General features: G+C 38.0%; 1 protein-coding gene across 1 annotated transcript; it reads right to left on the bottom strand.

Moving 5' to 3' along the window:
- Positions 1-44,291: 44,291 nt before the first annotated feature.
- MEI4 (meiotic double-stranded break formation protein 4) lies at positions 44,292-107,911 on the bottom strand (the record flags this gene model as incomplete). The annotated part of the gene is made up of 5 exons (XM_084261151.1): positions 44,292-44,543; positions 79,584-79,715; positions 93,565-94,124; positions 107,062-107,310; positions 107,908-107,911. 5 exons carry the CDS (start codon positions 107,909-107,911, stop codon positions 44,292-44,294), a joined length of 1,197 nt encoding a protein of 398 aa, XP_084117277.1.
- Positions 107,912-144,179: the final 36,268 nt, after the last annotated feature.

The raw sequence follows: 144,179 nt of genomic DNA on the forward strand, positions 1-144,179 counted from the left end.
AACCTTTCGTCCCAGTACTACTCACTTGACAGCCTAAAACATACTTCTTTGCCTGTGGAAGGTCAAATGAGGACAAGGACACTGCAGGGCAGCTACTTGATTCACTTATGTGTGTCCTCAAAGACATCATTTGAGAAACAGCCTGCTTCTTTACGTGCCAAAAGTAGTTATTTGCCCCTTTTTGGAAGACCTGGAGACGGGCCAAAGATTCATAGAGATTATGCTATAATGGCTGGACGGCTCCAAGGACTGTTATCAGAAGAGCAGCTCTTGCAGCTGCTAACACACTCATTTGTAACAAAAAATGTCCTTGCTTTCAAATAAACCATACAACATTGTACACTAGAAGTAAAGACAAACCTGATGGACTTGTACAGAAGAAGAAAAACAAGAAGAAAAAAAAATGGATGGAGTATTTACAGAGGTTGATTAAACTTATATTTTCTTCCAAACTCAAGAAAATAAGACACATGTCCTTTTGGTAGAGACAGATCAAGAGACAATTCAGATACTTCTCCCTTCTCAGCTTGCACCAGCACTCTGAATTAACCAGGACTTCAGCTAGAGGTTGCAGGAGACAAGGATGGAGATTGACTGCTGCTCCCACAGTGGGATGCAGCTGCTTGGTGCTGCTGACCCCACTGTACAAGTCTTCATTGGGATGCTCTCATGAGCGAAGCTCAACCTCTGTATACCCAAGTTAACTCTATGAATAGAATTAACCTAAGTGGTAACAGGGTAAAGCACTGCTATGGCTCAAAAACTAGTGGAGAGGAAAATGGAAATGAAAACCAGGAAACACTGCTGAAGCAAGTAGACAGTACTCAACATGACAAACTGAAGAAGTGTGCACTTCTGTTGAATAGGCGTGCTGCCCCAAATCACCAAGTTAACAGGGTACACAAAACCTGAGGAGTTTCAAAAGAATGTAAAAGGTCCTTGCTAGAAAGTCAACAAAGACCAAGAGACAAGTGTGTGCCATTCAGACATTAATGTCCTTAGGGATGAAATAGTGGTGGTAAGTTGTACCTTTTCCTACAAGGGTGAAATTTTAGAGAATGCAATGGGAATGCATCCTTACCCACAGATCAGCTACAGAGTTTTTTTTATCAGCTCCAGCTCTAGCAGAAACATTTCAAAACACACCCACAAGGAAATGCACTGAGCAGTAAGAATTGAGGCTGTCATTCAAAAAAATTTTACTGCCAACTCCGCCGAGTATCTTCATGAGACAGGGGAAAAAGGCCATGTCAGCTGCTAAGGACAGTGTTAGGAAAGACAAAGACCTTCATGAGAAGGTAGAACAGATTGATGGACTTTAAAACGTTCTTCCTTTCCCACTACTGAGAAATATTACAACTTAAAAAGAATTTTCCCCATTGCCCAAGGTTCTATTTTTGCTTTTCTACAGAATAAATAAATCTTACTGACTTCTGCAGTTGTTTTATTCTGCTATAGGTCAAAGGAGTCTCTCACCTTAACTCCTCCCTGTCACATCTACCTGACATTTGTTGAGAAGAGGAGTCTGCAAGGTCTAACACCTCTGCTTTGAAGCACAGCAACAACAGGCATGCAGGGTCATCCCTGTTCCCATATTGCTTTGGTTATGCTGTACACTACATCCCTGAGGGTGGTCTGTATGTTTGCCTTTCTGTCCAGAAGAGGACATAAGTAGTTTAGCTAAAGACAAAAAGAGTGGCAGAAATGCGTGGGTTAAAAAATGGTTAGGAGGGATAGTTTGACTCTTGACAGCTCTCAGCTAGACAGAAACCAGCCAGCTACTTCTGGGCAAATCATAAAAATCATCATAAAATACTTCAGGTTGAAAAGACCCTCAGAGACATCTAATGTAGCCCCCAGCTGAAAGCAAGGCTAACTTCAGTGTGCTATTGGGCTGTTCAAGCCCTTGTTGAGTTTGGAACATTTCTGGGTGGTGGAAGTTCCACAGTGTCCTTGAGGAATGTGCCCCAGTGTTTAGCCAACCTCTCTGAGAATATCTTTTACATATATGTAGTTGGAATTTGGCTGTCTTTTGTTCTTTTTTTGTGAACCTCTGAATAAGACCTGGATCTCAAGGCACTTTTCTGCAGATCTTCTTCCAAAGAAGGTAATTCCCAGCCGGTAGTATCACACGGAGTTGTTCAGTCCCAAGAGAAGGACTTTGCATTTATCTTTGCTGAGTATTGTGGGTTGACACGATATTGACAGCTTCCTTCCTCTATTTCAAATCCCTCTGAGTCACAGCTCTGTCCTCCAGCACATTGAAATCTTCTCTGGGTTTGTTGTCATGCACCAAACAGATGAGGGTGCACTCCTTTTTGTTACTCTAACAAAGATATTTAACAGTGCCACCTTCAGTATTGACCCTTAAGGAATACTACTTGTAAAGCTATCCATTAGCTTTCAATCCCTTGACAACTACGCCTTGAATCCAGTGGTCCAAGAAGTTTTTCATACAACTTGTATTTTAATTGTTCATTCCACATCTCCTCAGTTGGACTACAAAAGAAAAAAAAAAGCTATGGGAGACAATCAAAGCCTTGCTAAAATACAGTAAAATTACAGTCACCACTCTCTCCTCATTCACTGTAATGGTAATTTCATTTCATTACTGATGGCATTACTGAGATTGGTTACATACAAATTGTCCTTTGCAAATCTACTCTGGCAGCTCCCAGAAATGGCTTTCAGAAGGTTTTACTCCATAATCTTCTCATGGACTAATGTGAGGCTGAATGTCCTCTGGTTCCCTGTGGTTCCCCACTTTCCCTTTTTGAAGGCAAACACAACAGCAAACTTTTTTCACTGTGCCAACAGCGCACTGCAGAGCATCTTCTGATTGCCGTGATAGAAAGCATTCTCCTGATGGCTGCTCCATCAGCACCCATGGATGCATCCCAACTGATACTCTTTTTTCTGTTGACTAACATAAGATCTCTGGCTAAAAGTGCTGTTGCCATGTTGATTTCAGTGTTTCCTGTCTCCACTGAACTTTCATGATGTTCTTCAGGATCTGGTACAGGAACTATCACTGTAAGGAAGGAAAAAAAATCCTGCCTGGAATGCCAGATGCTGAACTGACATTTTATTCATTCAGAGCAAGCTCAGGTATTGATTATCATCAACTCCTGCAGAAACTTGAATCTGAGTCTTAAGTCTATTGCTTTCCTTTCATGTGTCATAAATATCAAATTTAGGAAAGCTGGTTGGTAGAAGTAGGTCACAAGCAACAAGACTTGCCTTCGAGACATACAGCAGAGGAAATGTGGGTCAAAAAGCAAAAGTTGCAGGAAAGTAATTTAATCACCAGGACTTTACACTGGGCAAAGAACATGCAGTGGTGAAAAATAAACAAAAAGCAGGAATGTACAAGGCTGAGTATCAGTAAGGAGTTAGCAATCTGGAAACGATCTGCTTCTGCCTACCCAGGAGTAATTTCACAGGTGAAGTGGGAAAACTGTCCTGACCGTATATTTAAGGCTTTTTTTTTTTGTTTTTTGTAGGAACTTTTTATTTATCTTCAACATTTGCTAGTGTGTGGTTTGGGTTTTTACATGTGGTTGGGTTTGGGGTCTTTTTAAATTTAAAAACGAAGGGAGTCAGAGAGTAATTTAACATTGACATAGGTGATAACTTACAGCCTAAAAAGTTAAATATCTGTTTCCCTCATTGCACACAGGAAGAGTTTCATTTCTCAAGGGGTCTGGGGAAGGTTATAGAGGACTGTAGATGTTGCTTGATGAGGGGAAATTCTTCCATTTGCAATGGGGCTTTCCAAATCCAGTGCTGTTTTGCAGGTTAAGAAAAGGCATCCCCATTACTGTACATAACACAGCACATACAGGCTTTCTGGGGACAGGCTTGGGAAGAACTTGTCTCAGCAGATCAGATTGATGCACAGACAGACACAACCTCTGCTCAGGCACAGGGCTGAAGGGGCAGCTATTGGGCACTGAAGAGCAACCTCAGCCTTTCTGTTCTGTGTCAGCCAAAGATCCTTACACAGTAACACAAGTTAATTTACTTACCTAGAGTCATCCAGGTTCCCTTTTCTTTTGAAGCAGGCTGATCCCAGAACAGCCTAAATAAAACAGTTCTTAACACTTTCCTAAAACAGAAGAGGAATTTAACAATTATGGAAAGAATAACTCATAAATTAAAGAAGACAATGAAGTTGATGGGAGAGAAATCCAAATGAAATCAACTCTCAGTTCATGCTTGTGAAAAGATGAATGTAACACTGAGCTAAGCAGATCCAGGTTTAGCAGAGTCAGCCTTCTGCCCCTGATGGGAATTACATACTTACAGGGCTGATTTGGGTCCAAAGTGTCTGTCAAACATGAGTGCAACTAACACTGTGGGTTTTGAACAGCCAAGGGAGAGCAGACAGCTCAAAACACCTTGGTCAATTCACCACTGTGATGTCACATACAAAAGGACATTCAATACTTCTTCCTCTCATTTTATGGCTTGCTACAGAATAACAAAAATTGCTTTAGAACAAAGCAACCTAAATAGCTTTGGAGGCTGATTAAATGCTTTATTACTGTGTCAACTATTAAGTTATCTCAGGGTTACCCATGGCTTTATAAGTTTCAAATCAATAGGGATTATCTCAAATAACCTTTAAGGAGATGAGCAAGCCATGCAGCACTTGACTGAATGGTGCACATAAACCTTCCAGAAAACAGTTTTATCCCTTATTAACCTAGCAAAATCAGGACAGGCTGCCAAGGTATGCAGAGGTGAGCTTTTTAAAGCAGAAGAGGAACATTGATTATCTGAGAACATTTTATTACGAGCAACATAGTGACAACTAACATCACCCCAGTGAATTCAAGAAAGGTCACAGAAAGGTACCCTTCTCTCTCCACACCCACCGCCCAACAATCGTGCCCTGTGCAGAGCCTTTCATGCAAAAGCAAACATAGAGGCCAGTCACAGAGGGCTAGGGAAAGAAAAGGGACAGAGAATGAAGCCACTTCTCAACTGGGTAAAGAAGCTTTTACAAGAAAAGGGAAAGGACAAAGGGGTTGCTACGGTCTGTCGCAGTCTTGTCTCCTTTGCGGTGCCCATGCAAGGTATCTGGAACTGTTGCTCAGACAATGAAATGGTCTTGCAAGATCAATCCACTATTACATAACCATCAAATTTCCTTCCCCTCAAAATGGCTCAGCTGTGTCTGTTTAAAAACATAAATCCAATGAGAAAATAAACCAGACTAATTATTATGGTTTTATGCTAGTACATGTAATATGTACTCTTCCAAAATTTTATGAACTCCTGTTTTGTTCCCATCACGTTAGTGGTGCACAGTTTTACAAGACAGTTGCAGACAAGCAGTTATTTTAATACCATTATATGTAAGAGAACCTGTGTTCTCATCCCCTCCATCCTTTTCCACTTATATTTGTTCTTTACTTTGTATTTCCTACTCTAAATTCCCACAAGATCTATATAAAACCACAGGATAATAGTGGTTTTTGAAAGGAGGCAACAACAAAAAACAATCTAAAGCAAAGCACATGGTCTTGATCAACTAGAGAAGAGAGATAGGAAAATGGGTAAGATTCCATAGGAATAATTTATTTAGACGAAAATATATATTAAATGAACACATGAATGGCAAGGAAAATATATGTGGGAGGACCTGAAGACTGTTTTGGTACAGGAAAGGTCAAGATGGGACAGTTTTCAAAAGTTTGTGGAAGTACAAAGGAACAATTCGATCCTTCTGTCCATGATGGCCAGAAAAGAAGTAATGGCTTAATGTGCAGCAATAATGACTGGTGTTAAATATTGCAGTGAACTTTAAATTGCTAAGGAGAGTGAAAGCAGACAACCTGAGGGGCTGGTGCAGCCTCCATCACTGGGTGTTTTTAAGATCAGAAATAAGAAAGGACCTGCTTTGGATGGTGGCATGGGGTGGGTACAATTCACCACCACTGCCACTCTGGCCTATCCCAGCCTACTTTGTTTGTGTCTCCAGGGATGCCTTAACTACCTGAAAGGATAAATTGCTCCTTAGGAATACAGTGCAGAAATTGAAATTACTCCAAATGGAATTTAAAAAAAAACCCAAAACAAACAAGAAGTAGAATTTTCTGAGAACATTCAAGCAGTCAAGTGATTGAATTTGGGATAGAAGAGTGAAATTAAAAAAAAAAAGGTGCTTTTCTATCTTTACCTAAATGATTGCCAGGTTTGAGGGGGTATGGCTTCCAGAGTCAGCATTTCTGAAAGCAGTGAAGAAGCGTGTTTGTCATAACCGTGATCTTGTCCACCACTTATGGGCAGTGATACAGGCCTTAAAGAATTTAAAATAATTTCCATTTTCATTGTTAAAGATGCCTCAGACATGTTCAGCTCCCAGAACTTCAAAACGTGTTTATACCTAATTCATGCACAAAGTCACAGTATTAGAAAAAGCATGAGAGGAGGAGTTGTCTGGGTAAATGAGAGAAAGGAGAAAGTGATGGGAGTGACAATTTATGAGTGTTCAGAGAAAAATAAGACTGTCAGAATTAATATGTCCTGTCTCTGTCTGCACATGAGCATGAGGTCTGGGGCATGCAGGGAAAAGCTTTTCTCTAAGAATTTATTTTTTATTCTGTGTGAATAAAGTGGCAAAGACACTTGAAAAGCAGCTTGCAAGTTATTAATATTTTTTCTAATTATTGACAACTTCAATCAAATATTTTGCCATCATTTAACATAATATTTGATAAGTTAGTGCTCAGTTTTTGTTTTGTTTTCTGAGTAGGGGCAACATCAAGTACTTCAGCCCTTCGGCACACCAGAGCAGTCAGACTGATACTTTTCATCCTCAACTCCTTATGAGTACACCTGAAATATCAATACTTCATTTCAAATATTCACTCTTAATTAGAAGGATAAAGCGTGTCAAGCTCAAAAGCACTAGATGGAGACAGGATGATTTAGGCCCCCCCCTCGATGCATAACCACTTCAAGGAAAGAGGACACTTTATGTGCTCAGAGTTAACTACATCTCTATGATCAGGGTTTACAGTATGACAGAAACCATAAGACCATGGTGCTAGGGCATGTTCAGGGCTTCAACTCATTTCCTTAAAGCATTTCTTTCTTTAACAGTTTATTGCAAGGGAGTGAATTAAAAATACACAACACTGCCAATACTAATTTCTGCAGATTTAATTATTAAATCAAAGCAATTTTAGATCTCTGATGCTGAGTTAAATTTGGTATTGGTTAGAATGTCATTTATTAGATTCATTATGCTGCTTTAATACTCCAGTCTTTAGTGCAATATACAGAAAGGAATATTTGAAGTCTTGAACCATCCCTGGCATGCAGCTTCCTTGCTATTTCATTAGCACTGGCCACTCAAAACATTTTAGTTAGAATAAATTTAGTGCTGTACTGATTTCCTCTGAATGTATTGCAGCCTGAGACTGACATTTCAGCTCTCAGGAGTCTGCAAAGAAGATCTGCATTTCATCAGCTCAGGCATTTCATACAAGTAGACAACTTTTTGTCAGTCTAAATAGTTTTACTTGAGCCAAAATATCCCTTTGGAACGAAGCTTTACATAATGGAAACAGTAGACAACCTTGAGATGAACACCTTTCCTTCCCACACCACTTAGTCATTCTCTCCTGGCATGGAGGTATAAACAGATGTGCTCAATTGTGCTGCCCCACGTGATGTTAATGCTTCAAGGCAAGAACCAAAGACAACGTGCCTGGAAAAGAGATGGCAGCTGTGACTGTTAAGGGCTTCTGAAAAGGCAATTTGCTGCACAAACTTTCACTGGTGTGAAGCAGTGTCTTGCATTGACTGTGGGTTGTTTGCCAGTTTGAAGGAAGCAATCGCGTATGTCCTCGGGTATCAGAACAGACACTGCTGACATTTACACTACTGACCATGGTTTGATGATTTTTTTATAGATACGGACGGATAACAAAATGCAAGAGTTTAAGTACATCTGAGTCATTTTCTATAGTCACATTATATAGTCATCGCATCACATGAAAGATATAGTTCCCTCTCATATAGCTATTCATATTAAGGCTAAAAAACTGGCAACTTAGAGGCTTGGTCAAACTGTTCATGAGTCTCTGCTCCTGCATACACATTCACTAGATGTGGGCTCTGAGGGCAGCACACCAAGCCTACTGAATGACTTGCTGTGGTGTGCCAAAGCAGTAAAATGAAAGGTGCAGCACATATCACAACAGCAGTAAAGACAGGGTGGCAATGGACTTCAACATTGACATAAATATACAGGAGGTACTAAAGCAGGCAGGAGTCAGGCCTCTGGACTGGCTCATACTTGTCCCAGAGCTCCAGAGGGTTTCAAATATGAGATTGCAAGGCTTGTAACTTGCAATTGTAACTTGCTGTGTGCACAACCGCCACGTCAGAGGGCTGATGATACAACTCACATCTGCGGAAAGGATTCTGTAGGGGACCCTGAGCACCACAGACTCAGGAGACTGGCTTTCAACTCTGGTGTGACAGTGGAGTCTGTAACAAAGAAGGAGGATATGAAGTACACAGAGAGTGTCTTCTGGGAAGGAATCAGTGTGGCATCTATATTTGCTCCACTAACAAGCTGATAAATAGGACATCAATGAGTCAATAGATAAAGGTGATCCAACAGATGGAACATCCTCTAAAACTCTCTGGAAAGGCTCTTGAAAAAAAAAATATTATGGGAACTAATAAGAATGAAGAAAAGATCCTTTTAGGGATTTAATGTTCCTATTGTTTTAGCAACCAAGCTTCCTACAACCCCCTGAAAATCTATCCCCTTAAATCTGCTGCTCTCTAACATACTGGAGACACAAGTGCCACTACTTGTCTTTGGACCATCTAGAAAACAGCCCAACAAGAAACACATGTCTTTTATCAGCAAAGCCAAGGACCTCCAAAGTATAGAGAAACTAGCTGGAATCTCTATTCTGAATTTCTGAAAAATCTAAGTACCTTCCCATGACGCCTGTAATAAGCCATGTTCTCTTGTTTCCATTTGTTTAAGCCATGAGCCTACATGAGAACTCAGCATCAACTTGGGGAAAATAACGTATTGCTCTAAATGGTAAAATCAGGCTTTCCTCTTGTTAATGCTGGCAGGAAGTAGTACACCACGTCAGTTCCCCACAAGGATGTAAGGGTACTTGATAAGCAAATATCCTTTTACTGCACATTTTCCTTCTTTCTCTCCAACCCACATCCCATTCACTCCTTTCGCATTTCTCCTGAGAAACTACTGTAACTGATCTTGTGACATCACTAATTCAGTTGTAGCAACTTCAGTTTTTACAACTGCTTAGTAGGCAAATACTCACTAGTATTCAGCACAGCTAACAGCATCCACAGCTTTAACAAGTTACAGCAACTTGAAACAATGAGTAGAAAAAAAAAAAAAAGAGCCCCTCATAATCTCCCCTTTTCAGGAACAGATGGTTCCACAGAGCTCCTTCTATGCCCATCCTGGTTTAATCCAGTCCCACAGTGGCCTTATGTCAAGAGTCAAGACAGCATTTTACAGCATGGAGGATGTGTAATTTCACATATCTTCCCAGAAAGCCAGCACAATTCAAATAGGAGGAGGTGGAACCAGAAGTAAGGGATCAACCCCGTATCTCAGGAGATTCCTCTATTCACAGCCTGCCTGTAGACAACACTGCCTCTCCTTTGCTCTTACTCTTTCTTCCCCCTTCTCAGGCAGGGCCTGGGGCTAAGGAACCCACATGTGAGCACACAGAGAGCAGGGGGGCAGAGCTGGTTTGAGAAGGGATCCAGAGACACTTGAGGGTCTCTCAGCACTGATGTAGCAGTTAAAGAGATGGGAGGGGAAGGAATGATTTCCTATGGTAGGTGATAGTTTGCTAGTATGCATAAATTTGGGATGGTAGAAGAGTCTGAACAAGGTGAAGTACTAGAATGAAGGTGTTCGGTGGCATAGAGCCAAAAAATTACATGCAGAAGGAACTATTCTCATTTTCTCTACTTATCTGAGAAACAAATTTGAGCAGTCCACTACTGTTTCAACGTGAGCACTCTGTCAGCCTTCAGTACTTTAAGATGATTGTTTGGCAGCATGACTAATATTGAATTTCTTCTGCCTTTCACAAGCAAATACATGCTATTTTCCACTTATTACTCTCTCTTCATTGCTCTTCTAAAATCTATTTTCAAATAAAAATCTGTCATTTTTTCTTAGTGAATTAAGAACTCAAACGTGCATGTTATTTCATCAAAAAGAAGCCTGCCACAAAAATCTCATTTCCAGGAGTTACATTTCTGAGACACTAACATAAAATCTTGCCACAGCTTTTTTTTTTTTTTTAAGAAGTGAATGCTCAGTTATCTCAAGGTCATTGTGATGTGCCAGAAGTCTACCAACAAATAAAGGGAAACCTAGGTTCCCATCCACACAGGCATAAATCCTGTACAAATAATAGAAACCAGGCGAGCATCTCAAGTTAAGTAAGACTATGCCAGCAGTTCCATTCTTTGCAGTCAGAGGAAAGAAATGATGAGTGAAAACACATCTAAAAAACCACTAGACAAATCACCCTCTAGAGATGCTTGTTACCTGGTCATCTACAAAACACAGGTTGACAAGAAAACTAAACATTGTTTCAAGCTAGGAACATCAGCCATAAAGAAAATCACTGAGCAGTAGCTCTCCAGTTATAGAGATCTGTTTGTTGCTTACTTGAGGCTGCTCTTCATCTTTGTATTTGTGAGATGTGAACTGCAAAGGGAAGGAGGTTTCAACATCCTCCATGGCTAGGGTCTTGGGGGATTTGTGGGACTGCAGTGGAAGTGAAGATCAGAGATCTATTCTGGAGCTAGTGGCGCTTGGTGGTAAGCAATTTTGTTAGAGGTGAAAGGCAAAATTGTGCCTTTGCTGTTGCAGAGAGGCAGGCACGTTCCCTTGCCTACAACCTGCTGCTTGTACATGTTTGTCAAGCAACAGATATAAAACATAGTGTCCCTGAAGACAATGAATTTGTGTTAGAAGACAAGAAATCTTACTTATAGAGCTACCTTTATGAGACAGAGCCAGGAGAGAGTAGCTGAAAGTCCCAAGAGTTCTGTCCTGGGCATTGCTTGTACAGAGAGACGGCAGACACATCTCCAGGGCAGCACCATGGTCATGCTGTGGGGACTTTTCTCACAGGTACAACTTCTGACAAAGGAGACAAGATGTTTACCAGAAAGAAGACACTTTCTAAACTAGCACATTCCTGCTCCTTATCTTCCAAAAGGTCTTGGCAAGATAAGCAAGATCATCCTCTGAAGTAAAGCAGTCTCTGTAGTCCCCGGGCTTCCAGCTCCCTCCAGGCTGGTGATGGCTGACATCGAGGATCACCTCCACACACCAGATAGCCTTACAGGGTCAAAATATTGTTCAGACTGGGTCTGGAATGAGAAATATTTGCTGTTCCACAGGGAGACACAGACTGGACTTTTCCACTCTATCTTAAACAACGGCTAGCTGTGACAAATTTTGGGCTTCATGTCCAGAACCCACTGACAGCTAAGGTGCAACCCATCCCCAGAATTAAAACACAAAAGAGAAACTGCATTTGACCCTGGGGATGCTCTTAGAAATACCGCACAAAGTAATCCTCCAGTTGTACAGCAGCTTCAGCAGCTGCTTCTGCAGTTACCCACTTCCCTGAGCTCTGCAGTTTCATTACTCCTGGCTTGCCCTGGCTGCTATTTCCCTCTGCAGAAAGCTGACAGGCAGTAGCAAGATTAGTACCATTTGATTAGCATGCAACTATAGAGATGAAGGATCATTTCAACTCATTAGTGGGCTGTAATTTCAAAACAAGGCCAGTAATGTGGCCATAACCACCACAACCCCCAAAAACAGAACAAAAAACCCAACCTCAATGGACAGTGCCAACAAATTATTTTCATACACTCTTTTGCTATTAAACATATTAACTTATAATAAAGTTACCACTTAAAAGCTGGGATTTCACACTGACTGAATTACATTTGAATGAAATAAAATAGCCCAGGAAAAAGATAACCACAGACACTTATATGCAAATTATTGTTAGGGCTTTTATGATACAAAAATACAAGATCTGAGAAAAATGGATAAGAAAAGAATTAATTTTTGAAGCTGTAAGGTAAACCCTTAAGCTTTACATACATGATTTTACAAGAACAGAACACACTATTAAATTTTTCATTTGACCAAGTGCCACTTCTGTATTTAGATGACCCCAGTAACACGTTTACAATCCTTACTTTAAAGCGGGTGTTTTGACTGTTGTGGTGGTACAGCCTCAAGCAGTGGCCAAGCACCATACACAGGTCACTCAGTCCCCGAGGAGAAACAGAGAACCCCTGGGTTGGGATAAGGACAGTTTACTGACAAAAGCACCATGCAAAGGGAACAATAACAGCCCACAGCAAATTTCACTTACACCCAGTGATAACACTGAGCACCTTATCGACCCCATGATGACACAGAGTACTGCACCACACAAGGACTAACCAAACCAACACTCAGCCTGCCCTGGAGGCACCCAGGAGTGCCCCTCCCCTCACAGCCCCTTTTATGGAGAGTGATGCCAGGTGGTGTTGAAAACAGCCTGGGCTAACTCAGCTCACCTGGGCTAACTCAGCTCACCTGGGCTGGCTGCTTAGGGAGGTTGACTCTGGGCTGGCCAGAACCAGGACAACTGGTATTCAAAATAGTAAAAAAATGCCTTAAATTTTGAGGTTGTTTCCATCAGAAAGCATAAGGGTTGATTGTTTTTCTATTAGATGAACTCCAGAGGTCCCTTCCAACCCCTATGAGTCTGTGATTGTTTTTTTCAGTTTTGCAGAAATCATTAATCACATCACATTAAGCATTTCCAGTTACTTTTTTTTTTTTTTAAACAAAACATCTACAGGTCCAGTGGTGCCACTACAAAACTATCCAGAAAGGAATTCCACTGATTACTGTAGTCAATGCACACCTAGATGAGAAGCCAAAGTCTAAAATAAAGCTGCAAACCCTTTTGAGTACCAAGAATACCAAACTGCTACAGTTCTACTCCAACATACAAACTATATTGGCCATTTAACGCAATTTTGCCTCTAACACAGTATCTAAGCTACAAGACCAGTTGGTTATAAGCCCCAACAATTGCAATGTAATCCAATTTCAGGAAATATGAGGCAATTTCTCTCCAGCCAAGAAGTTCATCACATGCTCTACCTCAAGCTGTGCTTATGAGATCCCTGCAAACAGAATTTAGCCTGGGGCATATCTACATCCAAAGGGCCATGCAGACACCTGAAGCTTAGTAGTAGAGGTGTGATATACCAGAGGGATTCAGACCTAATACAGACTAAAACAGGTGTGCTAAGCCTGTCTTTCATGTGCAGTCAAATGACTTACAGTACAACATAGGTGCGTTTTGAGTGCCACAATTGTGAAGAAGCACTGACTGGTATTATTTCTTCTCAAGACTGGCAACAATTGTAAATTCTTCAGCTCAAAGTAGTTGCTGTCATCTAGGAAGTCATTCAGTGCCAACGAGATCAAATAATATCCTAAATTTCTACTAAAATACCTTTTTTTTCCTTATCTATTTGATTTATTATTTCATTATACAGAAATAAGTCTTGTTTATCGTGAGCAAAGATGACAGAATACAATTTTTATCTAATAATGGTAAAGTGAAAGGACTTAAACATGTTTTTGCGGCTGAAATGTCTACTAAAATATTTACAGTGAAAAAATTCTCATGAATTCAATGTCGCTGTTTTAGTATACTGCTTTGGGAGGTTTTTTGGTTTTTCTTAGAATTAATAAATCCACATAATAAAGGTCAGAAGTTTTTTTTAGCAACAGGTGAAAGAAATACCATAAAGTACCTGCTGAGCTTGCACCAATGTCATCTCTTGAGGAATTCTTTCAATGCTACATCTGTTTATGAATGTACTTCAGAATTTGGTACATTGCAGGAAATTGTTATAGCTCTTACAAAGAATGTAGTTGGTTGCTACAGTTAATAAGAATCTATTAAAATAGACCAGAATATTACAAGAGAATGAAACCAAGAAACATGGTCTATTAAAAAAATAGCATCTGACTAACTGAGCAGGGAGACACTTGATGTAATAAAATTATTTTGCATCTCCTTCCAGGAAGACTGGAATGATTCAGATACTGTAAATTCCTTAAATATCTCAGAAAGCAAGGCGGCGGGGGTGAAGAAGAGCAAACAAATCCTATGGGGTTTCTAGGAAGCTGCTGTAACTTTCCTTATCTAAAAGTAGAGTGCAGACCTTCAGTTTTTCGGTTTCTTTTGTTTTGTTTTGGGTTCTTTTTGGTATATAGCTTGTCATATTAGGTTTCTTTTCAGATGTGTTTTAATTCACTTCTACTTTGTGGATACATCCCTCCAAGAAGGACTCAAGATCACATTAGTGGATTTCCCTGGACCGCTGCCAGATCTTCTCGACCTCTTTCCAGTTCTTCAGGTCAATTAGTACATCAGTACTAATTCTGGTCCACAACTTGAGTACGCCTATGATACAAGTTTCAATTAGATGAATTATGAATTAACCTTTAGGCAGCTTGTCCTTGTGTAGGCATTGGAGCTTTGATCTCAGACAGCTGATAACTGGAAACAAAAAAAACCCAGTTCTGATTTTTTTTTTCTTTTTTTTTCATTCTTACCAGAGGAAAGAAAAGTAGTTTTTAAAAATAACACACTGGCTATGTCTTTCATCAGGGACACAAGATCTCTTGCGAATCTTTCACAAGCCAAGATGGTTTAGAATCACAAGTCCTGGGACATGATTTTAAACATTTTATTTAGAGCTTCTTGATGAACAACCTTGTAAAGTTGGTACACTAATCACTGTCTAGTGACAAGCATAAGGGATCTCTAATGTTTAGATACATCATCCTCTGTATAATACTTTCAATGATGTCTTGCAATAGTTGAGCACAACATGCAACATGAAAACATCTCTATATCATAATTTATTCTCTCGTGTGTGAGTCACATTAAAAGTAACATGCTTTTAAATAAGTCCCTGTCACTGATTGTTAGGGAACTAAGTGAGAGAGTCCAACTGTCCCCTTTGATCAAGATCAGAATAATACATCTTACCTCTAAGTTCTTAGATAAGAAAATCAGGGTCAGAATAAGTTAGTTAATCATTAATAAAGAATTAAACAGGTAACTAAGCTAACAAACTTTGTGAGGAAGGGAAAGTGGAAACATGCCTCAGTGATGGTCCTTTATGTAAACACTAGCTGGTTTGACCAAGATCCTCTGGTATGCTCTCTGCTATGTGTAAGGTAAATTATCCTTACATCTTCCTAATCATAATTTCATTCCTATTCATGTTGGAACCCTAAATATTTCTTAAGCCTCATGTTTTTCAAGACTTATTAGATGATTTTTGATCCACAGGATCCTTTGTAGCCTGTAGAATCAACATGTGCAAGGAAGTTTTAGTCGTGATAATGCCAGCACAAGCAGGAACTGGAGTTCACCTGTTCCTGTGCAATACATGCTCATCTTCTTCCTTAGACACAGTCAGTACTGTCTGCATTTTGCACCAGTGCTCCTTTGTTGAGTTCAGGTGACAAACACTGCCAAACAATGCATTTCAATATTACATTGATTGCTTCATTTAAAAGGATACTGAACTGGCTCACCTGGTGCGAGTCACAGTACCATCTGGCCCGTGGATAACAAGCCCCAGAATATCGTGTACAGATCTCCACAACAGTATAAATGAACAGTGCATGTGTATACATAAAATGTAGGTGGCTAACTTTTTTAATGTTCTATTTTAAATAACCCATGTACTTTGTTACTGGTGCACTCCAGTTGAAAACCCCAACAGTGCTTAGAAAGCATTTCTAATACTTTTGTGAATATCTGTGATGAAGACTAACATTCAGTATAAAACAAAGACACTTTCCTTGCTGCTATTTTATTTAGTTCCTTTTCCTCTAGATAATACACATGCTAGATTATAGGGGAAAATGAGATTTTAAGGTAAAACAGGTAACCTATAGCTCAGCTGCCCAGAAATTCCCAGTTCTAACCCTGTCTCCTTTTTAAAAATATTTTTCATCCCTCTTTTGAAAGATAATTAACAGCTGATATTGTTCTAGCTTGATTATAATGCATTGTCTGAAAATGTTGATTCCTATGTTACAGGTTGAACGGTCAGAGACAGCGTATAGCTGGTGTTTGATCCCTTTAATCAATGAGGCACCTACTCCATTTCAAGAGCACAGATTTGTGTACCAGAAACCAAAGAACCTGCATTTTTAGTTAGCCCTATGTAACACTTATACCAGTATTCGCAACATGATAATTCTGAATTCATCAAGTAAATTAGTCTTTTTGCTAGTGTCCTTTTCTACTACATAAACATTGACATGGCTGGTAGCTGATCTTATTTTTTAAGAGAAAGGGTATTGAGCAAAGAATATAATAATTTTCTTCTCCCAACCCATCTCTACTAATGTGAATAAGCAATGACAACTGATTGTACTCTGTACAGGAAACATGAATTGTGTTTCATTTGCCTGGACTCCTTGTAGCTGCACAGCACAGGTGCTCCTTTAGAGTTACCCAGCTGTGGCTGTTACATGGTCAGATGCTGCTTGTTTGGTATCATCAGTGTTAACACACACAGCTGGTATTCCTTCTATTCTGTAATGCATTTTCTGATCTACACCATATGCCAATTAACATCTCGTAAATTACCTTGTTACTGTCAATCTGTATTCACCGTTTTGACTTAATTTCTCAATTTGATACACACCCAGCAAAGAGGGTTTGGGTTGGCAGTTGCTGCACTGTGATTGACCCTGATGGGTCCTGCAGAATGGCTCTACTCCTAGAAAAATGTGACTGCCTTGGCTACCAGGATAACCATTGTGGTGTAAGGCAGTTTCCTACTCCTTTTGGTTTGAAAAAGTTTAAAGTGTGCCCCTCTGCTCTGCCTCCTGTAATTTGGTGGTTATGATAATCTTGAAGAACTATAGCAAGGAATATGGGGCATAAGAATAGTACTGAACCCAAGTTTTTTTCTTTGAATATTCATCTTTTTGAATTTACATAAAATCTAGGCAACACCACCAAATAGCTATCCTTTCAAAGAAAAGGGAGAGCCTTGCCCCATTGTTAATGAGTAATCATAGACACGCCCCAAGGAGTTAGCTACACAAAGGGCAACCAGAGAAGACAGAAGGGCCTCTGCCTAAGTAAGGACTTCAACACACAGCCCTCTTCATAGCCTTTCCAGATAAAGAGACAGTTTTAAACAACCCCTTGCTCAATGCTTTAGCCGTTTGGATGCCATTCCATCATGCCATACGGTCCTCGTACAATGGTTATTATGGCTGTGTACCCAACCATGCTTTGGATTCCTTTGTCAGGAACAAAATCCAAATTACAGCATTACAGTATCTCAATATAGCACATCAATATTTAAGTCCTTTATTTGGTCTGTTCCTAATTTAGAGACATCTGGCTTAAAGGGAGCTGATTCTACTTCTGTTATAATGCTATCGGCTTCCACAGAGAGCAGCTGTTCCATTTTATTCCAGTCATCTCCAATTTTTTCCTAAAGTAGCCGTCCAATTCCTAGATCCTTTTGTTATCTCAGATGTTGGTGAATGAAGAAACAGCTGTGATAGCTGAGTGCCTTTGCATTTAGCACCTACTCCAGACATATGGAGAAAACACTCTCTTTAACATGCATGGCAAAAGATAATACAAATTACTAGTGCAGTGCTGCTGAAGCTGCAAAAACTCTTACTAACTAGTACATTAGAGTGTGGTGGTAAAAGGGTTGGACAAATTAAATATCCTGGGAGAAAAGCTGGATTCATGTTCTATCCCAATTATTCTGCATGAACTCTCGAAGAGAAGGAAAAGGATCCCTCAACCCCCCACACAGTTGCATCAGAAGTTATCTAGGATGGCAGATGGTTGCCCAGTGTCTTGCAGGGGTCCTTTCTCAGGTTTGTTTTTTTTTAAATGGGAATATAGGTTCAAGCTAGTGTTCAAGCCATTGGTCCCAAAGTGATAAAAAAGTCAGGAAGGCTGGACTTTCAAATTTTTATCTGCAACATTTCCCTGTTTGTTTTATGTACCTGTGCTCTTCTCTAACTCTTGGTGACTCAATAACTCACCTGCCTCAATTTGAAAACTACGTTTCCTTTGCACTGCATATGGGATCTAGCTCTCTGAATCTACAGAAATAGCAGTGGTTTAATTTTATCATTAATACACTGATATACTCTGTTACAAGTCCTTCCTCCCCAAGCTTTGCTCTTGTTTATGCACCTGAGCTGGATAAGCTAAAAGGTTAGTTAGTCACAGGATACTATTATTATTATTTTCTGCTGAGCACCTTCATTAGGCTCTGAATCTCAGACTCTGACTTTCGTCTTAGAGTCCAATTACTAGGAAAGCTCTAAGAGGATTTCATAGCTAACAAATGCTTTTCCTTCATATCATTTTTACTACATGGAAGCCCATCCCCACCCTTGAAACCTTACTACAATTCTTCCTGTGTTCCCTTTGTCTGCTTTAACTGTGTCCTTGAGCACTTTAAGACTTGAAGTACTTCTCATCTCTACTGTTGCTCAGCCTCTCTTAAAGCTTTCCCAGTAAGTAGACTGCATGTCAAGTGGCATATATTTTATAATCCAGGAGCTGTACCTTGGTTTCCTCAGCCTTTGTGATATTTTTATACCAAATTAAAACTTTTCCTCCTCCTCTGGACTCTGACCTCACTTGTACACTCTCCTCCAGGCTTATTCTACATCTCTGATCTTGCCCTCCCCTCCGTCTCCTCTATTTGTACCATACTATATATCCTGAAGAGTTTCTCCCTATCTGAACCTCTGTTTTATATTGGAAACCTGCTTTACTGTTTAGCCTTTGACACTGAAACACGTTTCACTTTCCCACTTGCCTCTCACCATGCAAGTCCCCTGTCACTAGCTCATTCCTGAAAGTTTCCACTGCTAACTCAGAAGTTGTTAAAATTCCATCCTACTGTTCTGCTTCTTGCTGTATCCATATCCTGCCAGAATGTTTTTGCTGGCATACGACTCCCACGCAGCACCCCAACCTATGTTGCCGTACACATGCAGCACAAGGCCAGGATGTAAAATGCATGCATAACAAAACACATACTTCTTTTTTTTATTGTTCAGACAATTCTGTCCTAGTTTCTCTTTCTCATTAGCCAGACTGCAAATCATAGCATGGGATAGTAAATCCTCCCACTATGGCTACCAGAATGATGTGAATAAATCATCACGCCAGAACAAGTGACATTCACATAACAAACCTGCATGAATTCTACACAATTCTGTGGAAAGAAAAAGCCACATTGTTTTCAGGCCAGGAAAATGGATTTTCCTGCAGCAACCCTTCAATTTTACAGAAATGCAAGCTTTCTTTATTAGATTTCCATGACAGACTGCATGGTGTACCCAGTATTATTTTAAAACTCACCACAGAGCCAGTGCAAAAGTCCTTTGGGTCCTATCATCATTGCTTAACCCATTTCCTCCTTTATTGAGAGTTTTAGTGAAAGTTTGGGATAAGCAATAAACATAAAGTGGGTTTTTTTACAGCACAGTGGTTCTGCACCTTAAAAATCAGACAGTGAACTCAAACATAATTAGGTGAGCTCTTGTGCGTGTACAGTTTGCTGTAACTTGCTTCATTATTGAATCTCAGAGCTTTCATTACCACACAGGGCAATGTTTCTGTTATTAAACTATCTTTTTATGATTTAGAAAACAAAATAAGTATCACTTATATATTTATTGTCTTCTGCGCAGACATAATTAGAAAAAAAAAAGCAGAGAAAATATTATTCAAGGAAACAGAATCATAAACCAGTCCTGTTGGGGAACGTATTCCAGTTTTAAGATCTGTGTTTCAAAAGGAAGAATCGATTTTAGAAGCACTTTTAAAAGTACAATTTGTTATCCTGTGGGAAAGGAAAAACTATTGTTGTTTCTTCTTTGATTTTGTTTTAAGGATAAAATAGGAATTGTGAGACATAATTACTGACCAATAGCTCTGCTTTTGAGAAACTATTATCCGGCCGCATTTCCCTCTCTGGTGTTGAATCAGTCATGTGTCACATCGGGACAAATTCCTCAGCTCAGAGAGACATCGGCCTCATTTAAGCCATGTACAATTGAACTACCTCTTGTAACTAATGAGTGGGCTTTGGATGTTTTCCAGAAGAGTCTGTTCAGAGCCATTGCCAAGCCTGTATAATCATAAATTAGGAAAATCAACATCACCTCTCTTGCCAGGAACAGCGGATGCCATGTAGGGCAGGGCAGCTGAATTCAAGGGGCACTGGCAGACAATCTCATGCTGACTGAGCAGCAGGGGCTCAAGACAATGCTGGCAGGCTGAGCTGCCCCCTGCCCTCCTCTGCCAGGGGCGACTCAGCTCATAGCAGGAGCAGCAGAGGGTCTGCCAAATTAGCGCACAGCAGCCTGTGACCTCTTTTTCCTCTGCCATCATTAAACAGCTGGTTCATTCCATCTTTTTCTTGACTCAGAAGATGGTAGCTAGCTGTGGTGGTTTCCTGCAGCTTCTGGTGCTTGACAAGGTGTGGAAAAGGAGTTTTTGGTCAGACATGGGAGCTGCTGCCTCCCCAGATTGAATATAGGGTGGAGCCATCTCCGTTTTTCTTTTCTTACAAATTTGCTGCAGCACTACCACCTCCACTCCACTACCACCAAAATCATACCTTCTCCTTAATCTTTAAACCACAACTTCCACAGAGGCATCAACGACAACAGAGAAACAGAAAAGGAAATTAATGTCGACTCAATGGCCCTAAGTCACAGTCAAAAGACACTTAGCTAAACGGTAGCATTTAAAAGTTGAGAATACAGGTACATGCAGTCAGTAGAACACTAAGAATACTGAACTAGATTTTTCAATAATTACAAACTCTTAAAGAATCCTGCTAAAAGTTTTGAAACAAAAAGGTAACGCTTATTTGCTTTCCTTTGTATAGCTGACCTTATCTTGTCTTTTCCTTTTTAAATTAGACATCTTACAGCAGAAAGGCAAAATGATACAGTTTCCTGTGATGAGGCAGAAAGGGTAAATGAAATTAAATGAATAAATGAGTTTCCCTATTGGAAATACCATAATTAGCTTAATGGAAATAAAGAAGCACAAAGACTTTTTTCAATTATAGTACACTGTTGGAATGTAACAAAGGCAGAGATATATAGGAGTAACTGAGATTCTGCACTGGATGGAAAGGTTTGGGGATTGTTGTTTGGTTTTGATACTTTCTCATCTTCCTCTGGCAGTCTACCTCTTTACTCAACAGCAAGACAGCTTTCCTGGTGGCATGCATAGTAGGTATACACTTACTGTAAAAGTGCAGATGCTATTGTAATTAGTTGTGAATTAATTTCTAAAGTAATAAAACTTATTATGCTACTCATCAGATGTGAGCCTGTCCCTTTGTGAACTCCTGCACTCCTGCAGGTTATGATATCGCTCACAAAATCCATGTAGCTCTTGCAGGGGACACGAATGGAAGCTTTGTCAGCAAGTTTGGTTTGCAATGTTCCTTACTGTTCACGTTTACATGAAGTGTAGTTTAAGGGGTTTGTGCTTTCTGTCTCTTACTTCAATGCATTCACCAACAGAATGGTTTTCCTCTAAAAAGCCACTAGTTTGGCACTTCATGCGTAACATTGTATAGAACAATTAGAAAAGCCTATTTGTTCTACTTCAAAACCTTTTTACTGCAGAAAGAAGGCAAATTGGTTAAGCTTTTGTGATTTCTGCCATTAAACTTGCTCCTATCAAAGTCTGATAAATAAAATATGTCAGTCTTTCAATGTGAATGAGTTTTGCTCCAATAATCACACCACATCCCAGGTGGCACATGTTAGAAATGTTTAGAACCAAAAATTACCCAAACCTTTGGAAGATTACTATTTTCCCTAGGTTTACTGAATAAAAGAAGTAAGATGTTGGCTTTAGGTGTGTTTTTCTAAGATTAGAAAGAAAAAATATGAGAGAAAGTTTTCTTACTTCAGACTGAATTTTCTGAACCTGTTTCAATATTGACAAAAAAAAAAAAAAGCCCTCTGTTTTGCTAGTGTAGGTTCTGTTCCCCAGCAATGACAAGAGGGGGACTTAGAATTTAGAAATGAACATGAGCCGATTACCACTGCTACATCAATAACCTTTAAAACTTACATTTAGATCCTATTTTAAAATTCAGTTGTTAATTTTGGGACCTGAAGGGAAAAAAATAAGCTCTCTTTGGGTTTTTTGAGTTAAACCACATAAAGTTCTTCTAAACCCAGTCTAGTAGGAGCAAAATTTTTGCAGTTGAAATACAATTTAAACCATATAATCTACTGCGAGCTTCTGAAACAATATTGTATATTTATGTAAAAATTATTCCAAATCCCTCTACTATCATGCTATTAGAGAAACTTTATACCTTACAAAGTCTCCAGGGAATGCTTAATTATTCCATCCAAATAAATAATCATACTTATTCTTATGGAGTACCCTGTACCAGAACACTCCTTTCCCAGGGCACAATTTTTGGTTTCAGCCTACTGGAGATCGTTGTCCAAATGATGGGCATTTGTGGTCTTTACTGTTCATTTTTTATATTACAATGTTCTGACATCTTTGAGGAGTTGCAATGTCGTATTTCTTCTGTACACATATCACACTGGTAGTGAGAAAGGCAGGGATGCTCCTTTATGTTAATGATCAGAGCTCTGCTTAAAATATGTCAGCACCAGATGTTAAGAGGAAACAAAATGTACTTCTCATTTCTTATTTCACACGTGAAATATGTTCTTAATGTGTTTTAATTGTATGCCCTCCTATAACAACTTTACAACCCACCAAATATAACACCTACCAAAAATTCTCAGTGCTTTAAATTCCCGTATTTTTTTCATAAACACATCGGAGGTTGGTTGAAATATTGGGAAGAAAAATATGAGTGCTGAAAGAGATTATACAATTGATGTAAGAGTAAAGGATCAAAGCAGACATTAAAATAAAATTAAAATTGTGATCTCTCACTCATACCCAAATGCTCTTGCATGCATAATTTCATGAAAATCCTATTTAATTTCCCTGCATTTTTACGCCTTCAGTAAATCTACCATGGAGAGGCAATAAATCAAACATTTCACCTGAATGTTTCCAATAAACTTGTCATATAAAGTCAGGAATAATATACCTGGAAAACATCAAAGAATTGTTTCAGCGCTCAATAGAGTGTAAGGCCAGGTCTCCTGATTTGTTTTCTTGGAGGAAAAAAATATATATAATTCAGGGTTTCTCAAAAAAGCATAAGCAAGCAAATGTGCTTGCATAATAATAAGGAAAATGTAGCTATTAATCAATTTGGGCTCCCATGATATTTCACATTTACAGTGGCTATTTCCGAATTAGCACTGTTGCAAAACTGTAATTAGGAACAGCATTATCTTTATTGAATCACATATAGTAAAGGAGGCATAATTATGTGCAATACAAATAAGCCATCAACAATTGGGTAGAAGAAAATTCTGGCAGGTGGACTAAAAGGACAGAAGGGGATTTCCACTGAAGTTTGCTTTCTGGACCAATCTCATTTGAGAATATAAGTATTTTCCAGAGATAATGAAAGATGACAGTGGAATCAGTGGACAACAGATGCAAAGCTGTGAAGCATTGTCAAAACAGAAGAATGTACCAAAATGAGCAGAACAGAGGAGGCCACACACTTGGGAAAACTGCATTAAGAATGCAGCTAACCAGCTGAAAAACACAGAGCAGGGGTACATTAAAGGAGTTTGACTCCATCGTAGGATAAACGAACCACCAAGAGGACATTGTTCTGGAAAGGCAAGACTCTGGTGAAACTGCATTTGGAGTCCTGTGTATGTTCAAGAAAGATGAGCTCCAGCTGCAGAAATGAAAATGAAGGCTTTCAGGGTGACAGGAGGGAAAGAACTCGATGTGCTGAGCTTGATGTTTTCTAGGATTATTTTAAGAAATTAAAAAAAAACCCAAACAACCCAAACCAAACCACCCACTTTTTGCACCTGGATCAGAGTGCTGAAGTTTTCTGATGGCCAGTAGCTCCGCTGAGTGAATTGATCTTGAATTAACCTCTGAGAAAGTCCTGTTTCTGGCACAAAGAGAGCTACCTGCTGCCCAAGATTAAGTCACAGGGTTGCTCAGAGGATCAGGATGATATTTATATAGGTTGAGCCCAGGGCATTCATAGGTGATGGCTTTCTTATTAATTTTGGAGGACAGACCTAATTTAGTCCACTTCCACAGCTTTCTCAAGAGACCCTACACATTACCCTGTGTAGGTAACAAAAGCTTGGAAGACCCCAGCTGACACCAACCCATGCTCTGTATTTAACCACAGTGAATCTTCCCCTGAAAACATGTGACACTTTCTTATTTGTTTTTCATTACTGACTTTACAGTTCACTTGGGGGTGTCAAAGCAGTAATTTAGAAGAATGGTTTAAGTAAGTGAAGTTATTTGCTAAGTTATTGACAATCATGGAGTTAATGGTGTAATTTCAAAGATCAATTCTCTGCACAGAGATTATGATTAAAGGAAGAAGTGAATACCAATAACTGGGGGTAAATTGCTCTAAACTGTTCAGCTAATTAAAAATAAATAATGAATACATCAAATCAAAGACTGAGTAAATCAACCAATGAATCAACATTAATTTTCTCCTGAATTTTAAAATTACCAAGTCACTGAACTAATACAGAGAATAAATCATTAGACTCACATAAAAATAAAAAATAATTGGGCTGTTTTTTATTGAGTCCCTCATGTATAGAGATACTTCCAGAAGATGTATTACATCCATTGCTTCAGAAGACACAAAAGCCAAAACCCTGTCTGTCCATCTCCTTCTTACCCAATAACTAACGTCAGGTCTGCCACTGAGGCCTTGACTAAACAGCTGAAGAATCTGAATGTCCATTCTCAATGTTGATCTTTGACTCATGGAGTTCACCCAAAAGGGCAGTGAGATAGATTTTGCTAATTGAAAAGAAATAATGAGATTAAAGCAGTTGGCCTTCATTCAAATCCTAAAATCTCACTGTGGCAAAAATGATTTTTTCCTCATGCTTCCCTCATGGAAATTAACAGATGATTTAAAAATAGAGGTAACTCTTGCAAAATTAACAAATCCAGCAAATTTTCTTTCATCTTAACTAAACTTCTTAGATAATAGTGTAAATTAAAAGAGGGAGTGGTTTTTAATTTTACAGTATCTGTTAGGAAGAGCACAGAACTGCATGTGAAACTACAGGCACTCATACACTGTGGATGACTCAGAATTTGTTCTTGTCATGTGGGGCTCAGAGTCCAACCAAAAGAACTCCAGAAAATAGAGATATTGGTCACCCAAGGCATTGGGATATTATAATGCCTGATAAATTGCACTTGGGTGGAAGCAGCAGCTTGGGATGTGTCAATAATGGAAACACTACTGATACCTCCTGTATCATTACTACATAAGCTATCTCTTGATGGAGACAGAGCTTTTATTGAATTTCAGGGAGTGCTGAGGATAGTCTCCATCCTAGTAGTCTCAATATTGGACCTTGACACAACTCATTTATCCAGTTTAAGAATCTCTAACAGGCGATAATCACACATTTAGCTTTCAAAATTACCAAGGGAAACAACCTTGGGGACTTTTTCCTGTGGTGAAAAGCAATACTCTTTTGACAAGGAAAGCATTGAAGAATGAGTCCACATTTGGGCTTTGAAGTTCTCAGCAGAACACAGGTAGACTAATTCTCCGAATTAAATAAATCACAGAAATTGCAGGGAACCTATACATACTGTGTCTTTGCAGGTAGAGCATGAACAATAGGACTCAAAATGATTTCTCCCTTCATAGTGATGCTATCAAAAGTAGAAAGACACTTTAAAAGGTAGATACAATGTTGACATTGCCAGGGACTTGAAAAATAAGCTCTTAGACTCCTTTATCTCTTGAAAAAAAGCCCCATAATGGGGAAAGCTGTGAAACAGCAAAAGTGAAACATACATAATGCAGTCTCAAGCCATGGGATTCATGAAATCTTGGGAGCATGTAGAAAAAGCACTTGGTATTGGACTACACTGAAAAACCGAAGGCTAGGATCTCCTGGTGCAAGGTCATTAAGGGAATGACATCTTAGGAGCCTTCAGGACTTGGAACTTTTCTGGTGCCAAAACATACAGTAGGTTCCAGACCAGGAGCTGAATACTGCCAGCCTGTAGTACTACACAGCCAGAGGACAACTCCAGGGTCTGTTTGTACAGCGGGTTTTTTTAGTTTAGTCTCATTTTCCTGAGATGTTCTTAGCAAAACAGACACCAACCATGGTGACTATGTTCAGCCACTATATATAGATATTGGTGATTGATGACAACATGACATGCAAAATCCTTCCCAAAAACCAGTGAAACTTTCATGGCCAACTCTAACCAGTAAGTGATGAAAGGGAAAGTGTATCAACATGAACGGAAGTGATAGATATAAAATGTTCCAGCTATCTTGAGCTGCTGCTGATAAAAGGAAATGAGAATCAGTACACATTTTTAATGATGTTCTTCAAAGAACATTAAAGACATGAATGTTTAAGAAATAACATAAAAATACCTTGAACATGAACAAACCTTTAGTTTGGAACCATTTTGTACATGCATATCCAGAAATTCAGTGAGTGTGGAGGGTTCATCTTGAAGAACTTAAAATGCCACTTTATACAATTTTGATATCAGGAAAATCCTGGATTTTTTTTTTTTGTTCTGAACATGGATTAATCCATCACATCTGCCCTCCGGACATTAACTCCTAAACACAAAGCAATTTTAAGTTTAAAATCCTGCAACAATAAACTACTTTATTATACTGACAGCTACTGCTATAACTGCCTTTCTAACTCTGGCTTACCTCTATGTTAAATTTAATTTAAATTCAGAATGATTTATGGCAGAGACTTATCTTTTTATTATTCTGTAAATTCCTTGTTGACCTGTAATGCAATCTAGTAAGAGATGACACTACAATTGAGGAGAATGAATGGGCATTTTGAGTACAATTGCATAGAAGTCTATTGCTCAAGTATCTACTGACCTAGATTTTCCTATTCTACTTCTATTCTATCTGCAGAAGTTAAAGCAGGAAGCACCCTGTTTCTCCCCAAAAGAAAAACAGTATCAGCAGAGGAGTAGACTATTCAGTTGAAGCCTGAAATTTTTACCTGTTTTCACACCAATGGGTTATACCGAATGAATGCTTCAGACTACTCTGTGCTTTTTAAAAATTGCAGCTGAAAGTTCAAGATTCTGACAGAGACCAAAGCATGGCTCTGTTCTGTCTGTACTTTAAACCAATCCTTTTCAAGCAGTGGTTCAGCTAGAGGATGTTCCTTCTGGCAACCCTCCTATAGCAGGGGGTTTGTAACTAGATGATCTTCAAGGTCCCTTCCCACCGAAACCATTGTGATTCTATGACTTTAGTAAGGCCTTAGACACCATTTCTCCACAGCATTCTCCTGGAGAAACTGGCTGCATATGGCTTGGTCAGGTGTTTTCTTCACTGGGTAAAAACTGGCTGAACAGCCAGGCCCAAAGTGTTGTGATGAATGGAATTAAATCCAGTTGTTGGCTGTTCACAAGTGGTGTTCTCCAGGGCTCAGTCTTGGGGCCAGTTCCCATTAATGTCTTTATGAATGATCAGGATGAGGGGGTCAAGTGTACCCTTAGTAGGTTTGCAGGTGACACCAAGTTGAGCAGGAATGTTGATCTGCTTGAGGGTAGGAAGGCTCTACAGAGGGATCTCTGCAGAGCTGGATTGATTGGCTGAGGCCAGTTGTGTGAAGTTCAACAAGGCTCGGTGCCAGGTCCCACACTTGGGTCACAAAACCCCCATGCAACACTAGAGGCTTGGGGAAGAGTGGCTGGGAAGCTGCCCAGTGGGAAAGAACCTGGGGGTGTTAGTCAACAGACAGCTGAATATGAGCCAGCAGTGTGCCCAGGAGGTCAATGGCATACTGGCCTGTATCAGAAATGGCGTGGCAAACGAGTAGGGGAGTGATCCTTCCCCTGTACTCCGTACTGGTGAGGCTGCACATCAAGTACTGTGTTCAGTTGTGGGCCCCTCACTACAAGAAAGACATTGAGGTGCTGGTGTGTGTTGAATGAAAAGCAACAAGGCTCACGAAGGGTCTAGAGCACAGGTCTTATGAGGAGTGGTTGAGGGAACTGGGGTTGTTTAGTCTGGAGAAATGGAGGCTGAGGGGAGACGTTATCACTCTCTACAACTAAATGAAAGGAGAGTGTAGTGAGGTGGGTGTTGGTCTCTTCTCCAAGGTAACAAGTGATAGGATGAGAAGAAATAGCCTTGAGTTGCACCAAGGGAGGTTTAGATTGGTTATTAGGAAAAAGTTCCTCAGTGAAAGGGTTGCCAAGCACTGGAACAGGCTGCCAAGGGAAGTGGTTGAGTCACCATCCCTAGAGGGATTTAAAAATGTGTAGACGTGGTGATTAGGGACATGGTTTACTTGGCAGGGCTAGCTTAGCAGTTGGACTGTCATCTTAAAGGTCTTTTCCAACCTAAAAGATTTCATGATTCCATGACTAGACATTTTGAAGTACGTTCCAACCTGAACTTTTCTACAGTTCTCCAAACCATACAGACACCTTTCAGAGACTGACACAAGCTCTGAAAAAAACAGGGAAGCATCACAACATATTATTGGTTACACAAGTTCAACACATACTACTTTTTTACTTAACTCTATCCTAGCATATTTACTACTCATGCATGAAGCTGCATTTAAAATGGTCAGCAACTATATGGGCTTCAATAGGTTTTCTGAGATCTTAATTCTTATTCCAGGGAAGGGTAGAAAAACAAAAGCTGAGTACACAAAAAAATCCCTGCTCATAAAGAACTCCTTGGACATCTTATTTGTCCCTTAATCTGCCCTTTATTGCTTGCCAGTTGCGTTTTTCTTTATGTTTAACAAGCTTCACTTGCAAGGGTAAACAAGTTTCCTCCTAATGATGTTCTGATGGAAGAAACATAATTGCACACCATAAAATCTTAGTAGCTATTTTAATTGCTCCACAAATTATCTTTAAGTGCTCGTGCATGATTTATAATAGCAAACAGTTCTCCCTCCTCCAACAGCTAAATAGAGCTGACTGGAAACTTTTAAGAAAACATTTTTTTGGTAGAAAAATAGCCACCTGAAAGACAAAGCTTTTTCTTCAGGGAAGTTTTAATTTAAAAAATATATTTTGCTGGGAAAGGTTTCTTAAATTTGGGTAGAAGTGTAAATCAGATTTAAAATACCAAATTAATTAGATCTCGATCACAGTAAGAATACCTGACTTTTGGGAGACAAAGAAAATTTCTAAGCTAAGGCAGATAAAGTGACAGAAACAGGTTCAAAATCTTGCCTCATCCAGATTGCAGAAGAGTAAAAAGCTTGAATTTGGGTCCGAGTGAGACATCTAGCTTGGTTGAAACTTTGTATTGTCTATGTTACTGGAAGGATTTTAATGTTAAAGACTTAAAAGAACTCAGTAAATGAAAGTTTTATTTGCTGATGTGTGCCATCCTATTATAATATGTAGGCCACTGGGAGACAATAAGTAAACACATATACTTGCATAATTACAGCAATTTCCACACCCCTCATCACCTCAGCATTTTATAACAGTAAATGAAGGGGCAACTTTGATGCAGACTACTGCTGAAAGTAGAAAATGAAAAGATTAATGTTTCAGAAAGTGAAAGCTGTTTCTCTGCAACAAAGCTCTGCACTAATTAGGCCATAATTTATCGACTAGGAAATAGAAATCAGTAAGGCATTAGGACATTTTAGAAAGAGAAAAACTTTGTAGCTGTTCCATCAGAGGATTATATTCTGGTATAATTATAGCTTATTTATTCAGAGAGTTGTATACTAATGGGTTCCAACTCATTAATGAATAACATTTGTTTCTATAGAGTTAATTGTTGACATGTCTAAACAGCTTTGAGCTGTACTTAACAGAATCTGATCTGCTGAATGAAATCCTTAATTATTAGTACTTTATTGAGCCACGTGTCATCTAAAGCTTTTTTGGAATACAATTTCTGAAACAATCTTGCTCTATGTTTAAGTTGGATATAATTATTTACTGAATGAGGCAAGTTGACTGGGATGTAAAAAACACCTACTAATTTTAAGCTGAAAATACATACAAAAGCTAAAACAAAACAGAAGTGAGAGATAACAGGAAATATGAAGTCTAGCAATCCAAGCAAGCTATGCAAGCTTTAAGAATGTAAGGATAAAGATTTAAGGATACAAGATCAGTAGCAATTACTACTGAAAAGTCAAATTTAGGCACTTCTTTTGCTGTTCTGTTCCACAGGCGTCACTTAGGCAACAGGGACTTTACAAACCTCTCAGGTTTCAAACTTGAGGCACCAAAAATAAAATGGCAACACTTTTCAAGCGGAACTGAACAGCAGCTGGTTGTAATATTTAAAATAAATATAAAAGTCGAATAATAGAAGTTTCAGTTCTAATGGCATCTAAATAGCAAAATGTGATGCATAATTTATGTACCAAATTATGGTATATAAAAGAAGTTGAAAAAAAGTAAAAATAAATAAATATACAAGTAAAATATAAAGAAAAATATGATGTATATGTATAAACCAGAATAAAAATAAATATGTAACAGTGAAAATCTGAGGTAAAAGTCCAACAGGAAAAAAAAAGAAAAGGAACTGCAAACTTGAAGAGATTAAATTTCATGCAAATCAAGCATTATCAGAATTTCATCACAACTCTGAATTAAAGGAAATTTTGATATGTCAGCACTTCTAATTCACTTCACATTCATCTTATTCTTTGCCCATTTCCTTTGAAATTATTCACCAGTTAATCTAGTCTGTTCATACTTTTTATAATTTATGGAGTTTATGTGCTAGAGGAGGATCATCCCCAACGTTCTGGGCAACCTGATGCCTTCAATATATAAAACTTGGCACTGGGTACAGCTGGCCTCAATTTTTAGATGTTAAAAATGTAAGTTTTAAAATCTGCTTGCTTCTAAGTATTAAGAATCTTATGAAGTTAGTGGGGTTAAAAAAAATCTCATAAAAACTGAAATTGAATGACTGATAATGAAGTTGTAATAAAAGTACAGCATATAATAGCTTCATTACAAGAAATACAGACTACTGACTTGGATGTTTTAACCTTACACTCAATATCGGTACATGAGAATTTCCCTCTCCCAACTTCATGCTAATAAATCACCATTGCATAGGTTAATCTTTTAAGTGCCGTTAACAGAAATCTCAACATAAAAATCACAGTCATTACAGTTTTAATGTAATTGCCAATCAACTTAATAAAGCTGAAGAATTCAGTATTACTTGTGATACTTATTTTGCATTATGTTTATTTACTTTCTGGAGGTCTTGCACACTACTGAGTGAATCCATCTTCCTTTTCAGCGTCTCCTTTCTTTAAAATTTCAGCCATAGCTGTTTCAGGTGACAGTCTTTATTGAAAAACAGGTATCTTCTACTGTAACTTTTTGAGTTACCACAAGTTTTTATAAAAGTTTTTTTTCCATAGTATACTTTGAGGCCCCATTCCCAGTAAAGCTGTTCTTTCAAAGGTCAAAACAAGATACTCTTTCTGAGTGATTTCCCATCCTCTGAGTCTTAATTCCTTTACCATCAGCTCCTTCCACTTAGAGTTACTATTTCCTTCAGGATGATAAACACCAGAGTCGATGGAAGGATAAGATCAGTAGTGCTATCAGAGATTTAAACAGGTGCTGGAGGTGGAATCTGAATACATATCAGGACCCCAAGCTTTGTCAATCCCTTCTCCAAGCCTGGCTCATTCTCTTCTGCCTTGGGGACCTGGTGCTGACAGTTATATTTCCCCTTGGAAGTTTACCCTGGGCTCATACCTGCTACAGTTTGAGTAAATTAAAGACTGATGAAAGCAGCATTAACAAAAAGTAATGATAAAAGTTGGTGAATTAACTACAGACAGCTATCCTGGTGTGTTTTTCAGATGAGAGCATTAAGAATGACAAAGTTTGGTACTGTCAGAATTGATCTGCAAGGAGAATATAATCTGCGAGCTTGTATTAGTGAGGCACTCAGACACAGGGGACAAGGAGAGAACTTAAAAATCACAAACAAGGCAAAGAAATCAACAGAAAAGATTAATCAGATAACAAGTAAAGCACATAACTTATCAGTTAACAGAAAAAGTAAAATTAATGCCTCCAGGAAGAAAATAGTGTCAAATGTACTTGACTTTTCAGCCCAGGATGATCTGCCTTCAACAGATGATCTGTGATCTAGCTCTCCCAGGTCATGTACTTTGGAAGCACAGGCACTACCTCTACTTTTTGGGCATCCTTTTACTGAGTCCCCTTTATTCCCCTTACTGGGAGTTCAGGCCTTCTGGATTATCACCCAAAGCTCTGCTCCCCTGCTTCCTCCAGGACTTTCCCTGACACCCTCTCCAGACCTTTTGAGAACCTCTGGGAGACACTTCCTTCTTAAAGGACACAAACCTTGTGGCAGAATTTGTAAACACACACATAGGCAGGCATAAGGCAAAGCCTAATGCATGTACACAAATTTCACACAGCAGGCATGTCTGTGGGAAAACCTGTTTCAACCTCTGTGTGACTATAGAAGCCTGAGGACTCTGCCTGCACTGGTGAATTAGAAGTGTCAGGGCAGAGAAGTTAAATCACCTGTTGCTGAAATGCCAGAACATCCCTGGAACCCTTGTGGCACTAGTCACCAAGCATGTCCCCATGTGTTTCCCTGCACCTCAGCCCAGGTGCTGTACTCCTGCTTATCAACACTTGGTAGCACATTACCAGAACAACATGTTAAATCATCTGCTGTTCATCAGTCTGGAAATTAGTAAAAGACTGGTTCACTTTGTAATTTCTAATCTTCCTTCAAAGTGCTGCTGGTATGAATTCTGTAATTGAGCCTCAAAGTAGATAGTAGATTTGAAGGTTTTGTTATGATAAGCTTTTTTTTTTTAAATTTTAAATAATCCATCCAGAACAAATACAGGACAAAAAAAGAACTACACAGGCTTCTTCATCAGAGACATCTGATGTTTTTAATTCTCTGCTCTTCGGGGCAGGAATGTTATGGGATCTTAGGATTCATCCCTCTGTTTTCCTGTAAACATTCTGTATGCATCCTGAAATTAAAATTAATTTATAAATCAGAAATGGGAACAAAAAGATCCCATCCTAAATTATGCTGAGTAAGGAAGGTAAAAAAATTAAATCTTCTCTGTGCTTGCAACAACCAAAATAAAGGCAAAAATAAAATAACTAAGAAAACCTTGGGAATGTTTCATTTTGAAAGGGATCACACCACTTCAGTACTTCACCCAAAGAGGCGTAGATAAAATCTCACCATACAGTTTGTCTGACCATGGCTGAGGACACGAGAGGAGGCGTTAACAGTGAGGGTAGATGTGATACCCGTGTGCAGTCTAGTTGCAGAATTCAATAAAGCCTTTCAGCTGTCAGTGTTTCCCCCTCCTAAAAATGAAAACCTTTAGCTTGTTTCAAAATAAGCGTAAGGGCACTCTGTGTGGAACAGGATCATTAACTTAGCAGTGAAATGACTTGAGTGTAACCTGCCACTAGCACCCTTTTCAACCGTGCGAGAAACTAGTGAGTGAAAACCAGAAAGTGTCAAAAATAATTCCAGTGATATACACACGACTGGCATCTATTTCCTTCACTTGTTCGTTTCAATTACTGCCTCAAGTGATTTTCATACTACAGCATAAATGATTTTAAGCAGGTTTTCTTTCTCGTTCGGAGCAAAAAAATTAGAAATGCCAAACAGAATCCTGAAGTTCATAGTCAGTTTGCTTCTCTCAGTTTTGGACAGCACTTTTGGTTTATATAATCATTAGGAGGAAAAAATGGAAGCAGAATATGCTGCTCAAGAGCATACATTAACAGTACACAGAAATGCTTGCAACAATACCTAAGAAGCAACAAGGAATTTGGAGTCCAGTGGCATCCATGTGGAACAAGCTTCCTTTGTGCTTCTGTAAGCTTCTAATATATGAGTAGACTTTTAAAGGATCAAATAGTACAATCTTTTTTCTGTGTAGTAGAACAAATCGCTGCACCAACAACTTGCAAAAGTCTCTATTGCCTTACATTCTGACAGTGGCAGACTAACATTTAAAGTGTTGCATAATTTCTTATAAATTCTCTCCACTCAAAAAGGCCTTTTATACAAACCCAAATGGAGAAAAGCAAGGTCTCCCTTTGAAATACAGGGTTTGTTTGTTGGTCTTTATAAGTAGGTGATAATTAACAGGAAAAATTAACACTGAATGAGATTTTATGCTCAGTCATGAGGGGTTCTTTTTTTAAAAAAAAACCCAACAAAATCCAACCTACCAAAAACCAAAAACCACAAACAAAAAATAGAAACCTGCAGCTGGCTCTAGGATGCAGACTATGCTTATTTGTTGGGATTTTTTTTTATTTTTTTGAGAAGACTTGCCTTACCATGTGTCTGAGTGCTTCTCCTGCTGATTCAAACCAGTTAGCGCTGCAGATCCCAGAGATGCACTCGTGCTGAGGACACAGCCTTGGGTTGTGGCAACATTTTTCCCTACTGCCGATGCTAGTTCCAGCCTAATGGCAAGGATACTGCAAGGCTTCATTAGTTGATTTGGTCATGCTGTTTGGACCATTGAAAGGATAACATGAAACTGAAGGCCTTTAGAAAATTTCACTGGAGTTTACACTTCCTGGGAGGTCCCATCAGGGTTTGTGTCTATGTTTTCCTCATCTGCTATTTTTCCCTTTGTACTGTGAAGACAAGGCAGCCTCAGAGTCAGATCAATGTGGAATTGGAACTGTTTTTATGAATGGCAACTAAAATAATTTGAAGGATTAGCTGAAGAACTACTTGGTAGGACTCGTTACCATATGAGTAACAAGTACCAGTGAGGCATCCTGATTCCCTGTGTAACTCTGAGGGCTTTCGAAGTAGTCAGCTACTAAGAAAGATAGTAAGCTAGAAGATTAATTTTTCATTCTTTCTTTTTCTGGCTCAAGATATATTTCCTCATCTGTGTGAGGTACAAAACACAAAGTCCAGAACAACCAATGGTTACAAGTAACAGCTTTGCAGAGGAAGACACAGTGAAGGGCTGTGAAGGTTAGAAATGCCCCTGTATCTTCCTCAGGTATCAAAAGGAGTAGTACATCAGTGTGTCCAAAGCTTTCTGTGTACATAAACCCTTCTTGTTAATTCTACTTGTTGCAAAGATAATAGAATATTAGGCTGACACGGTTCTTACTTGCATTCAGCAGAAACATCAAGTAAACTAAATCAATGGACCTCATTTATGTTTAATGAAAATAAATTGGGCTCTGTATACCCCTTTTAATACCTTCGCTTTCAATGCTTGATCTTCTTTCAGAAAATAATTATAATTTACAGAAGTTTTGCTTTCTATTGTTTTCTCCAGAGCTTTTACTTCATAATATTGTTCTGGCTGTACAAACTTGCCTGAGTGTATCAGAAAGTATACTTATGAAATTTGTAGGTGTCATCATGCCAGGGTCAGGGGAGGGCAGTTAGTCTGGAGAACAGAGTTGAATTTCAATCTTCATAGACTGGAAAGAAGGTTTTCAAAGAACATAACTGAATTCAATAATGCTAACTGCAAAAAGCTATGTTTCGACAGAAGAAACACCAGAAACAGCAGGAGGAGGCAAGAAATCACCAAAATGTCTTGGAGAAGTAACCGACATCAGTGCTAAAATCTACAGTGTACAGCTTCTCATGTCGTTGTGATGGAGAAAATGCTGATGAATGCATTCATGCTGCTTTTTAAGCCCCACATACTGAAGAATTGTATTCTGTAAGGTGCCAGGATTGGCTTTTGGCAAGTCACATGAATCTCTGGTGACTGCAGGAATAAAGAAAGAAGACCACCCCTTTGAACAACCCCAAGGGAAGACCTTGTATTGGAACTGTTTCTGTTCACTGAAGGATTTTCCTGGCAGAGGCTGTTTCCTTGAGCTTAATTTGAAAGAGTTGTCTCAAATATGAAGCCAAGCCTGGTAAGCAGGTGATATGCAACCAGTGCTCTTCTCAAGGATGATCCTCCCTTTAGCATAACTGTTTTAATGGTGGACATGGCCTCAGAGAATTTGGGATGAATTTGAAATCAGCAAGTTGTGATGTAAAGACACTCGAGTGCCGGGTTTTAAAAATAAAAAATAAGAATAATTTGTTTTTGAACCACGTGCATTCAATATATCACTACTGCAGGTTTCATGGATACACCGGAGAAAGGCAATATTGCTGTTTAGAAGTACAATGACACTTCTCACAAACACAGGAGAGCCACAAAATGCACTACTGCCAGTACAGCAGTCACGAATTCAGTGTTACCGCCCCCAACAGTCACCTCACTCACCGCCCACGGGCAGTTCACAAGGTTCATTATTACAACCACAGCAGCTTCATGGAGCACACTATCACAAGTGCACTAAATACTACACGTGTGTTAGTCAATAACCTGAGACTACAATTAAAGCATATCAAATATTCACTTACCCATCTCTCTGGTAAGGGTTCTCAGTATGTTACCTCAGCCAGACTCCTGGCCAAGGGGGAAGAGTCTCCTCCCAGAGTTGGCGAAGCGGCTCCCCCAGCTCAGACTGAATCCAAGGGGGTTTTATTTGATTTTCTGTCTGATGTATGTGACAGTGGGCAGGGCTGTGATCTAGTGGACAATGACACCTTCTGTGTTTGTCATTAGCAGTGATCCCCCTTATCTTATGCCCTGTCCGTTGCATCTCTTTGCATTGTCTGGGCCCATTAAAGCCATATGGGGACCCCCTGGCTTGCCTTTGTCTTACTGCTAGACAGCTGAATAGTGGCTTGTTTGGGACTCAGGGCATATTGTTTGTTGAAGGAATTCCAAACCTCAACCCAGGTTGCAGTTGGTTGAATTGTGCAGCACTCAGGACAACGCAGGACTGAGCGATCTACATAGCTCCCCATAAACTGTCTCCGCTGAGATGGGGCCCCAAGGCAATCCAAGGCAGAATGGCTTTACAATCCCCCATGAGTCTCCTGATGGGCTAGACATTGATGCCTGTTGAGCTAGGCATTCTTGAAACCTGTTTGTGGAGCTCTGAGCCGATGATCCTTACACAAGTTCAGAAGAAGTCACGTTGAAGGAATGGAAAAGCAACTTTGCTTGTTCAATTAAAGAAGCAGGTGAGGACTAAGTAAATTTACTTGTAAGATAAAAGGGAAAACTAAAAGGAAACACAATTAAGAAGGCTGAAACACTTTATATAGGGAGGATGTGATATAAACAAGGTCTAAGTGAGGCACACCATCTGGAGGAAGTTGCAGAAACTCAAATCAAGGCAATTAAGAACTGCAGAAGAGAAGACGACCCTTCCTGGCACGAGGTAAGAGAAAAAGCACAAACCGGGACAGCTGCAAGTATGTGGCTGAGAAAAACTTCCTCAAGTTCTAAAGATAAACGTACATATATGGTGAGCTGCTCAGAGAATGAGAACAAACACTGAGGGAAAAACTCAAAAATTTTGGCCTTTGCTTTTCCTGGTTTTGTGCTTAGTGTTATCAATGATTAAAAACATTGAAAAACTTGCCCTTTCTTCATTATTGCACTGAAGCACAGTAAGATACTAATGTTAATGTGGCCCTTTAGTTATTACCTTAGTGTAGTTCTTAACTACTTCTCCCTCAAGCTGACCACTGAAACCTGTGCAGGGACAGACCTGAAGAAGCTGAAATTGAAGTCAGATTTGTGTCCATGAGGGAGATGACAAAACCTTAGTTCAAAAACGGTCTAACATTGCCCTTGTGCTTTCCTGCTCCTCTGTGCAAAGCTTAAAAAATGTTTGGTTTATTTTTTTTTCACAGTACTGCTGTCTCTGCACATTATGTCTTGTTTTGTTGCCCAGTCATCTGATATTCCCATAGTCCTCAGCACCTCCAGCAGTGTCAAAGGTTCCTGCTCACCTGTGCCTCCCTCCTCACTCTTCTCCCCAGTCTATTTTCAACATTGAGCTGCTTGTAGCTCAATCCCCTTGTAGCAGGATGCTGAAGCTAGCCAAAGTAATTACTATTGAGCAAGAGCTACAAGAGGTTCTGCATGCGAACGCTGTGCTTTCAATACCCTTACTCAGAAGCTGCTGCTGGTTTACCTTGCGGACAAGGAGTACTGCAGCATTTCCGTGCAGTCAGGAGTTTCGGAGAACACCCTGCACTTTTGCAGTGTAAAACAACTTATGAGTAGGGCTTTCCACCTCTGAGAAGTAAATTTCTCTTCGGTCCACTGAGCTGTCCCCGCAGGCCAGCCATGTTCATGGGTTGTGGGACTAATAAAAAAGCAGAAGCTGTAAGATGATTTTTTTTTGTTTGTTTGATGAAACAGTCATTCTGAGTCCTCTGCTCCCATATCAGCAGATCTGAAGTCTAAATTCCCTTGCCAAGATCAATAAAATATGAACATATATTAATCAGCTCTGAACCCACGGCTTTTTCAAACAGGCTAAGCTGAACTGAATTTCAGATTACATATTTTTATACACATGTGATATTGATTCTGAATTTTCAAAGCTAGATCCTCTGGAAATACAGAAATAAACTTAATTACATTACCGATGATTTTCAACATGCTTGACATCATGGTCTTTCACAGATGGCTTTCAATCAAATGAAGGATCTAAAAAGCACGAAGCTTTCAGTGATGGCAGACACAGATAAGGCTGAGGAACTTGATGCTTTCTTAGCCTCAATATTCAACAGTCTCCCTTGTCTTTCTGCTTAGTTGAGGTGTTTGAGGGAAGAAACTATTAGGAGTAGCTGAAGATCAAGCTAGGAGTTTTGGTAAGATTTTAGCCCAAATATGTCCATGGAATCAGGTGGTCTATGTACATGTGTGCTTACAGAGTTGGCCAATGTCCTTGCAAGGCAAGGATAGGATGTATCTGGGTGAAAAAACATGTGGATAAAATAAATATTTACTACTGAAGCTCACACTGTAGTAGCTCTACTTTATCTGGATGTCTGTCACAAGTGGAGCATCACAGGGAGTTATCCTGGGATATGTTCATATCTACAGATGACACCAAATTGGGGATCCTGCTTGATATGCTTGAGACATGGCTGTAACAGGAGGGACCAATGCAGACGGGAACAATGGGCTGACACAGACCAAAATTCAGGAAGGACAAGTGTAAGCCTGGGAAGGAAGAGCTCCTTGCAGTGACACAGGCTGGGAGCACCCAATTGAGGAGCAGGTCTGCAGGCAAAGCCCTTGGGGGCCTTGAGAGCAAGCTAAAGGTCAGGCTGCAGTGGCCCTGGCAGCAGGGCCAACAGCAACCTGGTCTGTGTCAGTAGGACCACAGATTCAGGGAAGGGATTACTCCCAGTTCTACTCAGCCCTTGTTACTCTGCATCTAGGCTACTGCTGCCTATTTTGAACCCTTAAAGAATCATAGAATCACTAAATTGGAAAAGACATTGGAGATTATCGAGTCCAACCATGCCTGTCCTCTACTAAACCATATCCCTAAATACCTCATCTCCCCATCTTTTAAACACATTCAGGGTCAGTGACCCAACCACCTCCCTGGGCAGCCTGTTCCAGTGCCCAATAACCCTTTCGGTGAAGAATGTTTTCCTCATGTCTAATCTGAACCTGTCCTGGGAAAGCTTGAGCCCATTCCCCCTCATCCTATCACCTTTCTTTTTGGTGAAGAGACCAACACATACCTCTCTACAACCTCCTTTCAGGTAAATATAGGCGATGATAATGTCTCCACCAGCCTCATCTTCTCCAGGCTGAATAACCCCAGTTCCTTCAGCTGCTCCTCATAAGATTTGTTCTCCAGCGCCTTCACCAGCCTGGTTGCCCTTCTCGGGATCTCGATGTCTTTCTGTAGCAAGGGGCCCAAAACCGAACACAGTGCTGGAGGTGAAGCCTCAACAATGCCAAGTACAGGGGCTTTACATGCTTTTTTACCCTTGGAAAAACACTGTTGATAAACTTAACTACGTTCAGTGGAGGCCACTGAGATGGCTGCGGTTGAAGGTTCTGTGCTGGGAGGTGTGTTACATGAGTTGGGCTTGTTCAGCCTGGGAAGGAGATGGTTTCAGGGGGAACGAAGAGCAGCCTCCATTATATATGAGGAAGGTATCAAGGGGACAGAGCTCTGGGTGGTAGGAAGGCTAAAAACACTAAGCACAAATTGAAAGCACAGAGGTTCAGACTATATATAAGAAAAAAAAATCACCATGAACAGTGAAACAGAAGCAGATGTTATCCAGAGAAGTGCAGTCTGTGTACTTGAAGATTTTCAATACCTGACTGAATATTGAATCAGCAACAGACAACTTGGTTGTCCCCACAGCTAACCTTGCTTCCAGCAGGAGGTTGGACAGGAGACCTCCTGAGGTGTCCTCCAACCTGCATTCTGCTATGAACAGAAGTTCAATGTTTCACCACAATAAACAATAAAGTGTTACTCTGTGTCAGCTAGTAACGCATAGACAACTGAAAGGAAACAAGTATTACAGGTACAATTTTATTTCCATTATCATTAACACATCTAAGCAAAAACCTCAAAAAATACCTCAAAAATATTAAGTAAATCACAGATTATGAAAAGATTCTAAATTAAGTTTACAAAAGTATGCTGAGACAGTTAATTTTAAAATCCCACCCACTGCTGTCATTATTAGGCATTATTAGGCAAGTAAAATTCTTAAGCAAACAAAACAGTCAATGGAGCAGTACTAGAATAAAAAATTATTTTCCTTGTCTCATATTTTTTCCACTCACATAAAAAGAGACACTCTACCAGAAAAATCTTTTTAAAACAGATGGAGACAGGTACAAAACGTAGTCACCTGGGAAGCTAAGAATGTGGCAAATTAAAAAATTAGAAAATCATAAACCATAAATCAAATACCAATTAAAAAGTACTGCTAAGTCAACCATATAAATATATAATCTAACCATATGTGTCTGTGTGTATATGTATATAAATATATGTATAAGAGCCTGGATAATTTGCATTTGCAGAAAATTAGTATTTTGGCAGATTCTAAAGTACATATATTTACAGAAAGGAAACCAGCAAAATAAGTATCTTAGAACTGTTAATTCTAAAACTTTAAGGCTAATGCAGGTCAGTCACTCCAGGCATAAATGACGGGTCAGACTAAATTCTTTTTTTAGTGTTTCCTATTTTTTAGGCCTATGACAAGTTACGGGGCTTGGACATCTTTCTTTTGAGTCATTTAGCAGTCTCCACTCAGCAAAGACCATAGGTAATTTCTCTGGACTTGGGATTCCCCTCTGGAGGTGAGATACATAAAAGTTTGATGCCAACATATGTGTTAAGTGTTTCAAGAGTTAAGTCCCAGCTGCATGAAAGTTTCTTTGCAAATCCTCACCTGTAATCCAGGGACTGGCTCAGTCATCCTGTTTTACTTCAAAACTAAAGGCAGCAACATTTACTCAGGTTACATCTAACAGTTGCTGGACAAGAGCAGAAACTGTCTGAAGAGCATGAACTTAGACTTAAGATTTCTTACTGCTAAGAACCAGTAAGATACCACATGGGTGAGATTTAGTTCTCACATTAAGACACCTAAATGCATGTTCATGTCATCCGCTCATGCTATCATCACTGTTCGATTCAGTTGCCTAAGCAGAAACATTCAGTGATAGTGCCACTAAAGATGCTCCAGGGTATCAGAGACATCTACACATCTCCATGAAGAAAGAAAACGTGACACAGGACTCATAGAAGATCTAGAGTCCTTTGGGGGCAGCTGGAGACTCAGCCCAGTACTAGCAGGGTACTTTGTAAACGTTTCATAGCTTACACGTCCCAACCACAAGGAGGCATCCAAAGGCACACATCTACCTTTATGCACCTGCATCTCGACGCAAATCCCATCTTGGTGAAAAATCTCCTCAAAAAACACAAGACAACAATCCATCTAATAACTGTTCTGGTTGCAGAGGTTATTGCTCCAACCAAAGCTGAGGTATGCTCACTACCGTGGTTCAGAAGTACTATTTAATTTCGCACTGAAGCAGATAAGGACAGCCCAGGTGACCAGTTAATAGCAATTTTGCAGAGGCTAGTGTGTGTCTAAATTGCTACAACGACATTACAGGGGGACTCTCGCTCTACCCCAACACTTCCAAAGCTGCTTAACAAACAGTTTCAAATCCTTGTCGCAGCATTAAGTGCCATGTAGCTATTCCGTCTCTGGACACAAAACTGCCTCTCCCTTTATTCTGTGAAAAAGATTTCAAAAACCATGTCTCTAGCCAGCAGTTACTTCAAAACTTATCAAGGATACACACGTATTTCCCCAAATACCCACTACTTTTCCAGTGGCCTAGAGAGCTTGTTGGTGAGAAAATGTTACAATCTGCAAAGAAAACGTGTGTCAGAGTTGCTTTGCTACTAACAAAAATACTTTTTCCAAAAGATCAGCAAATATTCAGAGGTATGTAATCTAGTGTTGAAACTGTTCTTCAGAACAGAAGTCCTGCAAGAATACACATTTTGCTATTATACAGATTCCACTATCCTCCTGTGTTTCTGTCTTTTCTTTACAAAATACTTCTGAATGAAGCTTTTTTAATGAAATTAAAATTATCAATTAGATACCAGTTCCTTTTGTTTATTCCTTTGCTTGTTCTTTTTGTAGAGGTAGAACTGATCCTGTACCTCAATGAAACGACCAGCCAAAAGGAAGTAAAGCGGTAATGAAAAAGGCAGAATAGTTTCTGAGTAGCTACCAAATTTCATACTCATTTAATTCTATCTTCTTTAATTTGGCTAAACTTAACTGATTTTCTAAAATGCATATTCAGGAACACTTGTTTTGCAAATAAAGCAGACTTATGTTGAAAGTTACTTTGCCAAAATAAAACACCAAAGAAATCTTATCATATAACACACCAAGAAACAGAAGAGTGGCTGGTGTTTACACAAATATGAGAGTCACTCTTTGGGGAGCCAATTCAACATCAATGTAACTTGTTTTGCAAATATTAATATTACATATATATATATAAATATATATAAATATATAAAACAAAGGTTTATCTAAAAAAATGCATTAAAATTAACAAGATATGTTATTTACAGTATTAAAAATGTGGTGTTTCAGAGAATTCTTCTGACAAAAATGGATCTGAAGAAACAAGTGCAAGGGAAAGAATATGGACTAACACTAAAAATGTTTTATATTTATAGTGAATATGCACTACTAGGAGACATAAAAAACCTAAAATGTTATTTATCTATTAAAAAAAAATTGCTGTTCATCATAATAGTTACATTTCAAATTTATCAAAGACTCTGGATCAGTTAAGGTATTGTTGAACTTGTTTTTTAAAGGCCTTTTATGTTTAAGATTATTTCTGTTAAAATATGCTACTTTAATTATTGCTACAAATATAATTCCATCACACAAAATTATAATTTGTAAATCAGATAATACATAAATATACAAAGGGGATTTTATCAATATTCATTAATTTTGAACAGAAAGGTTGAAAGTAGTCATTAAATGAGTCAAATTTATTCAGATTAAATCTTTGAAATAATTAGTCAACTCAGAGTGAATTAGGCCTACTGTGCCTACACAAGTGCATACATCAGTAAAGCCAAGCAGTCAGTACACAGTGAATGTAATAAAGTTGTACAACTACGTACCACATTTTACTTTGCTTAGCTAACAGGAGCTACACAACTCTTAAAAGACAGGCATTAGCTGCCTGACTTGGAAGCTCTACACACAAATTGCGTCTTGACTCTAAAAATCATGGTGCTTGTTGTGAACACTTGAAACAATGTACTTTGTTGCCATTTTCACTGCGTATGCAAACACCAACACATTGTTTTTCATCACGAGAAAAAGCATTTATTCCAAATGGCAGCTGGATTATTACATTTTTTCTACATTCAAAATCGGAAATAAGATGTAGTTTAGAGTAAATGTTTTCCAATAACAACAGTTCTCCTGTTTGGCTCAACATTTTTTCAGTGCAATCCCAAACAGATGCACAGTTAAAAAGGAGGATGCTTGTTTTAATCAATTTGCATTTGAGCCGAGTTCAAAAGAACACTCACTCTCCATAAATATAAAGAAAACAATGGGAATTCATCTGAGAGGTGAAGAATAATTTGATCAAGGTTCTTCAGAAATTTGACTTTCTCTTCTCTGTCACAGTCTGAGCTTGAAGCATTTCTTTCTTCTGTCTCATTTTGAAGAAATTCCTCCAGAATCATGCATAAAGGAAAAATATTTTCATACTGGGTGATGTCATACATGGCCTGGATCTGGGAATAAAGAAAAACTGATACGTAAGCACACTGTGAAAATTCTTCTGCAGCCTATTGTCTCAGATGACAGCTTAAGGAATAATGTTAAAATTTGCAATATTATTTACATAATCAGAATGGCTAAGATTATTTCTAGAAATCTTTTCCTTTCTATGACAACAGGGAAGCAACTAAGTCTCCCCATCATACAACCAAATGAAAAGTTGACATAAGCTCTTGTTTGTGCGTCAGAGAGGGATTTCTCTACTGAATTATCCGCAGGCTGTGACATATGATAATGTTCTACAGACCAGGCATTAAAATTGGCAGATACTTTGTTTTTTAGAGACAAAATAACGGTAGAAAAGATATATTTAACTCTGAAATACAGACAATAGGCTATTCAAGTGAAACCTCTAGAAAGCAAATAAAAGGTTAAATGATCAATCTCAATAGAAAACGTGTATTTGAGTGAGTTACAAAATAGAAGTCACTTTACCAAGCAAGCTCATTGACCAAACTGTGAATCTATTACAAGCCTTACCGCTTTGCCTAATAAAATATCTAATAAAAATGTACCTGCCCTGTATTTGGAAACAGTTTCCAACTGAAGCCTTCTGAATCTCTGCTTTACATAGGGAATAACTGGTAAGGTAAAAACTTTAACCTTGGGGAGTTGTCTCTCTGGAATGTAATTCTCCTTAACAGCAAAATCTACCACTAATAAGAGATGACCTTGTTCTGAAAAAGGCTGCAATTATAGTGGCTAAATGATCAGAACAGTAAAATCTGGAGTGCCAGAAAATTCATTATATGCTTTAGAAAACAGACTAACAGCTCTAGTGAGCCTAAACAACTGTTTAGGCCTGTGGTACAAAGCCAGATGGGTCTGGACTCTGACTTGGGTCTGTGAATCAGCATTAAATCATTTTACCCACCCTAAACTGCATGTTGCTAGGCTTTCTGAAGTGTGAGATTTATCACATCATATTAGTTGTTTTTACAACAATGCCAGTAATTTTTGATTCTGCTAGAATTTAACATCACTTGGTCTTCCTCAGGTAAGGCTGTTACTATTTAACTCCGCAGTAGATGGTGGCTTAGGGGTTGCTCACAGCCTTTCTTAGACCTAAAATCTGTGTCCAAGCTCCCTAGAGTAACCTCCCTAGGTAGCCTCTCACCTCAGTGGCAACACAGACACCATAGCCATCCTACTGCATAACTTCAATGTGGCAATGTAATTTTGCTGAGTTTACTGGATGTCTTGAAAATTAGGTTAATTGCTGAAAAATATTATCCCTAGTCTTGCATGCTCCATTTCCATCTCTCTGGAACCTGGTAAGAAAAAACCTGCAGTCCAAAAGCTGCTAACTATAATTTGATATTGACATATTTATCACAACAGACAGCAAAAAAATATAAAAGGGTAATACTAGGTATTTGAATACTTTTGAAGTCCAATTAAATCAAGTTGCATAATTAGGGAGAACCTTCTAAAGCAGAGATAACAAGGTGGTCTTGTTTCTTCAAATACTGAGCATCTGACTCTAGGACAACCATTCCTACACAGTAATTGTCTTATTAACTAATACTGTAGAGATAAGTGATTTGGGTTGGTTTTTTCTTACTCAACTAAACTACAGCTAAGTTCAGAAAATAACTGTTATTAACAATGTCACAATTTTCTAGAGAAAAGATAATTAGAAAGTATGTTCTTATAAGTTTCAGTTTAGGAATCATCTCATTAAAATGCAGGCATCAAGCAGTTGAGACATTATCCTTGGTTCCTGTTTTTGCCAACAGAGGGAAGTGAGGGGTGGAACTCAGCTACTAGCATGTAAATATTAATTGCCATTTTGGATGCCCACAGGCATCCAAGCATGAGCACAAGTAGAGCTTTATATCAGAGTCAGCAGCTGTGAGCCACGAGGAGTACCTTAAGGTATCCACTGTGGTATTAGATGGCTGAGTTTTGGTAACTAAGTAGTTCCCAGGGTCTTACAGGATGTAACTCATCCCAGTCTAAACTAGAATTCTCAGACGTACCATGTCCTGAAACTCTACAGTGATAACGTATGACTGTGCCCAGAAAAAATGACTATGTAGAAACATAAATTGATGTTCTATGCTTTTAGTACCTGTAATTTGGATATTAGAAGTAAAATGTTACAACAAAAAAAAACTTTGTTTGATTCTTAAGTGTTGGCCTTGTAAACTCACTCAGATCTTCCTTTTGCATGAATCAATAGAAAATGTTTTAGAAAGGCAAATTATGTCACTTCATTTATCCCCATAACCTCAGGCTCTTCCAAGCAGTTAAGCAATTGTGTTACTTTGAGTGGGTCTTGAAAAGTGCAACTAATTGCAATTTAGTAAACTACCTAATTGATTATGGATAATAGAAACCACAAGGTAACTAATTCTCTTTCCTCTGTAAATACTACTGCACTAAAGGAAAATTATTTTAGCCACACAGAACTGTCTTTAAACAGAAAGGGTAAGTCTGATGTCAAGAAGGAAGGGGGTTTTTGTGGCTATTTTTTTTGTTTGTTTTGTTTTCTGAGGTAATTGCTTTTCAGGGCACAAATGCACTCTGAAATACTGTTTTATAAAACCAGGAAAAAAAATCAGTCTAGAAAGCTTTCTGGCTCAAGGTTTATTAACCTTTCTAATCCATTTAATAATCTGAACAAAATGTGTCTCCATTTCTTTTGTTAGATGTCCTTTGTAGCACTAATTGATGCAATTACTACCAACCCACGTTTATGCCACACAAATTGCAGAATACCTTTACTGTTACCTAGTGGTGCAGGTCAGATGACAGACCTTTCATCTTGCTCACCAACGTGTGCAAGTGGGTAGAGGCGTACGTGCGTGTACACATGCACACGCACAGCCAAGTCCACCCAGGAAGTTCAGAAGCTATGTCTGTAAAGCAAACCTTATCTACAGGCTGCAATGCCAGAATATATTGATATCAACTTTCAGTAACTTTAGCACTAACTCTGTTTTTCAGAAAGACTTTTAAGATAGCCACTCTTTACACAGAAGTGATGGGTATGCAATATAGGTTTTTGAACAAGTTTGTGGTGAGAAAAATCCTTGCTGATTTTTCTTCACAAAGTATTTGGAAATGTGTTCCTTAGCAGTAAGATGCCCTTTGCACACCCCTAAGTTTTGAATTTAACTTTTGAAGATTATTCTCTTATTACAATTTCTAAATCCAAACAAATTTCTCACAGTTAATTAATTTTATAAAAATGATTAACTACTTAAGATTGCATTTTACATAAGATGGAAACAAGGGGTGCACGGGTCTCCTGGCTTGATTTGATGACCTGCTATCAGAATTCATATATTTACAGACACGTGTGCACATGCACACGCACACACCAAGTTCAGAATACAGGAAGTGTCAAAGCTTGAGGCTGTAATTAATCCTCCAAGCTTCTCCTACATTACAGGGTGGTAACCTGGAATAGCACACATATTTACTACATAATCTGAAAGCAGGGAAGAAGTTCTTTAATCTGTCTTCTTTACAATGCTATCATAAAGCCCAGTACTAATAGGTTAAAGGAAGCTGATCAAAAATACAGGCAGCAATGACAGAATGCTGTGTTCCAGGTCCCTGGGCTTTTATTATACTTTATTATACTTCCTTTTTGCAAAGCAACAGATCACATGGCATCAACTCCAAGCCAATTCCATCACTTAACAGACAGGTTTGGAGTTGGGATTCAAAAAGTAGGGATCTGCAGGCACAGAATTAAGTAACCTTAACAGAATGGTGGATGTAATTTCTGAAGTTTATTCATCCACATTCAGAAAAAAATCCCAAGTGACATTCTAAGTGCAGTATTAGTTTTCATGTCTTTGTGGTTCTCACACATTTTTCAAATGCCCTCAACAACAGAAATGTGAAACAAGAACAGAAGAATAAATATTAGTTTTGAAGTATTTCCTTACAATTCTTAAGCCATTACATTACCAACCACAACTTGCATTTCCAGTGATGCAGCCTATTGAGACTGCAATTTTCACATGCGGTACACTGATGCTACCTTCTGAGCATATTTCTTTTATATGTCAGAGCGAAGACAATAATTAACCAATGCAAATACAAATCGGATGAAAACAAAGAGCTTACATTCCTGGCAAATACTATATTCTTCCATGTAAATCAGATACTTGTGTAGGCTACAGACAAAGTGTCAGCAACATTGTTATGCTTTCTGGAATAAGCCAGAAACAGGTCTAACTCAGGAAAGCTTCTTTTTGGTTTAGAACACAATGTAAAATTGCTGAAATTTCTGACAAAATTAAAATAAATTAAAATCAATCTAGAAGCACTTTCATATTTGATTAATGACGAAAAGCTTTCCTATCCTACTTTAGTTAACACCTGTTTAGGATACCAAGTTTAAATGTATATTGCAACAAATAATCATACACAACATAATGTGATATAAAACACTGACATACTGATACAAATCTGAATCAAACTGGAAAAACCTTTGCTCTTTAGCAAATAGTATAATCGACACTTCTAGAAGATGACTATTTTAGCAAAAAACTGTTCTGCCCAAATTGCCTCAAGCCATCATATTCTAACAAGTTTGCTTCTTGTAAATTTTTTCTTATCTTGCAACTTTTGCCACTTCCATTTCTTGGCAAACTTTTACTATTCAGCAGTGATATAACTTATATGCTCACAAAGTGTCTCTTCAATATCCCAAGAAACTGTATCTCAAATTTCACTGAAATATCAAATGTTAAAAGTTGGTATTTCTCTTCTTTTATGTGCATACTTTTCAGAGAAGGGTAGACTGAAATAAACAGGAACTGCTAAAGCCTGGCTCATATTACCCTTCAACTGAAGTAGAGGCAGTAGGCCTGCAGCCCTGCCAGCTGCTGGGCTGTGATCACTTAGGTAGTGAAGGAGGATGGAGGACAGAGCAGAACCAAATCTGTCATCTAGCCATTTCCAGAAAAAATCCCTCAAGGACCATCCTTTCCTCAGGGAAGCAAATGAAGCCAAAGCTCCTAGAAATCCAGTCTGACATAGAGGTTAGTGAAAATATATATCAAGAATGAATTGCTTCATCAAGTGGAAATAAGTTCTCATTTTATGAACAAAGAAAATTAATTCTGTTCTCAACCCTTTGTTTTTCCTTTGAGGAACCCCTGTTCAGGCTACTCGTGGCTGTTTTAGAAGTCCTAAACACAAACACTTCTTGGAGTGCAGCGTGTATGTTTGCATAATAAGACATTTTACTTCAAAACAGCACTGGAAGTCTTTTAGCTGGATGTTCCACAAGCATGTAAGTAACCTCTACCTGGATGATTAAAATTTACAAAATCGATGGCATCAGGAAGAACATAGGATAAAAGAGTTTATCTCTAATCACTGTTAGGTGTTTAAATAGCATGCAGATAAGCATCTCCAAAATATTTAAGACAGGCATGAATGAAAGACTATACAAGAAATCTTTTTGTTCTGAATTTAATACTATTGTATTTGGTTAAAAGGTATTTACCGAACAATTTGCCATGACTCAGGATTCGGTTTTTAGCTGATTAGCATTTCTCTTTAATTGCTTTTTGTTTTGTGATTTGAAATTTCCCTAACATCCCTTCCAGTATGCATAATCCTCATTAACTATGTCGGTATTTACCTGCCAAGAAATTTCAAACTGGTTTAAACACTCTATCATTATGTAAAGCAAAATTCACCTACAATTCCTTATTTAAATTTATACTAACCTCCCCAAACTTTCACTGTATTTTGTGTATTCAATGGGATCTGAATTTCTCACTGTGCTGTCTTTATTAACGTTATCACTTTCTTCTCATGCAGCTCTCAGATTCAAACCTAAGGGGGTCCTTAGTACCCTTGAAAGGGTCAAGGAATTACTAAAATTTGTGAAAGTTAAATTCCAAAGGAGGGACCATCAGCTAAATTCTTAGAGCGAATGAATCTACAGTGCGTGCAGTGACTACAGTCCTGAGCAACACATTGTCAACACTTCATGTCCCAGCCAGCCTCACACTAGAGATGTTTCAGAACCAACAGTATGAATCTTATGGACATCATGTCTTCCCAGTCATGAGGATTCAGCATACCTTGGAAAACACTTTTGAGAGCAAAGCACTTTAAATTCTATCACCCGAGGGGAAGATGCTTATCCCTGAGACATCTATTCATCGTGCCTCTTCTACATATCATTTAACAGTGTCATCTGTTACTAGCCTTAATATGACACGTTGATTTACAAGAAACTCCCAAGCCATCTTAAGCAATATTATGTTTACTTAATAATACAATTTCTATAAAATATTGTAGCAAATTAAAAATACCAGCAGAGAGCATTTAAGCTTCCATTTTGGTGTAAGGATCAAAACAACTGCTTCACAAGTAACATGAGAAAGACACAGAAAGCTTTAAAAAGTAAATCCCAACCCATTATCCTGTTACAGAAAGTTAAAATATGAGTCACTAAAAAAATCTAATTTAGAGAGAACAAGGAAAAATAATGAATGCATGAACAAACCTTCTTGGGACAATGCTAATTTATAAACCTATTTGACTCCAACCCACAAGGAATAAACTTCAACCGTCATTGCTGTCATGGATGTTACTTTAGAAATCTATTTTAGAATTAAAAAAAAAAAAAAAAGGTACTTCACAAGCTTAAACATGAAATAAATCAATTTTTTCAACATTTTTTTCAGGTTCTAGACCAGACTTTACATGCAAAGTCACAACCAGGGAAAAAGAGGAAAGAAAACAAGAAGAATAATTTAATTAAGGTTCTCAATTATTAGCATTTCAGTATTAGGAAAAGGTTTTCATTGTTTGGTTGTTTTGATAATTTTTTCCCCATGGTTATGGAGGAAGAACTGCCTCCATTCCTACTGGAAACAGACCAGGGGGAAAGCAGAGGAGATGAAAGAAGGTGGTTAATTCAACTATGAAACAAGCAAACAAACAAAAAAAAAATCTCTATTTGTAGCTCTATCAGATGTATGCTTCCCTCCAATAAGAAAACTTAATACTATTTACATTGACTTTCCAGCCAGGCACAAAATACTGACAACAGACCGTACAACATACTTTGTTCTGCCTCACCTTCTACCCCATCTTCAAAGTCCTGCTTCTATTTCTCTAACCGTGTTCTGTTTAGCTTTCGAGGAGTCAAAAGATGGAAGATGGATGATAATTTAGATGCAGCTATAAATAAGATGCTAATTGCTAGTGGAAACTGAGAAAATTACAAAGATGGAGTCCTTAGCACATAACCAGATTTTATAACTAGAAGGTCAAGCATCATATCAAAGTTATTTTAACATATCTGCAAAACAACCTGAAAGGGCAGGAAGAATATAAGCTGTCAACAGTTTCCCCATTTAATAGCTACTGCCCATAAGAAAAGCAATGTGTGGGATAGAAACGAACTCTCATATTCTTTCTTTTGTTCTTAGAAGTGGTGAGGAAGCTTCCCCTGACCAGAAACCTTATGGTGCTTTGATTACAGCTGATGTTTGAACTGGGTTTGCCAGACAGAACTGCCAGGCTGACTTGTCTGTCCTTCAAGATTTCCACTCAATTCCGTGGGTCACTCTTACAAGTAACAAGCTTCTTGTTTTAGCAAGAAGGCAAGAGGTAACATGTTCATGACGTCACTTCATGATGTGCATTTCTTTCATTTATGACAAGCAAGTGTAGGAGTACCATATGCAATAAACATATCAATAAAATAATAGACATTGTTGACAGAATAAATTATGTTCTCATCCTACAGGGAATGTCATAAAGTATATACACAGCAATACTAGTTATCTAAGTGAGTCTTGAAAGTAAACATAATACATATAACATTTTTATAGGCAATAAGTGTTATACTAAGATAATAAAATTAAATTTTTAATAACAAAACCAACAAAAAGTCCTGTATTAATTAAAACCACAGCAGAAACAGAAGTTTACATATCTTTACAAAATGCACAGAAGTACAGAAAATAAACAGCAATCATTTTGCTTTAGTGGCTCTGATAAACAGAATCCTGTCAATAATGCAAGATATACTTAATCATAATTCATTTAGTTTTGAAAAGAAGCTTTTGAACATGCTTTTCAACTCAAAAGGCTTATTTTGTTTGTTTGTTTGTTTTCTAAAAGCATGATAACCTTGCCTCACATTCCCCCTGATTTACTAAAATCATCTCTTCCAATGCTTGGGATGTATCAAATGAAACTAGCAAGTGGCAGATGGCGGGTCTGAAAACAATTCAAAGTAGTAGGTTATCACACAACGTGCATTTAAACTGCTTGCCGCAGGATACTGTGAAAGCTGAAAGCCTGCATGAGGTGAAAGGAAAGTCAACAGCCATATGATAGTGAAATCCACTGATACACACATAAAAAGAGTCGCTGTGAAAAATTGCTGGATACTGGGTGAATGTTCCTGGAAAGACCTCCAAACTCTTCCCTGAATGTCTACTATAAACTACTGTCAGAAGCAGAATATTTGACCACTGCACTGACACAGGGGCCATTCTTGTGTTCTCCTATGTCCCAGTCTACTTTGCTGCCCTATCCAGTACCAACTTTAAGTTACTCCAGATATTAAAATCCCCTTCTCTTTCACAGGCAAAGAAAAGCTTGTTTTCAGCACAGGAAGCCTGCAACCCATGGCTCTATATGCACCACAAGCTTCTTCAGTTTCAGCGAGCTCAGTCTTTCCTCCAAAGCCACAGATGGAATCCACCACTCCAGGTTCAGAATCACACAGAAAAAAAGCCTGATCAGAAGGAAACCTATGACTGAAAATGCAGGATGTACTCAAAGGTTACATTTGTACCTGCTGCCTTGAAAAACAAAACAGCTAACAAAGAGCAAAAAGTGATTCCAGATACTGCCCTATGTGAACAAAAAGACAAAGCTGGTTGGAACACAAGCCTGAAATTTGTAAGAAAAAACCTGACATCTGCTCTGTGAATCATTTTCATCCAATGAAACAAAGTCTCTGTATACTTTTCATAAATACAGACAATGCTAAAGGTGACACGTTTCTTTCTAATTCTGCAGTTATTTTTTTCTCTTCCATACTTAGAGGCTGAATCCTTGTGTGACTGCTCAAGGCAATGTTCCACTGAAACAGCTTTTGTCTTTGTTCTAAGAAGTGGTTTATTTATGTAGTTATCCTTCCTCTTGTTTCGAAAAAAAAAATCTTTCCTTTTTTGTACAGAAAAAAATCTGTAGTAAAGCATTTATATTTTATTTAAATATGACTTTTTCACAAACTAGTTAGATAAAATGCATGAATATTTCCCTAGATAAGACTATGAAACAAGACAACAAAATATGGTGCTTCAATGATTCTAGCACCTGCCTAAAACACCAACTTTCCACCATAATTATGTCACCAAGTCCCATAACTTCCTCCCAACTTTAAGGGAACTCATCAGTCTTCCAGATTTTAATGGGAGACTCAAGAGGCATGGTAGGATATCAAAATTTCATTAGAATTAGACAGGATAGATAATCAGTGCTACTTTCCTATTTAATGCATTTTAAAGTATGTGGAATATGTATGTAGAATAAATCTTGAATGGATTAATAGAATTTAACAATGTGAAAACAATGTAGCTTATTCAGCTTAAATACATGAAGAATTACAGAACCAAAATATGCAATCGAAAATCATACCAAATATAAAACACCGTGAAATCATGAGTACAGCACGTTGTATCTAAAAGTTTATATACACGCTGTAAAGCTTTATTTTATAAGCTATTACTCCTTTGACTAAAACATAACAAAACAGAAAATGGAAGAGTTTGGTTTCTACAATCTTTTTTGGCTTTACAGAATTTTAACAAATGTGACTGAGCAAATATGGCTTCTCTTTCAAATTTTACTGTGCCATTAATTTTCCATTATATTCTTCTGGAAAACCCCAGATCGGTAGTTTTCCAGACATTTTCACAATTTAAATTTGTTCAGTTGTTTTTTCCAAATGCTATTGCAGCACAGTTATGCAAAAAGATGGGGTTTTAAAAGCTTCAGAGCAGCAGTTTAGAACTTGTGAGTACCATGGTGAAACCACTGCTGTTCAGGACTGGCCCTTTAAACTTCAGCATGCCACAAGCAACTCTGAAGACAGTCACATTTAGAATGAACCTTCTGAAACTGAAATACTTCTGCCACTTGTGTGAAAATTGCAGTGTCCTGATAGAACACAAAAAAGCAGCATAAACCTGAAAGGGATTAAACTATAAATTGTCTGTCAAACGCCAACTAGGTTTTCTTTCAATTTCTGAAGCAGAAAAGAATCTACAAAACATACAGGAAGGATTATGTACAGGAAAATGCTTCTAATTCTAAAATTTAGGGTATCATCTGAAAGAAATCATGGAGAAATTCCGGAAGAAGAGCTGTGTTCTGAGCACTAGTTGTATCATTATTGTTGTTATTAAATTATGATCATGTAAAAAATACTAGGTGATACCAATCCAACCCAAGTCCAAGGGCTTTCTATACCTAGATCTGGAATACCTTGATTCCCGTCCAAGGTAAGTTTGGAGGAAGTTCTCTGCTACACAAGTTATAGTAGTATATTCACCTGCCATTTGGGCTTTTCTGAGAATATCAAATGCATCATTTGGCAATAGCCATAAATAGATTGCGGAGATTGCAAAATTAAGCCAAAATCTGGTAGTATAGCACCCCCATTTTCAGCAAGCACACGGTCATTTACAGCAGGCCTCAATCCTGGTGTTAGCAAGATGCCATTGAAAAATGATGAATCTAGGAATTCCAGGATTTGAAATGACCTGGAAAAAGCTGCAGAAAATTTAGGAGGATTTACATTCTGCAAGAGATGTAAACTCTTTATATTCGTTTCTCATGCCAAAGCTTCAACACAGCTCAGTAAGACAACCTAGAATTGACAAGTAGTGGAAAGGTAGAGAGTCATTTAACCTTCACAGAATCCATTTGAAGGATAATGTTCTGCAGTTGTACTCTGTATCTAAGAGACAAATACCCTAGCAGAAGTACAGATGAGTTTATCAAATTGCTGTACTAAGCCAGAGACCTAATAACACTAAAGCTAAAAATGACCAGAAGTGCACTCAATTGCACTGAGTCCCCCAGAAGGGGGCTACTGTACCCAAATACAGAAGTATCATAAAAGTTTAAAGCAATTAATTTTCAAGCAGAAGCTTTTCAAGCAGAATTCAAGCTTTTCAAGCAGAATTATTTCAAGAAATATTTAGAATGAACAGCCCAACTAGAGCTCAAAGTATGTCCAAAGTCACACAAGATCTAAACAAAACTCAGTGAAACAGCATCTGCATTGAGAAACCTAAACGGTTTTAGGCAAATGACTGAGGTTTCTGGTGCACCTGTTACAGAATGCTGACATAAGTGTACCTGCTGGGGCCCATATAGGACCCCAATAGAGCTAGTAAGATACAGCTTCCAGAAACAGGTTGTCATACATGTGGATGTGGTATGACAGCTGCATAAAAGAAGTATCATGGTATCAAGAAAACCAGGCAGAGAATAACGTATACAACAGCACCAATAGAATGGTCTGTCAGTCTGTGACACTGCTGGAAGTCAAGAACATATTTGTATGTGGTGGATTTTGTTGAAAAAGTGTTCAAGGTCACGTTTTAGCTAAAGTTGTGACATCCTTTAATGACCTGAACCAGCCACAATATTAGGCGAATTACATTTGAAAACCTGTCCTCAGTCTTCCTTAGCGGTTACAACCTGTCCTGCCATTCCCTTCCCTGCTGTACCTGCATCTCCACCCTTTTGGCTCATCTCTATTTTCCCCTTAACCCATCCCTGGAAAACAGAAGGTAAGATAAGATGTCCCGTTGACATAACAGAAGTGGAACCACATGAATCAAATACACAGGAGGTGGTATTTCATCTATCGCCACAAACTCTTTTGCTCTTAATGTCCATGAATTCTGAATCTGAACAAAATAAATAGTTTTGATTTGAATTCCCCCCACATACATGGTCTTGGGAAAAAAATAAAAATCAAAGAGTAGAAAATAATGAAATCTGCAAATTTAAGGAAAAGATACAAATCTCTTTACATTGACTCCAAAACTATGGATGTTTTGAATGGGACTGTACTAGCAGAATAATTAGCACTGTTTAAAACACAGCATGCTGCTTCCACAGAAAGTAGAGTTTAAAAATGCAACCAGAATATGGTACTTACCTAAACAATTTCCAAGATTAATACAGTTTTAAGCTTACAGAAAACAGTTTCTAGCCCTCACCACCACTAAGACAACACATGACCCTTTGTGTAAAACAAGCAGCAGCACCGTACTAGTAGAGTTAAGGGAACTGACAGTCGTGGCAGGTTCTCAGAGATCATTCTGTTACTTCTTTCAGTACTTGCCAGACACTAAATGAGCACATGGTGCAATGCTAATGTCAGATTTATTGTGCAGTCAGTGTGCAATCTTAGATATAGCACAATATTTATTGAGAATTTCAATCCATTTCAGAGGATGATTAGCCTTTCAAAAAGACAGCTAAATTTGAGTTTGAGATTTGGTCTGGACCAAGAAATAAAGCAACTTTGTAACTGTGGACTAGATGTAATTCAAAATACTTGCTACTTCATTTTACACACAAAGTTATTTAGAATTCTATTTAATAAATACCAGCACGCAATACATACAGGAATACAGCAATGCTTCTTTAAGTACCTTTAGTAACACAGCAGCTTTGCTTTTTTGTCTTTGCTACTTTAAGCAGATATAATGCTGTAAATTTAATGCAATCTAACATAATTGCTTAATTTATTAGGCAGGATTAAAATCACTGTGAAAGAGACTAAAAGATCATACAAGCAAATCATACTAAATATACAGGCCACCTAGCTCTTCAAAATTATTTCATATGGTTGCAGGAAAAGTATGGTAGCAATTCATTACATATTGACTTACTAAAAGAATAGAGAAGAAACAGAATCAAATACTATCAAAATTAAGGCACACAGATCATCTTTGTTAGGCTGTAACAGACTCATAGCAAGTTTTTAGTTTTTAGAAAGTCTAGCCTACCTGGTATAGGAATCATAATATTACTAACCAGTGGAAGATATCAACTGCAATATCAAGAAAAATGTCCTATTTTCCTGCTCAAATGTGCTTTATTAGAAGAAATTCACTATCCTGAATTTGAGCTTTTGTACTTTCCCTTGCTGTCAGTGCTCTTGTAGAGAATATGTATGCTACAGTAGAGGAAAACTTCTGGGATAATACAGCAATTTGCAGATTGTGAACAAGAAAGAGACTACTGCTATATTTTAGTGGATTCAAGGTAGCCATACAATATATTTCGTCAAGTGTAACCCGTAACAGCAAAATAGCCAATATGAAACTTGTGCTGTACCTGTTTCTGCTACTGAATTTAACTCATTTAAACCAAATTCAGGTTTTCCTGTACTATACTGGCACATAGCCATTGATTTAGAAAAGTTTTTAAGCTTTCCAGTCTATGAACTCTAAAAATTTTCCCATTTGGTTTTGTCATAGGTCCATCTCTCTTCATATTGTGTATTTTATATTCCCTATTGGAAATGGAGTAGATGGGATAATCACTATGGTTCATTTAATGTTCTTTCACTTCTCGACTCTCTGGCCAATAAGAAATTGAAAGACTTTGACTTTCTTAATCCTTAATCCTAAAGGGTTAATTAGACTTCTTTCACCTACTCTTTCCTCAGTGGGATCTCAGTCTAGTGTTCAGGACTGTACAAGGTCAGTCTTGGGCCATTATCACTCTGTATGTTGATTTACCTTCCTATGATCTTGATCACAATAATCTCTTTCCAGACTAAAATATGCCTCATGATTTGTTACAAGCCCTTCTGTTTCCAAGTCACACAGGAAATCAGTTTGTATATATTTCCCTGCCCAACCCCCACCCCCCCCGCAAACTCTTGAGTGTCTGAGATTATATCAAAGACATCAACTCAGATGCTCATGTGCAGATGAAGGAATTTAGTGTCTGGGTTCTAGACTCATTGTAATTCCACAAAAAAAGCAAGAACCTATGAGCTGCAGAGCCTTCTTTCCTTTTATGGGAAACACCACTTATTTTCAGGCTCAGAAGCAAACTTGTGAAAGATCTTAATGAGCATCACCCCTGAAAAGGGGCTGAGTTAACAGTGGTTCAGTATGACAGTAAAGAAAACTAAATGGAGTGGCTACTGGCCATGGTAATACAAATGTATGCACACAGATAAAGAATAACTACACTTAAAGAAGGGGTTATAGCAAAAACTGGAAGAAGCAATAAATAAGAGGAGGAATGTATCTGGCCTCTTGGGTATATCTACAATGTGAAGGCTTTTACATTGTAGGAAGGCAGAACTCACAAAAGCAAGTCAGTTGTGGCACCATCAAAAGTCTGAGGACAAGCTTCTAAATATTGCCAAATCCCCATGCCAGCTGGTCTAAAATGAGGTGGGTTGAAAGAATTCAAGCAACTCCAAGTGTAATTATCCCAATAGACCATGATCTTTGAACAGCAAGAATGAAAGTGGATGCCAGATACAGCTATTTTCTGCTGGTGTTGAAACATAAGAAAACTTCCTTCTGGATAAAGGCAATGGCCTTTGCTGCTTTTCTTTGGCTTTATTAGAGTTAAGAACAAAGTTTCTAACAGCAGCGATTGTACAAAGCTTTGTGAATTTCTTCTTCATGAGGAAAAAAAGGTAGAAGAACCCGCAACTTCAGCTTTTTTGACTTCTTCACTCAGCAGCTCAAAATTATCCTTGTTTGGAACAATTTCACAGCTCTACTTGAACACTAGGTTCCTACTGCCTGACTTAAGACATAGACTTATATTACGCAAAAGTGCACAACAGAAAAAAATGAGAAATACATTAGACCAGTATCAGGACTTTAACAATAGGGAGAGTTACTCAATACAACATTCTTCCTGAACCAATGCTCTTTCTCACCACTTTTTATGGAAGTAACCCACATGGATTGTTCCTAAAAGCAATCACCATTGAAGGAGGGAGATTAGCGTTACAAGGAGATGGTCTTTTCCACTCATACCTGGTCTTCCCATCCTGACTGCCAGGTGCCCCATTTTCTTTCTGATAAATTGCAACACCTTTGGAAACCTAGAGAAACCCTAAGTGAGAGTTTTCAAGGAACAATTTTGATTTTTGAATACTTTAGCACATTTAGGACTTTATAATTTGTATTGTCTTCTCATGACATTTTCTGAGAACATGGGCAAGGTCAGAAGCAGTGTACTTCTGCTACTGACCACTTCTATCCATTAGAAGTAGACCCTCAGAGAAGCACAAAGTATTGGTTGAACATCTCTGCCTTGGAGAGAGACACATTTGAAGTGATATCAAAAGTGCAAATATTAAAGGTAAATGAGAAGAAATAAAGATAACAGAATTAGCTCATATCAGAGAGAAAGCAGCTAGAAAGTCCTTGCACAGGATATGAAAATCAGGAAAGAAGATATACTATATATTACCTTTGAACAGTGGTGTCTTTCTCCAGAGTTCTTTCTACCTTCAACTTTCAATGCAATCTAATTCTTCCACAATGATAAAGGGCAGAAAAGTACTGTTTATTTTTTTTACCTCATACTCTGATTTATACACTTCTGTTGTAATCCTCATTTGTTTCCTCTTTAAATCACAATCACTCTTCCTCTCAGATTAGATACAGACTTTTAAAGTCTCTAAATCTGCTGGTTTTATCAACACCCTTTCTATTGTGTTTCCTGAAAAGACAATATCACATAAGCAAGTCTGCTGCAACTCATCATCTATATCTTGACCAGTTTATCTCTTAATCCTGATAATATTTTGTAACAATTGCTCTGCATGGAAATAATAGCCAAGGACCTGGTTTCTCTGCTTGATAAATGACATAAAATTGAATTTGAAGAAGTTAAGTTTTAAGGGTTAAACAAAACAACCGTTCATTATAATGATGAGTAAAAATTACACTAACTGCAATCTCCAAAATTTTGATCTACAATAGCCAGCACCACCTTGCTACACTAACTGATGAAAGAATAATGACAAAATACTCTGAGTGGATTTTAATTTGCTGCTCTTGCATGCAGTATGATTTATTTTAGGATTTAAAATTGTGCTTAACTGCATATTAAGAGATAGCAATATGTGCAACAAGATCTTATTAATACCACTGCATGTCATATTTCATATTGAAAACAATCTACACTGGCTCACCTTTAAAATGAACTCTTAACAAAGGCCTACTTCATGCAAAATAGCACATTAATATTCTACACAGACTGTAATTGCCATTCTAGTGATTTTTATAATATTCATGTTTGTAAGCAGTTTTGAATAGCAGTCAATGACTTGCTCTTTTGCAATGCTCCCCTTGCATTTATATTACAAGCCTTTGAGAAGTCAGTCACTGGCAGGAGCAATTTTGTAGGAACATAGGTACATTTTTTTAGGTTTATTCTGACTGCAAATCTGGAAGTATTTCTCTTTGTTGCTGAAACAGTTAACTAATTCAAGCAAAGTGTTTCTGCTGGTAGCTGCAGTAGTCACTACAGGGACAGGCAATTGGGTCCTGAATTGCTTTAAGAAGACACAGCATGACAATAACACCATTAGAACACACTGACACAGATGCTTAAATGATCAATGCAAATTTTATAGTCTATTTTCAGAAGGAACTCTGAATGTTAACGGCATGTGTAAGTAAATAAAGGGAAAGAGGAGTAAATGCAATACAAACATGAATGACCTATAAGATAAGCATAAGGGTAATACTTCAGAGTAGTTTTGATGTGAAACAGAGTAAGCAAGATTGTAAAAACGTAATGTGTCAGACGAGTCATCCTGTGCTGCTAACCCTTGTATGTTCTCAAAGTGTTGTGGAAAATGACGCAAGAAACAAACATTTTCTATGAATTACATTTCCTCTTTGGTCTCTGACTGGTTATGGTTGTAAATCAAATGTGAGTATTATATAGGTGGTATTTCAGGTAGTATGGTAGAGAATTTCGTTAGCTGCGAAGAACAGTGCAATGTGTTAGTCTAACTCTCTGATTAGGCTGTACTTATCTATCATTTCCTAAGAAAGTAATTCTCTGTAAGGAAATGGGACATCAGAAGCACCGGTACACACTAACTTCATTTAAAAGGATATATGCAATTGTCCTCCTCTTCCTCCAAATCTCCTCCTTCCCATTTCCAACACGAAATAAAAGATTCAGGTGTCTCAAGCAAGGAAACCACTTTCAGTTTATAGACTGCAACCCCACAGGTGAATTGCAGAGAAAACCAAAATTTAAGAAACACCAAATTCTTTAACTTTTCCTAATTCTTAGAATAGCTGTCTCCCACTCATTGTACCTACTGCTGTCATGCCTATTCTGAAATATTCATCTCTTTCCCAGTACTGTACCAGGAACTTATTAAAGATTTCACACTGGGAACTGGGCACATGTAAGTGGAAGCATTGTAGTATTTTTGTGATATAGTGTGATATAGCACTCTTACAGTACAAAGTATCTATGTTGTTTTTCAAAATCAAGAAACATGCAAGACAAAAATATATAAAAATTTAATAAAATAAAATCCATAGCAGTTTAAACATACTGAAAAAAACCTGAGAAGTTCTGAAAGTAGGAAATTCAACAGCCTTAGAATAAGGCATGCAGTGAAATGACAGGCAACAACTATTAAAAATGGAAAGTTGACAAGAATTGTAAAGTACTGTGAGAAAGGCAGCAAAACCTGGCTGACAGCAAAAAGCCAAATGGACAGCAATGGTGACTCACTAGCCCACTCTGAGGTGTACAGCCTAACCTGAAAAATCACCTGTTGCTCAGTCTCAAATATTAGCTATGAGCAGCCACGCAAATTAAGAACCAGAAGCAACAGCGAGATGATATGCAATCTGTTATTTTAGAATTTATAACCAGACAGTCCTTTTTTGTATATTATGTGTAGCATTTCCTTCAGTTTGTGACAGGCATTATTATTTCTATTTTGTGTGTCTATCAGACTGCAGAAAGATGACAGTCCATAGAAACAAAACAAAAAAGTCCTCCTTTGCTGCTGCTTTGCTTACTTAGAAATCAATTCTCAAAGGTTTTTTATTTTGCTGCTGCCGTTCTTCCATCTAATGACAGTTACTTTAACTTTCCCAATTCCCAACCCATATCCATTCAAGTGGCATTTCTACAGTGCAACTGTCCTTAAAGGGAAGAGCATGTAAAACCAAACTAAATAAGCTTATATTTTTCAGAACAAATATTTTGACTTAAAGTTCTTACAGCAAAGAAACATAGACAAAAGCAAAGTATTAATCTAGAAGGGACTACAAAGACCACACTGCTTGATCCAAAAGTTCAAGGAAAAATCCCTCCTCCTTCCGCCCAAAAATAAATTTAATCATCTTTTGGAAAGATGTACAGCTTTATCTGAAAGATAATCAACTATGGAAGTCACTGGTTTTCCTTGTGAGGTGCCAGTATGTCAGCTGAATTTTCCAAATATCACTGTTACAAAGTGTGCCAATATAAAAATGAACCCATTAAAAGAAAATGTGAAAACACTGATAAAACACTGAATAATCTATAAATAGGGAATAGCCGAGGAGGCAATTAATGGCATTGAAGGTAGGGTTAAAATTTATAATGCAAGTAACTGGGAGGAGAAGCTAAAGGGATCACAGAATATCTATAATATTAGAGTTAAAACAAAAACCCAACAAAAAGAGAACTTTAAAGGATGCCATGAATAAAAGCAAAACCACAGATAAAAACAAAGTTACTTTACTAAATATAAGTAGGAAACTTTTAAGTAGCTACGCAAAAATACAGAAATAATCAAGAGTGATTTCTCCTCCAGTTCTGAAGTGGAGGAAGAAAATGAATTTTTTATTCTACAAGATATTGTAGAGAGAACTGAAAAACATGGGTATATAAAACATCATCTATAACAGCCTAACACTTTATTAAGAGATGGTCTCAAGTTCTTTCCAGAGCACCTTTGTAGTATTTCTCACAATAAATATATGTCAAGACCCACATCAAACGTGAAATATATTTGTATATTAAGCTCTAGATCACTGCTTGCAAGATCTATTTAAACAGGATATTGCATATGCAAAAAAAAAAAAAAAATAATCAGTGGGGTTTGTCTGCTAAGGAATTTCCTGTATGTTAGTACAGTTGCAAATAAACTGTACCACAGTTCTGTCCCCTACATTCATGTTGAATATTAGAAAAATGCAAAAAGTGTTATATTCAATAAAAACATATTTTGTGGTTTGGAATGCAAATAAGGAATATGAAAGGAAACAGACATTTCTACTACTCCAGGAAGATCTTAGCACTAGAAGATATTTGATTAAATCACAAAATCATGGTTTACTTTTATATAGCTAATTAATTTTAAAATAGCATGAGGAAGTGAAAAAGTAAAATTTATCATTATGGCTAATAATTTCAGGGACAATAATTATTTCTCAAATAGCATTTGTAAGATACCAAATTATTTTAAGCATCACAGTTCACAGCTTGTGTTCATGGATACAATTGGCAGCTAATAAAACCCACCTATGTTTTATTTATTAAGTTAGCAGAGAGACGTGCACTTACTAAGTTTCACATTAATTGCTAGTATTTCCCTACAGCAATGAAGCCCTGAAGGTTTTGTTAGAGATATGTCAACTGCAACTGGATGCCTATACCTGAATTTGTTTTTGAGATGCAATACTTCTATACTTAACTATTCAGGCTTCTGAAAAAAATTATCATGAGAAATATGTTTTTAGGATAGAAACAGTTATAATCTGATAAGAGAACTGTTCATTGCCACTCCTGCAGACCTTTACTATACCACAAAGGCAATTAAATCAATATGCCTCAATTTTAACATAATTATTAAAAACATCCACTGACCGCACTGGCAACTTAGTTTTATAACTCCACTGACAGCTAAAACTTCTGGAAAATACTTCTGTTTTACATGATGAGTTTGATTGCAGATCCTGACCCTCCTCATACTTCCTATTAATAGGAAATAGGTTCCTTAGAAATAAGCTGGTCTCTTATTAGAAGAAAGAAGTGGGCAAGAGGAATGCACCTTTTAAGACAATGCAACAAATAAAATTGAGGTCTTCTGGTCAGAGGGCTGGTGTTGGAAGTAGAGTTAAAAGCAATGTTGTTTGTTATCTGCTATTCTGACAGAACTTCTCATACCTGCAACAGTGACAGTAAAGTGTCTTTAAGGCTGCCAGCACAGATATTTAAAATGCCCTGCTTTAGTTCCTATGCCCACACTTTTCAGGCAGGAGAATCAATCAGGAAGCACCTCAGGTTGACAGAAGATGTGCCAAGGTAGCGCATCAGCAAATAGTCCTTTGGCTCCTGGCAGGAAGCTGTCTGGGGTGCTGGCCCACAGGACTGAGACTGATGGGGTGCCAAGGTCATACAGAAAGCAAGAGCCCTCCCAGTTGTTTTACCTGTCACCAGAAAGAAGAGAAGCTTTGCCATGGCAACTATGCTATAGCTATGTATTTTTTATCTTTGCTATGTTTAGTACATTTTGGCTATACCTTTTGGGGGGTTGTGTAAAATACATAAAATTTCTTCCCCATTCCAACACTGTTAAGAAGAAATAACACTGAATTGCTGGAGCCATCTCAAATACTTTATTTTTGTATCCCAATAACCACTCAAAATCCACTCAATTCTTTCTTTGAATATCTTACACTTCAATTTAAATTGTTCATACAAGAGGAATATGAGAAAGAATATATGAAGGGCATGAAAACAATTGTAAAACAGTGCAGACAACTGACACAAGTTGCTTTGTACTCCATTTGTTCATCTCTCATTAAATCAGACATTTGCATTTATTACTGAATATATATATTTTTTAACAGAAATCATAAGAGAAGTGGTCAAGAAGTTTGAAAATGCAAATACAGTACTTTGGGTTTGATAAGTGTGGTACACACTGAAGAAAGAGATAGATATAGAGAATCCTGTGTCAGAGTATCAGGTAGCAGAGACAACCAAAGCAGACATTAAGTGCAAGGATCATTATTTAAGAGGTTATGTTTCATAAACAACAACAGTAACAAAAGTGAAATCATGCCTTACATAGGGTCATAAAAAAATAACTGATACAAAGTAAGGCTTAGGTGAAGAAGAAGAAATCATAAATCCCTAAATAAAAGGAAATTACACAAAAATAAATAAAACCTCAACTATTACTTTAAAAATAATTATTTAAAATTACTCAAACTTCGCAATTATATAACGCTATAAATAATGACATTTAATGCAATTTGACTGAAAAATTGAGTCCTCTAGTGAGTTCAACAGGCTCTGGGTCTGGTCTTTACTACTCTACTGAATGAGCAAGACTAGCAGCATACAGAATACAATTAGACCTCAACAAAGCCAGGACTGGATCATTTGCAACTATCTTAACGGATACCAACAATGCTGGAGTATTTGTAACGCTTCTTTCAAATGAGTTGTAGTAAAAATTTCCTATAGCTGGATTTCTTCCTCAAATATTCTCAGAAATAGATAACAAATAACAAGACAAATCAGTAATTATTTAATACTATTGATTCGAGTTGATTCAACATAAACCTAATTGTTTAGTCAATTGGTTATGCTTCATTCGTTGTTTATCTAGATTACTAGAGAACTTTATATATACCACTGTGTAGCTTTATGCAGCTGTAATACTACTTCAGTATATTCCATCATATTGCTTAATTCTAGGCAATAAAATTCAGATAGAGAAAGGCAAAACTCAAGCTATTATTAAAGAATGAGGAGAATAATAATTGTAAACAATTAATAGAATCAATAACAGCTTTCAGATTAGATGTATTCTTAAATTCTGCTTCTGGAAATATCTATTGAACAGAGTATGGACTAAATGACTCCCCCTGACCTCAGAATCCATGAATCAATAATATAATTTAACTTTCAAATGCATTTAATATTGTTTGCAAGGAAGTAAAGATGTATGTTCTGAAATTGAAATGTATGCTAAAATACATTTTGAAGAACAGCTCTTATGATAAATAGAAATATTTAAAAAGGACCAAAAAGGCTCTTGAATATTATTAATTTTGTCATTAGCATAAACCAACCCAGAACAGTACGTATTATTTGAAATGCTATTCAAGTGAACACAGCTGTAAGCTACTCATTATTCAGATCCTTACACGTACACATAGCATTCGCTGTAGCTGAGCACAACTCTGTATGGTCTTGATCAATGGTGCAGCCCATCTTTTTTCTCCTAATGTCCAACACCTGTCTTAAAACATCTTTATAGATAAATTATATTATACACAGATGTTACAGTGAATATTGAATATAAGTGGGGGCATCAAAATAAATCTGCCTGAGAAATACAAAACTCACAGGACTCCATATATGAAAACCCCAAGAAGCCCCAAATGACACAAACCAGCCACTTCTGCAAAAAAAATCACTGGTTTAAAAATACCTGCCAGGACACATCTAATCTACGCCCTGAATTGTTATCCCTGCCCGAAGAACAGTTTTAATCTCCCAGATTGTGAAATACTGATTGTGGAACATGTTAGTAATTTTCTAAAGTTAGCAAAATTTTGTAAATTTTCCATAAAACCTATTTTATGACCTATTAGCATTAATTACCAAGTCCTCATTATACCAATTCCCCCTCTGTTACTAGCACTCACACGTGGAATTAGATTAGAACTTCAATTTCTTCCAAAATTCAAGGGCAGAGGAAATCTGCAGTGGAGATTTGCCTCCTCCCCCTCTCCCTTGAAACTGATTCAGTTTTTGACCATAATTATCAATGTTTATACAATATATAAATAGGAATGCAGAGTTCAAATTTATGGCTGAAAGGGTCCTTTAAGTGCTCTAGTCCCAAACCTCACAGAGAGTCACAGTATATACAAGTCACACACAGAAGATGCTCATCATGAACGTACTTAAAGGCCTTCAGTAAAAGGAATTTAACAGCTAAATATGCTTCTACTTGTTCGCCACATGTTTAGCAACTTTTTACATTCTGGAAGATGGTTACAACTGCTCTTCCTCCCCAGTCCTTTCTTTTCTAGATTATTTTATGGAAATTAATATTTTGCCAACAATATCTTAAAATACATTAAACAAGCACACAAAGAATCCCCCACAAATTCCAAATCAAGCATGAAAATGTCCTATTTATTATTTACCATATTTTTAAATAGATCAAAAACTTTAAAAACTAAGCCAAAATGGAAAATATCAATAATCTATAATAATTTCAGTAAACATAATATATTCTTGACATTTTGATAAACTGGTTTTTGTATCACAACTTGCTGAGTTATATAGTAGCACAATTGTCATGAATGTTGGGCAATGTTCCACACTCCTCCTCATAAAGCACCTTTCACAGTTTGGCCTATGTGGTCTATGGAAAACAGATGGATATTGAGCAAAATATCAGTGAGTCTTCCATAATTTCAAAACATAAAGATGACTAGTAATGCCATATAGCAAATAGCATAACCGTATTACATAAAAAAGAATTTTGTAAGCAGTTTAATCTCTGTGTGATTCTTCTAAAACCACTATGGGAGCAAAACCCCTCTTCCTTTTAATTAGTCTTAAATTTTGCATAAGGAAAATCTCAGCAGCTTTGTACTTTCCCTGAAAGCTAACTTCCTCTACTTTTTCTACAGCAGCGCCTACAGTCAGACAGACAGGTATAGATTAGAAGGAACTGTCTTTCATATTAAAATTAATTTTAAGAATCTGGGAATGTGAAAAACTGTATCTGAAAAAAAACCCAGAAACTGGTACCAGCCCCTATGTTACAGACAGAAAATATAGGTATAAACTGTTAGTTCATTAAACTGAGATACTAACCAAAGCCTCTAAGCTAAGCAGAGCCGAGCCATGTACAATGACCTAGCAGGACGTATTCCAAAGGCTGGTCGGAGGATTCATTATCAGAATCATGAAACATTGAGGAAATTAAACTACATGATTCAGACTATGTTCTTTAATATTGCAAATTACTGCTCTCATTTATTTTATATAGCTTCTTGATGTACTACTAGCTACCTGCTTTTTATTAGGAATGGCAATTTAAAATCAATACAATGACATTGTCAGGATAATTGGGCTTTCTTATGCCTACGGTTCTAATTATGTGAACACTTACTGCTAAGTTGTAGGTTTTTTCTTTTTTTTAAGGGTAGCTTCTGTTACCATAGAGGATGGACGATGCTCTATTAAAAGAAATACTGCTCCGTAATTTTTCTGTTCTTGTTCTATGGATGGGCACAGTATGTTTAGCATTCTGCTCTGAATACAGAATTATTATTTTTCTTTAATGACAATCATTGCTAAAATTCCATGTATACAATAAATATTACTTTAACTTCACATCTGCTTTTAGGGGGGTAATGCTTTTGTCCTTTTACCAGAATAATACTTTATGTACTAAAAGTAGCCACTAATGCCAACCTTGGCTGACTACTGCCTTCCTCTTTAAACTTGTACACACGCACTCAAAGGAACAAAAAAGTGAATAAAAAGCACAGACAAAAAAATCTGTCAAACATAAAGCAATTATCTTACAGAAGCAAAAATCACTGCTCTTAATTTTGATACCCATTTTGGAAATACCAAATAAAATACTAAATGTAATCATACATGGATTACTTTTGAGGAAAAAACTTAGTGAATATCTAAAATTACTTCCCATTTTTAATGAGAAAATGTTTTCAGCCTTAAAAGCTCCTTGCCCTCTTTAGTCCCAGACTTCTGGCACTAACTCCTCCTGGCTACTCTGGAGCTAAGAGTCTGCAAAAGACAGACAAGGATGGGTATGTAACAAGTGCTGACAGATGTAAATGGGAGTTAATTGTGATGGGGTTGGGGTGACTTGAATGAAGGTGTGATGACATCAATAATCTAGCAGTAATATAATGGTGCCAGAAAGAAATGACTAGGCAATGAGAATTCAAGATATCTGGAGGGACACAGAAATGAGGTTAATCACTGTGAAGGAACCATCATGTTGATGACACTGGCAAGCACTGCTCTAGATGTAATATGAGTTCCTAGTAATCCATGGTGATTTCCTCATTCCACGTGAAATGCTAAAACGGCAGTACTCTAACCTCCCTGAAAAGAGAAGCAGAAAGAATTTATGCTCTCTTACATGAGTGGACACCAAAGCTTGGTGAGCTGCAAGTTTCCTAACTAATCCACACATCCTGATGGAAAACTCCTCAAAGACCCAAGCACTAAGATTTCTAGAGAAATCATTCTGCTTTCTTGCTTGCTCAAGTTACTCAGGACCCTTGTTAAAACCAGACAAGTTCTAAATTATAACATACAGTTTTTAAGAAAGAAACACATCAGCTTCTGTTTTCTTCATTTAAATAACAATAAAAATAATAAGAGCAAAGATATGGAACATACTTAAATGTACTTTGTTCTAGCTGTTATTTAAAGTCCCTCAGAGATACCTTTTAGCCTGGGAAGACTAAGGGCTAACTTACTGGGTAATTGCTATCTTCCAGAACAGATCCCAGCCTCTGTTTCACTTTCTTAGGTATACTCAAACCTTCTCTAGAGAGTGTTCAAGAAAAAGGAGTGATGAAGCAAATAATCCTTGAAAACATTTCCAGGCATATGATGGATAAAATGGTGTCTGACAGTAGTCAGCATGTATTTACCATGAACAGTAAAGTGGGACTGAAATCCATCAGGTGGGTTGGAACTAGATAAACTCTAAGGTCCCTTCCTACCCAAGCCATTCTTTTATTCTATGATTCTATGAAAAATTTGAACCTTGGTTAGCTGAGCATGCTTTGAGCAGGGAGGTTGTTGTACCAAATCATCTTCAGAGATCGTTTCCTACCTAATCCATTCTGCTATTCTATGATCATTCAATGAATTTACTGTAAATTAGTCAACAGGATTAAATTATAATCCACATAATCAAATTATGTAGGACAAAATAAAAATGAATAACCAAATAAATTAACCTAAACTAAGCTCTGTTTATCATATATTCCTATAGGCAGAGCTACTGCTCAGATTTTTATCTCTATTACCACACTCTCTCTCTTATATTTATCATATACAACTCCGTAGACTAGTCTGTATTAAATGTAATAGCTAGGCTTAGTAAAAGAGCTTTGATTAAATTATAAGACTACATGAAATTGAGTTCTTTAAATCACCAACTTCAACTACAAGTTTAATACTCTGAAAACTCAGAGAGAATACGAGTAACTTTTAATGAGACAATTAATTATAAGCATGAAACAGAGACAAAACTATCTTGTTTCAACACAGTACACCTAGAGGTTTAACTGTTCTTAGCCAACTTAATTCAGGGATTGACAGATGCCAGGAATTTCAAAATATGCAAACCACATCTTCAAAGGATGCACTGTATTCATGCAACCTGGGATGCCATCAATTACAAAAAAGGAGAAATACAAACACACACATTTTTTCTTCTGTTTTTCCTGTTTCTTTGCTATATGTATTTGACTCAATTTATTTCTCCCTATTTGAATTGTTATTGGAACGTAGGGAAAATTCTTATACAATTACAAGTTAAAATGGAGTGCATTGGATTAAAGAATGTTCTTTCCTAAAACTAGAACATGCAAGGAACAGAAGCAGTTTTTCTATGGGTGATGGCATACCACAGCATACTGCAGAACATCTGCCACTGTGCACGTACTTAGTGGTTACATCACCCAGTGAGCTGCATAATCAGTTTTTAAAAGCACTTTATCATTTTAGAAAGCACTGAAAAAACATCAGTTAATCTACCTGGTACTGTGATTTAAAGTAATGACAATTATGCATAAATTCTATAGGTAGATAAACAGCTTCAAATTTATTTTTAGCAAAATAAAACCCCAAACCTATAAATGAAGTTCCAATGGGCCAAGCTGATAGTCTAAGTCATTACGTACAGGAATGTCCCACATGTTTAAAGAGATGCAAGTGTGTGAAAAGCTATGAAATCCAAAGATAATAATGTGTCCTGTAAAATGAAAAGAAGGTTTTGAAAGAAAGATGAAGTGATGATTACACTAGTATCCACTATAATTCCATAGTTTACATTTTAATGTTTAACTAGGATCTTATTTGAAGACAGTTTTATTTATCAACTGTAATTATTCTTACAAACAAAAATCCATTATATCAGTATTTTCTAACTGAAAATTCCAGAGTTACATAATTTCTTTTCAGTGTTATGATAATATGAAATACTAACACAGTAAATGTACTGTGAAGTCATTGGCACAGGAACTGTGCCTTTACACTGTATCCTGAAAAGCATGAGTGAAGCTGTGTTAAAAGCACATCATAATGAAGACTTTAAACAATTCTCCAAAAGAAAAATGAAAATCAGAAGCTAAATCTGTAATAAAATGTTACTTTTTGAACACAGATGTTATGTATGTTAATTCACACAGACAACCCCAATAACCAAAAGTATTGAGGAAGTGGTGCTTAATTTTTGGTAACAACATTTCGTATAGCAAATCACTGTCAGGAAGGGAGAAGAACCTCCATGAAGAACGGAGGTTAACAGGAGCATTAAAACTACCAATCTAGAGACACAGGTTAAGTAATAATCAAATGGTCTTCCAGATTAGTGGGTATATCACATTTACCACAAAAATCATATGTTCTTCCTTATTCACAGTCTGCTTTCAAGCATGCTACAGGATTAATTGAGCTGTAAAGAAAGTAATAGGAAAAGGACAGAATTAACACAGCATAAGGAAGTAAAAGCAGCATCAAGCCAGATAAAGAAAAGTGCAATGAAAGCTTAACTGCATGAAGAATTCAAATAGGTCATTTTAATTTATAATCATGTTGGTTTTGCTTTTTTTTAAGCCTGAATTTTGTGCACAATTTGAAAAACAAGTTTTCCACATACATTACTTATTTACTTGTCGAGGTATGATATATTCTGATTTCTGTAATTAAGCATTTTTCCTTTTCGAGTATTATGTTTCCATGAGCTGGGTGATTCACAAATATTAAGAGTAATAATTCTCTAGTCAATGGTAATGCAGAATTCTCCTCATGTAATTGATATTTGCTGCTTCCATTCCCAAGCACACCTGAGATTTTCTCATTACATGTCATCCTCAATTTTGTCAGGCACCTGTGTGCAAAGCCCTGCTACCTTTTAGCTGTATAAGAATATTTCTAAACTCCTTTCTCCTTAGCGCTATCGTTTAATGGTAGTATGAGAGGGAAGAGACACCTCATGACCTATTTGTCATTTCCTAGTTCTCACATATATGCATCTAAAGATCTAATCTGTAAATAGAGGGTGACATGCAGCAAAAGCAGGTATACACTTCAAAGGTGTACGGCACTCTTCTGACATATATCGAGTCTCAACTGATCTTTTGAGACTCCTGTGTTTCAGGGCAGAGACTTCTGTCTTCACAAGTCTGGATTGCCAAACTATGTATACATCCGTGAGACAAAATGCAGATTCACTCATTATTCCATTCAGCTGTTATTTCCTTTGCTACCAATAGCATTAGCAATCACATGGAACAAAAAATAATACTACATTTACCTACAACATGAATAAGAGAGGACTGGCAAAGCAAATTTAGCTTTTCTAGTTCCATAATACTCTCAGGTATTTTTTTTCCTAACTAATAATTTTAGCTGTTTTCTAACATACTTGAGAAAAATTATATAGCTTTTTTCCTAAGTCATATAAAAGCTCCATTACAACTCAGATAAATTTATGGCTGAAGAAATTGGAAAAACTGTATAAATGAAGTAGACTTCTTAGAAAGAGAAGCTTATCTGAAGAATTGTCTACATCACATCAGACACATTCGCATTGAGAAAAAAGCATGTGGTTGTTACCACACCTGCCCAGAGCAGGTGTATGGAGAAAGGAATGGAATAGGTGTATGGAGAAAGGCTTATGAAGGTAAACCCTGACTTTATTAGATCAGTTCTTAGCACTTTAAACCTTTCTGTTATCTAGTTGAACACAGCTCCAGGCAAACTCCATTCTCCCCAATGGATTGAATACAACCTCAACTAGTCCATCTTGATATTTGCATGTCCCTAATCTACAGGCCTGCTAGAAAAAGAAAGGCTCTCCAGCCACAGGAGTATTTCAGCCCTTCACTTACTTCTGCATAGAGCTGTTGATGTGCACCTTGACATTTCAGTGACATGACTGCTACGCCATGCTAAATGGAAAAAAACATCAGAAAATGCTCAAAATCATACTTGTACATGTTCTCCTTTTTTTTCTTTTCCTTCTGAAGCACACTGCCTGCACAGACTGTGTAATAGAGCGTTCTACCTAGAGGCAGATGCATCGGACACATGATAGCTGAATACACGTTACAAGAAGCTCCAATACACGTATGCTGCATGCTAGTTCACCATCAATGATTAAAGATTTGAATACCTGGGAACTAAGTAAACTTATTGCTTATCCTAACTGAAATATAACTTGTTACAAATACCTAACAATTTTACTTCTTTTAGTTTGTCAGACAGAAGTACACTTTGTTCAGACAGAAGTACGCTTTGCACAACTGTTATAACTGTTCTGTAGGATCAGGCCTTTCCTGGCATAACACTTCTGGTCCAGATCATCCAAAGGAGATCTTCAGAGACATGAGATGGGATTTTCATTCCTTAACTTGAGATGTCTACAACATAAATATCTATATTTCGGTTATCAATTTAAGTTTTCTTCCTCAAAGACAGAAGAGAGAAGCAGAGATCTCTAGGGACAATTATTGTAATTATGTACATCCAAAATAGGTTGGGCAAGAAATGTCTTTCCCCTCCCTTGACTATAAAGGAAAACTAAAGTTAAGTAAATCAGATGGAATCATCACAGAAATTAAGTGATACAAATCCCACCATCTGTCTAACTCCATGGGCTCAGTTGAGTCAAAGCTGTTCTGTTGTAACGAGCCTGATTCTCAAGAATTTATGTGACATTCCACGTAGCCTTGCACAGCTAACTATCCTTGCGTTGGGAAATTTTTCAGTTAACCTTAGTTTCTTGGTTGATTTCAGTGAGAAGTAGACAGCAGGGTCTACTACATACATCTCAAATAAATAGGATAAATCCCACCCTGTATCATGTCAAAGTCTAACTGCAACATGCACTGTAAGAGAAAAATTTGAATTTGGACTTAATGCTTCATATAACATTAAGAATTACATATAATTTGACATTCTGGTAAAAAAAAATCCCAAACCCCACTTAATCAGTGTACATTTTTTGTGATAGAAGTATTTTAAAGTTTAAAAAAATGGATTAATAGCATACAGAAAGTAATGTGATATAAAAATGCATGCTAGAGAAAGTATGTGTCAGCAATCACTGAACAACAGGACTTTCCAAAACCTCACAGTATGTCTCCCTTTTTCTATTTTCAAATCTGTTTTCTGGGGTTTAATTTTCTTTTTCAGAGTTCCAGGAATTAACGCTTCGGCGGGTGGGTTAGAAATATGCACCAATACGTGCTTTCCATTTCTGGTTCTCTGTCTTTGAAACAGTTATCGTAAAGGAAGATCTGCTATCATGGTGAGGAGCTCAATATTTGAAAAATAATCCATCTTCCACAGTATCATTCTGAAATCTTACTATCTTAAAATTGTATCTGCTCTGCAGTAGGAATCCAATTGGGGATCAGAAGATTTCTATTCCATAGGAAGATAAGGTTCAGTTACTGTAGTCTTATAAACCGTATTTATGAAGCATGAAAGGTTCCTATTACAGATAAAAATGAAAAGTACATATCCAACATCAGTAAAAATTAAGGGATCCATTTGAGATAATATTGATATACTTTTGCTTAGAAGTCAGTGTCCTGGTGGACAGTGAAGCGCTGAAGTATGAGCTTCACTTTAACCACATGATGAAGTACTTAAATGAATTCAAGCAAACTGCTAACTTCCTTAAGAGTTTAGTACCTTAAAATTCATCCTGATAACTTAAAGTTCATTAGAATAACTACACTATTTTACATGTTCCTTAGTTACTTTTATTTTCTATATTAATATGTGGGTATATTGGTTAAAAATATTAAACAAAACTCTGTTATTCACACACTTCACATTAACTTGTCATATTCTAAGATTAACTGCTTTGACCAGTTAGGGAAGAATATAAAAATATGCAGAGTAAACTCTATTTTTATGGTGCAATTCATTAGATACACTCTACAACAGCCAAGCTATTTATTTCGTAAAGCCAGGGGCATAAATAGCTCTTTAAAACTGTGGGTCATAGGTAGGTAAGATTGTTCCAAGAGGACACAGACACAAACTCACAGAAATCAGTCAGAATTTTAAAGTAAAAAACTTTCAATATTTATCAAAGGACATATCCACAAACGTACATAACTTGAGCTCAGCACACTTCCTATTGAAGAAATGCTTGACCATGAAGTTGCATATTCTGGAATGCAAACATTTTACAAACTCTTTGTAGCTCAGCTCAAGTCTTAATGAGGAAGTCAAAATAAAAATGTTGAAATATTTACATAATTAATTTAGAAAAATTAAAAGAAAATTTGCTTTCAATCCAAGCCAGTGCTGGAAAACATCTTCAAATTAAAAGAAATAAATAATTATAATCATACAAAACTAAAACATAGAAATTTGCTTTGATGATGTCCTGGCTTCAGCTGAGAGAGAGTTAAATCTTTTTGTTGTAGCCACTATAGTGCTGTGTATTGAATTTAGTATGACAATAACATTCATAACACACTGATGCTTTTATTTGTTGCTAGGTAGTTGCAGTGTCTACACCAAGCCAAGGACTCTTCAGCTTCTCACACCCTGACAGATGCACAAGAAACAGGGAGAGCAGAGCCAGGACAGCTGACCCAGAGTGGACAAAGGGATATTCCCTACCACAGAACTTCATGCTCCATATATAACTAGGGAAGCTGGCTGGCAGGCAGATTGGCTGCTTGGTAACAGAGGTGGGACTTTTTTCCCCAACCACCACAAGGTGGGTTTTTCCATCCTCCTCCTCATCCCCTTGGGTGGGAGGGATGAGCCAGTAGCTGTGTGGTGCTTAGTGACCAGCTGAGGTTAAACCATGACAGATGAATAAGCTATTTTTCAATTTCTGTTTTTCACAAAATATTTAAAAGTTAATTGCACATTAACCTGAATATGTCTCAAGTGATTTCTTTATTTCTCCTACCTGCCACCAACAAAAAAGAAAGAAACAGAAAGAAAACAGTTATTTACACATCTCTAATCATAACTAAAATTCCAAGTCTCTAATTCAGTTGTGTTAAGTAAAAGCCAGGAAACAATGTTGCAATTACCAGTTTTACTTAAGTAACAAAACAGAATTAGGATACTCATCAGCTAATGAAGTTTGATTAAAGAAAATATTATCCTACTGAGAATTCCAATATAAGTATTTATGAAGGTATTTTTTTTAAAGCTGGTATATTTCATTTGGTGTATTTCAAACTGACACCATATTGTTAGTTTTAATTATAGAACAAGAAAAAATACTTTTATACTTTATAGAATCGTACCTACCAAAAGTATCACTACACAAAGTCAGAAACATTCAGAAGCATGTCTGTAAATCAGGGTGTCAGAAATACTAGAGTTTAGTGTCCTATTAGGATAAGTAGAAAGGTGTTTGTCAAACAGGATTTCCAGAAGTAATTATCACATATAGAACATACAAGGCTTTTCAAATACATCCAGAAAAGGAACCTTATTAAGTTTTTCACCAGAAAAAAATCTTTTGATGCTTCTCATTGTAAAATAATAAACATACATTTCTTTGCTTGTAAAGGTGGCAGGCACTTCTAGGCTCAGTATTGTGGACTAATAATGGACTCACAAATGCAGGCGATGACAATGAAATAGATGGAGAGCTGCAAGTAGCAAAGACTTAACTTGAAAAGGATTTTGTCCTGAAGCTGAAAAGGTCAAGTAACAAATGCATTTTACTGCTCCGAATTTCAGTCCACACATGCTGAGTATGAAAAAACAGCATAAATTTACAGGATCAAAAACATCTTTATTTTTTCTTTTCAATAAAGGCATGCAAGTTTCTGTCCCTGCAGAAATTGTGTCCCACCCCACAGCCACAGTGCTAGATACAACTTACTTCAATTGCTCCAGAAAATACAAATTAAGGTTCCCCTTTCTTGACAGTGGTGGGAGGATCAAGCAGAGTGACAGCTTTCCCAGAGGTAAAAGGAAAACCAAGGAAGACTCTGCTGTAGCATGATCTAGGGGTATCAAGGCACCCTAATGAGACTAGGACTTAAGCACTTTATTATACCAGCTGCAGCATAAGAATTGTTCAGGGACTAAATTACCAACTCCTCTATATTTATATATGAATCAAGTCATCTTTCCATAAACAAACAAATTACATTGCCAGTAATAAAATAATTTGTCATTATCAAATCAAAATCACTTGTGGAATTAAAGATAATCTTTCACAGTTAAAATCACAGAATACTAATATACTTCCATTTTCTCAATTGCAAATTACAGTTTTGTAATTCCTCTTATTTTGATTTTAAAATCAAATATATGATTCTTTCCAACATAGAGCCAAAGAAAAATTAAACTTCTGTTAAAATTTATTTCTAAAACTTTCTATGTACCAAATATGAAAGCAATACTTAATTAAGTATGGCAATGTTAAGTAGTACCATAGTAACCAACTCAGCACATGCAATGCTCCATGTAAGCTTTTCATTGGTGTGGAGCACTTGAGAATTCCATGCTTTGCCACTAGCAAAAACTCTGCTGAAAGGAGGTGTGACTAATTCTGTTAAACAGGTGATATTTAACAATGTTAAAAGTCAGCAACTTGTTTAAACTTAATAAAACAAAATTATTTTTTTTTAATTATAGACTTCCCTGCCCTTAGAATTGTTTAGTTTGTTCGCCTTTGGCTGCCATCAGTAACTCTACTAGTGACTTAAGACACAGCTCATTGTTCAATTCTTTCAAAACTAGCCTTTCTGAAGCCTTGTCCAAATACAACTCAAACACAGTAGAAATTTGGGTTGGAAATTACATGTTCCTTCTCCATTAGTCAGAACTTACTCCCATATCACATCACAGAGAGAAAAGTTAAGACTTCTTGAGCAACGCTTAAAACATTGTTGAACTGGCCCACCACTAGATATATCTATGATGAGTGCTTTCTACATGTATCAGTAACTTTATTCACCACCAAACAAAAAGCTGTATGCTTCTTTTTATCAGTCCTTCTAGGACAGTGTACTATCATGTCAAAGTCTAAAGTTAAACCAAACAGTTCAAGTATATACCCCCACATTTAAATACATCAGAGATCCATGAAAACTCAAATTTATTTCCTACATCTCTTCTCCAAATGTTTAAGGAACATACACTTCCTGACTTATCTTTTTTTTTTAAACTCTCTAGTTTACTGGAAAAAAATTAACCTAAAAATAAAATGTACCAAAAATACTGTCCCTATTCTATTCTGCTCTTTATCTCCTACTCATTGCAATAAGCTGAAATAAAATAATGCAACTTTCTTTCTAGTTTTATATGAGCTAGATAGACAGGATTCTTTGTTGGTCTAGCTGGATACCTAGGTTGTCTTGCCTTCATAATCAACAATTTTCATGTTGCAATAATTATTTTAACTATTTCAAGTACTTTCCAAATTTCATAGCATAACATTAAACCCTTTACAATCTATTTATTATGCAGTGTGACGATTTTACTTTTGTCCATAAGGAAATTTTCCTTTGCTTTATATCTCTTTTTTTAATCTGGTGTTAAAATTAGATGGTAACTGTTTCCGGGTTCTTAAACCTGTATATTCTATAGAACGATCCATTTATGAGATTTTATGAAACGAACACACACAGGCAAAACATCCCCAATACGTCCCTTTGACCCTTCTCTAAAAGAAAAGATGACAGTACCTGGTGAGCTTGAAACAGCTGCTCAGCAAACTGACGTACTTCTGATAGTAGAAGAGATATTAAAGAATTTCTTAGTATGTTGTTCCTTCCTAGCAAAACCAGCGTGTGGGATACAGCATGCAGCGCCTGAAACTAAAGGGAAAGAACAGTAAATTAATCTTTAAAATACCACACCATCCTTTCTTACCCCAAACATTTGCCTTAAATAGAAATGGGTTTACATATTAAAATTTGAAAGGAAAAAAGTCAGATTGAGTATTTTAGAGTTTGAAACTCTGTTACATACATGAGATCTATGAGGAACCATCATCCATTTTCTAGAAACTTTCCTTTTTCAAAAGATGAGCACTACAGGAAACCATCACACAAACAAAACCCTCCAAAAGTGTGAATTCCCCAGGAGGCAGCATTTCAACATTAGCTGTCATCATGCCCTTCTGCTGTCACAGAAAGTGCATGACTACTATCTACATACAATAAATCTGTTTGTCACAGGTAGAAAAATGAACAAATTCCTTGAAATTCAAACACATGAGTAAGCTAAGACTTTAGCTCCAGAAAACTGGAGTTTTCTGTCAATAGAGTTATCAGGAACAAACTTGATTAAATGGTAACTGATAGAAGATACACTGTATTTTCAAATTCAAACAGTTCATTTCCATATTGCTGTTTAAGAAGCTGTAACCAAGGTATTTCTCCTGAACCACATGAGGAGTGATGGAATTTATATGAGAATTATATATTAGTTGTGGTTTTTTTTCCTCAATATTTTCTATTACAAAAAAAAAGAAAAACCCACCTTATTTTCCTTGTTCCCTGAAATGGAAATATACAGCTAATACGTGATGAAACATACTGTTCTACCACATAATCCTAAAACTACTGAATTACCATTTCTATACATAAATGCATTGGAGTTCTTTCAAAGAAAAAATATAAACCAACAAGACTATAATTTATATTTTTAGGTAAATGTATACCCCCCCAAAACATTAATATTCAGTATCTCTTTGTAAATAAGTATTTTTGAGTGACAAAATGATACTCTGACACAAATTTGTATGCCTAAGAATAACTAGTGTCTTAACCACTCAAAAGCAGACCACCACGCCCTATTAACTTAGTTTATTCCTGTAGATAACTCATGTGTGTGTGTGTACACACACACACACATATATATATACATGAGTAAAAACACTTGCCCACCATTTACAAGTTTGCATTGGACCAATCCTTCTGGAAATAATTTCCAAACACATGAAGACAGAGGGCAATCCAGTAGTAGTCAACATGGATTTATTAAGGGGAAACCATACTTAACTAACATGATAGATTTCTACAGCGAGACGACCAGCTGAGTGGATTAGGGGAAAGCAGGGAGTATCCTTTACCTTTACTTTATGGTAAAGGATCAATCATAAAAATCAGTACTGAAAAAATTTTGGGGTAGGTAGGCAGAGTGTGAGATGGACTAAAAACTTTTGCTGTAAAAACTATTATTTTACAGTTGCTACTTGTCTGTCTGATCATATGGTCAAACTGCCCTACTCGTTGATAAAATGCCTATTGACCAGCCTCTTCTAGCCCAGGTGTTTGATCTGCTTGATTACCATCTGACCAGTATGAGACAGTCTCATATTCACATTCATAATGATCAAATTTTAATAAATCTTTGCTGTTAACCATCTCACTTTAGCATATGACCCTCAAATACATTTAAAAAGATAACTATAAACTTGACCAGCCTTATGTTCAGAATCAAATCTGCAGAGATACAAAGTAAACTTCTTATATGAACTAAAATTCATAAATCGTACACACACAGCTTTGAAAATCTCTGAGATTAAAATCATTCATAAATGTATACACCAAAGATTTTATAAAGATGACATATGAATGAAGGTGAGATACAAATAGGTTTCTGAGCAATTAAATGATATGAAAGGATAATGCAATGCTTGCACCTGAACACACTTTGAGAATATATGAATTAAAATCAGACTTCCATAGACTGGAAATGTATTCCTTTCCAAACAAAATAATGACTCCTCTTCCCAAAACTAATATATATGTTTGCAGTTCCATATTATCTACTAAAACTCTACAACAGAAACAAAATTTTCAGTATCTGAATAGTTCTGCCTTGACAACACCCATGTTTCTGAAATGGTATAACTCCTTCAAATCATTACTCAGGGTTTAAATAATGCTAAAAATTAGCACATTTTTCATTAAATTCCCAAATATATTTTAATTTTTAATACATTAAGGAGGGATAAATATTTTAAAGTTCTGCATTTTCAAAGCACAATATTGAATATATTTGCTACTTAGCCTTTGGCAAGCAAGAGAACTAAATAATCCAGAATAGATTTTCAATGCTGCCTCTCTTAAAGAGCACACTAAATATGTATATTTACTCACAAACACGATTATAATTGCTCATTTTAAGCTCTCTACTATTTACCTACAAGATTTTTAGACATAGTGAAACAATTTTTTTTTTTTTTAATCAATTTTGTAGTTATTCATGCAAGCAGCTAACATAAACTAAAATTCTGCCTTTTACAGAATTTCTGTATCCGTTCTAGTCTGGCAACACCATTTTCTAGTTGGAAGTTTTTAGGACTAGATAACAGGGGATCTGCAAATTTAAAGCCTGAGCCTCTACTAAGGGAAGTAAATAGGGATTTTGTAATGATGGTACTTAGGGTACATGAGATATGGGTATCAAGGCCACTGAAAAATCCCACCTGCTACCTGATTTCTTATAAAGTGTGGATTTAATATCATATTTGGGTCAATTTCTTTGTATATTTTAAGAAAATAAGGAGATAAAGAACTGAAGTTAAAATAATACACAGAGCATGCATTAAATGCATACAGATTTATAGCATACAAGAAATGAATCTGTAAACAGTGAACAAAAGCAAGAATTCATGTCTCAGAGCAGTGTTCGTGTATTGTTATCTAAACTCTGAAAACATGCAAAGTGATACCAGTTCAAGTAGTATGCGGTTCCATTAAAGATAAAAGCATATCTTAGCTCTCAGATCTATCCAACTTTGAAAAAGGAACAGAAATCGTTCAATCCCTTGGGCTTACTTAATGGTATAGGCAAAACCAAACCTATGCTCTTCAGGGATTCTCAGGTAAAAGCAGTTAGGAAATTGTATTGTAAAAATCATGCTCAGAAACAAGAAAATAATGGAGCGTGGTGCACAGTTCAGGAGCAGCAGCAGGTATCCCTATCCCCCCTCCCACACTGCGGGTTCTGCTCCCTTCTCATGTTCCTCAGGATGCAGAGCAAGAGAGAGCAGTGCTGTGCTACAAGCTGGGAAGGATGTATGGATTGTTGACCCAGCGGTTGCCAAAATGAATATATAATATCAATATTCTGCTTGCCTCAAGCATACTAATTTGGTCTGTCCTCCTTCCAGACACCAATTTTAAAGCCTGTTGGAAGGTATTTTTGACCTTCTGCTTCTTTCCAAGCAATTTTAAACTAGTTATCAAGTTTCAAAATTTCCTAGTAGAAGAACAGACTGATGAGCAAAACAAACAACACGCTCACTCCTATGAGCCTTGTTTCCCCAGAAAACCGGGATAAAGATCTTTAGCTATGAATTATTTGTTTAGAATTCATTTAGCAGAATGTGTTAAGCTTATTAAAAAGTTATCCAAAATGTAAGAGTTTCATTCTTTCGTGAGTTGTGAAAGTCACTACACCCTGCAACTATAAACACTGTACCTTAGTTTCTGTTTAACTGTTTTACAGCTTCCATGCCAAGTAAAAGTTTTCTTCCCCAAGTGACTGGCATATTTGGCAACAGAGGACTAAGACAAATAATTATTACAGGTATCCTCAAACTGTGAGGGGTTGAACAATATTTTTGCCTTTGAATTCACACCACCCTTGCCTTTTGTCCTTTTAATACAACCTGATTTCCACTACTAACTCATCAATGTCAGCTCTAAAGTTCCACTTTTATACAGACAGCACCAGTGCTTATCTTACTGTCATGTTGCTTCCTTTGTTAATTTGATGTTTGCTATTTATCTCTCACTCCTGTTCATGTTGTGCTATTTCTCCTATCTTCAAGTCTTGGGATTTGATACATATTATTCTAATTCTTTGCTCTGTAAGACTTATCTCAAGCCCTTACTCTGCCCTTACCCCTTCATAGTCTTGTTCATGATTCTCTCTGCTCTTCTAAACCTGATGTTCTCAGCTAGATTTTCCCAGAGGCTGGTGCACGATAAGGAATGTGATATACCCACTCAATCCCATGTTCTTTGGCCCAGGCGTCTATGAGTGGGTTTTGGAAATAAGTCCCATTGTCTGACTCAATTCTTTCTGGGGCGACATGTCAGCACTTGTTTTTCAAGGCCTGGGACAGTGGTGGCATGGGGCACACAATATGTTTCTAGCCATCTTGTGGTTGCTTCCACCATTGTAAGTACATACCACTTGCCTTGGTGTATTTGTAGGAGTGCAGTGTAATCAACCTGCCAGTCCTCCTCATATTTATATTTCAGCCATCATCATCCATACCACAGAAGCTTTAACTGCTTGGCTTGCTTGATTGCAGCACACATCTCACATTCATGGATAACCTGTGCAATAGTTGCCCTTGATCGTGAGGCCATCTATACGTTGCATCTTTCTTGATGGCCTGAGGTGTCATGGGCCTAACAAGCCACGAACAATTCACCCTTATGTTGCAAGTCCAAATCCACTTGAGCCACTTCAGTCTCACCAACCTGATCCGCTTGCTGGTTGTTTTGATGTTCCTCAGTGGTTTGAGGGTAGGTGGACATCTACATGATATACTTTTACAACCAGCTTCTCCAGCCAGGGAGCAGCATCTTGCCATAATTCAGCAGCCCAGATGGGTTTGTCTCTGCACTGCCAGTTACTCCACTTCCATTGCTGTAACCACTCCCACAGGGCATTGGTCACCATCCATGAGCCAGTACAGAGATACAGCACTGCCTACTCTTTTTTGTTCAGCAACATCTAAAGCCAGATGGATGGTTTTCATTTCTGCAAACTGAATTGATTCACCTTCTCCTTCAGCAGCTTCTGCAACTTGGCATGCTCTCCATACAGCAGCCTTCCACCTCAGATGTTTTCCCACAATGTGACAGGACCAATCAATGAACAGGGCACATTGCTTCTCATTTTCTGATAGTTTCTTAATATAGTGGGGCTTCTTCAGTATATGTCACCTCCTCTGGTGATATTCCAAAACCTTTGCTTTCTGGCCAGTTCACAACCACTTCTAAGATTCCTAGGCAACAAGGGCTTCCTATTCGAGCATGCTGCATAATCAGTGTGACCCACTTACATGCAGCATCAGCTGCATGATGTGTAGAGGGGACCCTCCCTCTGAGCATCCAAGCCCAGCACCAGCAGTTGGGGTGCCAAGAGGAGCTGTGCCTTGGTACCAGCTGGTATCTGCCAAGCAGATATCATGGTAGCCACTGAGAGAAATATGCAACCTGCTGGCTCAGGTAGTTTTGCTGTATGTGAGGAGGGAAGATCTCAAAGATAGTATACTACCTGAACTCCTCCCAGCCAACTTAGCTGACCATGAAGTTTGTATGGCAGACTGGGTGTGGGAAGGTTTAATGTTTTCTGTTCAAGGTTTGAAGTTTTTAAGTTTATTTCTTTATGGCTGCCAAAAGTCACACTCTGATTCACTGATCAGCAGTGTCCCTCTGGCTTCATACATGCTTTTATCCAATCCAATACCAGTTCCCTAGTGAATCACGCAGTAATTAGTGCATCTGCTTCCTCCTTTCCACAGGCTAAACTAAGCCAGGTTGGCTGCTACCGCCATATTAAGTAGGAAAAGGAGAGATGAGAGGCCACAGAAACTGCTGTGAACGAGAGTGATACCTGCAGCCTCCTTTCTATACCAACCCCCTTACTACTTCTTCACACCCCCAAGCCCTCTGGCAGAGAGAGATTTTCCAGACTGTTTCCCAGGTGTTTACCCTCTCCTTCCATGCACAAGGAAAGGATGTCCACTTCCCTTCGGCAGTATCAGATTCAGACCAGACCCAGTGCATCTGCAGAGACTAGACTACCTCTCAGTAGCATGTCCTCTGATTGACAGACATATGCAAACCTTTCCCATCCTCTTCCTGACAGGAACAAACAGAACATAGCACAACTTGCTGTTATTTCTCTAGCTGCTCCCTTATCCAATTACAAAAGACTACAGCATGAAAGAACATCTTTTACAGTTTTGTTAACATTTCTCTAGTGTGAATTGCATAACAAATGCTTTATGGAATACCAGATAGATAAAAGCTACCAAATCTCCCATCTCTAAACTTGGTTTATTTTACAAAGAATGATTTTATGTTGTTCTGCCACAATTTACCTCTGGTAAACTCACGTTGCATTTTATATAATTTATCTCTAAATCTTTAATTATTCTTTTCTTTTAACTTTGTTATAAAGCTTTGTATGCCATTGAGATAAACTGCTACCCAGGTAATTTAATTTTAACCTTTATTTTCAAACATAAAGTACACTATACTAGAAATTCTACAGTTACAATAATACCACCTCTAAGTCTCTAATTCTAAACTTACTTCACTTTTCTTTCACTTTCACAGAATAAAGACGTGACTTGTCTTTCCCATTTTGAACACCCTAAATTCTCCTGAACTGGATAATAGATTGAAACAATGACACCTAGTATAAACATATAAACACACCTGGTTTTGAATTTCTATGTTAAAAAAAAAGAACAAACCAACCAAACAAAAAAACCCAACCCAAAACTAAAGCATAACCTGTTTGTCCTTACACAATTTCAGGGCTGCAAATCATTGTCATGTTTATCTACTGTCTACTTCAAGATGTTCATATCCATTTCCATAGACTACAACCAAGTACCTTGCTTATATCAAATCACCTCAATCACCTTTCCATAAAAGATAAGACTTTTCCTTGAGGGCACACAAACACCTAAGTCATCAGTTCATCTGGAAGACTAAGTACAAGAAACTGACATATGAAGAAATCCAGCTAACTCCTGAAGATACTTGGGATCCTGCTGACATCAGTTTCCACCAATAAATTTATTTCAAACAATGTTGTCTTGGCAGAGATCAAGAATGTCTGCATCTTCTTGGGATGTTTAATTGAATGTCTAATTCATCCATGAGGCTGGATCCAGTAAATACTGTCAACAGAGAGAGACAGTATCAATCCCAGTTAAACAGGATACACAACAGCTGTTACTCATGCAACTCTGATGTTAATACTGCCCATTTTTTTAATGCCTACTGTAAATATTCTATTGATTATGAAGAAGCAGCTCTGGATACAAAGTCTTGCCTGTTTAAGAGATTAAATTTTATATTATTCCGATTCCTCCTTCTTAACTAGTCCTGGTCAGAAGCCCAGAGGAGTGAAGAACTGCCTATCTGCCTGCTGATGCTGAGTTGCCAAACTATGGTAACAGATGCAGAACAAGAGCAAGTTCACTCAGAGCAAAAGAATTATGGATTCAAATTTTTAATTTGAGGACCACTTAGAAAAAAAAAAATCATTGGATTAATTACACAAAGCGAGTATGCTTCAGCTTCTAGATTTTTAAACTAAAGAGTGAGATGGTCATCCTTAAAGAAATTCTAGGATGTAAATCAATGCCTCATTTAAGTGTCTAAGATTTACAGACAGTCCCTGCAAATGAAAATGGATTTCAGATGTTTATTTCCCAATCCTTCTCTCTTCTTCCTTCTGCCCACAAGGTGAGGTATTTTGAATGACAGTTAAAGACACCAAGTCTCTGGCACGCAAACCTATGAAGGACAGAGAGGTACCTTGTTCAGCTTTGACAGAAGGCCATGAGAAAGAGACAGAGTGCAGAGGAAACATCTTTTGACATCTATATTTCCTATCTTACTCAGCAACACCAAGAACTTCCTGTATTCCTGAACTAAGGAACCCCATATATTTAATTTGTTAATCAAGATAACAGCAAAGGCCTATTTCATCCCTTCTTTCTCCTCCTAGTGGAACTAATATGCAATACCCTGAATATTAGTTAATTACCCAGATAAAAGCAGGCAGCTACAGTATTTGTTACTAGGGAAAGAGATGCTCCTGACAAAACAGCATTACAGGCAGGTCGGAAACCATTAATAAAACTGTTTACCCTAATGGTAAAAACAAAAAAATCCTGCTACCTTCATCCTGTAACTCATCAATAATTGTAGCTTTAGTGCGCAATGTGTATCAGCTGAGGCTGGCTGAAGAGGGAAGGTGGACAAACGTCTGAGGCAGACAAAATTTTCTTTCATTCATTCCTATCTAGTTACTTGCATGATCCACTCTACTGAAGTAAATGAGAGTCAGTCAGTTTGGTGATTGCTTTAGACTGCAGTGATTCACAAGGAAATGGGTTTTGATTATCATTTGACTTAAATAGCTCTCTACATAGGACAACAGATTGCTGAGAAAATTTAATTCAACGATGAAGAGATTCAAACATTGACTCTTACTAGACCACAAAATCCTGGCAACATACTGTAATACTCATACAAATGCCATCCTAGTATACATGCAAAATTCTTTGGCCCAAAAAATGCACCATGCCTCAAGAGCCCTGATGTTCCCTTTGTGACTCACTTTAAGAAAACTGGAGCCCACTAATTTTATACCTGGGAACTACTAATGACATAAATAACTACAGCTGAATCTTATCCTAAGCAGGTAAGACTCTTGAAAACTGAGTTAAGCACTGTCCTGGTAGTTGCTGACAAAAGATACTGCAAACTATACAAGGCTGGGGGAATTTATTGTCACTCTCAACTAGCTGGAGTATTTAATAAGTACATACTGTTGCATGTATTAAAACCATCAAAGTTTATGATTACTCTCATCCAAGCTATTTTGGTCATTAATGAATCATATCAATTGTATCTTAGATAAGAAAAGATTCAAAACCGTGGTTCTGATTAATGTGTACCTTTTCAATTGCACAGGCATGCTTCCATACACTTCACTGTATAATTGCAATGAGATTTATACATTTCTCTCTTTCTACTTTTCACTGTACTACGTTTCAACTTGTTATTTTCATGAGGAATTGTGAATCCTTACGCCCACAAGCATCCAGTAAAAGCATTAAACTACTACACTGAATTCATGCATTTGCTTTTCTGCTAAATATATCAACAGTACTACTTGACCATTTGCAAAACTCTACATAAAGAGTTTTAGATGGAACAGAGAGAAAAATGAAAACAGGCAGTAAAGTCTCAGTGTAAGAAAAGCTCCTAGAGACTACGTTCATGTCTCAGTATCTATTCAGATACTGTTAATACCAAGCAACTTCAAACCACGTACCCTCAAGGAAGGGTAGCCAATTTCCAAAGGCAACAAGGGCTAAAAACGGAAGGAAGCAGCACATAACTGTATTTTTTCTCCTTTTTTTTTTTTTTGAATTGAGCAGACAGCTCATGACTCCTGACAGCATCTTTGAAGTCAGTATTGATGCTTTAAACATAGCATGAGAAGCAGCAAAGAACTACATACAGTTCACTGAAACGCATTTCCTTCTGGGTCTGAAAGAGATGATGAGTGAGGTGGAACAGAGGGATATGAGTTACTTGTTGAACAGGAACAGGGCACCAGAAAGCACTATCTTCTGAGCACCCTACACAGCTCAACTTTACTCTGGAATTCCAAAGACAATGTACCACTGTCTTCTATTTTAGTGGTTCTTAAAACAGGAGGTTCAAGAAATAGCACTCTGTATACTGAATACAGTGTGAATGCCAGGATCTACTGGTACATAACTGATGTATCAACCATACTCCAAACTACAGCATCAGCTGCATCTAAAAAGTACCACCAGTGAACTGAAATTCTGTCAACATTACTGATAAACTAGTGTGACATCACTAGGGATCACATCACATAAATCCTATGTAATGTAGCACCCTGTGACTGTATTTGGCCATGATAGCTTTGAATACAGCTGAACTGCACACAAAAAAGCCAGATATAAAAGTATTTTTCCTCTGTCTCCAAAGTAACAATCAAGAGTCCAAATGCCCTAACAGTAGTTGTTTTGAAGTTTTACATAGCTGTATATACAAGAGGTGTATATGAGGTATATGAATTACCTTAATCTTCGTTACAGAGATTTGACTCCTAAAGCTGATTCTATATACTATGAAACTACAGCCAGCCCAAGTTCACCACAGCAGATTTCCAGGCAGGCTCCAGGATGCTGCCCATGTAAAAGGAATTATAATGTCCTATCTGAAGTGCCCCACTGCAATGAGCTCTGCAAAGCTTTCACCAGAAACATAAAACACACGCTATTCTGAACAGCACAGCAGCTGGGAATTCCTGATGTCTCTGACTTGCAATTTTCTGTTAGTGCAGAAATGATCCCTTTTTGCAACACACCCTGGACAACAGACAAACCTTAACAGCAGAGGCATATCTCAGAGCCAGCGAGAGTGTGATGTATCTATCAGCAGAAGAGATGCACATTTGCTGTGTTCCTGTAGAGGTAGATGGGAGATAGTTGTTGTCAAATCCCAAATGGGTAAATTAAGGCGGAAAAAAGCTCCCATGCTTCCTTTCTGAAGAATAGACTGTTTCTACTCCACTAGAGTCATAATTAGATACTATAGCTCCTATGGAAGTTTTTAATGGGAAATGTTTTCCCATGTTTTGTCAGGTAGTAGAGAGCTGTCCATTTGAAAAGTAGAGGCAGCAGCTCTGCAAACTGAATAGTCTCGGAGTCTCCTTATAATATATTTCTGTCTGCTTAAAAGCAGGACTTGCAAAGAACCTGAATAAGTAGGACAAGGGTTCTGCTGACAGCAGAGTGACTCAACATGACCGAACAATTTGCACATTGAAAGGAGATGCACCAGAAGCAACACACCCATACAAACCTCAAAGAGTTCCAGTGCTAAGGACTGTTAAAAAACTGGTGACAAGCAAAGTGACTGCTCCACAGATCAGCAGAAAGTATCACAGATTTTTCAATAGGAGAGCAACACCTCATCTGTACCAGAATTAGCAACAGGATCCCCACAACCTTTTCTGTGGCAGCCATACAGGGATGCAAGGCCATGCCAGCAGAAGGTGCAGCCAGGCCTTTGAGCAGGTGACTTAATATCAGAGCATTCACGCTTCACCCTCAGCATCATGCCTTGAGGCTCCTTCTAGATATTTCCAGAAGACTTCTGCTGCATGCAGACTTCCGAGCTGCTCTCCATGGAGGGCGAGGAAAAAAATTAAGAAAGGTAAATTCAAGAGGCTACTTTTAATTTTAGGCTTTTGATTTAAATGGGTTTACGTTTTAAGTAATATTTCCTTATATTTTAACTCTATCTTAAATTTTTTTTTTCAGATTTTTATACTCATGTCAATTTGGAGTTTTGGGTCAAAATTCTACCCAAAGTGCACAGCTTTAGGCAACTGAATCAAAGCTCTGAGTACATGTCTCTGCTGGTTCCTACAGCTTTCAGTGCTTTATAATTAGAAATATCTCAAACAGTAGGTTTCAACAGTTACAGCAAGTAATTCTGCTGCTGTTTTTCTTCCTTTACATCTAATGTAGAGATAATTATCTCTTTTCCAATTCTCAAAGGTTTTTTTAACTTATTTAATTTGCTCTGCAAAACGCTGGAATTATTTTGAAGATGAGGCTTTAAGAGTAATCCACAGCCCTTTTTCTCTTTGTTCACTTTTAGAAGGTGTTTCTCACAGTCCTTTGTCCTCCTTGACAGCTCCTGACAGTTTTATAGGTGAGGATGGCAAAGGGAAAGTTGTGTCAAATACTATAGCTGCATTGGGGGCTGTCTGTACAAATGCTTTTTGACAGTTAGTAAGGTTAGATACAACAAAATTCCTCATGGTTTTATACTGGAGGGATTTAAGCATTCTCCTGGAATCAAAATGCATACAGTTTGCCACTCTTTCCAGATGACAGCCTTGTAATTAATGGTAATTTTATTTTAAACCTGTAATCTTGATATTTCAATCACCACTTGAGTAAACAGTGATGATTAAACTTTAAGCATAAAGTGTCCCTGGGAGATATCTGGTACACAGCACATGAGGAATTAGTTACACAATTTCCACTATTAATTCTGAATGCTACATATTTATTTCCATATTCAACTCAGTTTAAAGAAAATCAAACCTCTAAAAAGGATTTTTCAACATGTGTTTAAAAACACTAAAATCACTACAAAAAACATTTTCCTTGTTTTCCCTAGAAACCTAGAAACTACCACAATTATCCCCTAATAATTGGTTTATACAATTTTTAAACTGAATCTGTTTGATTGAAGTAATGGCTGTCGATAGGAACGACTGTTAAGTCAATATTTTGGTCGAAGCAAAATAGAAAACATCTCATAAAAAGCCATCTGTTTTAGTGAAGTTATTCAGAGAAAAGATGCCATTTGCAAATTATGGGGACATACTTCCACCCTTTTTGAATGATTTACAAAAGCACTTTGCAGACTCGAAACATCTCTGATCAATCAGAATACTCCTAAGATGTGACACCTCTCACTTAAGCTTTGCCAGGTTCCTCCAGTCACCAAGCAATCCCTCTATGGATAACTTACTGGTTGTGTTTCTAAAAAATTAACATAATTTTAATTATTTATTAACTTCCCACTCAGGTAGAGGAGGAGAACAGGTGGAACACTATACATGATCTATGAAGTCCTTAATGTATACCTGCTTAAGTTTTCTTTGTTCTGCATCTTGTAATCATACAAAAAAACATACAAATGGTATGTACCCTCACATCCTTTCAAAACACTGACCAGGGATACCTCTAAAAACTAAGTATCATACTATGGCAACACTGAAACAGAAAGCACCCTGGTATAAGAAACACAGGGCTCTAGTCCTGGAAAATCTTCAGTATATGAAGATTTCATCCTGAATGCTTCTAACCAAAACAGAGGCATATCCACCCTGCACACCGTGCCCACCCCCCCCTAGTTTGGTAGTAATATGTTTGGTATGTTCATTCTGAGGTAAATAATACCCAGTGGGTGGGATTCGCTTTAAATTCAGGCAAGGGGTACATCTGTCCCCAGGTGTAGCACACATCTAAGCTCTCATTTTGCAAAAGGCAACTTTGTAGCTCCTCCTAAAATAAAAACCTAGTATTTGGTCAGCATTTTTTAGCTGCCATGGATTATAGGGGTAAAATCGTCATTTACTGTAATGTAAGTGTAGCTACACACATGTGGCTGCTACCTTGGCACATCTAAGTCGCAAGCAATTTCACCATCATGTCTGTTCCAAGTTACTCTAGCTGAATGAAAATGAAAAATCCAAAACCAGACAATCGAATTCATTACTTACAGGAAGTCTTGTGAAGACAGACCCAGGATATTTGAGCTGAATGAGCAAACAAGATATGCATGCCACAATGCAGAGTGATGAATACAGACAAAACGCAATTCAGTCCTATTTGCTGTTTGTGCCAGGGCCATGCTATTTCTGAATTCTTCACTCATTCTCTGATTTATTTTTAAAACACAAATTTGCAAGTGTCTAGAGAGTGATAGAGAACCAACCTATTTAATCTATGTAGATAAGAAAGAATTAAAAAAAGTAAAGTCAATTCTTAGAGAACATACATCTTCATATAGCAAGAGAAACAATGTGTTTTTCTCTTATTTTCTATAAAGCTTTTTAGTCCTCCTTTTTAACAGTTTTTAAAAGTCCTATACTCAGATATAAACTTGAAAAACTTCCATGCAGCAGCAAGAACTTTTTTAAATACTTTAGAGAATTTGTTCTCCATATGACAAAAAAGAACAATGACCTCTTCTCTGAGAGGATGTCTTCAAAATATAAGATGACAAATTAATATTTCTAAAAGTGCATAAAAACAGGAGAGTATTTCAGTATACTGGAAAGATATAGAAAAGATGGAAGATGTTTTAAACTTACCCTATTGACACTGCTGTTTCTTAAAATACTCTGAATTAGATTTTTCTTAAATTCTTCCAGCTTCTTGAAACACTTCTTCAAAACATGATTAGATAATTTAGTATCAGTTATTAGACGGATCAAAACACAAACTGCTTCAGTGAGAAAACTTGACAGTGGAAATTTAGGACTGTTGTAAAAAACAGTCAGTCCATCAAGCAACTGAGACACTGAATTGTGTACGGTGAAAGAATCATTCTCAAGCTCTGTGAAGTCTGCTTGAAGAACTCCTTCTTCTGACAGTTTTCTTATTTCAAGCAGATGCTGCAAAAACTGCATGGGAGCAGTCAAAGATTCCTCCTTGCTAGTACTGCGAAGACTCAGTGGGGGAATTCTTTCCAACCAGTGTTTAGAGGTGCTGACATTACATTCAGATTGGTGAAAATCAGAAGCTGTGCCTAAAGAATCGAACGCATAGTCATTAGAGACATCACATCCAGAGTCTTCTAGCTGGCTTGAGGAACTCATAGGGTTTATACATTCGTGATCTATGAGAGTTTCAGCCGAGGCATCTGTTTTTTCTGAAACACAAATGTGAAAATTACACTTGTGTAATGCTTAAATTCATGCTTACAGAAAGCACTGTATAACCTTTTCTCCTCTTCCTTCCACACAAAAATCACACAATAGATCTGTGTGTCTGCTCCCTGAGAACTTCCCATGACAGGAATTTAGCTGTGGAAGGCAGTGACATGTTTAAATGAAAGACTTTGAGAAGGTTGCATCTATACCCTGAACAACACGTTTTGCACTCATAGGAAAATGAACAGTAATTCTGAGTTTGAAATAGCTAATGATTTTACATTTTCACATACATAATTTAAATGGACATCACACAAACAATTTAAGTGGACATCTATACTCCCATTAACTCCCAGGCAAGGAAACACATGTACATTTTTGGGACCCATTTTTGAGTGCTTCTATTGTCAAGAATTCAGACTGCTTTTAAAAGACAGTGAAGGTCTGTTACTATAAACGCATCAAGTAAGGCCTTCTCCTTTACGTGCACTTTTTCTCCCCATGTCAGGTAAGGAATGCTCACAGAGTCAAATTAGAACAGGCTTGTTCTATTATTTAACAAAGAAAAACAAAAAAAATTCCTCTGTCACCACCTATCTCATACCATCTTCTTCAAAGACACACAAACTAAATTACAGAAGGCATGCCTTTGCATTCACACTTAAAATTATTTTTGTACAGCATAGTAGAATCTCTTCTATTTCACACATTAGAAACATTTAAGTCAGCGCCTCTGGGCACAAACTCAGTACTAGGTGACAACAGATTCTGCCTGTGCTACATGCTGCCTGTGCCAACAGACTACAGTCTTAACAAGCAAGAGATATTAGAGTAGTGAAGTGGAAGACAAACACACGTAAACATCTCAGTGCCATGAGACAAGGCTAGAACCCCATCTGACTACATTCTAGCTGTGCTCAGTTTACTGTGGGCTTCTCCTCTCACTCTTAAAAACATGCATATACTGTTCATATTTTCCGCCAGGATCCAAAGCAATACCATGTTCCTCTGTGTTTGTATTAATCAGTGAATATAAAGATTACTACAATTATAATTCTCTTCCTTTGTTATCCTATTAAACTGTCTTCATTTCAATTCACAAGGGTTTTTTTTATTGTAAGGCTTTTTCCCATTCTCCTCCCCAGATCCTTGTCAGGGGTTAAGGGTGAGCAAGTGGTTGACTGGTGCGCAGTTACCAGCTGGAGTTAAACCACAATGCAGGACTTTTGTGGCCAGCCTAGCATTTTGCATATTAACACTGTTCCCAAGTGCCCTGCATGCCCAAACTTTGAAAGCAAGCAAAGAAGCAAAGCACACTTCCCATGGTCTGACTGACAAAACCAGGCATCAATCTTTCATGTCTCCTCTCCCTAGGGTTTTGAGCAAAAGACATTCCAGAAGAAAGAAAGAAAAAAAAGTTGGTTTTGGTGCTGTTTAAGGAAAATAAGCCCCTGTAGGGATTATATCTACTGTAAATTTCACCGTGTAGGTATTTTGTTCCTGTTCCTAATCCCATGGCGCAACATGAAAATTGCTCACGAGGATGTAACACCAGGAGTCAAAAGCAGCAAAGCAAGTACTATGAGCCAAAAACCATATGCATGCTCACCGATTCTGTCGTTGAAGAAAAAAAATAGCAGAGATGAAAGAAAGGAGAACGAAAGAAAAGAAAAAGGGAAGAAAAAGAATAATACAGCGATATCCATAGGAACCAAACTTCCGACTGTCTCCAAACAAAAGATGTAGCATATTCAAGGAAACACTCCCTCAACAGTAGGAGACAATATTGTGTTTATGCTTAGGTTGCTACTCAGTGAGATACCAAACTCTTGTCCCACAGAGAGCTTCCAGAAAACCCTGCTACACTAAGTCCTCAATAGCAGCACATATCCAGTTCAACGATTACAGAATTCTTTAAAAATGTTCTATCACTTTTATGTTTTATTCAGTTGGGGTAGAGTTGGAAGTTATCTTTCAGCAAAATAAATAAATCAATCACCCACCAGGAAATACTCATTATTTCCCTCAGAATGTCTAGAAACAGCTTATCATTTATTTCTTGAAGGAAGGTAAACTAATCACTTTGTATTTACCTACTATTTAAATGAAAAAGTAGTCTTGATGTTCACACCATGTGGTTATCAAGTACAAAAAAAAAGGAAAAAAAAAAAGAAACCAAAAGGATCAGCATTAAGCCTGCCTCACACCAGCAATAATCTTTAAACAGTAATTTCAAGAACATTTGACTATAAATAAACTGGACCAAGAAATACAAAAATTTAGTGTGCATGATAAACTAAACACAAAATTTTACAATGGCTTCACATGGGTAATGAAATATCTGGTCATGAGCGATTTTACAGCTTCCTTAAATATGTCACATGAGGTTCAGGAAATATTTGAACTCTTAATTCCTATTTAGGACTTTAGCTCCTTACTACTTCAAGATCCTGAGCTGAAAATCAGAACTGTGTGCTCCCCAAACATCTAAAATATGGCCACAAGAACAGCCTTGGGGTGCAGAGGCTGAAGAAACAAGACCCCTCTGCAAACATGCACCACTGTAGTTAACTGTCTGGCCAGAAAACCAGCAGTCTTTCAAGTGACAAGGGGATGGCTTGTACGCTGTGTATAGTATGTAAGCAAGGTTCGTAGGCACTTCTGTGAAGCATAAGACCATTCTGTGATTGCTGTGGGACCATAGAACACAGAGGTTTTATTAGGAGAGTGAGATGCCCATCAATCTGATGATTACAGAGTGCAGAGTCTTCAGCTTTTCCTGAGGGAGCTGAGGTCTGGCAAATGACAAAGTCCAACCCAAACAAATTCTGTCACTTCAGAATAGAAACCTCAATGCAGACACCAATGCTCAGTTCAGGGACAAGAAAGGGAGGAGAAAGAGTTAGTTGCTTCATCAGGACAGGAAAATATTTTATCTCTCCCAAGTGCCTGTTGCCAGCAGTATAGTCATAAGGATTCTCAGAGCTGTGAAAGGACAAGAGAATGTCCCAGCTTATAGTCCTACTCAATATGGACTAAGGATGGCAGCATCTGTAATATCCACATAGTGGGAGCAGGGGTGGTGGAAGATGCTTTCTCAGACACCTGTGCTACTCATTGCCACAGACCAGCCAGTGTTTGAGTAAGGAAGGCCAGATGTTACACGTAGTCCAAAGTTTAAACACTGAAGGAGGGTTCCCAGCCAATGAAATTGCTGTGGAATCGTAAACCAGCCTTCAAGCTTCTTAAAAAATTTAATACACCTGCAGTTACACCACCAACAGCAATTGCAGAACAGAAAACAGGCTTGAAGGTGACAGATGTAAGAAACAAAGTGAAGAGATGATTTGAATTCTGGAAAGAAAAATAATCACTTCAAGCATTAGGTGTTGTTTATATCCTCTCACTTTGTAAACTCACACATAGATTTTTCACTTGAAATCAAAAACAATGACGTTAGACATACAAGGATCTCCTGAAACTCAGTTACAATTGATAGGGTCAGTTCGACTGCTAAAATTAAAAATGAGACAATCTTAGAAAGCTCTTCGATGATACTGCATTCTGCTTTCCAAGTAGGTGTTCAGTCAACAACCTCGAAAGGAAATTAAAACATATGTGAAAATACTCATATTTTTTCCTTTTTATTTAATCTTCATTGATTAATTTGTTACAAATGCATTTTCCATTAAAGATGAATCAAGCTTATTCTCTTAAAAAAAAAAATCTCCTCACATACTGTTTTCTTTACTTTTTTTCATAAGCAGGCCTGTCTCTATTCTGCTGTTTTCATTATGAAAAAAAGCAGGTTGGCTGAGAAAAAAGAACACACTCTTCTCTCTCATGAACTCCTGTGTATTCTGCACACTATTGTCCTGACCTGGAACCAATCTGCACTTCTGCATATATCAAAGAAATACTGTCTTACTATTTGAACATTTTGAAATAATAATTTGAAAAACAACCAAAAACTTCCCAGAGTCTCTAAACTAAGAAATTTTAAAAACTGTGTATCCCACATTTTGCTTCTGCATTTCCATATTTTTTTAATAAAAGCTTGGAAAAGAAAGCTCTACCATTTAAATCTGAGGTATTTCACATTGACATGCTCTGTCCATCTAGGAATAATTTCACAGAAATGAATATAGGACTGAGTGTTGAAAATTCTCAAATTAACTGTTCAATGCTAGGCTTTAAATGCTTCTCAGAAGGCTTAGAAGCATATACTTCAATTTGTTAGGGATTTTGCTTACCTAAAGCACCTAAATGTTTAGAATTCAGTAAGAATTTAGAAGGATTTTGAGGATATAAACATTCATTTTTAAGGGATATCCGTGGGAGAAAGCACAAATCTTTTGTAGTCAAGTCAGATAAAGAATACTTGCAGTAAAGACACAGAAGAACTGATCATCAGGTGATGAACACAGAGATTTGGGTCAGTTAATGCTCATCAAGCAGCTTTCATGACACAAGCTCAATGAGATGACTGAAATTTGAGTTATAAGCTGGATAGGGGATATGTCAAGATATTAAGTGAATTAATGTTGCCTATGAATATTACCTGTCCAAACTGGTAGTCCTGAAAGTACTATGCCTTATTAAAAATGCTTTGCATGGTCAAACACACTGTGCTTCACTAAGAGACACGAAGTATCAGCTAAATCAATAATCTGGGTGCACCTCTAACAATCAGAACACTGAAATCAGGTGGACCCACTCCCTAAGAAATCAGCTAGGGTCTGCATTCCTTAAAACTTCTCTATTCCTGAATACAACACTGTATAAATATTTGGCTATTTGTTTATGTATCCAGAAATCCACAAAGACCTGCTTAAGGAACGCAAATCTAAATTCTAGTTAGGTTAAAGTTACCCAAAGAGGTTGTATAGAATCTCCATTCTTAGAGATGCTCAGAAGCTGTCTGGCCATGGTCCCGCACAACTGGCTCTAGGTGAACCTGCTTGACAAGGGAGTAGGACAGCGTTACCTCCAGCAGTAATCCTTAGCTTCCCACAGCAGAATGATAGTCAAGAGGATCCGAACTGCAGTGGCCACGCTTCTTAACCTATTTTTAACATACACATTCAGTCTTCCCAAAAACTATTGTTCTGTTACCCAGCAGAAAGGAAATTAATCTACACTAAATTATGCATCCCAATTGCTTTTATGAGCCTTATTTCTAAAAATCACTATGTATCTTATCAGGAACTTGATCTATATAAGGAATTCATAAAATAAGAACAAATGGTTTCTTTTGCTAGGACAATTGAGTTGGTTTCGTTTGTGAATGGGTTCCTTATACAGAAAACTGGAAAGACAAGGATGCTTCTGGGTTCCCTTTGCCCCAAGTTTGTGCTTGTAACAGCTGTAGCAATGCCATCTGAGAAGATAGACAGCATCTGCTTTCAAAGGGAGAAAGTTTCCACAACCAAAACAGACCTGTTATCCATGGAAGGAGCAGTACTCCGAGATTTCAATGAATCATTACACTCCAGCTGGTGCTTTTTCCAGATTGCAAATTAACTTAATTAATTATCCTGAAAAGGCCTCAGCTTTCATAAAGTTCCCCATTGTGTCACTACAATTATGTAGAACAGATTTATCTCATCAACATATTCCAAGAGCCATATTCCCATAAATCTGGGCTAAACACATTTTAATATCATATTTGTCATCTTGCATATCTGTTCTCAGTTTCCTGTTCCTCTCCTAAAAAATTAAAGTACTTTTTAGGTTGCAAGACATTACTTGCAATGCTGTGTACTTGCATAGTGCCACAGGTAGAAGCATGTGAGTAAACTAGCACCGTTAATATGTCAAATGACAGTTAACTTTTGAATTAGTGTCTGACACCATTTCCCTTAGTGAAAACAGTGAGATGACACTTAGGTTGGGCTGCCCTTATGGATCTATATGGAAGGAAAGCCACCATTTTCTCTTTTTTTTTCCAGGTTTTTTTTTTTTTTTCCAGGAGGGAAGGCAGAGGGAAGGATGAAGGAAGTAAGGGTCTCTTCATGAAGAAAGATCACATCTCCAAGCACCAGATAAAAATAATCAGCTATGTTTCCCATGGCAACATCAAACTAAGCATTGTCTGCTGCCCAATGGAAAATCCGATAGCCTTGGAAAAAGGAAGCTAGAAAAAGAAAGCCAAAGATACCCCTCAGAGACTGACACTTCCTCTGTAAATGTGGTTCTTCTGCATACCATGCTTCCTCACAAATACTGTGAGGGAAAGTGATGATAAAGCAATCTGTAACAACAGCTCATTCAAATATACTGACCCAAAGAGACCTCTACATAAACATACAGTGATAACTTGGAAATTCCAGTCTGTATTTCTCTACCTTACTCCCATACCATAAGAACAAAAATCTTTGCTAAGTACGCTTCAGGACAGCTCTAAACAGTTCATAGCATTTCATCTTCTTTCTGGGGAAGGAATTTCTCATAATAGACTAACATGTTTTTGTCATTACTATTCAGTTTGATTTGGACTGTTGCTCCTTCCACTAACGAGAGAGATTCCTTCATGAGTCTGTAGATAACATATTCCTTGGAGAATTTGAATTTGTTTTGATCTGATCTTTCTGAATTCATCTGATTGGCATCCCTTTGAAAATTAGCGTAAAAAGAATAAAATCTATTATCAATTATGTTGTCCCATCGCCCCTTGTAATATAAGCAGGCAGAGGAAACTTCACAAATTAAGCTGAATCACAACAGAGGCTTGTCCTTCCAATGGTTTGGAATCAACTTATTCAGAAAAGATTTTGACTGGCTATCATTCTTCCTGCTCTCATCAAAGCAGGACTTACCTGACCCCTTCTTTGCTGACCAAGGAAATGCTGGGGCTGAGCACCCAGCGTTTCTCCCTCTCCCTGTTGAGCAAGAAACACCCAAGCCACGACTTACAGGAAGCAGTAAGGGTAGAAGAGGTGGCTGAATTCTGTGGCCCAAAACAATGCTGCTGGTAAACTGGAGATTATGTATCCTGTACAATCAGCTTTACTTCACTTGATGAGCTGGTTGTTTCCAATTCTATATGCCTCTGCTTTTGCAGCAAGTCTGAGTTTCCAGGAAGAAGAAAGGAGACTGAACTATCTTCATTCATACTAATCCACAGAGGAAATTGCTCCCTTTTTTCACATGTACAATTAAATGCCTCAAGAAACACACCAAGTTAGGGAATGAAGCAGGGGATAAAAAAATCCTGTCACTGACTTTTATTCCCCAAAGAGATACAAGTTGCTTCAAATGTCTTGACACAGGAAAAAGACTTTAGGGGACAGTATCCTGAAAAGTCAAATACAGCCTCAGAACACAGCCAAAAATCAGACATTCCCGTTAATCACATCCTGACTCAGAGTTCAGCATTTCCCTAAACACACAGATGCACTATGGCAGGGTGGACTGGCACTCATATGCCACTGTGGAGGACAAAAACACCAGAGGGCACTTCAGGACATGGGCAGATGAAGTTCTACTGTAAATGATCTACAAAAGGAAGGATAAACTAATTTTAAAAAGGGGGAGGGGGAGAATCTGATTTTTTTTTTTAAAGGAAAAAATTAATTAAAGGAGAAAGCAGCTTAGTAAATTTCTAACCACTGCAAAAGAAGGGAATAATATGCACTAAGATTGAAGGTGAAGCTAAGGAAGAGAGAATACATAATCAACACAGGTTTTGCTAAAAATATACCCTGGATCACTGATTTGGAACCCTTTAAGCTTATCAGCCTAAAACAACCAAGACAATAAATATCCATCCTCTTAACTGTCATTCCTAAAATACATGCTTGGCAAAAAAGGGTAGAGTACTGCATTTATGCCTCCTTAGGTTGGAGTAACAGCTGCAGGCTTTTCAGATCTCTTTAACAGAATCTGCCAAGAAACAATATGATTGTTGATTTGATGAGATGGTAACAGCTAAGGAATTTATCTTAGAGGACAGGTGCTTCCATCCACAAATCTATCAATGCATCAATGCTTTGTAAGACCTTTTGTCTTTTCGTGTAGTTCCAAAGTAAAGTGACAACAGAATGCATAAATATTTTATATTCTTACTCTTGGAATAACACCAAGTTTCCCTCCTTTCTCTGAAATTTCAATCTGAATCAAGGAAAGGCAAGAAACTTGGAATAAAAAGAATATTTTTTTTCTACTCATGGATGTAGCTGTCAGGCCAGTACTGGCAAGGTGAAAAATAACAAACAGAGGATTAGAAAAGATTTGCTTCTCTTTGGATGGCTGGCACTGCCAACTGTACCACTATTCAGAAAGACAGCTGCACATTAAATCAAATAAGGAACTTCTAGACACAGCACAGTCAGCAAAGACATACCACAGCAATTTCATAAACAACACATGAAACTCTAATAATCATACTACAAGTTTGCCTGTAGCAAAGCATGATCCCTCCCTTCAGTAAGCAACTCTGAACTTTTTTAGGTTCTCTGAGGACAAAAAACTACTCAAGTGGGACAAAAAAATAATCTAGACAACATTATCTTTACAAACACTTTGTTCTTCCCCTGCATGTACTTGTGCATCCATACTGTGTCCAACTTTTATGTGGAGAAGAAAAACAGGCATCACAACTTCAAAGAGCTCACAAATATCTCACACCAGGAAAATAAAACTCCATGGGCACTCTCTAATCATTCATGAAGCCTCTGGAAGACCTACTATTATTATTACAAACAGCAGGTGGGATTGGAAAGCTCTCACACTCAAGAGTGCAGAGCAGGGAAGTTACAGCTGCAAAGTGAACCTTGGCTGAAGGACTCAAATTCTTCACCTCTCAACAGGCAGAAGTAGACAGAAATGCAGTGTCTGATCCTTACTGCATGAGATTTTCTGCTGGTGGGTTTTGTGAAACCCTGGTATTCATGTTTCTATTGAGGTGCTGAGGCTTAGAATTCTTTTAAGAGGTTGCATCGGTTTAAGCAGAAAACCAACTCCATAAACAAGGCTGAAGAGCAGTGGAGTGCAAGAGGAAAGGATCCACAATGTCTGTTGATTAGTTGGCCCTAAAATCAAACCCAGTTATCTTCAGCCCTAAAGAGAACTTCTCTGGTATTATATAGTGATAGCATGAACTTCTCCAGTAGTAAACAATCAACAACAAACCATAATAATGGCTTGATGGATCTATAGCAGCCTTCACGTGAACAGCATGGAGCAACCACTACTTGTACCAATTTACTCCACAATTAGATTAAAACTCTGTCTCAGCAGTAGCCACAGAATGGTGTGCACTGGAAGGGACCTTAAAGCTCATCTAGTTCCAGCCCCCTGCCATGGGCAGGGACAACCCCTACTAGACCAGGTTGACCAAAGTCCCATCCAGCCTGGTCTTGAACAATGCCAGGGAGGGGGCAGCCACAGCTTCTCTGGGCAGCCTGTGTCAGTGCCTCACCACACTCATACTGAACAATTTCTTTCTTCTATCTAATAAAAATCTCATCCTAAGGCTACTACCTTTGTCCTATCACTCCATGCCCTTGTAAACAGTCCCTCTCCAGTTTGTATGCTCCTTCAGGTACTGAAAACTACTCTAAGGTCTCCCTGGAGCCTTTCCTTCTCCAGGCTCAACAAGCCCAACTCTCTCAGCCTGTCTTCATAGCAGAGATAGTCCTTCATAGTCCTCTTATCATCTTCATGGGCTTCCTCTGGACTCAGTCCAACAGCTCCATATCCTTCTTGTACTGGGGGGCCCAGAGCCACCCTCTAGCTTCTAATCTCCACGGGTTTGAAAAAGCTCAAAACTGGCACAACACACAAGAGATTTTTAAAATATTTTTTCCCCTCAGCGTGGTGGAGCAGGCTTTGATCCTATAGTCATCTCCCTTTAAATGTTAGTTACAGGTGTTCTGCTGTTAATACACATCATCAAACCGATCACCAGAAAAGTACACTGATCTCACCAAAAGATATCCATCAGGTACAGGAATAATCTTCCTTTATTCAAAAGCAAGACACTGAAAATTTATCTCCAATGTAACTGTAACCATGAATGCTCACTCAGCATCTGTCAGATGAAGAACATATTCTTTCAAAAAATAACATACAGCTCAAACCTTGGTATATAATGTGAACTCTTCTGATAATGAATTTAAGGGGGGGGGAAGAAACAGTCAAGAAAAAGAAATATCACAAAAAATGGCAGCCTCCAAAATTATCACAAAAGTAGGATCATTTACCTTGCTTACAGTACACCAATATACACACAGAGCAGAGCTATTTATTTCATGTCTGCACAGAGACAGGTGCTAGGTGTTAACTCCACAAAGCTAGCACACAGAATCTGCAAGATATTTCTCTTGTTACATGATTAGAAAAAACTGCCTAAGTTTATGCTAATTGGTCAGTAATTACCATATCATCTACTATTGGTCAAGCATATTTAAATTAGCACCATGCCCCTTGAAGGGGTGTGGGTAGATAATTTGCATGGTCTTTTAATTATGTGGGTGATCCCACACTCAAGCCACCACCTTTCCCTTTCCCCAGCTTCTGCCAACTTTTGTTGACTTCAGGCCTCCCTGGTAATCACCCAGCTCTCAGCAACTGATGGGGCAGGATGCTTCCTTTTATCAGTCTTTCAGCACTTCTTCAAGGATACTTTTTAGCAAAGCGAGCTTTTTATCAGTTTTTTGAGCTCTTCTTCAAAGATACAACTGACAGGAAACCAAGGTAGTACTTTTAACCCTAAATTAAACAGTGTCTAAACACTAATCCAAAACACACTTCTGTCCTGTAAAGTGGAAAATTATACTTTATAGATATCACTGACAGCTCAAAAGTGTCCTTTCAGTGTCAAGGAAAGCCTGTATGAAGAAACAGAAATGATGGTACAGTTCAGATTTACCACACATTTTTGCCTTCTTACACCCAAGTGGGTAAGAGAAACTGACAGGGCAGACTCTGCCCTGCTCCTCTTGGAAGGCATGTAATGCAGGTAGGGATAATATGAACTCCCATAGATAGTTAAATGTCAAAGGGCTTTCTGGTTTGCAGTGAAATCATAAATATAAATATCTCAAGGGAAAAGCAACTACACACTAATCTTTTAAATTAGTTGGGTGTTGCTTTTGTACCCTGGTGAGACTGAAGGGGTATGTATATAAGTATTATAGTTACCATATATTCATCTCTACTGTTTATGATTCCATTGGCTAACCATAGACTGAAATTAAAGTTTGTTACTTCACTGAAAAATGAGATTTGGTCAGTTACAAGGTGTGTTTGAACAGGCTGCTGAGAGAACATGAACAAAACAAGAAGTGCTCTCTATGAGGAGCAGCTCACTGAAGTAATTTGGGAATTGACATTTCTAAGCCAGTCAGTCTATTGCTAGCAGAATGGAGAGGGATGTCTTTTGGGGACAATTCATCATATCCCTACTAGTTAATATTGCAATAGGTCAAGTGGACCATAGACTTCAGGGTAAGCATAGTATTTCCCTGCACAGGTAATGAAGAAAGCACAGAAAATATAGTACAGCTGTAGATACATAAAATTAGACAAGATTTATCACATTTTAGGTCTAAAAAACACCTTCCCTGTGACTAGAGCAATGAAAATTAACATAATTTGGAAGAGGTGTTATTTGCCAGAGACAGTTGCTTTTCCCTGCCTATCTTGCAACAAGAAGAGCTTACTTTGACAAGTGAGATACCAGCATCGCTCAGTTCAACAGCTTAGGGTAAAGAATCTTTAAAAAGTTAGACTTGAAACACAGAAGTTGCAGATCAATTGATTTTGTTTCTAGTGTTTGGTATGTTTTGCTTAAGCCACAATTAGAACACCCTCTCCAGACATTAGACATTAATAAATCTCTCCTGATCACATGCACCATTGCAAGCAGTTCTTCAGGACACTAAGATGTGTTTTGCAACCAGCAGCTTGAAAGTTATTTTTACTCTTAGACAAACTTCAGGTTGGGAACAGGTTGCAAAGAACAGACACACAAACAATAGCTAAGTATGAACAGCCATTAAATCACTTCTCTAGAAAGGTCTGTTATTAAAGATTTAAAAAACAATGCAAACAAGCTCAAGTCTAATACATCATCCCCTCTCAATGAAAGTCAGAATCCAGAGACCTGTTCACAATGCAATAAAGAAGCCACTGTTTCAGCACAAAAGCATTCCAGTAAAGCCTTGTCAAGTTTTCTATCAGGGAATCTTCTACAAACCTCAAAGTCATAAAGCAACTAGCTATACATTTTTATTTTAGAGATTCCCTCAAAACTAAGCTCTCTGTCTCCTTCAGACCACAGTGTTGACCTCCACTTCCTAGGGGAAATATCTCCCCAGAGTCTGGAAACATCCTCCACTGCCTGATTTCCAGGCTCATTCCATGCCACTCATCTCTCAAGAGAATGACTCACTCCACACAGCACAAGTCAGAGAAATATGTCATAATACACATTCACAGTCCTAATACATTAACAGAAACAGCAGACATACAGTCCTTTGTCTGCCCAACCTTCCTATTATACCTATTAGGGATTCACGCTTTCAACACTTTAGGCTTAAATTCCAATTTTAGGCAACTTTAAAGTGGTTAAACAAACAAAAAAAGCAATATGTCTTTAAGACATAGTCCAAATGTAAATGTGGTACATCAATATTCTTAAAAACTAACCCTGAGGTTATTGAGTATCAATTTCTATTGACAATTTTGTCTGCAGTTATTCCATATGATTCATATTTATTCTAAAGGTTAAAAAATAAATTCTGAGGAAGCATCAAATTCTCAAACTCAATCCCATTACAAATTAAGTGTTCTAGTACAGAACTTTGGGAAAAACAGAAAGCTGTAAACTAAAGACTTTTGTATCTAGGTATAAGAAAAAGTGCAGGCAACGTGAAATCAGTTTGTTTCCTTATTACTGAAACACAATCAAAAACTATTCCAGAAACATACCATTTCCCAAGCAGAATCTCGGACAAATCTTGTTCAAAAGAAGCTCCTGACGTAATCGAAGAACTTCAGCTTCCAGCGCTTCAACTTTCGATTTCCATCCAAAATCTCGTTCAGATATAGTCTTGGCAAGGTGCTCAGTATATTCTTTGGAACTCTTCCCTGGTGGTTTTGAGTGGATAATTGCAAAAGCCAATGCTAGTTTTGATATTTTCAAATACCAAACTTGATTTTCTCCTCCGCCTTTGGTTTCTATTACATTAGAAAAACAGAAAACAAAAAAGTAACTTCACTATGACTCTGCTAAGGAAATTATATTGGCTTTGAAAACTGTTCAACAGTGAAACCAATTATTTTATTTCTAGTGCATTCCTAAATCATCAAGGAAAAGGGTAGAAATCTAAGCATCAGTGCACAATGTGAGAATAAAACATACATGAACTGCACTCCAGATAAAACAATAAAATTCAGGCAGTGTTTGAGAATAACTGTGCAAATAGTAAGCATTTCAAATAGGCTTATCCTAGCAAAATTTTAAATGCAAATTTTATCTCCACTAAACCCAACATGAAAACACTACAAATACTAACCTGAAAAAAAATCCCTGCCCCCCAATCCTAAACCCATGACTGAAGAACTATACTATGTATACTCACTTCTTCAAGCTGTTATGCATTAAATAAATGGTACATTTTGCAAAATTTCTTACTTGTAAAAAAATGTATTTCACAGAAATTTTCCACTCATATCTAAGAATTTAAGTGAAAAGCAGAAGCTAATTTTCTCAGCCTCAAAGTATCAGCACCTCCGTGGGAAAACAAACTGATAAGAGACTCTTGCTTGCCTTACGCATCATAGGAAATGTTTTACAAATACAGAACCATGCCAGCAATTCAACTACCTTCAAAGCTGTAAGCAAAACAAAATACATGGAACCACACTGAAAGAAGAGTAAGTAGTAGCAGTAAGGTATCCAAAATCTTTGGCTTTGAACCTGAAAGGTGCTCCCCAGATTATCTCAGCTCCTTAACAGAAGTGTCACCCAGATATTACTGAAACAGTGTCTGCCAAGCTCCATTCTTGCAAAGTTCCTGTGCAGAGCACAGCCACAAATTAAGGCAGGCAGAAAGATGTCTTAAAAATGGCTTTCACTGCTGGCTTATCATTTTGGTATCTCTGGAGATTACTTCATAAAAGCTTTCTGATTCACTCTCCTTTTTTAAAAGGACAAGTGAAGATTCACTTTGTGTTTATAACATGCTCTGTCTGTACTACCATTTTGCTTTAAATTACATTCAGGGAAGTTGCAGAAGGACCAACATTCCACTACGGGTCAGGAGATAGTATTTAATTTCAGCATGTCATGAATGTTCAGGTGCCTTTTATCATTAGAGAGTCACCATCAATAGCTTTGTTTTTATCACACACTGTTTATTTCTATTCACATGACACACTATTACAAAGAGAAGTCAAAGTTTGCTGCTTGACCACTGATTATTTTCACCACTATGCACTTTATCTCAGACCACAACTCTTAAATCCAGATATTGCTTTAAATCACAACCATTAAAATCGTAAATAGCATTCCACCTTAATACTTAGGACATACAGCTAAGTAATAAAACCTGGATTTTGAGAGAAGCAGAGGCCTTTTTTTCTTTAACATCTTACACAGACCCTACAGTAGGAGTGCCTTACAATGAATGAGGGTAATAATGTCCTCTCACTCCGAAGAAAAAGTCACTCCTTTTCTGAATAATTACTGGTAAAGATGCTGTTTTAAAAAAATAGTGATAAATCTGGGTGTATTTCCAGAAACAGTGGAATTCATAATGATTTTATAAAGAATATCCAGCCCTTTCATCTCCTTTCTATTACTTTCTCTACTACCACCTTGTTTCCTCTTTTACGATAATGAAAAAAAAACAAAGTTTGTGGAATAAAAAGCAGTTTTAAGAGTTGATTCCAGTTTCTCAGAGTTCCCTAAAGGAACTGCTCTCACAGAAACCACAGTAAAAAATCTTCTAGAAAATAACACACTGGATGACTGGGGATGCTGGCCAACTGTGCATTAGCAAAAATTACACAGCAATCTGTTGCTCACAGGAAGTGCTGCACCGAAGACCACCAAATGTGAATGCATTCCACTAAAAGCATATTGGCAGCTACAGAGTTTTATCAATAATATTTTTGCTCTATCAGCACAGAAATGGAACCAATGGTTCAGTTATAAAAAAAAAAGTTTAGAATCAAACTAGAAGTTTTTCTTGATTGGGAATAGTATCAGGCCAAAAGCAGAATGAAGTCAGTAATCTAGCCCTAGCTGCTAATGGCAAAATATGTTTTGACAGGAACTGAAAGGACCCACATCCCTGTTGAGGTCCTAGCCATGGAAGGCTCCTGAATTATTTCAGCTGCTGAAATAATTGCAAAAAAAAAAAAGTAACGAACTGTCCTGTGCAGCTCTGTGTTAAATAACTAAGGGGATCTAAGAGACAGTGTAAGATGCTTACATTGGACATTAGATATAAACAGGGTAACAGAAAGAACCAAGAAAATATGAAAGAATCACAAAATTACAAGGTTGGAAAAGACCTTTGAGATCATCAAGTCCAATCATTCCTGTCCTATGCTAAACCATACTTCATCTACCCTTTTATTAAACACATCCAGGGATGGTGACTCAACCTCCTCCCTGGGCAGCCTGTTCCAGGCCCTGACAACTCTTCCAGTGAAAAATTTATTCGTAACATCCGATCTGAACCTGCCCTGCCACAGCTTTGTGCCATTTCCTCTTGTCCTATCACCTGTCACCTGGCTGAAGAGACCATCACCCACCGCTCTACAATCTCCTTTCAGGTAACTGTAAGCAGTGATACAGTCTCCCCTCATTCACCTCTTTTCCAGGCTAAACATCCCCAGCTCCCTCAAACGCTCCCCATATGATTTGCCCTCCAGCCCCTTCACCAGCCTGGTTGCCCTTCTCTGGATGCGCTGGAGGACCTCAATGTCCTTCTTATGGTGAGGAGCCCAGAACTGGACACAGTTCACCAATGCCGAGTACAGGGGCACAATCACTTCCCTAGACCTACTGACCACACTATATTTGATACAAGCCAAGATGCCATCAGCTTTCCTGGCCACCTGGGCACACTGTTGGCTCATATTCAGCCTGCAGTCAACCAAGACCCCCAGGTCCTTCTCTTCCTGACAGCACTCCAGCCAGTCTCCCCCAAGCCTGTACGCTGCACAGGGTTGTTATGTCCCATCTACAGGACTCTAGACTTGGCATTGTTAAACTTCATCCCACTGGTCTCAGCCCATCAGTCCAGTCTGTGCAGGTCTCTCCTCTCTCTCCTTCAGCCAGCTCCAGGTTCCTCTATCAAGAGGAGCAACAGTATGTCCTACACCTAGCTACCAGGTTTGCACAGGTGAATCCTCAGCTCTAAAGCTTTAAAGAGGTCTTTTTGGGGTTGTTTATGGGCAAGGGAGGTGAATACTTCTCGATAATTTACACTTTCGAGTGCTAGAGTTTTCTAACTGACCTTGGAAACAGGAAAGTCACGGGGTGATGGGAGGGAAGGGAGCTAAGTCATACTGCAATTTAAAATTATAAGGCACCTCGAAATAAAACCAAAAGATGAACTTGTTTGAAATAACTCAACATTTGAGTAATACCCATTTATGTCACAAAATTGCACACCTTAGACATGATCTTTAAGTTTGCCCATGAAATTCATAGCTAATAATGGGAAAAAAATCTATAAATTTCATAGACAAAACCATATTACTTACAACAAAACATTTATTTGTTATTCAGATCACTATCATCCAAGATTGAACACTTTAAAAATTAATAGAGTAAGGCACAAAATAGACTGTTACTTATTTAATTTCCAGACCATTCAAGGCCTCAGTTTTCTTCACATTTTAAATAGATGGGACATATAAAAGGATTTGTCAGGACAGAAACAAATTGTCATTCACCATTACTACACAGCTAAAAATCTTCAGACAGTCCTGAATAACAGTACGTAACAAATATAAAAAAATGAGTTTCCCTCTAAACTGAAGTGCATGGTGTGTCTTTAAAGGCACAAACATAATAGGAAAAACTGTTTTGTTGCCATGTTTTTTACTTTATTTCATGGCAACAAAACAGTAACTACTCTGCCAGTTACACTCTGCTGATAAAGGTGAAAAAATTACCCACATCTTTGTAACCTCATTCTGCATTACCCAATGGCAACATTGACTCATTATAATAGAGCACAAAGTGCTGCGAGTGCTCCAGTGAAACTGGGCTGAGCTGCAGATACATAAGGCCATAACATTAAGCAACAATAAAATAAACTTGATTTAATTGGTATGCCTAACATAATATTGTCTCTCGTGTATATAATAAATAATGATAATGGGACAGCTGCATAATCAAGATGAACTAAGGTATGCCTTGTGTTCCAATTAAGCAGCTTTTATTGTAAAAATGTATATTAAACCAAGGCTACTTGGTTCATTTTTAAACAACCTATACTCATAATACATGAAGATATGTAATGTGAGCATACTTACTGAGGGGAAAACCTGGTATTAATACCACATGCCTAAACAATACCTCTAGTACATATTTTTCATGGTGCTAAAATGATACTGAAAATAACAAATATCTAAATACATTATGTCAAGGGCACAAGAAAACTGGATTAAAATGTAACATGACTTATTAGTTCAAACAATTTAATTTTTAAATAATTTTAGGTTCTAAAGTCAAGTCATATAAATCCTCCAAAACCCAGTAACATGTATAAACATGAATAAATTGAAAAAATATTTAAAAGTTTTTTTAACATTTTTACCAGTGCAATTTCATAGCACTTAAGAACATAACTTAACATAGTCCCTTTGGATTTCAGTACCATTTTAGAGCTAGGATGTATCTCCTCTTAACTACAGAAATCTACAGCTTATAAGGCTACAGCTGAACTAGTTGTTCAGACTTCCTTTTTTGATCAGTGAGTGCAAACAAAGATTTGTAACGTTAAAAATAAGCCAAGCGATTCGTACATCTATTTTGTGATGAAGTTATGATCCAGAAACACTGTTTTCCCCACACTATAGAGTTAAGATGACTAGATCAGATGCATACACATGCATCTGTGTATAGCAAGGTGAGTTGGTGCACAGCAGGCAGCTAAAGCTGAGACCTTCAAAAATTATTTAAGTGCCTAACTAACAAGAGAAATTTTGCAAGGCTAAAAATCAGTATCTTTTAAATGAAGTTTGTAATCTTATATCTTCTGAATACCTGGGGATGGGGGGAGCTTTCTAGAAGAAATGCCAAAAATTGTGGAAAAACTTTGTGAGAATAACCTTGAGAACATTTAGACATTGTCCATGCCAAACAAAACAGCATGTAATTGCACAGTAAAAGAAATGGGAAGCATCAAAACAATCAGTTTGGCCCCTCAAAGTTACTGTAGATCACTCTTCAGTGAGATCACGTGAGGAAATTATTTCCTCCCAGTTCAAAACGTATAAACTCCCAACTTAAAGTACCACAACTATATTTATACTTCCATAACTATATGCTTAGATTAACTCTTTCTATGTTTGGGCTGGACATTTTGCTTTCTGAACAGAATAATTTGACAGGTCTTTTTAATGGTGTTTGTTCCAACATGCTGTTGTAGCAATCCATCTAAAAGAAACATACTGTATTGGATTTAACCTACAAGAATACCAAGTCACACAAGAGTTCAACTCTGTCAATCTTCTCAGAGCAACATTACAAAGTACTGACAGCAAGGACAGCCTATGCACCATGGGAACCTTAGAAAGATAAAAGGATTCTCTCCTGCTCTATTCCCATTAGAACAGGCCATGTAAAAAAAAACCCCATCAAACTATGTAAGCCTGAGATTTCTGGTCATTTTAAACGATGTTGTTCTTATAAGATGAGAGTTCTTTTTGCACTCTTTTCTCCTCTAACAGGCTTTGGGGGGAGGGGGGGGGGGGGCTCTTCCTCCCCTTCCCCCACCTCCTCCCCCACTTGCAACGCTATCTAATGAATCTGGTACAGGGTACCATTATCACTACCTTGTGCCCTGTTACTGTTATCACTAGTAAAGACATGCACATATTTGCACAAAAGGGAATTTATTCTATGAAGCCTGCTGTTCAGATTTTACAGTATAACTCAATGGTGTAAATTTATCTATTCCTATGTTAGCATGGATTTCTTCCCCTACCAAAACAAAACAGTGATCACTTATTAAACTGGGTGTAAATCTATTTGGTTTGGAAACAGAAGATATAGTTTTCATTACAGCTTTATGAGTTACATTGTGAAATTCAGACCCTTATTAATTTACAAAGTTTCATATGTGCTAATAATTGTTGCAAAAAGTGTAATTTTATAGTTAGTATTTTGGACTGAGAAAAATAATCTCTATCTCCCCAGTTTCACCTATTGCTTTAGCTCTTCAATGTAGAATTTCAAAGCAGTGTTAAAAAAAAAAAAATAAGAGGCAATCATGAAGAGTGTGAAGGATTATACAGGGATTATTTTGTATCTCTCCTTTCCCATGTTAAAATATACTGACTAAAATAGCACCATAATTTCCTTTTCAATTTCACACTTTCAGCCTTTACCTGAATAGTTCCATTTCCACAAGTTTTAAAATCTTCAAGGTCAGCATCTTTCAGTGAACAAGATTCCTCTAGGTAAATTACTAGAAAGCATCTGTATTTTAAAAACCTTGTTCTTGGTTTTCTTACAAAAAAAGAATTCTGTTGCCAGAATTAATTATATGTAAGATTGTTCAAAAGACAGTAAACAGTTGTAATACGACAGGGGAAAAAAGAGAATAGTAGAAACACTTGGAATCTAGTACTCTAAAAAGCACACAGCAACCACGAACGAAGCCTGAACCGAGGTTTCCTTCACGAGGCTGCTCCTGGAACTCCCGAGGCCGCCCATGCGAGGCCTCCCGCATGCTGCCGGCAAGGGGAACCAGGCCACGGCGGCCTGACCCAGCCGGCCCGGCCGAGGCGCCCGCTCCTCGCAGCGGATCCGCCTCTGCAGTCCCAGCCAACCCCTGGACCCCCGCACAAACGCGCCGGGTGTACAGACAAGAAGGATGCGCCCAAACGCAGCAACAGCCATGACCGGAGAGAGACAACCCACCCGCGCCCGGCGTCGGGATGGGGGCATCCCGTCAGGCAGCTGCCTCCTGCCCGGAGCCCTCGCCCTGTCTCCCTTACTGCCTTCCCCGCCGCGGAGAGCCCGAGGCCGTCTGGAAGCCCTAACGGCCTAGGGCCTTAACCCACCTGCAGCGGCAGCCCCCGCACAGGGACCGCTCCCCGGCTCCATGGCGAGGGGCAGCGCCAAGCGGCTGACAGACGCTCCGAGATACCTCCTGGCGGGTAGCGGCCCGGCCCAGGGCTGAGGAGGCCGCGCCCGGGGTGGGTGGGGAGTTCACCTCCCGTGCTGGGCCCCGCCGGCCCCTCGCCTGGACCTTGCCCCAGCCTGGAGGGACTTTGGTGGGATCCCTTCGATACAGGCCGTCCTCGTCCCAGCCGGACGCGTTTGTCTCCAGTGGGTCACATGAGCCTGCAGCGTGACCTGATGGCTAAGAAGGCCAATGGTGTCCTGGGGTGCATTAAGAAGACCATGCCCAGTAGCTCGAGGGAGGCTATCCTGCCCCTCTGCTCTGCCCCGCCCCGCCGAGGCCACATCCGGAGTGCTGTGCCTAGTTCTGGACTCCCCAGTAAAAGACAGGGAACTGCTGAAGAGAGTCCAGTGGAGGGCTATGAGGATGATGAAGGGACTGGAGCAGCTCACATATGAGGAAGGTTTGAGAGAGCTGGAGCTGTTTAGCCTGGAGAAGAGAAGGCTGAGAGGGTATCTGATCAACACAGAAATATCCGAGGCATTGATGTCAGTAAAGGAAGGAGCCAGATTCTTCAGTGGTGCCCAATGACAGGACAAGGGACAATGGGCACAAACTGCAACACAGGAAGTTCCATCTGAACATGAGAGAAAACTTCTTCACTTTGAGAGTGACAGAGCACTGGCACAGGCTGCCCAGTCTCCTTCTCTGGAGATATTCAACACCCGCCTGGACAACCTGCTGTAAGTGATCCTAATTGAGCAGAGATTCCTTCCAGCTCCTACCATTATGTGGTTCTCTGTGTGTTGCCAGAGCCTGCTGGCTGAACGCTGTGGCCCTTTCCTCCCTCTTGTGGGGTTGGGGAGAGTGACAGGTTGAGAGGGAAGGATGAAGGCGACCTTGCTGTGGAGGCAAAGACCGTCTTAGGAAGCAGAGGAAGGGGAAAGCAGCAGAGCCCCAGAGGGGCGTCCAAATGAGCAAGTCCAAGCTGAAGGGGAGCTCAGCTCTAGGCACGAGTTGGGCAAACTGGGCCCTGGGGGGTTGCAGGTGGAGTCCCTTAATGCCCAGCTGCTCACTTGGGTTTCGCACTTCTTATGTTCAAATATCCTAAGTACAAATAATATCCTAAAACTAGTAATTCTTTAACAGTGGACTGGAAATAGAAGCTGTCTTGTAACTGAAACACTGTGATGAGACCTCACCAGCTAGCTTAATAAACTAGTTTTTATGTAAAATTGTATTCTGTACACAAAGTGTGAAGGAAAGGTTAAGACCATCTTGGCTAGAAATTGAGTCTCTTCGGTTGAGAAGGGTGAGGAGGAAGGACAGGAGGAGAGCTAAGAAATTAGTAGCAAAAGTCAGATGCATTAAGTGCAGTTAGGTTTATCCCAGTGTATGAACTTATTAAGTAGAAAAGGGTTGATCTTTCTAAACACAGAAGTATTCAGATGTGACAAACAAGATATACTTTTAAAATTCTCATCCCCATATTTTGTTCTTGTATAATCTAAACAACTTTATTTTTAACACTTTATTAAAATCCCTGTATTTTAACAAGATACATAGCAGTACACTTGTGAGCTAATGTACTTTTTTTTCTTTTTAATTTGAAAAAATAAATTTACCATGCAAACTATAGAAAACTTAACACATTGGAACTTTCATTTCAGACTTCAAATGATAAAAATAAATTAGACTGAATAATTCAGTGACTATTTTCATTCTGACAGCACTACTTATTTCTCAGTGAAACCCAGGGGAAAAAATAACAAAACATTCTCCAGCCTTTTATTACAGTGACATACCAGCAGCTACACTTTTTTTATCATTTTCTGTGCAACTTTTGTGCTTGATGCAGTGATGTAGATGCAAAGTGGACAGTCATTATATTATGTAGATCAGAATGTCCATGTTTTCACATTATCCTTTCAACTGTGACTGAAATAAAAGATTCAAAAACATCAGTGCTTTTACCTGCAAACCTGGGATTTATATACAGAGAGCAGAGTCTAAAAAGTAGAATTAAGCAGAGGCAACATTGTTGCTGTTCTAAAAAAGACTTTGCTTTTTATGAGAGTACCAGTGCTGCTCACAATTGTAGGCTTACTGAGAGGCATCTAAAAATCCTGATACTTTCTATCATTAATCAGCTGCCTGGAGGGATATTTTTCACTTGATTATTTTGTACATCTAAGAGCTGCATAAATTTAGTTTTAGATTTACAGCCCCCAGTTTGTGGTTAGTTTGTTGGGGTTTTTGGGTTTGGTTTTTGGTTTTTTGTTGTCGTTTTTTTTTTTTGTAACTTGGAGCTAATAGTAGTTAAGAGGAATGTGACTTAAAATGACAAACTTACTGTACATAACTTTAAGAATACAAACCAAGGTACACTTTTTTTACAGTTTTCAGGTTTGCCTTTAAAATACATTGGAGCATCCCAATATTTTCAAGGTGGAAAACTCTGATATCCACCACCCCACCTCCCCTCCACCCAGGATGTTTTTATTCATCTGAAAGCAGCAAAATTTGGGCACAATCAGCTGCAGACTCACTGAGATGTGGAATCCTGTTCTATTGAAGAACATTTTCAGAAATAACTATGGAGATTTTATTAACTGAGTGTTCCCAGTGATTACATAATCTAACATTACTTTTTAAAAAATAACAGTGTGTCAGTGTGCGTGTGCATTCATGCATGTGCGCCAATTAACATTATATCCCATAAATAAAAAATAAGATATGATTCCCATTTTGATATCCAAACGTGGGATGATTAGCACTGTGTGTAATCTCCAGTGAACCAACAGTAAATCAGTCTTTGATTTGAAATAAGCAGTTTGTAGACCACGAAGGATGTTCATTCTACTAGCTGTAGATAAATTCTTTTGATCTCTGTTTCTGAAGATGCTTTTTGATCTCATGAACAGTCAAAGGATATACTCGTGGCAGAAGGTCATAAAAAATAATTAGCTGCTTTTATTAATAATTAAACATAAAAGCATTGCAGGTGTTAAATCACATTAGAGGTCATGAGTTCCCTGTATTTAACCAATCCACACGCTGAATAATTACAGACAAGTCAGTGATCAACTCAGAGCACAGTCCAAAAACACAGACTTTGGTCAATTGTTAAAAGTAAATGGACTACATTCCTGCTGAACATGCAGGCCCTGCTATAACCAGATGCCTACAGTCTCAACAAAAATTTGAGCAAACATGAAAGAATAACTTCTCATTTGGAGAACTACAATCTGTCAGTATTCATCGGACGTCTTTATATTTTAATGCATCTCGATTTACCCAGGAGCTGGAAGTGTCTGAAAACATGTATGAAATATGCTGTCTCAGCTGTTGCAGTTTGCAGTTTTGTTTAGCTGATGTAGGGCAAAGTATAGAGCAGCTTGAGAGGAGCGTGTGAAAATCACGAGCAGGAACGTCAGTGTCCTCTCATTTGAGCTTTCATTCTTCTGTGCTACAGCGCTGTATTTAATTAAAAATACAAAATTTGGCATCGTGACTCTTCATTACTCAGCATCACGCTCTTTTCAAAATAGATTATAATATGTTTGTGATGGCTCTATTCTGTATGTAATTCTGAGGACAGAAATATGGTTCAAGTAGTCCCTTTGATCATAATCTGCAATTCTAAATAAATCATCTGATTTAGGATGTTCGGGGAGTTATGCAATGACTTTTTTGTTACTGTTCAGAAATAAGGCATTACCATCAGGGAAAAAAGAGAACACTTCAGCATCTGATGCAATGAAATCCTCCTACAAAAGCAATATAAAAATTTAGATATAATATGAAGAGAGCAGGGAAATAAACAAAACTTGCTGTCATTAAGGGGCAACATGCCATCAGTTATGAGGGTATGATCTGTTATGAATAGATACTCTACAGTGCTTTATTTAAATGTTATCACTTATATAACGCTGTAAAATTAGATGTACACACAAGATAATAACTGCAAATTCCATTCCTTTCTATACAATATCTACTGAAGAACAAGAAAACCTTTCCCTCAAAAAATTTTACCATCTGGAAATCAATACTAACATATTCCCGCACCACCAGGTAAGAAAAAAGGGTAAAAGTGTTTCAGCAAGTAATCAGAATGATGGTCATGCTTTAGTGTAGAGATGTTTAAAAATGAATGTGACAGTATAGCAGACAATTTTCTGCATTTGTGTTTCATCATTGATCTAAGACTAACAAAACACTTTTGTGATGGCTTTTTTTCCCATTTTTCCTGTATAGGACAATAGATATCTGGGAAGAAAGAAAAGTTAAAGTAAGGACATATTAAAAGAATTTTCATTTGATTTAGTATTTTTTGTTGTAATTCCAAAAGGTTTTCTTTATGAAGTTTATAAAAAAGCAGAGTGGGGAAGAGGTAATTGCTATCAAATACCTGTCCTAGGAGATACAGTATTCAGATTACACTTCTGTAATCAGGGGCTGGAATGAGAGAGCATCTGAGCAGTCCTCCCTAACTGCCTCATAATAGAGAAAAGTGAGTGCATTAAAATATCCACGTTATTCTGATTTAATCCCAAGACATTTTGATTTGCATTCCTCTGTGCAGACATTGGGTGTCACCTGCCTGGATCACAGTTTACAATATCCATTTCTTTTTATTGACTTGAATGGATCTGGCATAGATTTTGGTGAAATGAGTCTCACCTCTTGGAGCATACTTAATCACACTTCTCACACAAAAAATGCGAGATGCTAGCCCACTTAAAACACTGTTTGTGCTAGTGCTACTAGCACCTCACCTGTCTAGCCAGTAGTTATTGCTCAGAGTGTAAATTGTTTTTCTTGGGGGAAGTTGTATGTTGTTCCCCACAGAAGTGTTGGACCCAGCAATCACAGTGATGTTCTCAATTCCTTTTGCTAAAAATGCTCTGGTTTGGATAGGAGAATGAAATACTCTTTAGGCTACAGGGAGCTTTAGCACTTGAAAGAGCAAATACATGGCAGGAAGATGATGACTCTAGTTTCAATCCCTGTTTCAGGTAATGAGCATTTTTCTGCAGCAAGAACTGGGACTTGCCCTACTTTCAGGTAAGAAATCAAACTACCTTTATGTCAGGGTCATATATGATACCAGGTAATATGGTGTCTAGGCTAAGGATTCATTCCTTTGATGGAAGAGCTGTAGTAGCAATGTCGGTCGTGGTGATAGTCCTACTTAAAGTGGGACACAGAACTGAATAGACAACCTCCAGAAGTGCCCGCAAACCAAGCCAAACCAAAAGTAAAGCAGAGTGTTCTGTCCCTGCCTTCTCCCCAACCACCTGAAGGTAGCCTATAATCTGGTGAATAGGGCTAGGTGAGAGAGGTGGGCTAAACTCAGCAGGGAATGGAGTATGTGGAGTATGTGTGGGCCACCTTGGAGGTGAGCCTTCTGGCCACTGAGGTATTGGGCAGAAACTGGTTAAGGTAGCTGCTATCCGTATTTTGTAAAAAAAATTGAGTATGTCAGACCTAAAGTCAGCAGGGGTTTTGGAGGCTATGTCCTCTATGCAGACATACACACTCTGAATAGCGTACAGTCTGGCAGTCTCACACGCGTGTGAGAATTTTGACTCCCTCAAGAAGGTCTTCACTCTGCACCTGCCTTTGTGTCATTCTTCTCAGGAATTGTATCAGGATCCTTTTTACTAGTGATGCTGTGAAGTTTCCTGCTGAAAAAGTATCCACAGTCTTTGCACTGCATAGCAACACGGAAATTGTTCTCTGGATCCAACAGCTATCATGAGACCTTGAGGAGATGCAGGTCGTGACTGTGCAGTATCAGACTGACTGCACCACAGAGCTGGTGTCAAATACAAGGAAGCCCTGTGCCTTAGGAAATCCATGCTGGTTGACCAGACACCAAATTACTCTTTCCTCCTTCGGTGCTCAAAGGACAGGATAGGTATTTTCTCTTTTTGTGAAAGCTTGCATTGTTTGAACACACTCATTTTTTTGGTATGCAGGCACACACAGATGTGTGCTTAACAGATCACAAGTGATTAACCAACCCATTCTTATAGACTATTGTCATACAGTCAGCTGACAACTAAGCACTATGCAGCAGTGTTCTCACTCCTTTCTCACTCCCCCCTGGTGGAATGGGGAGAAGAATCAGAAGAAAAGGTTAAAACTCATGGGTTGGGATAAGGACAGTTTAATATGACAGCATAGGAAGTCAAAAATAACAACAATACTAATAAAAGAATATACCATGGGTGATGCACACTGCAATTTCCTCACCACTTGGAGCCCGGTGCCTAGCCAGTCCTGAGCAGCAACAGCTCCTGGCCAGCTCTCCTCCTTATACACTGAGCATGAATGACATCATATGTTATGGAATGTCCCTTTGGCTACTTTAGGTCAGATATTTGACTGCGTCCCCTCCCAGCTTATTGTGGGGAGTTCAACTCTATCCCAGAAGAAAATCAGAACAACTAAACAGTCTGGTTTACTCATCAAAATTAGAGTAACTTCTGTCAAAATGTCTGCTGTACTGCTCAGGTGAAGAGAGGCAGGACCATCTGCTCAGCTACGTAAATTATCACCATTTCATTCACTTCAAGGAGTTTTGTCAGTTTGCTCTTATTGTAAACATGTCCCACTGAGTTTAACAGCCTTAAACCATTAAATAATTCATTTTTCCTGGTGTGAAATGTACGCTTTGGGATAAATTATTTAAAATGTAGATTCTTGGAGCCCAGAATTCCTTGTACCTAGCAAATATGGAAAGGGGATTGGGGAAAGAAGAAACAACCCTCAGAAAAACTTAAATATTTTAGACTAGTAAAACTAGTTTCTAATTCCATATGTAATATGTATAGAAGAGGTCTGTGGTAATTTGACGCTGGCTGGAGGCCAGATGCTCACCAAAGTCACTCTATCACTCCCTTTTTCATCTGGACAGGGGAGAAAATATATATTGAGAGGCTTAGGAGTCGAGATAAGGACAGAGAGAGATCATTCCACAATTAGCGTCACGGGTAAAACGTACTCAACATGGAATAACACCCCCCCCCCCCCCCCCCCAAAACTAATTTATTATGCTACACTATACACATACAGAAACTGGAGTAGGATAATGAGAAGTATAACCAAATCTTAAAGTACTCCCCTATCCCTCCCTTCTTAGCAGACTTCACTTTCTTCATGATTTCTCTCCCTTCCTCCCCTCACAGGGATCACAGGCGGAGATGGGGTGGGGTCCCATTCTCAGGAGGCAATCCTCTGCCAACCTCTTCAACCCAAGTCTTTCCCATCAGGGCTTCAGTTCTTCACCAACTTCCCCACATGGTTTCCATGGGGTGCGAGCCTAGACTGTTCCAGCATGGTCCCCCACAGGATCACAAGTCCTGCCAGCAAACCTATCTCTACTCCCTATCACCTGCCATAGGCTGCAGGGGGACAACCTGCTTCACCATGGTCTTCTCCACAGGCTGCAGAGGAATCCCTCCTCTGGCTCCTGCAGTACCTCCTCTCCCCCATTCCCTCTCCTTCCTCTTCTCCTCCTCCCCCGTCCCTCCCACGTTCTTCACTGACCTTGGTGTCTGTAAAGTTTCTTACATCTTCTCACTCCTTTCTCTGGTGGCAAAAAGCTACTGGTTGCTGGGGTTTTTTTTTCCTTCTTAAAGGCATTATGACCACTGCTGATTGGGTAGACCTTGGACAACAGCAAGTCCACCCTCAACCTTGGCTTGTACTGGCTCTTTTGGACCTGGTGGAAGCTTCTAGCAGCTTCTTGTGGAAGCCATCCCTGCATCTCCCCCCTGACTTACCATACCTTGCTGGGTAAACCCCCCCAAAAAAGAGAGATACATGTGACAAAGTGAAACAGTTGTGGCAAAAAGGCACAGAAAGTATTTTTTATGTGACTAAAATGTTTCAACTATAGCAACCGACTTCCAAAGATAAAACACTTTGTCCCCACCACATGCAACTTTCCTTCCCTCAGAAAAATCACATCACATGTCCTTGTTCAGTGGTTACTGAGCTTTACAGCTGAAAGGTTGAACAAAATTTTACCAGATCAAGGGATCTGCAATCGATACTGTATCTGCTTTGAAACTCTTATCCTGTGCTTCCTGGGGTTCCCAGAGCCCATCAGGGAAGGGCAGTGGACCTAGCATCAATCCTTTCTTCCTGCAGCTGAGCTGTCGCGGCAGAGAAGAGCATTTTCTTACATCGGGTGAAGGTCACATTGCCATGGTTCCCATGCCCAACATAAAATGGTGGTGATGTATGAATGTGAGCATCATTAGAAACAACTGAAGATGCAATTTAAAAATGGCATGGCCTGACACCAGTGACGCAATCTCAAATTAAAATAAAACCCTGATTTTCAAGTAAAGTCCTGATGTTGCTGTCTGGAAATCAGAAGGTCCATACATGGGCCTCAGGCTGCAGATTAGAACCACAAATGCTGGGCTGTGCGCATTTGAAGGGGAGAAAATTTCATGTCCCACAAGTCTCCACAAATATCCATTCCATAGGAGACTTAAGAGCCAATTACCCACCTGCCAAAACATGTATGCTGTCTCTAATCATCATCTTTAATCTGCTGAATGAGGAAAAAATGTCAGAAGAAAATAATTGAAAAAAACCCCACAGTGTTCCACTGTGATTCTCAAGTGATTATTAAGAAATCAATCTGTTAGGAGGAATTAGTTAAAATGAAAGTTAACCTAAATTTTATGATATGTGTAGTTTTGGAATTTGACCAAGATGTCATGACTTATGGCATCACTAAAACCTCCATTAGAGGGGAGGACACTTCATTTAAATCCACAAAATTAACTGTGCAGTTCTAATTTTTCTTTACTTTAGTTCTGACTCAATTCTACTCTTTAGTTGAAATAATTATTTGGGTTTTGTTTGTTTTTTTTTTCAGTTAGGATACATAAAATAAATGCACAGCTTTTCCTTTAACCTGTAATGATTGATCTATACTATAAGCTTGATTGTATAACTCAAGATCTTGAGGATTTGAGGAACAATGAAATAAAAAACAAGTCAGCAGAGTGAAATTCATATGTAGGTTACTTGGATAATTCCTATCTGAGAGTAAATAAATCTGAGTTCTCTGGAGTATGACTGGTATTTGATATACATGCTATATATATAATTTCTTTAAAGTTGATAAGAAAGTTAAACTGAAGAAGTTTTGGCCTCCACTGATCTGTGAGAACCTAGGGTGAAATTGGACCAGGAAAAGTATTTAGGGAGATAATCCTCTTGTATTCCCATGCACCTTGCATTTGGAGGACCGCTATTTCCAATAGGCTTGATAATTTTTATTCCTTCTTCAACTCAACTATTTCATTTATATTTTATCACCACATTCTATGCACAGATATGTGCATGACTTCTCTGACAGTCATGCAAATATACACATATTTCTCTAAAGGGAAAATGCGGCCTTTAGTAAATAGGCAAAGTTATGATTGAGGTAGGCAGGTTTAAAATGCATAACTTGATTATTTCAAACAGTAGGTATCTTCAAACATGCCGAAAGCAGGTATATGTCAAACTAAAAATTAGATGAATTGCAATGTAAAAGGACAACCCAAACATTTTTCAAATTATGCAGAATTGTGCTCATGTTCTATAACTCAGAACCAGACAGGATTTTTACTACACTTCCACAATAATTCATATTTGGGTAGTGAACAAACATGAACAATATTAGTTATGTACTTAAACTTCTAAATGTCGTAATAGAAATGCCGTCTTAACCGTAATTACAGCCATTATAAATGAGATGTTATAAAGTGTAAAAAAAAATTATATTTTCCTCTTTGTTTCCTCATTTGAACTGTTTATTTAGGTAGCCCTCTGAACACTATTCCTTGCTATTAAGTGTCTTCAAGGAATAATACTTTAAATGCTCCAGACAGCTCAGAGTTTCGAAGTACCATTGAAGTTCAAAGAAATCTACGTTGCCACTGGTGTTTACTCATATACTAAGAACCTCTCTCTTCCTCAGAAGCAATTGCTTCTTGTTTTTAGGGCTAGAAATTGTTTTGCCAATATTCATGAGGACCAGCTTGTCCTTGCTATTTTAATTTGTGGAAAACAGATCAGATAGATCATCTCAGTGTTCTGGGAGTTTATTTCAGTTAAAAGTCAATACTGTGCCAAAGAGATGATCCCAGTGTCCCACAGATCATTCCTTAGACTGTCAATCAATACTATTTCACCTGCACCTCCGTATCTAGTAAGTCCAGTAGCGAGTACCACCAGGGCTGGAAGCCCACATCAGTTGAGAACACAAGAAATGCTGCAGTGGGTGAGACCAAGGGTTCATCTAGCCTGGTTTTCTCTCTCACAGCAGCAGTGGGAAAAGCTGTTAGAATATTATTTAGAGGTTTTTCACAGGCATCAGTTTTCTCCATTGGGTGTTGTTTCAGCCCTCAGACACTGTTGAGTCCTTTGCGGCTGCTGTAGCTGAGCATCCTATGTTCCTCAGCATCTTCGTAGTAAGATGTGCCATTGCTTAAACTTTATTGATCAAAGTGACACAGTGAATCAACCACAGAGTGAAAAATTAAACTTTTTGTCCCTGGCTTCTCTACTAATACCCTATCTAACAAAGTCAGTTGTCCTATTTGACACACATGATTAACTAAGTTATTAATTAGCAATTAACTTGGACAGAAGTCTTGCCAGCTCCATTTAGCCCATCTGCTTTCATTGATGTTCATTTGTTCAGCCTTCTTCAGTGCATATTTATTTGTTTCCATGATCATCATCCATTTTCTTATTTGTTTTGTTCAAAATAAAAATGCAAATTATACAGATAGTGTTTTTACGCTCCTAGGTAATGTTTTTTAACCAGAGCTTGTTTCAAGTGCTAGTGATCATATGGAAGATGACTTTTTCTAATCTTCCACAGGAAATAGGTCACCTGTTAACCATTAGACATTTCATTAGCAGTTGAAATAGGTCAGTAGAACATAGCAAATCTCTTTAAATAGTAAGATGAAACTGTCTTCAATAAAGCATAAGGGAGGAGTTCAGCAAAGCTGACAAAGAATTTGGAAGCAACAGAAAATGTGGAGGCATGAAGGGGTAGTTGGTTTCCACTACTGTGCCATTCTCTCTCAAAAGTGGCTACTTTCCATTTATACTTCTATGAAAGCTCCTTACCTACAGTTTAAATTTTACAGGGCCGTCACTCTTTTCCTAGAGGACTGATTTCAATGGTTTGAAATTACACAGTGGTTTTTTATCATTCTTTGGTTAAATGACAGCTTTAAGTCAGGTTGTGGCCATCTACATCAGTATTAATATTTCTCAAAGACACTAATGCAATAGACATGTTAATTTAGCTTTCAAAAGCTGGGGGCTTAGATAAATTGATTATAAATTAAACAGAGTAGGTTTTAATGTGTATCCAAATTGCAGTTCAACAGTCTTGAACTCCCTGAATATTTTCAAAATGGAGTGTTTACATTTTTGTAAGAGAACTCTCAAATAAGGGTATTAAACCTTTAGTAACTGAAAAAATTGCTATTGAGTACTGTGTCAAATGTCATCCCATTCTGATTTTCTATGCTTAAATTAGTTTCATGAGTTACATGCAGTAAGCTTGCGTCACAAGGCTAAGAAAGTCCCCGTGAAATATCTAAGTAACTCACAGAAACCTTGCAAAATCCTGTCAAATATAGGAAAACCTAAAAGGATCATTGAGATGTCCCCGAAGGAATTTGAAAATGATGTAAATGTTCAAGAAAATAAAACTTTATAATTGAAAATCTGACAGATCCTTCACTATAAAATCATCAGTGCAACTCAAACCAGATTTTTAAAAGGGCTTAGACAGTGAGTTTTCAAAGCAGATCCTTGAAAGGAAGTTTTGAGTTATTAATATCAGAAAATCGTGAACAAAGGACTATTAGGTGACTAAAGCACTTCAAGCTAAAAAAAATATAAAAATGTGGATTCATATTTTCAATTTAAAACAATGAAATGAAAAGATCTTGAAATAATTTTGAGCATTCACAAAACTCATAGGGAAAATCTGTACATTGGAAATATTCCCATTATATTTCCCCATATGCTGGAGGATAATGGCTAGTGTCAATTTTTGATTTCTAGAATTACCTAAAATGTTTTGCATAGTGATTAGATGCCGCTTTTTGGTAGGAGCATATTAAAAGATCTCTTTAAATTTTCAAAGACATAAAAATAGGAAAGCAGTATTCTGCCTATAGCAAATTCTCCCATACCCTGGCTGTAAAAAAGCTATGCTATTACAGAAGTTATAGAGGTAAATACACTTTTGATTCTGAAAGATGTTAAAAGTAGTTGGTAGCATCTCATTTTAAAGTATGTTTGTACATCTTCTTTTGATGTCTAACATGAAAAAACCCAAAACCCCAAAGCCTCATAATGAAGGTTTGTCGTGTTTAGACCAATAATAACAATAACAATAATAATAATAACAACCAGAACAATAATAATAATAGCTGAAACTACCATCAGGACTCAGAAACTGTGTAGCAGGAACTGTGGAAACTTTCTGCATAGAAACTGGAAAAAGAAACAAGAATTAAGACAATTGATCTTAGTTTTCTTGACACAGTATGCTTAAGCACAAAAACATGCTACTCAGGTTTGATTGAACTGCAAAAAAAAACCCTATATACATTTTTAAGATCAAAGCAAGACTTCTTTCTAAAAGTAAAAATGTTGCTGCAAAGACATACACCTAAATAACCAGTGAGGTGAAAAGCAGCTGAACCTGCGTTTTTTATACCATTTTCTAGGAGGGTGATGTTCAATCACTTTAATCATGGGTCAATGAATAAAAAGGAGCGAAGTCATTTCACTGCCGATCAGTACCTGCCATCTTCACTTGTTTGCCCGAGTCTACTGCCAATCCCACTGAGACTGAAATGGAATCCTGAAGGCACACAGGTGACAGAGTGCTTTTGTCTTCATTCCTGTCTGGGTTTGGACCCACAGATGTTGGCAGAAGGAAGACAAGTCTTAGGACTCTTCAGTTACTCTGTAGATAGTATGAGCAAGATGTTTCTAGCTGTCTTCATTAAACTCCCCTTAAACAAATAATTGCAAAATCCTCATGATATGGGTCAGCCAGGAAACTCCTGTAAAATTAACGGAGAAGGGGAGGAGGGAGGATACAGAAATCTGAACAGTAATATGAAAATTGGAACATTTCTACTGATATTTTTGAGACAATCCAAAATTCTCATTTGGATTCCTAACTGAGTATTTTAGCACATCAGAGTGCTAAAATTCAACATAAGAAACTAATGGTAAGAAAAAGGCAATGGAACAGAGTTATAAGAGTGCTTAAACTGACAATCCCAGTATCATGCAGGTTGAGTCCCCCAGGCAGTAACTCCCTGTACCTGTAATACTCCAATGTGTGGGCAACCATCTCTGCCTCCAAAGAACTTGGGGAGAGCCACGGGATACATGGGATCCAGGTCAACCTGTCTCATGCCTCTGTCTGCTGGAAGAGTTCAGTAATGTGCATTGAAAACAACTTTTGTTGGTGGATTAGATAAATTTTACTAGTGAAATAAGCTGAATATGGAGGTACAAATGCTATACATCTTTTTAATAGGTGGAGGTAAAAGCTTCACAGCTAAACACACAGTTCTGGAATTCCTGATTTGCCAAAACTTCTGCCAGGTTTAGTTCGAGTTTTGTATAAACTTTAAAGCACCTGCTGAATAAAGACTTCAAGATTTGACTCACTGCAACTGTTAATATCCCACACTCACATCCTTTTGCACTGCTCTCCTGATGAACAAAAACTTGAAATTTCAAGTCAAGTTTTCTGACAATTACCTTTCTGAGGACAAACCATCAACAAGCTGTGCAGAGGCTTTCAGGAAGTCATTTAGGAGCTTGAAATTCTGCCTGAAAGGGTTTTTCCCTTTCTCATTGAACTCACTGCTTCTTCCTTTGGTATCTCCTCTTCCCAGCAAATGAAACATCCAGTCACGTCTTGCTGGAGAGAGTTGATAGATGAAACTGTTTCTTACTGGAAATGATCTCTACACTGCTAGTCAAGCTCTTTTTGTCCCAAATGGATTCTGCATATGGCTGATTTTTCCCATACAGAAAAAGAAGTAAACAGAGACTGATAGATATTGGCTTTCCATCATCTGAACTGTCAGCTGCTGTACATTAGGAAGTTATCTATGCCTTTAATTGTGAGTAGGAGAGGGATTTAGAGCTTGCAGGAGCATAATTGTTTCACAGTAAATCTACAGATAAGCCCCTCTTCCTTACTGCCCACACACAGTTCCACTGACTTGAAAGTATTAAATTGTCCCTTTCCCTTCAAACTGGTGACTAACACAAAATCTATTATCTTAAAGTCTTCTTTGTAGCTTAGGCTCTAATGTGAGATGCCGATATTGCAAACCAATAACCAAAATGAGGAAATATTAAAATGAAGCATAAGGCTGCATTTATTACTGCCATATTTCTTTACTGTGTTAATTTTAAAACATGTTTGTATGTTCTATCTAATCCCAGTTGTAGTGTGAAAAGTTTTGATAACTGACAAGTATCTTCCTCCTGTGATGTTTTCCTGGAAACTAGGTGTAAGCATGTGGGGGAGGGCAAGGGAGAGGAGGATTTTTATCTTTTAATGTGCCAGAGACTGAGAATTTTTCCTTTCAGTTTACCTAATCAGATAAATCAGGCTTGTATTGATGTCTAAATTTTGAAGTTTGGTGAATTGCTTATTCCTTGTTGTGGATGGGTTTGAACTCAAGTCAGAAAATAGCTTAATAATATAAGGTAAATGGTCCTGTGATTAAATAAATACCTGCAGTTCCCCTGGGGTTGGTTTCTTTTGAGCTCCAGCAATCTTGTCTGGTTTGTGGGGTAAGGATACAAGAATACGTGTCTATTTCACAAAAAGTACTTATGTAAATGAGCTAATCAACAGTCCCAGTTGCTTGTATTCTGCAGCCTAAGATAAGTGATTCTGCTTATTGATATTATTAATAAAAGAGGAATGCACACCAGAAAAATGTTGCTGTTTATCCATCCTCTGTTCACTAACTGTGATTTACACTACAATAACTTTTCTCAGAGATGTAATGTAAAGTGATTTCTCACTTAGGGTGAGTCTAATTGCATTCGTTGAATCAATGGGTGATGCAAGGCACACACGATATAAAAGTCAAACACCACTTGCACCAGCCCCAGGTAGGACATGTTGTTCCTGTCACACCTCCCTAAACAAGCAGGACAAGTCACATCATGCCAGTCACATCCTCAGAAATTTCATGTGACAAGAGTGACCTGGTCAGAGGACACAGAGATATGGGTGGAACAGCAACTCGCCTCCAGGAGGGCTTCATGCTGCAAGAACCTATAAGGCTGTGTAACACTAATAAAAGCTGGTAGTTCTGAATGAGCTAATGCCTCCTCTATACCCTTTGTCACACAAAGCTACCAATTATCCCAGTATAAAGGATATTTGCCATTTTTACAGAGAGACACGTGACTAAAGTGTATTTTTGCCTTGACTTCCTTTTTTTATTCCTACTCTCCTCTTTCTTTCCATTTGTTTCATGAAAAAAAAATCTCTTAACCTATACAAAGATGCATACTGAAAAATAAAATGTGGTATAAATTACAGGAATAAAACATTTTGACATTGTGCAGGTTCTTTTAGAGCAAGAGGGTGCAGTAATAGCATTTGGCTTGGAATTTGGTCCAACAAAGTGGTAATCGATTTTCACAGCTATCTCATAGGACAGGACGATGTTAAGGGAATATTTAATAATTGGTGGGATTTTTCTACTTGACACCTGCCTTTCCATTTTAATTGAGTTAATAGAATTCTCTTTTGTGTTCTATGTGTTTCAATAACCATTTAGTGCTGAAATTTTGACGTAGAACTTCAAACAGCTCAGGGTAGAATTTTGTATGCTGAGCAAACATGAGCAGAAAATACAATTCTTTCTTTTCCCTTCTTATTTTTCTAAGATGATGGAGTGTGTACTGTAACAAAACTGTCAGAAATGATGGAGTCAGGACACAATCACAGTTTTCTTTATGAACAATGCAGTCAATGAATGTACAATGCGCTCAATGAATGTACAAACCTAAGTAGAAAAATGAGAAGACTTTGACAATGGGATTGACTTGACCCCATACTTACTGGCCTCTGAATCCGAGCAATTTTTGTGTGTTTAAGTATTCATAATGACATTACATTTTAAAGAGAATAGTATTAATATTATTCTGCGGGTACTTGGCTGCGGGGAGCAGAAATACATCTACATAGTGAGAAAACAGGCAAATGGAAGTTCAATAAAGCATTAAATGATATCATTATTGACAACCACAAAATAAGGTAGTGGAAAAAGAAGGGAACTGACCACTGACATTGTTCAACAACCCATGACAGTATAATATTAATCTGGAAACACTGACTTGTGGACTAGTCAGTAAATTGCATAAATTACTTAAGGGCCTTTAACGTTAAAGGGTTTAATGATTTATGTAATTTGCAATATGCAGCATGTCACATCCTATTGCAACACTCAATGTGTTATGTGCAGCCATCTATCCAGGCTGGTGTTGCTAAATTTTCCTAGGTCCTGGTTGGTAAGTGAGAGAACAAAATTCCATCCCATCATGTAATCTAAGGAAACAAAATGAAAATTTAAAGCTACAATGAAACCATTTGTTATTTTGATGCTGAAATTTCTCCTCTAAGGATCTATCTAGAACCAAGAGTTTTCCCAGACACCAGGGCTGTTGGTTACAACTGTTTATCAAGAAGCTGACTAGCAGAAAAGCAGATGGCTTCTGATAGTTACTAGCCTTATACACTTTATTATTAGCTTAGCTTAATAGCTTTTCAGTTTTATTGAGCACTGCCAAGTTAGTTGATTGAGAAAAAAAACCTTTGAGAAGAAATCCAGTCTTCTAAGAATTTTGGGAGTTTTGGACATTTCAATTACTTTTTTCACCAATGCTTAATTTGTTTCTGTCAGTCAGTAATAATACTGTACCTTGATTCTTGCCACTGATCTTAAAATACTTATAAACAGATCAAAGAAAATCTTCAAGTTCTTTGATATTTTCCTCACAAGTAAATGTGAGGAAATGAAATCTGAGGTGTTGGAGGTGGCGGTTCACTGGAGTGATATGTAACTGTGGAATTTCATGCCTCCAAGACTTTCGTTTAAATCTAGTTTTCATCTAAAGCAATTAAAAAAATAATTGATGATAGGCAGGAGAGTTGTATCAGTTATGTGGGTGGTTTCAGCAAGGGGAACATTTTCAAGAAAAGATTCTCAGCTTTTTAGTTCAGTATGGACATTTACATGTTCTTGTGTCAAACAGTCACGTTTTTATTTTTGGGTTGAGAAATTGGTGGTCTGACTGGTGTTGTGTAGGTATTACAGCACGTATGGATATGTGTGTGCATATGCACATCCACACTTAGAGAGCTATTCTTCCTCATTTCAATAAGTGGGCTAATCCCTTTCTGTCACCAATTAGCTCAAAACTGTCAATCCACAAAGCACAAAGATGGAGGAAGAGTTGGTCTTCTAAGGGTTTTAAGGAGAAACTATACGGCTTTTTAGTCTTCCTCCTTAGCCTTTCTCTCCTGTCCCAGAGAAAAATTCCATCTTTTCCCTCCACACTCAAGTTCTTTGTTCTTAAGAAGAAGAAATGTTCATCTAAACTTACTGAGACATGTGGCTGTGTTTATTCCAGCTTTAAGAAGAAAAAGCGATGCCTGATCAAGGCTTCCACTTCATTGAAACAGATGGGTTTTCACTGAGTTTTAAAATGGTGATATCAGTCAAAACAGCTCCATCACAAAACTATAAGGTACAGAAAGTGTAATTGTAAAAAGTAAATGCTAGTGTTAGAAAGCAAACGAGTAACTTTTCTCTTCCTAAAAAAAAAAGCTTCAAAGACATTCTCTATTCTGGAAGGGCTTCACAATCACATCCTGGTACCAGACATGCCATTTGATGAAATGTATTTAATTGAATTTCAAATTATTTCTTGTTTGCAAATGAAAGATATGATTTTGGCTTTCTATTCAGATAACTGAATCAAAGCGTGCTGACATGCGAAAAACATTTGAGAAAGTATAATTTGACACAAGAACGTATATTGAACACTCCAGATTTAGCTGATTTTTTTTCCCCACTGATTACCTTTATCCTGTCTGTGCAGGTTACAAATCAGATGGATTCACTCAGTGGTTCACTTATTTATTAGGAAGCACTTACTTCATGTAATGAGAACATTGTTCTTTTGTGCTATATGGCTTTTAAGTAGATCAATACTCAATGAAATTACTTATTTAATATTGCTTTAAATATGCTGATTTATGAATAATACCAGTTTCAATTTCCCCTTTGTACTTACAGATAGAAATATACTTCCAGCAATAATCTTTGAGAAATGCAAATAATATGCTTCTACTTTTCTTGGTTCCACTTTTAATTTTGGTCAGATAATGTTAATGAGTTTCATTTATTTTATTAGTTTTCAAAAATCAGTCATTACAGTCCTTCTGAGTTAGCTCCATCTGTGGTTGGGCTATTAGCAAACTGGTGTAAAATGGTTTATAAAGTTATTTCATTAGCTTCATGAGATCACTTTTTGTTTGTATTGCTCTTGCATCTTATAATCTGCAAAAGAAATTTAAGTATTAGGGCCAGATGCTGGGAGGACAATGTGCAGTTGTTTCCTTACGTAGAGCAACTTGCTTGCCAAAAAATACGTTCCGTTAACGCTAAAATAATTTTGGTGTGCGTTAAGGTCAAGCTCTGTCTCTGCAAGCTCTTGAGACCTGGCAATGCCATGTATAGTTAGTGTTAGCCAACTGATGTCCCTGTAGGTGGAGGACAGACACCTTCAGGGAGCGATGAGGTCCACCCAGAGCTTCAGCTCTGAGTACACAGTTCCTGTCTCCTCCCATTAGTTGGGAAGGGAACAGAGCAGTATCTAGATCTTTAACCTTTAGAAATCTGGGGCTAGATGAGGGCAATTGTATGGCTGACAGTGTGGTAGTACGTCAGAACAGCAGCTGCAGAGGTGCTGACCTGAGTCTTGGCATGGAAAGAGCATGTGGTGATCATGAGGGTAGCTCACTGCTGAGCAATACAGCACCATGGGCGTTTGTCCTGGTTTCAGCCAAGGGAGTTAATTTTCTTCACAGCAGTTTGTATGGAGCTGTGTTTTGGATTTGTGCTGGAAACATTTTTGATGACACAGGGATGTTTTCATTACTGCTGAGCAGTGCTTACACAGAGCAAAGGCCTTTGCTGCTCCTCACCCCACCGCACCAGTGAGGAGGCTGGAGGTGCACAAGTTGTTGGTAGGGGACACAGCTGGGACAGGGGACCCCAACTGACCAAAGAGATATGCCATATTATATGATGTCATGCTCAGCAAATGAAGTTGAGGGAAGAAGTAGGAAGAAGGGGACATTTGGAGTGATGGCATTTCTCTTCCCAAGTTACCATTGCATGTGATAAAGCCATGCTTTCCTGGGGATGGCTGAACACCTGCCTGCCTGTGGAAAGTGGGGAACAAATTCCTTGACTTGCATCGTCTGTGAATGCAGCGTTTGCTTTACCTGTGAAACTGTCTTTACCCCAAGCCACAAGTTTTCTCACTTTGACTCTTCCAGTTCTCTCCCCCATCCCACTTTGGGGGAATGAGCAAGTGGCTGCGTGGGGCTTAGTTGCCAGTTGGGGTTAAACCATGACAAGACCCCAAGCTCTCCTGACACTGGCCCCTGTGCAAGGTGTTAGAGTGTGGGAGGACGTGCACTTCCAATGCACAAGGCTGGCAGTATGTATCCAGATGCCCTCATTGGCTGATCATGGGGATGGTGCAATGGCACAGAAGAGCTTGGGGTGAATGTGGCAGGTAGGTGAAGAGATGTGGCTAGGTCACACAGTTAGTGATGCTGAGCAGAGCACTGGGGGGATGGATTGTGTATCAGCATCAATGATTAGTGGGTGGTGAAGGAAAGGACAGTGATGCATTTTTTTCCTGTGCACATGCATGGCCTGATGGAGAACTAGGAGCTGCTGTTAGCAGCACCCAAGCTACCTTTAAAGACAACTGAGCACAGTTAAGTTTGAAATGCCCTGCTGAAACATTTTCCTAGTATGTCTTTCTCAGACATGTTAGGAACAAAGTTCATTTTCTCTCACTGAAAAATCCTGTCACATTAGGGATAAAGTACTGCTCACTAGGATTTCATTAAATAACTAAGAATTCACTGTCGGAGCTGAAGTTATTATTCAAGAGTTGTACTCTCATGAAAAGGCTTTTTACTCATCTTTAAATCTTCTTTTAATGATGTGCTTTTCATTCAGTTTGTTACAAGGAAATTACTTGAGTTCTTAATAAAAGCTTAAAAAGTCTATTCTGTAACTAAACGATGCACAAGAACAAATAATTTCAAAGATATATATCAAGTTCATGCAAATTCTACAGGATCATCTCTTTTGAAGCAAATTTATAAAATTACTTAAAATCATATAGTGAGACATAAGTCATATAAGAAACAGGTAAAATTAATTTGAAACATGCAAAATGAACTTAATTTGTGCTTGTTTGTGAACATTTATCACTGAGAGATGTTAAAACAGAATGAGTAATATTTGCAACGGGCTCACTCTTACCACTTGCAGCGTTTCTGTAACAGGGACAAATTTACTATACTTTTGTGATGAGTTGTATGAGTATAGAGAAAAAAGGGACTTCTCTACTCGCTCAGACGTAGCATGGAAGCAGGATGACCATCTCTATTTAGGCTCACCTTACCAAGCTTGTGGAGAAGTCTTGGCCAACCCTACCATTACAGCTGGATCTGTAGTTCCCAAAATAAGCTCATGCATATGTACCATGCAATATAACTTTGAGATGGTCAGGACTTGCTGCTGGGGAGGAAAACCTTCACACAAACTCAGAGTAACTCAGCCCAGGTAAGTCTGAGTACCAGAGATGTGTCAGTGATTTAGAGGTCCAGGATTCACTGGTAAAGTGAAAATAGGGAAAGAAAAGATATTTCCAATTTTTATTGCTTGACAAGGCTTAATTTGTTTGGTTTAGCCAAACTTATAGCACAAACCATAGTGCCTAACCGGATGTGCTGTTTTAAAGCCTGGACCTTTGTACTGAAGTGTGAGAGTTCTCAGGAAATTTAGCCATGCACCAGACAGAAAAGAGAAGAAACCATGTCAGTGATGTACAGGCTAGTGCAACAGCAGAGGAGCAGATACCTGTGCTGGGCAGAAGCCTTCCTCTGCTCATGTCCCACACCTGAGTAAGGGGCAGTCTGGTATCCTTCTGCACTAAAAGTGCTTTTGAATTCTGGACGAATTTGCTACTGGAAATAGATGGGCATGAACAGCACCTACAGAGAGCAGGCAGAGCAGGCTCTACAGCCATTCATGCTGTAGCTCCTGTCTTGAAATAGCCCTCTGTGGCCACATCAAACTGGTGTGGCCCATGATCAATGGATATGTCACCTCCAGCCTGAATAAATCTCTCCAGCTGTGGTAGGTACATAACTTAACCCAAGACCTTGCTTGAATTGTCTCAAAAAAGGAGAACATCTTCCATCCCTGTGCATCTAGCACTGCCTGTTATGTCTCTGTGGCCTCGGACATTTCTGTGATGTGCCATCCCCATCACTGCAGCTGGTGCACTTCAGAAAGCTCAGTGGCATTGTGAGTAAGGTAAACTTCATTTTGTGATGGATATCTTCTTCACAACAAAGGATATGGAGGCAGGACTTTAATTGCTTTGTATTAAAAATTAGGACGGGCATAGGTGATCTGTTACGTGCTACCAGGAGGTGAACCAATTGAAATGTGAGAGTCATGACCATGTCAGACTTTCTAGTCTAATTCTTGCCTTGAGGCAACACATGAGCGATAATGATACTCTCTGGTGAAATGGTCTATGGACATGAGTAATTATAATCCCCAGTACACAGAGGAATGTATCTCTCATTATAATGAAGCACAGAAACAAACAAAACCAGAAAGACTGGAACTAAATGATCAGAATGTCATTTAAATGCTCTGCTTTAGTCAGTCAGATGAAGTTTTACATAAGAAGGAAGTCTGCATGTGGACATCTATAGTTTGTATGAAGAGTAGTCAGTAGAGATATTTATCCAATACCTGAAAAGAAAATGGTTATTCATTTCAAATATTTAATTAGGTAGTAATCAAAGTGTGAAGTTTGCAGAGATACGCTGCTTATAAAATTAAAATACAATTCTGTGCTCACATTTCTGTGGTAACTAGCTCAGTAAGATTAAATAATTCAGTATTCCATTCCTATTTCATTAAATATGTAAAGTACTTACCAAAAAGAAGTATAAAATTATAAAATTCACGTGACTAAATGTAGTCACTGTAGATTCCTCTTAGTCAGTGCAGATCCAGGGAGCAACTCAGTTCATCATAGAGCAAATGTCTTAAATATGCTGTAGATACGTGTATTTAATAAAAAGAATCTACCCTGGCAATATAAAAAGCTTAGACTGAGAAATCAGATGTCTATGCCTTCAGGTTTCATTAAAACAAATCTGGTACCAAACTTTTTAGGCATCCACAAAGTTTATAAAGTTTACCAAGCAAAAAACTGTAGCAGAAACCTGTGCTGGACACCGAACTATCAGGACAGATTTGGAGTTCAGTCAATCCAGCTCAGTCTGATTTTTCTGGTTTTGTAAGGAGCTTGACTACCTGGCTATATAAATTCACAGCATTTCCAGCATTTCCATGTTTCCTTACCTGAAAGAACATGGCACTGAAAGATGTACGTGGTGGAAACCCTGGTTCCACTGAAATCAAAAGGAATGTTTCCTTGATTTGAGAAATGCCAGGATTTCACCCAGGGACAAGGGTGGTTGTGCCATATCACCCTAGGTCTGCACAGGTAATGAAGATATTCACCCACACTTCAAAACAAAACCACCCTTCTCCCCCCATCCTTGTCTGGTGACTTCCTCATTTCATGTTCCATCAAGGCATCTGCAGACATCTCCATTGTAGGGAACAGCGTGTCTTGTGCTTGAAATGTGAACAAAGAAACAAGTGCTGGAGTTCAGTGATGACTCACATCTGGCAGCACATATTCCTGTCACTTCTGAGCGGCACTGTCCTGCTCTGCTCCACCGAAACATTTTACATGATGTGGGAGATATTTTGTATGGAAAAACAAAGCAATCTGTACGTGACTCACAATGATCTCATTATTTTATCCCTTATTCAAATTACTCTTTAGATCAAGATTGTATTAATACTCGTAATTAATTTGGCCTTCCATAATGCTTTTACTCCAAGTATCTCACAACGCTTCTTGAACATTAACTAATTAAGCTAGTCACAATATCTCTGTGATGTAGTCAAGGAATCTCTGCAGCTTGTTTCATCCACCACCAAGAAGAAGTCATCTCTGGGGTCAAGTAAGGCAGCTGTTCAATAACGCGTAGCAGCATTGAGCCACACTTTGGGAGAGGAAGTGAGAAACAGCATCCCTAATTGGAACTGGGGGGCAGGAGGGAGGGGATTAAGGAAGGAAAATATAATTATCTCTAATTTCAGATTTAAAAGTGATAACTCTTTTCCTCTGAAGATTGTTAAAGGTTCTTTAATGTCCAGTTGGTTTTTTAGCAGGTGGTACAGATGTCTCATAAAGTACAGGTCCTCTTGTACCCTCTGGTCAGAGTCTGAGGGGAGTGCCTTACCATGCCATCATTTCATGACCTCTTATTTTGAAATTCTGTTTCTACACATACTTGCCCAAAGTAAATAGCTAGCATGATTCTGTGCTCAAAACCTGTAAGCAGCTGCCAATAGTCAACATTTCTCCCTACAGGCTTATTTCACGTAGTGTTCTTATGCCTGCTGTGCAAAAATGAACTCAAGCACTGGGAAAATAAATTTTTCTTTCATACTGAGAAAGCCAGTGATTAAAAGGTCATCAAATCTTATTTTCCAGGCCTATATTACTTTCCTAAGCTCTCCCTCATCCTTCTTTCTGCCTGCTAAAATACCCTGAACGTTCAGTCTGTATGACAAACTCTGTCTGTACTTTCGACACCCTTGATAAAAAGAGAGCTCAAACACAGTCTTAAATATTCTGCCTAGCAGAAGAGCTTTCAGATATCCATTGTCAGCTGCTTCTCTACTAAAATAAGATTTAAGCAACAAAAAAATCTACTAACCTCGCTGATGCGGAAGCTCTCCAAGAGCCCTTTGGACAATTGCTACCCAAAGCAGGAGCACCTCATTTGTGCCCATTGCCATTCCAGCCCACACCCATCCCCATGGGGAAATGCAACAGGCACCTGTCACACAGCTTTTTGAGGGCTTCACAGGCTGAGGCACGTGGGGCACAGGACTTCAGGAGTCTATCAGGGAGATGAATGACTTCACATGCCATTCCCTCTTCTCAGGAAGGGGCAAATGGAGCAATCCCATGGATGGGACAGTCACTGAAAACAGCTCTAAACGTTTCACTGCTTCTTGCAGCTAAATCAGGCTGATCTCCTGTAACCTCCTCTGTAGCATCACTAAGGAAGTTTTGCATAAGATAAAATCCTGATCTTAATTTAGATTCTGAGAGACAAAGGGTCTTCTGTGTCTCTTTATGTAAAGCATTGGAATGGAAAATTACTCCCACCACTGAGTAGCAGAGACTGTAGTGAATCCTGGCCACTCAGCTTCAATTATAAAAAAGCACATCATTTGTAGGTATTTATAAATAAGTTTGCTGAGACTGCAGAGGAGCCTGAGGAGCTCAGATATTTTCACTGGGACCTAGGAGGGTCCCAAGAGGGACAGAAAATTCACCTTTCTCTGTCTTGCTGATAGTATAGTCATTTTTCAGACCTTGGCTTTCAAGTGCATATCTGCTTTTTATGCTTTTTTGGTTGGATTTTTGTTTTTACTTCCTGTGTGATAGAATGTGTATTCTTATCTAGCAAGAAAATGGAGAACAATTAAAGGAATTGCTAAAGAACCCTGATGATTATTAAATTTTAGAAAGCACAGCCACTACTGTAGCATCTAGATGATAAAGTTCTTAAACCATGTAGAACTTTATATATTATATAAAACAAATAAACACAATATTTTTACTATATAGCAATGGTATAACCTGCAGTGATTTATACCATCCTCCACTTTATGAAGACTGTGAGAACTGATGTATATTATTATCATCAAAAGGGAGCCAACAGCTGACATCATAATCATTCCCAAGATGAAAACACCTTTGCAAGATGACTCTTTAAGTAGAGGCTCTTTGAGGAGGAAAATTCCAGTTCTTGGATGATTTAACTTCTCAAAAAAATCCTGATGCTTTCAGATACTTTTGTAAAAGGAACATTCTGGAAAAAAAATAATCCATCAAAGTTAATTTTTCCAGTTTTCTGGTTATAGAATAATTGCAATTTTTTAACAAAGTAATTCCTGAAGGGAAAAAAAAAAGGAAATATTTCATTCTGTGAAAGTACTGTAACAAAAAGTTCTGACATGCACAATTTATCTTCATGTTATTTGGGTAAAATTAACACAGTGTCACATATCACTAGAGCAGAACATCTGTCAAAGTTTTAATAGCTTTTGTTCTTTAAGCAACTTAACTCACTTTAAATAAAATAATATTAAAAAAAAATCCCAACAATTTTTTATTTCAGAGAGCATTCTTTAGAAAGGAAGTTAAATTTTCTTTCCAAATACACCCAGAAGTATACACATCTCCTTCACAATAGATAATAAATTCCAGATGACTATGTTAATCACATTCATTAATGGACTGCATCATGAACAGCTGGAGCTTCACAGTCACAGTGGATGCACATATATTTCTTTGTAGAAAAATGCATGCCCTTTCTCCTCAAGAGAGAGGAAAAGCCTCTCCAGTCAGCTACTGGTAGCTGAAAAGTGCTGAGTTCATCATACTGCTGGCCAGGGAAATACACACTGGGGGAGAGGTCGGGTGGGGTAGTGAAGTTAATTTCAGAGGGCTACAAGTTAAAGAAGTCAAAGTTGAGATCTTCACAGTGATGAGGGATGTGGGCTCCTAGGTGATTCATCTCACTCCAAATTAGGTACCTAATTACACATCTTACCTAAGTCAGGGAAAATAATTGCAAGTTGGATATACCTGTTATTCTCAGCTGACACTAAAGGGAGCAAAAAGTAACCAATTCACTCCTTGATAACTATCTTTGTCTAATTTTTGGTGAAATGATCCTATCCTATGTGCCTACAATTATCAGCAAATACTATTTTTAAACTGCTTTTGGATTTTGATAATCATTCTTAAAACTGACAGGAAGCTGTCCAGCCTGGGCCAGTATCAGGGTTTACATGTGCAAGAGTGATGCCAGAGCAGTGACCTTAGCAGTGACAGTGCACAATAAAGTCATATTTCAGGTTTAACTCTTCATAAAATATTGCCTGTGAGTGAATGAATGAATCAATAAATGTGTTCTTTGAATATTGCTATATCTGTACATGCTCCCATATATTAAGTGGATGAAACACAGTAGATGATACAAACAAATCCCAGTGCCATAACCAAGGCAGAATGACAAGGTGTCTTGGCTTGGCACAGATTTGTGATTAATTTGCTATATGAAAGAGACCTTTCATCTTATTTGCAAGAATTTATACAAGAAGTGAAAGTATTATTAAAAGGCAGATTTAGGTTTTAAATCTGTGTGTGTGTGTGTGTGTGTTAGTGCAAAAATATAGCTGAGGCTATCAGCTGTTGTTAGAAAAGTTAAATGGAAGTACCGCTGCATGTCATTGCTCTGTTGGGATTTAGAGGCACTTAGGGGGGGAAAGTGTAGGCAACCAGATGAGTAGATACACAGGGACTGAACTCTACCCTTAACAGTATTGACACACCATGGCTGGAAGAATAGCAGAAATACCTAAATTAAAGGTTAATTTGGGATTGTCTGTGTCGTGTGGCAGTCTGATATATTCTAAGTTGCCTTCAGTGGGACCATACAGATGTTTCAGGGGAGACAGTGAGCCAGCATATCTTTTGCTGTTCTGCTCAGATCTGCTTGGCAATAGCCAAATGCAAACTGCATGAAACATCAGCAATTTCTCCTTAGCTGTAACCATTTTCTCTATGGCAAAATTGTATCACTGGTAGAAAGGGAAATGGGGTTGGGGGGAGAGTGTAAACAAGAGAAAAACAATGGAAATTCTCTTAGAAAAATATCCAAGAGAGTTATAGGCAATGAAATGATAAAGGGCATCATAAATGCTAAACAATTCAAAATCCTACCCAAAAAAACATACTTCAATGACTATCAAAATTAAGACCATTATAAATAAATTCAGCCCCCACTCCCATACAGTGTTAATCAAATATAGAATCAAGACAGAGGGAAACCCAAGTACAAAAGGAAATGTCTTGTCTCTCAGTTATACTCAGTCAACCAGGAGAACAGATGGCCCTTAATAGCATGCCCTGAAACGTCTAATTACATGAGAAACTATGTCTATTTTTTCTGGATTTTTAATTGGTCCCCCAACTGTGTGTGAAGAGACCCAAATGTTTCAATAGATTAAATAATAAATATCAAGATAGACTGTTACAGGGTGTACCAGGGTTATTGTTAATGTGGATCTAAAAAAATATGGCAGTGCAGGGAGGGATTCATCCCGACTCCAGACTGCTGGGCAGACAAGCTATGCTCATTCCTTTTGAAGTCTTCCTTCTAACAAGTTGGGTACCATGCCACCATCAAGACAGAAACAACAAGGTGTGCACAGTAACAGGTTTAGGGTCACTAAAAATTTAGCCTACATGAATGGCATGAGAAGAGGAATGAACAGTAACTATAGCAACCAGTAAAACCCTAAAAGAAGGGGGAAATGGACACCAGACATAAGCATGTCAGACTGAAATGTAAGAGTATAACTAAAAGTTTAAAAAAATGCTGCAAATATCTAACCTGCAAAAATAAGAAAATGTTTCATTTACATTATTAAAAGAATGAATGTGTATTTAAAGACTGAGATGCAGTTAAGTAACTAAAGGAATAGCAAAACAACATATAATCAGGTTCACAAACTCCACAAACTCTTGTTAATAGACACAGAGGCAAAGCATTAAGTGAGGCAAGAAAAAATCAGCAACAACAAATGTGTTTTTCAGTGTGCACTGAATCCAGAAACTTAGCTAGAGGTGTGTGACGTACTGTGTCCCTCAACAGATGCCTGTACCAGTGGACTTATGTCTCAACATTGCTGAAATATTGCATTAAGACCCTTGTAAAGGGTTAAGGAACACTTGCTAACAGGATGGTTTGAAGTGGCATAGTGGTGACCTCCCATACACAATGCATCGCTTGAACCACTCTGCCTCACTGATAAAGAAGAAACATCAATTGGGACGTAAGTTTGAGTCTAACACCATATTTTGAGTAAATTATGCACTCAAGGACTATGTGCTCTGGGAAAATAAAATGATCCCTTTGATGAGTTCCAGCCCCCCCTCCCGCCCCTCCTTATCTGTTCGATGAATTCCTTGCTTGTCTCTAATTGGTCACAAATGCAGGCAAAGCATTTCATTGTAACTAGTTCAAACTCCCCCTTGTCCTTGAAGGTATACAAAACCTGCTGAAACCGAACTTGTAGTTTGGATCAGAGTCAAGGGGTAGCTGAGTCTGCGCAAAACAGAAGGTTACTTGCGGTGACGAAGAGGAGCCATCCGACTTCATCCCCACGACCCTCAACGACCACCACCAAACAGCAGCGCACAGGCGCAGCTCGGAGGAGTTTATGGAAATCACTTCTTGGAACTCATTTTAATACGAAGTGGGACAGGTTATGAATAGGTACAGGTGTATGAGGTAACCTAATGAATAAGTATCATTGAACTGTATACAATCAAGAAGAACTGCCATGTTAGTGTGCACGTCCGCAGTGGAGCAACCCCCCTGTGCACCCAGCGCTGAAACCCCCACCTGACATGAAGTCGATTCAGACTGATGGGACGCCTCAGCTCCGTGGTGGTAGATATTGCAATCTCTCTCTCTCTCTCTCTCCCTCTCTCTCTCTCTTTCTCACTCTTCTCTCTTTATTCACCCCCTCTTCTCCTGCGCACTCGTTGCAGGCTAAAGTGACTTAAACCTTGACTCTGTTTTGATTCTTAATTCTGTTCCTGAGATTTGTGAAGACCTCCTCATGACAAAGCACCTAATTGGACATCACTCAGGGGTTAAGCCCAGCCGCCCCCAGCCACCCAGAGCAATCTGAGGTCAGTTGGAACCAAGGGGGTTTAACTTCTGCCAAAGCAGTCTGTCCTGTTGAGGATTGTGACAAGGTGTAGGATCTATACCTCTATTGCCCAAAATCTTGTATAACATTTCCATCTAGTAATAGGAAATATAGCTCTCTAGGCCACAGAAAATCATTGGAGTTCTCCTATTTTGGTCAATCACATCATTTAATCCAGGTTGTGATCGTGCTTTTTAACCACATTAACTTGTGTGCTGCAATTAGAAAAATGGCTCCAACACGTTGTTGCTCTGATGCCTAGAAACCTTCTTTTCAGGATAAATTTATTAATGGCCAGTTTATACCCATTTGCTCTTGTGCCAGCAGAGTCTATTAGTTCAAACAGTTTTTCTCTGGTCTATTAACATGCAATATTATAGAGATGCAACAT

This window comes from Gallinula chloropus, assembly GCF_964237585.1.
Source record: "Gallinula chloropus genome assembly, chromosome: 3".
Taxonomy (NCBI): domain Eukaryota; kingdom Metazoa; phylum Chordata; class Aves; order Gruiformes; family Rallidae; genus Gallinula; species Gallinula chloropus.